Source organism: Anser brachyrhynchus (genome assembly GCF_964034855.1).
Source record: "Anser brachyrhynchus genome assembly, chromosome: 4".
In the NCBI taxonomy this organism is placed as follows: domain Eukaryota; kingdom Metazoa; phylum Chordata; class Aves; order Anseriformes; family Anatidae; genus Anser; species Anser brachyrhynchus.
This window is the reverse complement of record NC_137698.1, coordinates 54,066,785-54,196,372: the sequence shown is the minus strand read 5'-3', so window position 1 is coordinate 54,196,372 and position 129,588 is coordinate 54,066,785. Positions and strand designations below refer to the sequence as shown.

General features: G+C 39.3%; 3 protein-coding genes and 1 long non-coding RNA gene across 8 annotated transcripts; 2 read left to right on the top strand and 2 right to left on the bottom strand.

Annotated features, from left to right (window-relative positions):
* The first annotated feature begins 13,722 nt into the window (after positions 1 to 13,722).
* On the top strand, positions 13,723 to 23,069 carry TMEM33 (transmembrane protein 33). 2 transcript variants are annotated; one of them, XM_080591171.1, is made up of 8 exons: positions 13,723 to 13,865; positions 13,947 to 14,011; positions 15,069 to 15,163; positions 15,585 to 15,772; positions 16,730 to 16,797; positions 17,597 to 17,730; positions 19,591 to 19,674; positions 21,247 to 23,069. In XM_080591171.1, the coding sequence occupies exons 2-8, from the start codon at positions 13,955 to 13,957 to the stop codon at positions 21,374 to 21,376; spliced, it is 756 nt and encodes a 251-aa protein (XP_080447297.1). In that variant the 5' UTR covers positions 13,723 to 13,865; positions 13,947 to 13,954; the 3' UTR covers positions 21,377 to 23,069. The 2 variants fall into 2 exon arrangements, with proteins under 2 accessions (XP_080447297.1, XP_080447298.1); XM_080591172.1 differs by lacking the exons at positions 13,723 to 13,865; positions 13,947 to 14,011 and adding an exon at positions 14,213 to 14,367.
* LOC308194802 lies at positions 22,477 to 32,395 on the bottom strand. 3 transcript variants are annotated; one of them, XR_013950877.1, is made up of 3 exons: positions 30,768 to 32,395; positions 30,370 to 30,450; positions 22,477 to 27,776 (listed from the first exon to the last, which is right to left on the bottom strand). It is a non-coding gene; the product is annotated as an uncharacterized lncRNA (long non-coding RNA). The 3 variants fall into 3 exon arrangements; XR_013950878.1 differs by having other exon boundaries at positions 31,794 to 32,395; XR_013950876.1 differs by having other exon boundaries at positions 30,370 to 32,395.
* Positions 32,396 to 32,540: 145 nt separating this feature from the next.
* On the top strand, positions 32,541 to 65,740 carry SLC30A9 (solute carrier family 30 member 9). Its single transcript, XM_080591168.1, has 18 exons — positions 32,541 to 33,272; positions 34,859 to 35,035; positions 37,860 to 37,922; positions 40,654 to 40,753; positions 42,509 to 42,601; positions 43,010 to 43,092; positions 44,778 to 44,836; positions 45,611 to 45,678; positions 48,655 to 48,757; positions 52,081 to 52,136; positions 53,416 to 53,551; positions 53,955 to 53,994; positions 54,433 to 54,504; positions 54,993 to 55,100; positions 56,390 to 56,555; positions 60,954 to 61,083; positions 63,152 to 63,265; positions 64,758 to 65,740. The coding sequence occupies exons 1-18, from the start codon at positions 32,684 to 32,686 to the stop codon at positions 64,800 to 64,802; spliced, it is 2,202 nt and encodes a 733-aa protein (XP_080447294.1). The 5' UTR covers positions 32,541 to 32,683; the 3' UTR covers positions 64,803 to 65,740.
* A 2,502-nt stretch (positions 65,741 to 68,242) lies between these two features.
* BEND4 (BEN domain containing 4) lies at positions 68,243 to 105,738 on the bottom strand. 2 transcript variants are annotated; one of them, XM_080591169.1, is made up of 5 exons: positions 105,300 to 105,738; positions 97,476 to 98,042; positions 85,529 to 85,620; positions 81,576 to 81,816; positions 68,243 to 78,412 (listed from the first exon to the last, which is right to left on the bottom strand). In XM_080591169.1, exons 1-5 carry the CDS (start codon positions 105,682 to 105,684, stop codon positions 78,195 to 78,197), a joined length of 1,503 nt encoding a protein of 500 aa, XP_080447295.1. In that variant the 5' UTR covers positions 105,685 to 105,738; the 3' UTR covers positions 68,243 to 78,194. The 2 variants fall into 2 exon arrangements, with proteins under 2 accessions (XP_080447295.1, XP_080447296.1); XM_080591170.1 differs by having other exon boundaries at positions 78,270 to 78,412; positions 81,647 to 81,816.
* Between the last annotated feature and the right edge of the window lie 23,850 nt (positions 105,739 to 129,588).

Genomic DNA, 129,588 nt, shown 5'->3' with positions numbered 1-129,588 from the left:
CGGTTAAAACTTTTATAAGTAAAACCTTGCAGAAAAACCATCTTAATTACTACATTAATTATTGAGATACCAAGAACAACAGATTGTATTTGAGGAGCACATTTCCCTTATGCTGAGAAATTTCTTTCAAAACCAGCAGGAACTGCATAGAGTTGATTTTCCCAGTTAAAATGCCCAGTTTATAAAGCCACTTCGAGCCTAGCACATGACATGGACATGGAGAAAAAGGGCCAGAATACAGGGTCTGCATTACCCCTACAGCTTCTTAGTTTTAGTAATGGGCAAGAGCCATGTTTGCCTGGAGTAAGTCAGAAGGTGGCTGTGTATTATCTATCTGTCTTGGTGATAACTCACAGGTTAGTTATTCTATAACAAAAAAAGGTCTGGGGACTAGGTGTTATTGCTAAGGCCAAATGGCCATACAACTTGTGTTTGCACTTTCTGGCTCCTTTAGAGATTTGCTTTGGAGAAAGTTAGTCAGAGCAACTTAAAGCGGTGACAAGGAGTAAAGCAGGAGCTGGCAGTGTGGACGATCTATCAGGACCGCTCAAATTCATTTTCTGGATCTTTTTTTATTAAACAGGCTAAATGTCCTCAGTGTCATAATAACTACCCTGGATTTCTGGTGCAATGAGGAATGATGGTGTGGAATCATCACATGAGTCTGTATCATTTGTATTCATACTCTCCACCCTACTCCAAGGTGCACATCACACTGCCAAGGACGTACCTTCTAGCACACCTTGTCCAGGTGCTGTGCATAATGGACAAGTACGCAGGATGGATTGCACAGAGCACTCAGGAGTCCATAGCATCCCCTAACAGGCAGAAACAGGGTCTCTGCATATAGTCTTTGAATTAAGGTCATCAAAGCACTTTGTAAGGATTTGTTTCACCAGCCTCATCAACAGTCGTAATACTAAGGAACAGGGTTGCTGCCACTTACGCTCGTCTAAAGATGTAAGTCAGTGGCACAAAAGGAACGAACTCCACAACCCTCACACATGCACTCTTGCTGCAGTTTAAAATTTAGCTCAAACTGTATTTTAGCTGGAAACATATTCTGTCTTCTCTAGTTGCTTTTACTTTTAGGCTGCTAAACACACTGAATTGTCTGGTGATTTTGTTACCTAGACAAATGTCTACATGGAACAAGTATGAAACCACTAAACTGATTTTCACTTTTGATTTTAAAACAAGATTTCGCAGTGGGTCTCTAGAGGCGAGATCTAACAAAAGATTAATCCCAGGTCACCTAACTGTTTGGTATTAGCCTTAGGAAGTTTATTGTTCATAATACAAAGCTCTATTTTGATAGCAGATGTTAATGCCTTTACTCAAACTGATCTCAGCTGATAGCATTACTGAAAAAGCTCTTAGCAACCTAGAAATTGAAGTGCTATCTCTATTTGTGTATGACAAATACATATGGCAGACATCAGTTTAAAGTATTTCTCCAACTAGACAGCTTGATATTCAATACTCAAATAGGAAAGACAAATTATTCACACAGATCTACAGAGCAGAATGAAATCAGATGACTAGCAACTGCATAAGCTAGGTTCATGAAAACAATCTTTGAATATTATGGGTTGAATATAAAGAACACACAGAACAGATCAAATCCAAAATGCAATACTGTATTTCTATTCACTGGGTATCAATGTGCCCCTTTTATTGGTCTTTCAGCATCCGAGGAAGTCGTGATTAGATGGCATGAGTGTTCCATTTTCAAAAGAATAGATAAATAGCATGAAAGTCCCCTTAAGAGTGTAAGAAGAAATCCCCCCACACTATTTCTGGTTCCTAGTAAACTTCGCTGTTCTTTGAGAAATACCATTCCTTCAAGATATCATGCAATTGTACATCTGCAAATGCCAGAGATACTATGATGATGCCAACACCACTGAAAAAGTCCTTCAATGTATTACATACTTCTCCTAACTACGCTTCTTGTCCCAAATATTATTCACTATTCATTTCTAGTGACCTTTTTTCAGTGTTAGACACCAGCATTGGTTTATACATTAAACAAGAAGAATCTTAATGTGAGGGTCACCAATGAAATGTTAGGAGATAATTATACAGTAAATGATGAACAGAACTTACCACTACTATTTTGTAATCATCGTCATTTGTGCTTTATTGCTTTATTGTTATTATTTTAGTGTTATTGCTTTAGTGTTATTGTTACCTCTAAAGGCGTCAGTTGAGTGTATGGAGGCTGTTGAATGCTACAATTGCTCAGATTATTATTATTTTTTCCTGGACTTTTGCAGCTTGAGTTTGCTTGCAGTTTTGCAGCCAGGCTGGAGTAAGTGGGGTCATAGCAACAAAACTAAGTGTACCTGAAAGTGTTTACAGAAAAAAATAAAAATAAATAGATGTAGTGCCCAATTTAGTTTTCAAGAACAATAAGCAGACACAATCCAGTTTCTGAATAACTAGAAATCTGGATTATCATGAACAAACTTACTTGAAAGGAAAAATAGGAAATTATTATTCCAGTATAGATGGAATACAAATTACCAGATTACAATGCTTAAATTTCCCTTAAATAAGACCCTGATAAAATTGCAGAAACTGAGAATTCACACATTTTACTTCACCCATTTACTACGTAAAAAGAAATTCTTCATAATTCCAGAATTTCAAAAAATGTTTTGGAAATAAGATTGCTAGTGATTTTCTACATTGTCATTGAGGTTATTCTCCTTAGTTTGTTTATTCTCTGGGATTCAATGGGAGGAAGACATGATTATGATTATGACATGATATGATTACTTTTCAACAGAATCTATTACAAACATTTCCAGCAGGCACAGGGAGATGATGAAAACAGATCTGTCTTGTGACCTAGTGATCTCTTGTGGAGTTAAGCTTGGTGTCTTCAGAAGAGATGAGAAACCACTTGTTCTTTTGGCGCAACATAAAATACTTAGGCACCAACTATGCCTTTCCCTTTAGCTACTATTTGGACCGCCACTCTTTTTTTTTTTATTTCAGGCTTGCAATGTTCAGTCTCTTCTGTGGACCATGCACTGGAACACAGGATATCATCTTGTTGAGGATTAACATAAAAGACATTTGTGTCCTGGTGATGGACATCTATTTGACCAAATAGAGAGGACAAAAAGACATTTATTTTCCTATGCTAAATATTTTTTCTTGAATCAAGTGTCTATTTTAAATAATATTCATATTAGAAGTTAAAAGACTTCAGGAATAGAAGTACATTCATTTGATGATTTAATCTTATGAATTTAACATTCATCAGAACTTACAGCTAGAAGACAGAGCTACATAATGTTACTTGTATTCACTTTTAACTCATCTATGTTTGACTATTGAATGACTATTTTCCAGTTTCATTGCTAAGCAATAAATCCTCCGATAAGCACCATGAAAAGCTAAGACAAATAAATACTTGATTGACACAAGTTTTATTGTATTGCATGAGCTGGTGACCACAGGTAAAATCAATTACATTTTGTCATTGATGCCTCTGGTTTAAAACTGTTTTAAAAGAACTGGATCACATTTATTTGTTAGCAGTGTACACTGCCACTACAGGACAGTAAGGTCATTAGGCTAGCAAATGTTACCAATATTCATCTTTGTTATGGGCAAAACAAAATCACCACCACCGCCAACACCACCACCACCAAAAGCACATTTCATTTGCTTCTTTTAAGCTAAGGTCTTCCTAAAAGCAGGTACACAGGAAAATATTCTTGAAGCAGTGAGTTTTACGTAGGACTGTACTTAATTGTGTCAGTAAGACCTGTTATGGTTTCCATGCTTTGAACACAACAGTTCTGACAGCATCCTTATCTTGGCCGTGGGCTACTCCAGAAAGTTGGTACCATCTTCATTGGGTGGATAATGCTCTGTCCTGGACAAAAAAAAAAAAAAAAAAAAAATTCTTTGTAGTGGATTTAAAGTAGGCAAGCCCGACAACCTGTTCTCTGTTCATATTTCAGGCTAGTTCATATTCCAGGTAGTTAACATAGCTCTATCTTTGGTTCAAAGCATCAGATAGTACTGAGGAAAGGCTTATCTTGGGATTACAGCTGATAAAAAAGGTGCTGAGTCACTTGGCTTGGATGGTGTCCTAAATAGATTCAAAATGAGGCCAAAGATTGACCTTTGGAAAGATTCAATGGAAATCTCGAGACTGGTGTCTGGAAATTCCAATGAAGGCCAGAAATAAATTTTACCTTGTGCTTGGAGATAGCGCTGGCAGACTTTTTGCTACCTGGACTTGTATTTTAGAGAATCCTAAGAGGCTTTTGTTTCCAGATCCAAAGTTGGGGGCAAGTTTTTAGAGAAATTTTAATCATTTGATTATGAGATCCACGCGTAATTCTCTCATTTTAGTCACAGAACATCAGAGATACTTTTAACCAGCTGTCTTGCAAAACTGTTTTCCCATAGAAATTGCAGAGTACAACATTTTTTGTTTGAGGTTATTTTAAAAAAATCACGAAAGTATTTGATTTCTATCTGTTCAAGTAAAATCTCCTTATGTTCTGAAAAAATGAATCAGTATTTAGAATATTAATATATCAGCTTACCAGTATTTATTTATTTATTTATTTTCAGGAAAAAAAATATACATATCAGGAGATCTCAAAGGATGAGGTCTAGGATGAATTTCACTAACCACTGAAATTTTTTTCATTTTGTGGATATGGTCATAGCTTCATTTAAACCAAAACAGTAAAAAAGTCATGTCTGATGCTGTTTCACTCCTCCCAATAAATTGTTATAATTAACTGAAAAGTTGAAAGAATGATTGAAAGAGAGTTTCTCTTTTGCATCTCAGGAGGACCCATCTGAGTTGGCAAGCTCATCAGGTTGTTGTACAAACTCATGAAGCTTCATTTTAAGAGTATTTAGATTCTTCGCTTCCACTGTTCTCACTGGAAGGCTGTTACAGATTCTGAATGTTTGGTTAGGAGGTTTCTTGTTTCCAGTCAAAATAAATTAATAGTAATTTATACCTATTTATTTTTGTACCAGCATTAATATAACTAATTGCATACCTGCCCTGGTATTACCTGATATACAGCAATTCACTTCTACTAACCTCTCTCGAAATCAGCTCTTTCCCTGAAGAACCAGGGACATTTTTGTTAAAAATAAAAAGCTTCGATAAATATATTTTTTATTATTATTCTTTAATTTATTTTAAACCACAACAACTTGCAATTCCTCAGTCCAGGTTTATTTTCAATATATGTTTATCATATAATATTTGCGTTATTTAAAAGAGGTAATATCTCAGGTTGTTGAAGCAGTATTGATGAGGAAAGCTGTGAGCTGTGACATCTAAGAATAGCTGTACTGTATGGTTATTAATAACCCATATTCTTTTATCTGTATCTTAGAAATCAAGATTTTTTTTCATAATGATGCAGTTCCTGAGAATACTTACTCTGTTATTAACTTGCATTGCTACTCATCACCTCATTTTAATTTCTATGAATCTGGAAGAGTTCTTATCTTTCACTACCCATATAACCATGACTGCTCTTCCATTGCGCACTTGTTATCCTTACAATAGTGGACATCATACCCTTTACTAGCTATTCCAGTTTCTTTGTTTCTGCTGCTTAAAACCCCCACTTTTCACAAAGTCCTACAGATACTGATTGGAACAGACTCCGGGGTCCATCTTTCCTCTTGAAGCAGGACCATATCCAACATCAGATCAAGTCACCTGTGTCTTTTTCTAGCTGAGTTGTGAAAATCTCCAAGGATACAGATTCCACTCCAAGCAATATACTGCTGCATGTAAATTATTCTCTCATTGCTTGTCGTTCCTCTCCTGTTCTTCAAGCATATTTCTTTCACTAAGTACACTATCTACTACAGCTTTCTTCTTAATGCTTCAACCTTCTCCTGACTGATGTTCCTTTATCTTTTTAATACCTCTGTTTGTATGAATTTTTCTATTTGTGCTAAAATAAGCATGCACATTACACTTTTCCATTTTAATCCTCTTTTCCCATTTGCATTTTTTCCAGTCCCAATCCTAGAATGCAGCTTAAGAATCCTTATTGTGAATGACTCTCAGTGGTCAAACATCTTTGTATCTTTCCAACCTCACCCATCATTATATTATATGTTGAGAACATCTTCCCATTGCTTCTTTATCCCTGATGGAGTACCAGAGGAATTATATTGAACACTGGATGGGGTCCTTCTTCTTTAGGCATCTTTCCCAGGATATTGATTAACCATTTAGTGATTGCAATGTGAATTTTGTCATGTCATGTGAACTTCTGGAACTTTATGCCTGTTCCCATCAGAATTCTTTTAAAATTTTCATCTGCATGCTGTTTCCTGCTGTAGACAAATGACACTGAAGTAATCACATGAAAAGCATGCCAGAATTTTTATTATTTCAAGGCTTTTAATAAAGGCCCTCACTCTAGTGAAAGTTAAGACAAAGATGCAGAATATGTTATCTTGCAAGAGAATTATTCATGGTGTTCTTTGACAAACTGTAATGTAAGACAATCTTATCTATGACAAAAAAGAATTTTAAAAATCTTTCTTACATATTTTGACTAGGAAAATGAGATTAAGGACACTTGTTTAATTTTCAAGTGTGCAACTCAACAAAATTCCTATAATCGAGAATAAATGGTATGACTCACCAAAAGCCTCATTAAGCCTCTGTCAAGAAGCAAACAGTAAGGATAGATGGTTTTCTACAGTCAGTCCCTGAATTTCCTGTGCTTCTCTTCCTGCCTGTTCCACTTGCCACTGACTGATATACCGCTGACCATTATATTTCAGAAACTGTAATCTTACTCTATGTTTATCTCTTCATTTTGCTTACATATTCCTTTTTATAATGCCAGATATCTCTCTTGAACCCTATTTCCCCTGTATTTTACCTTCCTAATAAAGTAATTGCTAGCTCCTATATACAAGCAACCCAAGATTGCCAAAGAAGAAATGCGAGATAGCTCATTTCTGCAAAAGATGTAACATGCAACGCTGAATTCAATAAGAAGTTATGAGCCTCAAAGAATAAGCTTCCATTACTGGTCACCACGGTCTATATATAAATCAGAAGCATTATGACTGAGTGAGAAACTTATCCTTGACTTATTGGTAGGCTATCTGACTAATTGGTATCCTTGAGGATTGTTATATCTTACAAAGAACATTTCTGGGATATGGACAGCTTGGTTTCATTCAATTTCACGCCACTTCAGCACATGATTAGATCAGATTTAAATGGATGGACTTTACCTATGACGGTTTGGAAGGACAAATCTAATTAACCTGATTGTTTTTCTATGTATTCTTTATCTTTTCTAAGTTCTGAGCTCTTATCGATTACCAGTAGTCACAATAAAACAGTTGGATAAAATACACATGTATTTTTTGGCAATGATTGTAAACCTAGATTAATTTAATTAAATTATATGGGATAAAATAAAAAATAGAGGGATTAATTATATAAGCTGGAACCCTCCGAGCATTTGACTCATGTTTGGTGAATAAACACCAATGAGTAAATATATCCTGCCTAAATAAAAAAATAAAAAAATGCAACAGCATATCTTCAGAAAACATGTCAATCCACTGTGCTTAAACAATTCAACATAAAATGTTAAAAATATTTCCACATATCCCTATCACTTAATCACCCATCCAGTCTTCTTTCACTATGAATTTCTGAATGGGATCTCTCAAAGAATATAGAAAGTCACTGATTGCAGAGTTTATCTGCACCCCAACGTATGTTTGAAAATTCAACATTGGCAGTACATGATAAAACATTGAGAAGAATTTATTTAATATAATAAATGAGACTAGTGGAACTTACACTGGCTAGGAAGCCATACGTGATTGAGTAAAAACTGTCAAAAATCAAAAGCTTCTCTCTGAAGCCTCTTCTAATCTTAGTAAGGATTTCTGTATACACCTGTAAAACACCTGCCTCCTAGGTACTTTTGTAATAGCCTAAATAGTGCAGATAATACAGACAGACATGAGAAAAAAATCCAAGGACATATGTGGATGAAACCAAAGGCAGCTTTGGAGGTACAGAGAACAAAACCTGTGCAGTCCCCACATTTGTTCTAGTAGTGAGAAAAGTTTTGTATGTGAATAGGGTGGGATTTTGGGCTTTCTGACTGGTACAGTTACGTTGAGGGAAGAGATCTAGTCTTTGACTTGTGTTGACTTCAGATAAAAGCAGAAAACTTGTTGGTAGTTCACTATCAGTCAGCTTACATGGGTTGCAACCTTATTTACTTATCTGCAAAAATCTGCTTACAATGAATGAGTGGCAGAAATGTAACTCTGTTCATGAATATATCTGCTGAAAATGACTGGACCACAGATTATGGTGATATTGGTCTTTAGTTACTTGTGCAGTACCATGTCAAGTGCTACTGTTGCCAAACTTTGCAGTTTTTTTGATTGTTTTTGCTGAGGGTGGTAGTTCAGAAAGGGAATCTTTCTTTGCATATTTCTATGCATACATACAGCTAACATTCCTTGCATCATGAATGGAAGTTTTCACTGTGGAAGTTCACAACTTTTGGGATTTGTTCTCCTTGCTGTCTTTTTATTGCCTTGTTGTAGTCCATGGTTAGCAGGGGAAGGGCAACCTTTTATCAATTAACCCAATACTTAGTTCACCATTGATCACTACATCTTCAGATATTTCTTCAGGCTTGCAAGAGGATGTCTGTCAATTTTTCCTGCAGCAGCATTCGCAGTCAGTCAGTACAGGCAGTTGAAAGCTCACATCTATAATTCACTGTATTTCCCCATTTGTTGATATGTTCTCTTGCTGCAGAATTCTAAAATCTTCCTTGCATTTATTAAAAGAACACTTGCCCATCTTTCTTTCCATACTTGAGTTTCAAGTATTTTTCATGCTCTTGGTGGGCTGGACATTACAAATAAAATACACAGGCAACACTGCTCCCTGATTCAACCACATGCCAAGCCTTGTGCCATATCTCCACTCTTAAAAAGATATATAGAGAGAGTTATCATAGCTCTTTGTACCATCTTACCATCTTAAGATTACACTTGCAGCTTCTGTGTCACCCTTCCTAATAATGTAGGATATACCAAAATCCTGAAAATTACAAAATCACAGAAGGCAAATTGAAGGACTGTCTTCCTATTTTCCACATCTTCAAAAAGGTTGTGGTTTCTCTCTTTCACTGCTTTGGCAGGCGCTTAGTGATTAAAAGGCTAATCCTTCCTGGAAGGGTGAGTAAATGGAAACTCCAGCTGTGAGGGAAAAGAAAGAAGACCATGTTTGATATTGCTACAGACCATCAAGCAAAAATCACAAAGCAATCTAGTAGAGAGAGACAGAAGACTTCTGTTTCTTTTTCTGAAAAATGTAACAGGCATTGACCCAATGTCCTTTATTGTTTCTTGAAATTTGGGCAGCCAGCTTGAGATAACCACTAACAAGAACCAAATTGTTCATTACAACTTTGCATAAAAACTTATTTTAGCTTTGCGTTATACACTACTGATACAAATAATGGAGCTAGTTTGGCCATGAGGAACTGCAATCCTATCGACCTTGCAAGAATGTTCTCTCTTTTATTTGAAATAAATGAAAACTGTGTACAGATGTTAGCAACAGTACCTTCTTTCAAGTCCAACAGTACAAAATAGATAAACCGTCCTCTGAACCTCAAGTGCTCTGTGCTGCAAGGTGCTGAATGCCATCTAAACAATGATACACAAAATTCTGTTAAAATAATTGAGAAATGGGGCTGCTGAAGACCATAAAAGTTTGTATGCGGCTGGTTGTGATGCTATTAGAAAAACAGTACAAACTCCAACTTTAAAACAACCTATAAAGTTGTAATGCAAAGTATTAGTTCTATAAAATATTTATTATGGTTGTCCAAATTAATTTAATAACGATTATGCTCTATAAAATATTTCCATAGTGTCTGTAATGAGGTTCTCAGTAATTAATTTGAAACACCATAAAGCCTCCCTCTTCTTCAGATATTCAAACAGCCTTCAAATTACATGTGGAGTTTTGTATATGATTGCATTTGGAAACACACAGTGACTCAAAGGAAAGTGGTAAAGGGGACTGAGGAACTGTGTGTGGATTCCCTTTCCAGCCCAGCTATGCCACTGCTTGTGTGTACACACACAAATCTCTATCCATTTGACCTAAAGACTCCGTGCAATATCTAACTCTTAGTGATGTTGTGAGCATTAGCAAACTTGCAGTGTCTGCAGAGTCTCAGTTTGAGCTAACCAATGCAAACCATTCATATTTTCTTAAATATAGGAATTATTTTACAGACATACCAAAATTCTTTATTATTATTATTTTTTTTCTCTGAGGCTTCAAATTGGGTTAGTGGAAGTAGGTGTATATGTTTGGGCCTGAAACGTCAAAATATATCTCCTAGCATCCATCATTTTTTAAGCTAAGAGAAAGCTTATCCTAGGTACCTTAAGTGGCAATAATTCTATATAGGCTTATAAATGCACTGGGGGGAAACAGAGAGATGTGTTAGTTATGATTTCAGATATGTCTATGCTGATCGTGTCAGACTGCCATGGAGAAGAAATGGGACTGGACTGCTAATGAGACAGATAAATCCTTGGCAATTACAACAGTACTCTTCTACATATCTGAACAATCAATCATCCGTGGAAGCAGAAGTAAGCAAACTGGTGCCTGGATAGTATGAAAGAATCCCCTACAACTGTCGGAAACCAAATCATTAATAACATGGGAATCAATTTCTGCTTCTCTTCTCTGCTCATTCAGCAATATCGTAGTAGAGAAGAATTGGGAAAGGGAGAAGCCAATAGCTGAAACTTAATTTTTGAAACTACAACTTAATGTCTTTTCTCAAGTTGAAGTGAACAGTGCTGTGGTCCAAATTGCTCAACAAGAAAGACAATATCGAACAAGAAGTAATGACATAGAATGAAAGTGAGGGGGAAAGTCAGGAAAAGAAAAATTGGTACAAAACAAAGGGAACTTCTCAGCTGTAAAGACACAAGTGTGATATTTCCTGTTAAATTTCCTAATTCCTAATTAAGTTTGTTTGTTTGTTTGTTTGTTTGTTTGTTTGTTTGTTTTTTCAGTATGGCACTTTTTAAGCCATTAAATTTTAGGAATAAATAACAGAATAACATTCTATTTAAATTAAATTAAGGCCGATCTGTGAAAGACAACTTTTGCAAAAACAGAACATAAAATTTAGTGTTATGACACTAAAATGACACTAGACAGACGCCAAAACAGACTCCAGAAGTGAATGTTTTGTATGTGTGTACATTCAGTCATTCTTAAGTTACAAATGCTAAGGAATAAACAAGCATTCCTGACTACAACATGGGTTTGTCATCCTAGGCCAATTTAAGAAGCATATAATCTTGAAGACACATCAGAAGGTGTTTTTTTCCTTTGCCCTTTTTGACATTTAAGTTTTGTTGAGCTAAATTTCTGATGGTCTTCAATATGTATTTCCATTTTGTTGCTTTACCTAAATAAATCTGTGTATGTTAATGTTTTCCTTTATAACAGAGAAAATAATCTCATAACAGTTAATTTACAGGGGCCACCTTTCAAAGCTTTAATTTCAGTTTAACATAAGTGTGTGCTGGTATTCTAACTACACATTCGAGAACACCCAGCAGGCACACTGACTGTTTTAATTCTCAGTGCTGTTTACCCACAGAGTGTCCTCCACCTGCAGAAGAATGGTCCCCAAATAGCAGGTAGTTCTTGTGCCTGCTTTGCAGCCACTTTAGCATGAGATGAGTGGTTGCGAAACTAAATGAAAAATCAGGTTCTGCGTCTTCAATTTGAAACGTGTTAATTAGCCTAAAGTCTTAGCTTGCTTGTAATTGTTATGATATTAGAGTCCCCATCAGCTGACTCTTCCTTCACTCCTTCCCTGTCAATACATTTCATTACACATTCTCCTGATGCTTTCTCGAGCCTTTTCCAATCAATCTTCAAGTTTAATTATCAAAAACCAGAAATGAGGCTGATTGCGGATGTTGATTCCAACAGCCTCGGTCACAAAAAAATATGTCTTTTTGCTGCTAAAGAGTAATTAAAAGCATCTGGGAATGATTAGAAACTTGAGCAGGTGGCTTATGTTTCTGGAATACATGTCACCAGGAGGGGGAACCTGTGGCACATCCTTGCGAGAAACCCTGGAGTTCAAATCACAGGAGGCTATAGAGGCTAAAAGGCAAAGGCATAGGCATAGGCATTCTTGAGGTCCTTGCTGTGTCTTATTTTACTAGATGCCACTTCAACAGAGTAATACTTGATTCACAGACCTCTAACCAGGCACAGAATCGTGTTTGCGTGGCTGTCTGGCACAGATCAAGTTAAAAAAAAAAATCAATATTAAGACAAGGGACAGATTAATGAATGGAGCATTAATCCTTTCCAAGAACTTGCAAATGGGGTATGCTACATGTTACAGAGTGAGTAGGAGACTTGTGCTTTGTGCTATCCAGCTCAGTCCTCACATCAGCGTTTCAGATATGCTTGTCCTTGATTAAAGCTCTTTAGCTTTAAAGATTAATGATTTTTGAAACTCACTTCAAAGCTGCTGCATTTTAATTTGGTACTGCTTGCAGCATGAATGTTGGGGTGCATACAGCTTTGAAGAAGCTCCCTTTTCGCCTTTTTACATGACAGGGAACCAATGACATCAAAACACACGGTTACAGCCTGAGGCAGTGTGACAGTTAATTTTCAGGTTGCATCACTGCTGTGCGATGTGACCCTGTTAGTAATGCAGGACTGGGGCACGTCCCGCCTAGGCTCTGCGGCCTCATGATTCCCATTTACATCACTAAGGCGTAGCGCTGGGCTGCGTGTTAGTGCTGCATCTTGCTAAATGGATTTGAAAAGCCAGTTAGGCCCTCAGTGGGTAAAAGACTCCCTGGAGCAGCATTGCAGCGAGCATTAACGTTGTTGCTGTTTACCACTCCGCTGGGAGCTGATGGGGAGTGTGGTCTATATGGTGTGTGGTCTATTTAGAATCATGGAATCACTAAGGCTGGAAAAGACCTTTAAAACCATCACCCTACCACCACTATCACCAACTAAATCATGTCCCTAAGCACCATGCCCAACCTTTCCTTGAACACCCCCACGAATGCTGATGCCACCACCTCCCTGGGCAGCCCATTCCAATGCCTGACTGCTCTTTCTGAGAAGAAATGTCTCCTCATTTCCAACCTGAACCTCCCCTGGTACAACTTGAGGCCATTCCCTCTATGGACCACACAGGGTGGAGAAACGAATGCCAGGCCTGGTGGGAACAGGGGGCTGAGGGAATGGCATGGCTGCGCTGTGTGACACAGGGACACGCAGGAGGCGAGACCCTTGAGCAGGAGGGTGAGAGGGAGAACCCACACACCCATCCCACGTTAGTGTGAGGCGATGAACGCCTGACGCTGTGCTGGTGTCACGGATGTGGGGATGTCACCGGATGTGGGGATGTCACTGTGCGGGCCTTAGCAGCTCAGTGCGCCACCACCACCACGTAGCGTAGGCCTGTGGTGACATCTCGCCATGTTGTGCTTGGGGCACTGCCTGTGTCCGTGTGGGGACACCCGCCCCACCCAGCCCCACAGGGAGGCGCGGGGCGTGTTGGGGGGGGACAGATGGCGACGGCCACAGCACCCCCCACCTCATAGCAGTGCCTTGTGACGTCACGAGGCGGGCAGCGTGACGTCACGGGGCCTACATTCCCCGGCAGCCCCCTGGAAGTGACATCAGGCCGCATCCGGGGGAGGGCCGCGACGGGACGGGCCGGGCGGCGTGCGGGGAGCGCTCGGCTGTGGCCATCGCGGTGGGTCCCGGGCGGGCGGGCGGCGGCGGGGCGGGGGGCCGAGCCCTGAGGGCCGCGTCTGAGGCGCTTCTCTCCCCGCAGGCGCGGCCATGGCGGACTCCACGCAGAACGGGCCCATGCAAGGCGGAGCCGGCGGCGGGGCCGTGGTAAGCAGCAGCCCCCGGCCCGGGCACAGCAGGCCGCGGGGCAGGCCCGGCCCCGGCCCCCCTCGGTGGGCTGCCTCGGTGGGAGCGTGCTGGTGGCGTGCGGCTGCTCGGGGGCGGCCGGGTTTAAGCTCGTCTCGTGTGGAAGTGGCTGCGTGGTTGGTGTGCGAGGCGGTGCGGGGCGATAGCTGCAGCTGGGGTTAATTTGTGGTCGTCTGTCTAAAAGGGGCTGGCTTCCAAAGCTGGCTCACGTTTGGGAGGGGTTTCCTGGTGTGAATGGGGAGCTCCTGGCAAACTCAGGCACAAAATGAAGCACGTAAAAGGTGGAAGTAATGATAGGCGAGCTGGGAGGAACACAGGTGGGGGAAAAAAAAGGCGATGTCTTGACACTTTTCTTAGGCATGCAATTGCTTCAATATGCTATTTTTCATTAGGGCCCTTCTGGTACTGGGACCGTCTAAAGGCGTGAAGAGGACTGTGGTTAGAAGAGCTTAACAAGAGAGCTTCTACATTATTGAGAGCTCTTGTTTTTTTTGAAGCCAGGATTATGTAGCTTAAAACGCTGCTATTGCTTCTGATGTAGTTATGCTAATTTTAAGTCGCTCCATCCTTTTTCCTCTCTGTAAGGAGGGTGGTGTTTCTAGGCCCAGTTGCATGAAGTACATATTTATAACGAGCCTTGGAGCAACAGATACAGGAGTCAGTCAGGCTTAAAGACCTTGCATGATAAGTTTTTGAAGGTGACTGCTCAGTGAGGTTGGTATGTATAGAAGCCATACCTCCATGGAAGATCTTAACACAGTATTCTGTTGTAGAATGCAAAGGAGCCTTTTGATTCTGAGGTGGCCTAATTATTTTTGATCTGGTTAGTAAAGTCGTATAAATCAAATGTCACACAGGATGAAAATAAGCCCTTTGCTTCAAGCTACAATTTGATTCAAGGTTGTTGAAAGAGTTGCAGCTTAACACTGAAGGAAGAACGTTCAGTATATGCAAATATTAAAATCCCATCTTCTGTGGGAGTTGGTTTTCTTTATCATTTTGTTTTCTTCTAATGTAGCAATTTCTGATGGCTAACAAGCTGGATACAGCAATGTGGATTTCCCGCTTGTTCACGGTTTACTGCTCTGCTTTATTTGTCCTGCCTCTTCTAGGGTATGTACTTTAATATTGAAAAACAGTATTTAAAAATTTACGAAGTAACTGTGCTCCATTTGCATAGAGTGGTTTTCATGTAAGGATAAATTTATATTTAGTTTACTGGGTTGGTTTATAAGTACAGCTTTTGTTAAAGATCGGCTTAAAACACTTGTTGATGTGTTTAGAAAATGTGTTGAATTATAAAGTATTGGCCACGTTTTTTTTTTTTGTGTAGTTAACAGAATTGAGTTGTTTTAGCTTTAGCATTGTCAGGAAGTCAGTATTATCAATTTTTGAGTTTATTTTTGTACTAGTTCTTATGTACGATAATAGAAGTACTTCAGGTATTGTGCAATTGTGATGCAATTCTCAAGGGTGAAAGACTTCTGAGCAGGGGCTTGGTTCTTATGGTAACATCTCCTCTGATGATTTGCAGGTTGCATGAAGCAGCAAGCTTTTATCAGCGTGCCTTGCTGGCAAATGCTCTTACTAGTGCTCTCCGACTACACCAAAGGCTCCCGCACTTTCAGCTTAGCAGGGCATTTCTGGCCCAGGCTTTGCTGGAGGACAGCTGCCACTACCTGTTGTACTCTCTGATCTTTGTGAATTCCTACCCTGTTACAAGTATCCTTTGCTTGTGTCATCCTGGTAATGTTTTTAAATATCTTAAAAACTGGATTCTTTTCATCACCTGTTCTATGATTTGGGAAAACTAATTTAAACTAGAATGTTTGCTTTTCATAGAACATACTCCATGTAAAATAGGAGAGGCTTATGTCATTGATCCAAATTCAGGTTAATCACCTCTGTAACTAGTGCACTAGGAGCCAGCAGTTTGACTTCTAGTATTTTCTTTTCCTGAGACAAGTTCAGTATATTTTATGACTAGTCTCACGTGATCCTTTAAGAGAAGTTGATAGCTTTCGTTTATTACCAGTACAGGGTTCATGTACAACTCTTTACTACAAGTAGGGCATGTAAAGATGCAATTTTTCCATAATAGGTCTTTCAGATACATTACTAGGCAGATGAAGTCTGCAAAAAGGACTTACTCCTGTGGCTCTTCAAAGCTGACATTTAAGAAGTAGCTCTTCTTTGTGCCGTTTTGTATGTGTACGCTTAATGTCCTACTCTGGCAGAGGAATGTCTGTGTTCTTGCTCTCTAAGATCTGAACTGCTGGCAGCTGCATGTTCTTTAGTGATGAAATGCATTTTACAGCCTCTGTTTATAAAAATGTGGTGATTACATAATATGATAGATTTTAAGTAGTAGCCTTACGTGTCTTTCATGTAGAAAGAATACAGTTCAATGGAAACGCACGGTGTATAATAATGGAAGTTGTACTTTCGCATATGTGCGTACACAGTGATTTTAAAGCTGATAAAAATGCATAGCAAAGAAAAGATGTAAGAAGAAAAAGGCACAGCTATAAATACAGTCTTAGACATAGACATGTCTTAATCAAGTATTACTCATTCCAACCAACCTCTTACAAAGAGCCATCACTTGTGTGTTAGCATAATATCGTGGTGAAATTATGCACTTCTGCAGCCTTTAATTTTCCTTATCGCTTGCTTCAGTGAGTATTTTCCCAGTTCTGCTATTCTCTTTGCTTCATGCTGCCACATACACAAAGAAGGTTCTTGATGTAAGTATGATATGATATATAATTAATACTGTTGGTGTGTTTGGGGCTTATAAGCAGGCTTGGGAGTTGTGGTTATGGTTTCCTTCAGCTATGTTAGAGGAGTTAGTGAAATTGCAGTATGGAATCTCAGCACAGAATTTGAAAAGTCTTCTGGTTTGTTTTTCTCCTGCTATGACTTGATAATAATATACTGGAGTTGATGCTAATTATTTTTCTTCAAATGGTTTTCTTTGAAGGAAGCAATTACTGTGTAACAGTGGAGTCTAAACTTCTGAATGTCTTTTCAGGGTAAACTATATGCTGTGAAGTTGAATGTTCTGTATCAGTCGTAAAATACCAAACTTCAGGGTGAGGCTAGGAAGCTCAGTAGTAGTTGTCAGGTGAACCTACTGCTCAGTATTCAGTCTTCAACAGCTTTATATAACTCCAACCTCCAGTTTTCCTAACTAGGCCATATTGCTACCGTAGGCACTTCATCCTAGCAGACAGAATAAGAACAAGGCTGGTGGCTAGCTCTATGTAGTTGAACCTAAAACGGGTGGATGAGGGATTTGCAATGCTTTATGTTTTTAATTGAACTTCATGCTGCTACGATTGCTGAGATTGTTAATGATTATCCTAATAGGGGTTCTATGCTGTCAGTGGTTTTCTTTGCAATACTAATCTCAATCTCTTTAAAGGATCTAGGCTTAAAATGCTGAAATGAGTCATAAATGGTAAATGTTAATATTTTGGTTTCTTTTGCTAGAGAAGATCAGTATAACTTGTATGTTTTCTGGCACTTTTTTCTTCTTTAAAGGCACGAGGTTCAAATAGTCTGCCCTTTCTGAGAAATCTTTTAGAGAAACTGAATGCTAATCAGCAGAATATTCTAAAATTCATTGCTTGCAATGAAATTTTTCTGATGCCAGCGACAGTTTTTATGCTCTTCAGGTAAGAATCATCATAAATATTTTTAGAATTAAAAACTTTCTACACGAGTATATTTTGCAGTGAATTCTCTGTGGGTTACAAGGATCTCAGTTTGTGGTATATCTGATCAAGGCTTGAACTTAGTTTATTTGATTCTTTGGTGTTGCAGTTGATGCATTGTGAAATCAAACAGCACTCCATCTGATATAGATGGGCATGGAAAAAAAAAATTTCATAGCATGAGTGACATTGTTGGATTGAATCCCAGGTTTTCCACGTCTATAACTTAAGCTTACCTATGTAGTTCAGTAAGTATAATTTTGGTCAGTGTAATCGAATATTGATCTTTAGCCTCACTGAAGGTGTCTGTTTACTCTTATTTTTGGTTATTGGATCCCAGAAGTTTAAGTGGCGTAGAATTTCATTGTGCTAGAAGCATACAAGCAGTAGTGGGTTGTGTCTTCTCCCATGTTACTTCTCACCAGAGACCTTTGCCTCTTTCTAATTCATTATTTTTTGCCCACTGTGTCTATGTGCAGCCTTTTGAATTCATTTTAGGGCTCTTAAGATTGCAACTTCAGTAGGATTCCAACGTGTACAGAGATATAATGACCTGAAAATCACTGAAGTTTGAGTTACTGCCTTTTAATATTTGGAGAGGGATTAATGCCCTTTGTTCTATGCATGCCATAGCACAGTGAGAGCATTTGTCCTGAGTGGTCTCAAAGGCAGTAGAAGGGGGGCTTTATTTTCCTGGAAGTTGACAGAAACATAATTTGTCTGTGTCTTATGATATGTCAGCTGAACCCTTCAGTGCTTCAGCCCTGATGGATTCTATTTCACTTTAAGGCAACTTACCAACTGACAGATACTTGAATGTTTAGATAGTGGATACAGAGAGTGCTTTACAATTTTGGGGAGATCTGTTTGTTTTTTTTTTTCTCTATGGAGAATTTATCATGTGAAGTGTAGCTACTTGATAAGCTATGTAGTAGATACTGAAGCTTTTAAGAGATCATATACCAAATGTTAAAATAGTATAAAGGTTAAATGCAACTATAGTGAAAGTTTGTTCTTCAAACTGCTAAGCATATTAAATTGCTTGTAAATACTATACAGATGAAAAACTTCTCCCCTGCCCTCATAGCCAATTTCCCTTTTCACTTTATTTTTTGTATTCTGGCTAAAGATACTGTTCATATTTGAAGGAGCTAGCTACTGGTGCTGTGATGTAGTGTACAATTTGACGCAGAATTTTAATATTACATTATATAAAGAAGCTTCAGTCAATTAAACTCAAGGTATTTCTGTATTTTGTGAATGGTTTGTAGTACTGTCACATGCATGGAACAGCAGCTTTGTAAGGTATAAAGACCTCATTTCAGAGTAACTAAAACAGTTTGATATGTTTAACTTTTATATCTCAAAACATAGTTTCCATTGTTTTCTGAATTCTTAAAAAAAAAAAAAAAAAAGAGTATAAATGTGGTCCAGACTCTAAAAGTGCTATGCTTAGGGCTGGAAGAGCTCACTGTAACAGGACTACTACTGTCAGTCAATGTCCATGCTTGTCCAGCATGAGTTTTCTTAATACTAGACTGGCCTCACTGTCACTTTGGTTAGTCTTAGTCACCAGAAGTGAGGTGGATAGAACATTTAAATATAAAACAAATGTGAAAACTGTAATACTTCCTTTCTATAAGTCTTTTGCCTTTGTAAAGGCATGGTTATGTGTGTATTTTGTTGTCAGATCTAGATTGTCTGAATAAATATGGCCCTAGCCTGGCTTTTTTGCGCTGAAATAGTTTTCTTGCTTTTATTATGGGAAATCCTGACCTTTTTAAAACCGGTATTAAGCTCTGCTTCTCTGTTCTCTTTCAGTGGTCAGGGGAGTCTGCTCCAGCCATTCATTTACTATAGGTTTCTAACATTACGCTACTCGTCTCGGCGAAATCCATACTGTCGGTAAGCATTAAATTGATTTTGGAAGTTAGTATTTAACGGGGTAGTGTTCAGGCATTCAGAAGTTTTTCTTTCTGTAATGGATGCATAACTCTTTAATAGTAAATGTGCAAATGGTAACTGTAGAATATAGAATATACCTTGGATAGCTTTAAAAAAAAATAATAATGCCAAAACCCTACCACACCTGATTCAAGGCCATGCTTATTTTATGTAGCTGAACTTTTCTGGAGTGTAGTACCATCGTGGAATAGGAGTTTTCAGAACATGCTTGCATAATTAAAACTGTGCTTTGGGAGAAGAAAGTTTGGAAGAAGAAAGTCTTTTTCATTGTTCTGCAACCACTTATCAGAAAGACATCCTTATTTTTAGATTCCATGCCTATCTAGGACTAACCATACGTGAGAACAGACGCTTACAAACTTTTTTGATATACATCAACTGAAGGAATAAAAGATCTTAAACATGTATGATCTAAAACATGTTAACTACCTCCTTTAGATTTGTAAATTAGCTTTATTATAATTGAAATAAAGCCTTATTGATTAGCATTGGTTTGACCAGCTTCTATTGCTTTAAACTTTGAAACTCTAAATATATCTGTGAAGATTTGCTCAGGTCAGTGCTTTCTTGGGATTTTTCTCATGACGAGCTTTGCATAATGTAAGATTTCATGAACTTACTTTTCTAGTCTGATCACTGCCTGATTAGAAAAAGGCTTGATAAAGTACCAAGGAAGCAGCTTTGGCTGCTGTGGTATGCCAAGACAGGTCTGAGAATCATAAGCTTGATTGCCTCCTATTGCCTACTATTTTGTAAGAAATCAATTGTTCACTCTTATGTGTATTTTTTAACAAGTCTATGAACGTAAGTTATGCACTAAGAATAACTTCATAGAATCAGAGAATGTTTTGGCTTGTAAGAGACCTTTAAGGATCATCTTGTTCCAACCTCCCTGCTGAGGCAGGGACACCTCCCACTAGACTAGGTTGCCCAAAGAAACTGTTCTCCCAGTTGTTTTGATGGTATGTCTGTAGTTTTAAGTGAGGATAGTATTATAAGTTTTATTTCTCAGGTCCGTCTCTTTAAGAGTTGGTTCTGGAGTGCAGTGTTCTTGCATTCTCGTGAGAAGCAGCACTAACACACCACTTCCATTGCCTCCCAAATTCTTACGGTACTTCTGAAAAAGCACCACTCTTCTCTCCTGCCTTCCCCCAGTGTGGCTGTTTTTTTTTTTTTTCCTTGAATGTGGGATTTTATTTTTCTGCTGTTTCCATGTCCTCCAATGGAAGTGGCTGAGTTAAAGTTGATTTAAAATCTTAATGTTTAAAGGACAAGAATTCTGAAGCTCTTGCAAGATGCTGCAACACTGAGTTGATGTTTAGAACTCGCTAACTAGCAGTGATGTGTTTTTTTTAAATTTATTTAGAAAATAAGTGACCGTAGTCACTTATTTAGATAAATTAGAGTTAGATTTAAGGTTTAGATTAGATTTAGTCATTTAGATGTTAGTTCTGGTGAATGCTATAGCATTTTAATACTATGTTTAAGTATGATTAAATCTCTTTGTTTCAGGACTCTGTTCACCGAGCTGAGAATTGTTGTTGAACACCTAATAATGAAGCCCTCATGCCCCGTTTTTGTAAGAAGACTATGTCTCAGCAGCATTTCCTTTATAAGCAGATTGGCACCAACTGCTGCATAGCCGAATTTCAGACACTCATCTATTGTGAACATTATGAGCAGCTGGCACTTCTGCTGATGATTATAAATTCCTGGTTTTACACTGATCTTACTCCAGGCTGTATAAAAATGTGTATATGCTTTTCTTGGAGATAATATAAAATTTAGCATATCAAAAGCAAGTCATGGAAACTTAAAATTACTGTGCTATATTGCTAATTGGTGTGTGTGGGGGGGAAGTAGCTGCATTATATCTAAAACATGCCCAGTCTTACAGAGTTGTTTTCTAGAAGTCATGAGTTGTTGGACATTGATTAAAAATTTTTAAGTCTGTGTTTCGTAGTTTTATGTTGACTGGAAGCATCGCTACATACAGTAGGACGTCTCCAGTAGGTAGCACTGGTGCACATACCTATGCAGTACACTTTGGACAGTATTCTTCTGCTTACTAAATGTATCTGTAGAATTACTTTGTCTAAATTACTATATTTGGTGTAAAAATATGGCCCACTTTGAATTTAACGAAACGAATTAAAGACCATCATGCTGGCATAGTTAACACTCTTTCTGAAGGAGAGCCTATTTCTGTTAATGTTACTTAAAGATAATCCTTCCAAGCTTTTACCTTGTGGTACTTTTGCATTAGGTTGTTGGGAGAAATCTCAAGACTCTGACCATGGAAAACTCAGCTATCTTGTCATAACAAGATGTTTTACCAAGCCAAATTGCTGACCTGGAGGCTTTTCAGACAAAGATGTAATGCTTAAACTTTTAACCATCTCTTAAGTGAACTAATCAATGTAAATGTAGTAACTTTTGGAGAATCATTGCGGATGTGTTCTTGTGTCTACACAAATGTGAGACTGTGGTAATTCAAGCATGTCTACTCTTTAGAAAATTAATCTGTAGCTAGCTTTATATAAATTGTTCTTCCAGTTTCTGAGACTCATCATGATGGGAAATTTGCATAAAGGATTGCACCTATTCAGGCAGCTATTGAAACAAATGGCTGTGGGATTTTTTTGGCCTAAATCCATTTTATGATGCTGCCTTCAGATCAGTCATAAGTACAGAAGTGAATATTAAATTGAGTGCTGATTATGCATTCACCCAACAGCTGGAAGGTAGGTCATGGAAAAAGAATATTATCTGTCCAAATACAATGCCCTTCCATAAATCCAAGGCAAAGTATTTGCCTAATCTTCTGTAGCTTATGTTAATATTCTAATTACATACAATTAAATGGGATTCATTGGCCTTTTGTAAAAATAGTAAAGTACTGTGCTTCACTATTCTCCCTTGGTCGGAGGAGTCTTACATGAAACACTTCTGCAAACAGTCTTGATGCAAGGTATTTTTCTGTAACTATTGAGTTATCTTTTGTGATGTGGATATCGTTCAGCCTTTTCAGTTGTATTACTGTGCTAGTTCAGAGACGTGTATTTATGCCCTTATATCATTTTTTGCTCAACCTCTTGGTACTGATAAAGACCTGTTTTTTGGTAATTGAATATGATACTCTTTGAATTTTCATCTTGCTCTCTGAACATGATTAGCTATTTATAGAACACTTGCATACTGCAGAAGCAATTGCATGCAGTACTGCTCTACAGCTGCTAAGACTTGCAACAAGTTTCACTATATGTATATCCTGTAACTTGAGGATTTTATAAAAGCTAAAATTTCTACTACAAATAAAGGAGTGTTAAATGTAATTTGCTATGCTCTTCAAGCTTATTTTCTGTTTAACAGAACATGTTGATACTTGAACCTGGAAGTTGAGCAGAATGCAGTCCCGTGCGTATGTGGGCATGTTCTTATTCCCGCCTGGGCTCCTGACATGAGACATAGTCAGCATCTTGTGCACCTCTAAATCATTTTATCGGAAATTTTTGACTTCTAAAATGCAAAACTTTGACACTTTATTTCAAAACTTAACCTATGAATAAGCACTGTAGTAATGGTATCAGAGCAGAAATCTAAACCTATTTCTGACCATTTCAAGTCTTCAGCACTGTTCTAGAGCCTCTTTCATGTTACATAATATGTTTGGGTGGTGACATCAGGTTCCGTTCAGCCCTCTGCTGATTTCTAAATTGGTTGTCTAAGATGGTCCCCCATACTGGGGATGGAAGGCAAATAAATGCTTTGTTAATTTCTCTAAGGAGAGTGACATGTTTCATCTGAGCCAGTTCTTGTGGTCTAAGACTGCTGTTACAAGTGTGGTCTACTGTTCCTTTAACTCTATGCAATTATTATTAAATTAGTGTAAATTGGATATGATGTATTGCAACTGTAACTGAAGGATGTTAAGTCAGATCCAACTCTGAATAGGCAAGGATGTTTAAAAGGAATAAGTGAATGAGATTGCAGTAAGTAGAGAGTTGGAAGACAGTGTCATGAAGTAAGAGTTTAAATGTAGATATGGAATCTTTTGTGCAGTTTTTCTTTAAGTGGTACTAAAAATGGATTGAGGAGGAATATTTTCATAAATGGAAGCTAATTTGTCTGGTATTATATTCTTGGCTTTGCCAAGAGCTGCTTGACAAAATTGAGGCCTGGATTTTGCTTGTGGCCTGTTAAAACTTACCTGACTGATGTGCCACAAAAATATGGAACAATGGGATAAGAAGAACTTAAAAGCAAAATAAATTGGGCGACTGACTTGCACTCTGCATCAACTTTGATTTTATTTACTGTAGCCTTATGCTGCCTAAGTGATAAGACCAAGTTTATTCAATGCTAGCAAAAACATGCTGTCCTTGTGCCTGTTTCGTTATAACTGTGACTGTTTCTGTACTAACAACTAAATTAGCACATGAAATGCTGGTTATGTCCTGAAAGCTCGAGCAGCTTGAGATTTTTTTTTGTGTTGCTTTGCTGTGAACAGCTAGCTGTAATGCGAAGGCTGTAACAGAAGTCACAGAAATTTTCCAACTGACTGTAAAATGTTTGTGTCCCCCAAATACAAAGCAGAAGAATTTTTGTCCTAGTGAAAGGTTGCCTACCTGATACAGTAATTGTTTCCACTAGTATAAATCACACCGGTCATTGTTTTTATCGTCTTAAGATTTCATGAGTCAATAAGTCGGATAAGTCTGTGGGCAGACCCACCTTTTGCTGCACACAAGCCTGCTGTAGAAGTGATATTCCAGCATAACGCTTGTCTGTTCTCACCTGTAGATAAATAAAGCATCAGGACCAATTGGGGCTGTTGGGAGCAGCTATTGTCAGTTGAAATTCCTTACAAAGTAATCCCCTAGTGCATCCATCCTTTCCTTTATTTTCTTTGAATTTTAATCTTTCATCATCATCTTTGTGCTGTCAGTCTTATGTTTTGTTCCATTCATAATAGAAATGCTAACTGTTCCATGATGGATGTTCAAAGGGAGCAATATTTGTCAATATTTTAAGTTCCATGTTAATGAACTTTATTATAGTCATGAACCAGTATTTGTTCTGACGTTTTTTGAGCTGCTGTGTTGGACCTTTTTATCGTTAGGCACCTTGCAACATTTGCTGTACAGATCCCTTGTTAATAAGTAAGTAGTGTTGCCCATTTTACAGACAGGAACTGAGATGTGGGAGGAAAGTTCGCTTGCCTGAGGCAATACAAGAGCTCTGGCAGAGCAGGGGGAAAAAAAAAAGTTGGATAAGCACTGGGGAGACTGATTTGTTTCTGTATCATGTATGACTTGGTCCTGTTTCCAAAAGGTACCATACCTTGCAGGGCTCGGATTAAGGGTGGTGAAGACGATTGAACTAGAACAGCTTCTATTGTCAAAAATTGCTTCCTATGTGCAAGAGCTAGGTTTGGCCCTGGTGTCTTCCTTCTTCTGCTGAGGGAAGAAATATGTGACAGAATGAGATCACGAGTACTTTTCTGTGCCAGATATTAATGGGGTATGCTGATCTGTTGCAGTTGTCTATAACTTTTAATTGCTGCAGTGTATGTATTTGTGGCTACAATTATTTATATAAAAATAGATCGGTATCTTTGTAATGTAACTTTTAACAGGGTGTAAGTTTCTTTAAAAAAAAATCACAGGAAAAATCAGGCCTTGAGTTTTAAATCATCTTTTAAGGATAGATCCTTAAGCAATCCTTTATTGCAAAGATGCATTATCAGTATGGATAATGTAATTGAATTTAATCTTAAACGTGGATTCAAAAATAACCTTTTTATAAACTGTCAGCATTACTTATTAACTTTTCTGCAAAAGCTATGTCTGTGATAATAGCAGATATTGTACAGGTAAGGGAGTTTCATTGCTTAGTTTGGTGCCATCCAGATGGCACAAACTTTTAAAATGAATTGAAAAAATCATCTTTTACTTGTATTCAAGGACTGAGGCACAAAATGCTAATGTAAGGCTCAGAGGGGAAATATAGTTCTCCTGCATATTTGAGAAAATGTGAAGCCCTTTCAAGAAAATCTAATAAACATAATAATAGCAGGCTGCTGACACTAAGGAAAAAGCACCTCATTCGCTCTTTCTTTTATGCAGCGATTTACTGGTCCCTACTGATTTTCAAATTGGATCACTGCAGTAAATTATCCATGCCAGTACCTGTGAAAGAAAGCACTGGGATCCATATTTGTTTAGTGCTGTGCTTAAATCAGCAAGAATGATGGATTTGATGGTATGAAATTGGAAATACCAAGGGCTTTTCCTCAGCGAATGAGCAAGTAACTCCATTTATAATTTATTGTGACCCTTTTTCACTGTATATGCTTTGTATGTCAAATATTTATTTCAAAACAAATTAAATTGTTTTCTGTATTGATACAGCTATGGTTTTGTTGATGTTGTTGAAATCAAATTGTATAGTTTTTTTCTGGATTTAAAATACTACCAATGTTACATTGCAAAACTGCATTTGTAGTTTTAGTTTAGATTTCTGTGTTTGAGATCCTGACCAAAAGCTTTACATGCCAAATGTTTTAGGTGTGTTGGGTGTTTTGTTTTGTTTAGAACAGAGCAGGATGTAGTGAGTTTCTGCAGTTTATTTAATTTTCTGGAGAAAAATGTCAAGCTGCGTATCAAAATGAAAAGCTGATCCCTGTTTTTTCAGTCACTAGAACCATTCTGCTTTACACTTGTTATATGTAACACCAACTTCTGTGAAAACTTACCTGTGTGCTCAGTTTACTGCTATATTTCAGTGCAGGTGTTAGAGCAACTTAACTGTATGTTTGTGTTTTGGCAGGAGTCCTGTCTTGTTCTGTGAATCTTCAGATAGATTACTTGTGTGATATAATCATAGACACATAGCTAAATAAGAGCAACTGCTGATCTGAAATCCGGTCTCAGCTAACACTTGATTACTTGGAATTTTTATCTGTTGAATAATATCTTCTGTAAAAAGTAAGCAAAATCATGAGCCAATATAGTTAAAAATGTGACTGTTACCCTCTTGTGGGTTAGACTTAGCTCATTTGTGATGGCATGTTAAACAGCTGACTTCTGTTCAACCCCAGCTCAGATCATATGGGTTTTATTTTATCTAGGCTAGTTCTGGAGAAACACCAGTGTAGGTTATATTCTAAGGAGTCACAAAAGACCTTGCTTTTAAAAGAGAACAATGGTTAATGGGAGTGCATCACCCTTTATCCAGAGTTCCCTGTGCTTGACCCTGATACCTTGCTTGTGAGGCAAGTGTTAGAGCAGTCCAGATTCCTACCTGGGAAGAGGAAACTGGTTTCCCTGAGAATAAGTGAGGATCGTGGTATTTTTAATTTGTGATGTGTGTTTCTATGAATCTGCACATTGGTGCAGAAGTGAACATCAAGAGCTTGTTGGATGAAGATGGTGCATCAGTTGGTCAAGATATTTCGTAGGAAAATCAAGCTGAAAATGAGAGATGATGATGGTGTAGGCTAAGTTACCAATAAGGGTTAAAGCAATGTCAACTCTAGTTTTCATGAAGCTAGGAGGAGAAGAGAAAAGAATGGGGAGAAAAATGAAAACAGGGAAGAACTCAGTTCTGTATAATAGAGGTATGGAAGTCCTGTGGAGTGCTCTAGCTCTCACAAACCCTAAATTACCATTCATGGTTTTATGACATTGGTATCCTCCGGACAGTACTTAAGTTTTCTAGCTGTAGATGGGCTAATTCTGTATTGAAATACCATTGGAATAGCATCTTCAGATTGCCATGTTGTACGAGAGCAGGCAGGCCGATCTTGGTCTACTTAAAAAAAAGCTGCTGTGGGGTTGTGTTCCTGTCCATTGTGTTTGAGGCTCCTGTAGTGGAAAAGCAGAGAAATAAAGTTTTACTGTGGCCTATATTACTGCTGGGCTTCTTTGCTTTTTTAAGCTTTTCTATTTTCTTGTTGCTTTGTTACCTTTTTATATTGGTGATGTAGACGAAGATGAGATATGTGCACATCCAAGGGTTTTTGTCCTGGTATATGTTTGCTTCAGTGTGCAAAGACAGGTACAGAACAGATACACTTTAACATTTCTGAATTTGCATTATTTAGATTCACATATTTTGTCTAGAAAATCTGACCAAACTGTGTTTTGAAATGTTTGCCTGTCGCAGTCATTTTCAACATAATTTCTTTCCACTATAGCAGCTTAAGCTAGGTTCTGACCAAAGCTGTCATTAGCTAGGGCATAGCAGTTTTTTGTAATAGCACGTGGGAATCTGAAGTTGACTTAAAACACACTTCTGAATTCTAGTGTGTCCATGGGCATTATAACACTGCTGGAAGTGTATAATACAGAGAAAATTTGAAAGCTTAGATAGTATAGTTATAGCTTCAAGCATCAGTTTAGCATGCATTTCTGAAGTGTCTGGTGGTTCTACTCACACTTCTAATTCTTTCATTTTTTACCATCGCTCTTTGCAGCCAAACAGCTTGCTTACCTCTGCCCCGATGTTTATGTGCTGCAGATTGATGTTGTGTATGTATACTTACAGCAGCAGATAAGTAACTTAATAAATAAAACATGTAGTATTTTTATCTTTGTTTCTCATTTAAATATGTTCATGCACTTTGCTGTTTGATTAAAAATAGCCTCTGCCAGTCTTCTCTTTGCAGAACATTACACCTTTGTAAGGGAAATATTTCTGTAAAGATACTTGCTCTGTGTAGGAGTTCTAATGTCTTTGGACATTCAAAAGCGTTAGACAAGCTGTCTTCATATTCCTTAAACCAATTTTTTTCTTAAAATTTTTTGGGGGGCAAAAGAGCCATTTTGCTTTTAAGCTGGTGTTTGATTTGTTCATGCAAGATTGTATGACGTGCAGTAACAGGAGACTAGGGCTGATGATACTGGAAGCTTTCTCCTGTCTTGTGTTCCTATGCATGTCTGCATATAACTATTCAGATAAGAGTAGCTACTTCAACAGAGTGAGTATTATATACCTAGCACTGTTTGTTTTGTAATTTTAAACTAGTTTTCTGCTTTAGGATGGAGGTAAGTTCTCTTCCAGAATGGCTGGAAATTTTACCTGACTGATTCGCTCAGCTGAAGTGCAATGGAATTGTTCTTTCGTGTGCTAACTTTATTCCAAACAACTGACCTCTAGTGGCTGCCTTGCATCTGTGAAGCAAAACACGTTAATGTGCACCTCAGGTCTATTGGCTACACTAAAACTTTTTCCTCCTGTTTCTCAAGAATGTTATTTTCATGAGTCATTGCACTTTGGTTTCACAAGTTTCTGCTTTCCTTATGCGTTAGAAAGGAAATCAAAGGAAAAATGAACTTATGGTTATGACTTTTTAACTAATCAGTCACAAGCCAAAATGTTTGACACAATTGTTAGGAAGCTAAAAGGCCCTATGATCTGAGAGCATCCCATAATATTCTAAGATTCTAAAACCTTTACTGTCAAATCCTTGCAGACATAAAGCACAGTAATTACATTAAGCAATAAGGAATGGGGATTCTGCTAGTCTATTGCTTCTTTACAATCGGAGTCTTACCTACGTGTGTAGGTGTGGGATTATTGATACAGGAACAGTGATCTTCCCACCCCCATTTTCTCAGATAACCACTCAGTGCACACTTCTGGATATACCTGGCATGGTTATAGGTGCACAGCTGTCTGAATCTTTCCCTTTTCCCTGATTTGATTATAGCTGCGTGCACTCCAGTATAAGTCCCACTGATTCTTGTTTAGGCATGCAAGTGACCCCATTCACCAGTGGGAGAGCAAGTTCTTTAGAAGTGTAATACTTTCCTTTATAAAAACTATATTTAAAGAGTATTAAAAGAAGTGTCTGTGTTGGCATGTTAAATTCTTGGTTTTTAATGCAAATCCACCTATTATTTACTACAACCCCTCCTCTGGAAGATCTGATCCAGGCTCACTCCTGGTGAGCCCCAGTCTCTGATAGGGCCCTGAGGGCCTGACCAGGGTGGGGGTGCACTGCTGCCCAGTTCTCCAATGTGTACCAACAACAGTGGCAATGGAAGGTTCCCAAATGATGGAGAAGCACCTGTGCTGTCCTGAAGTCTTGTGCACTAAGTAGAGGACCAAATGATACATCTGCCTCCATGCTTGCTGTCAGTCTCCATCCCTTATCTCATCTTTCTCCTATTTTGGTATTCCTTCCTTTCTTTCCCTGCCCTATCTCCTATTGCTTTCTGCTCTCCTTTCTTCTGGAACTCCGTTTCCACCCCCACCCTACTCTTCCTGTACTCCCGTTTCCACCAGTTGTGCAGTACTGACTCCCACTTTGCCTCCCAGAAAATCAGGCCTGTGCCACCTGGAGGCCCAAGGAAATGATGAGGAGGTCATTCTGTGGTGTGAGGGGACCGAGAGCCTCTCCAGCAGCAGGATGACCCAGGAGCAGCGTTAGGGACCTCTCGATTGTTGCTGGGTGCAAAAGGACTGGTGATTGCAGCTGGATGAAGTTCAAGAAGCTGACTGCTGGTGTTTAGGTGAATGAACCGCATGTGAATAATTACAAACTCCTGTCCGCATGCAGGAAACTAAAAATACTTACTTCTAGTTTATTTTGATCTTTGACCTAGTGGCAATGAAATACTTACAGACCTGGAGTAGTACAGGACTTGGAGTGGAGTTGTAGATTTGTCATTTTCTGCTTCAGAAGAGCCATTTCCCCCATGCACCGACCTGCCACAAAATATATATATTTTTTCATTAATTTAAATATGTTACCCAGAGAACTTAAAGGCTGTCTGGGATCACTGGATCGACCCCTTTCTGTATTCATACATTAAAAAACAAAAACAAAAACAAAAAAACCAACAAAACACACACACAAAAACCTATCAGTACACAGTTGGTGTTAACAAAATATGAGTAGGATCATAAGGTACAAAATCAAAACAGTCTCTTCCTTTTAAAAACACTGCCTGTGTGTTTTTCATTTAACATATCAATGTTATGGGAATACCACTGCTATTTCTTAAACTATATAAAGTCCTTACCTCAGCTCTTGTGGCTGTTCTGAGGTCATGCAAATCCCCTCCACTGTACTTGAAATTGTTAATGAATTTCAGAGTCAGAAATATTCCAACTGGCTTTGTTGCATCACTTCTCAAATAAAGAACGCTAAAATCCTTCTCTGTATATTAGACTTCACCAAATCACAGACTTTTTTTTTTTTTTTGCTAAGCAGTAACAGTGGAGAATTTCAGCACAAGGTCACATTGTAGCTTCAGTAATTCAGTCACTTATCAACTTCTTTTAAATGAACAGGAATGCAGAAGAAACAGTTTCCCAAGGTCTGTATTTCGGTTCAGTTATCTGCCTTTATTAAAGTTGCTTACAGCTAAATTTTGCAAGCTTCTTGTCGGGTTCTAAATCTTAAAAGGGTTGTACTACGTAGTCCCTGTACTTTGTGAATGACTTTGTAATGCTGTAAAGCAACTTAAAATCTTTAGAAGTCTTTACTGAAAAGGTAATGTGCTTTGTTCAACATGGTTCTAATATTATTGTGTGTTTTCTTAAACTGGCCTGACTTCACAGCATAAGGGCTTAAAATAGCTACTGAATAACTTATTCTCTGTGGAAACCTTAGGATGCAATTCCGACTATACTGAAAGAAAATGTTGCCCCCCAGTGAGAACCACTATCTCACCCATTCACTATGGCTGTATCTAATATTTTGTCATAGGTAAAAACTTGTTTAATACAGTTTAGATGTATGAAAACATGTAAACAGTTCCCTATCATTTGGAGGTACATTCATCAGTATAGGTTCACTTGGAGCCCTTGATCATGTAAATACCAGTAATATCTATTGTCTATGCTATTCTAGCTTTGTTATTTTCCTTCCTGATCCATATTCATAACAACAAAAACATACAAGGTAAATTCAGTTGGATAAAAGAATATGAAATAGTTTACTAATCCTATTTGTTTCTGGATAGGAAACTTAAAAAAAAAAATTAACCTCATTTTTTTTCCCTGTTAGGCTCTTGCCAAAATAACAAGCAGCCAGCAAAACATACATTGGTTGAATGTGGCTTACTGACTAAATTGGTGAATTGACTCCACCTTTGTAACTTTACAACTTGCAGTCAATTTAGTATTTAACTCAATTGCTGTACAGCTGGTAGGTAATGATACAGCATCAGTTGCTCCCGGTTCACCTGGTATGGCTGTGATTGGGCTACTGGGAAGATGGGTGTTAAGTTAATTATTTCATGAAGTATTTTACTTCAATCTGCCTCCACTGAGTTTACAGGAAAACGTACATTGGCAATACCAATCACTTTTTGACTGTTAAAGAAGTTATGTGCCAGTAAATTTAGTTGAAAATCTAATTGGGTATGTTAAAGACAGGCATCATAATAATTTTCCTAAGTGGTCAAATGCTTTGTGGATTATCGGATACATTAATTATCAAAACTCCCTGCCAAGCCAACTGCCTCCTGGTGAGTTTCCATGTTCCTCCCAGCGTGCAAATGAAGACAAGGAAGCCGGAGACAGTTTGTCAGAGTCATGTAAACGATTACCTAAGCTATCCTGGAAAATCTTCAAGTTGCCAGAACGCTTTTTATGAGAGTGTGTAACGTGGTGCCGGTGAGACTAATTATATGCTTACATTAAGAAGATTCACGACTCTGGAGCCAAACTCCGGCTGAGAGCAGCAGCAGGAGGCGGCGCAGGCAGACACCGTCATCACCTGCCGGCCGGCCAGCCGCTGGGCCCTCTCTTTGGGGAAAGAAGCGAGTTTTTTATTAGATTGTGCTTTATTAGCACCGACCCGGGGGGTGTGTTTTAAGGCAGAGCTAGGGGTAGAGATGAGCGTTTTCGCGTAGAAATCCTGCAAACTTCACGTAGAAATCTTGCAAACTTCACACGGAAATCCTGTAAAGAGCTTTAGCACACGTGTTTAATGTTGTGTCTGCAAACAAATCCACCGCACGTTCCGCACGCTCCCCTGTCAGCTCTTTCCTATGAGGGTAGGCAGGAGCGCTCCCGGGCTGTCATTCTGCCCCAGCCCGCACCCCTGGGCGCCTCAGCAGAGCTCGGACCCTCGGCCAGCAGCACCCCGAAGGGCGTTTTGGGGAGCCCGGCTCAGCGGGAACGGCCAAACCTCGCCGGGGAGAACCGCGGCGCTGAGGGGAGGCCGGGCCGGGCGCTGAGGGGAAGCCGGCGGCGGCTCGGCGCAGGCGCGGCGGGGGCGCCGGGTGAGTCAGCGGCGGCCCCGGGCCCCGCCGCACGTCCGCCTGCTGCCGCCTCCGACCGGGCTCCGGAGGAAGAGGAGGAGGGGAAGGAGGGGAAGGAGGCCGCCGCCGCCGCCGGTTTCTCCGATGCGAATCGCCGGCCCTTGTGCGGCCGCTGGCGTGCGGCGGGGAGCGGCCGCGCTCCGCCCGAGGTCGCCGCCATGATGCCGGCGCTGGCCGCCCAGCGGCGGGGCTGCCGCAGCCTCTACGGGCTGTACCTGCGGGGCCAGGCGGCGCCGCTCCGCCGAGCCTGCCACGGTGAGTCCCGCACCGCGCGGCCCCGGGGACCCCTTCCCTCCTCGGGCCGGGCCCGGCCGAGCCTCCCCGCAGCGCTCCGGGGCTGCCTGCCTGGGCCTCCTGCCCCCCCCCCCGGCAGCGCCAGCCCTCGCCGGGCCTGGGCTGGGGGTGGGAGCCCAAATTTTCAGGAGTTAGGTGAATTAAAGCCCTGCTTTGTGGGCTTTATGGGGGTCCGCGAAGCGGGCACACGCCTCTCCTGCAGGCCACAGAGTCCCTGAAATTAAAATTCTGCGCAGATCTCATAAAGGCGCTTAGGTTGCATCGCAGCACCGGCTTTTTTTTCGTTTCTTTTGCCTGTGTAGAGTAATAGGAAAAGCGTCAGCTAGACATGCCGATAACCTTCCCTTAACCAAGGGCTACGTTGGCACCAATGCTTAGGGAGCAGCAGTGCTCACGTTGTGGCAGGTGTTCACTGCAGTCTTTGTGAGTTCCCTGGGCGGCATCCAGGTGATTTCCTGGGCTTTTGCCGCATTGGCAACAGTTTAGAGTTAATAAGAGCGTATTTGACTTTTTTTTGGTGAAATTGTTTTTCTGGAAGGTTCAAGTCAGTGCACGCACGCACGTAAATGCCACGATATAAAGGATAAAAGTAAAAGGAAAGTTCTTTGTACCTTCATGGGATCCACAGTTATCTGAAATGTGGCTGCTTTGTTGAGTAGTGCGTTATTCATGTGTGATTAGTCATACTTTGTATGACTTGATTTACCAGCATTGCTTGATATATATATTTAGTTTCTTATTCTTTTAATGTATGCTTTCCAAAGCAAATAGTTTGCCTGTGGCATGTCAGGTTGGAGGAGTTACACTGAGTGTCTGCAGAAGCTGCCCAGAGCAAGCTGCTCGCTAGCACAGGTTGGTCTGTAGTGCATCCAACTCTGCTTTTGGCCTGTCTTAAAATTGAAACTGCCTCCCCAGGGTGACCTCTCATTTGACTTTTTACACGCTTATATTGTAATTTGTCTGTTGCAAAGACTGTAGAATTTTACATTATTCTGCATTAAAGGGCTTTGTACACCATAACGTACTTTTGTGGGTAACTTCTTTAGCACGTGCTCTGAAATTGAACCATGTATGTTACACGTTTTATTAATAGGTAACATAGTTTGTACAGAGGGTACACAGTGAAATGAAACGGCAACACTGGCTAATCGTTTTGTAGTGGTTTGTTTGTTCACTTATAATTTTATTTGAAGATCTTGAGGCAGTATGACTAGAAGAGTACTCAATATATCAGTAAGCCAATCTTAATCAAATAGCTTAGTTTTTTTTTTTTCTTAAGATCATCTAGAGGTATGTAGCAGGTTGTATAAAGGGGAAAAAAACTGGCATTAGATGGGATTTTAAAAGTGGATGTTTAAAGGGAGGCAGTGGAAGTGTACTGTGTTTGTGTGCCTGTTTTGTAAATCCTAAACACGGGTAAAATAAGCGCAGGTCAGTACTTAACCACTAACTTTCTATAACCTGTGTTGGTGTTTCTGGGCCACTTTCCCTCCATTTTCCTTTCAAAATGATAGTCTGAAAAGTCTTATTTTCCTTCCCCCTGTTAGGATGGCAAGCTTCAATGAAAAGTGTGAGTCTGCCATGTATTTTACCATGCAATCGTCTGCCTGTGCAGTTGATGAGTCAAGTGAGAGTTTATACCTCCAATGGTCAGAAAAAAGATCTTGGATCAGAAGATAAAAATGTACCAACATCTGAAGAAACTGTGCACAAAGTCGGAACAGGTAATACTGGACTAAAATCAAGAAATTTTTCGTATAAATGTAAAAAAAAAATCATGTATGTAACAATTGATACTTTTTTAATTCCGCTGTGTGACATTACAGCTGCAGAATTCTTAGCATGTTATGCTTCTTGGCATCTGTATATTAATTTCAAATGCACAAGTGGTAAGGAATTCTGAAATTTATTCCTTTGTTATTCCATTATTAAAAAGATTTAAGTTTAGAGTTAATCAAACTTAGTTGTGATGATAAAAATGTGTGGATGTCGGCAGGTATTAGATAGTAGAAGGGATAACAAAGGGAATGCATTGCTTTTCTTTTGCCACTTTGATTGCTTACTTGAATTTTTGTTGTACTATTGCAGGTTTGTTGTGTTAAATGAACTAGCGATAAAGATTGAATGAGGGTGAATACTGAGCACTTTGACTTCTCTGCATCAGGCTTTGGGTGACTGCTGAAAGGAGGTTGAGCTGTTTCTCCTGCTAGACCTTTCTGATGTGACAGCTGTCACACCTGCAGCATTCACATTAAACACTTGATATAATGGACATAACTTGACCATCCTTGCAGCCAATCATGTTCTTGTCAATCTTGTGCTAGTTAGGTGTTCAAGAAATTTAGAACTGTCTTGTCCTTGCTCCGTCCTAGCATCCTCTATTTTTTTTTGTGCTTATTGAGTGTAGGACTGCATAGATGCATCTTTGAAAGACTAGCATGCTCAGGAGATTACAGATGCTTTTTAAAATAAAAGCTTGGTGTGCTTTTGTCTAAAGTTAAGTAGTTTACTCAATAACATTTTATTCTCCTTAGCTGTCATGTTGGCAGGTCTAAGTTCTTACTTTAGTAACTTGTAAATTCCTGAGGCTTTGCAGCAGCCTTTAAAAAGCTAGTCTTTAAAAGCTAGTAAGTGTAGTCAGTTGAAAGTATTATTTTTCTGATGTTTGGAAGTACAACAGATCTTGGATGTTGCTCGAAGCATAACAACTAGATATGGTTTCTGAAGTTTATAATTGGATTTTAGAAGAGGACAGAACTTCAGACCATTTATGTTTCTTGGGAAGTCTTAAGCTGCAGGTGGCTGCTAGAGGGTGAGAACCTTGCAGAAGATACCTGCCTAAATACCACAAAAGGCTGTAGAGTCGGTTGTGGTTGTTGGTATTTTCTGGGTTCTTAATGTACAGCTACTGGTATTCTTGAAATTCGGACACGTGCAAATAGTCTAGCGCCATTGCTTTTGTGATTGCTTTAAGCTTGTATAATTGGTGACTGTTGTCTGAAGGAGTGTTCCCACCATCTCCCATCCCTATCTGATTACTCCCTCTCTTGTGTTGGCATTAATGATGTTTAGGCCTGCTTTGTTAAAAATGAGTTGTTCTCTTGTTTTCCGGAGCTGGGGTTCAGATGGATCCTCAAGCTGATCCTGCTCACTGTCTCTGCAGTGGCTGGAGGAGAGATACTGTCCTTTGTGGTCTCGTGGCCATAAATGATGTATAAGCCTTAAGTGGAACTGCACCAAGTGGCCACCTGGACAACTCCCTTTTTCCTGAGGGTGGTGGCTGGCAAGTGCACCTGCAACTGCCCCCGAAGATATTATGTGTAGAAGGATAATTGCTTTGAGGCTTGTTTTGGGATACATATTGTTATATCCGTGCTTCATATAGGGGGTCTAACGTTATTTCTTGTGTAATAAGATCAGTTTTGTACATTTGAAACTGTTTTCCTTACCCTTAGTTTCCGAAGAAAATATACTTGGATTGCTATTAGCCTTACTCCTCAGTTGCTGTAAGGGCAATAACTAATTGCCTGATGAAAAGATAGTTATGGAGTCCAAGCTTCAAGAATATCTGACCTTTGCACAATTTGAGTATCATGTTAAGCTAGCTCATTAATTAACGCTAACCTGCTTGGAAAAAATCTTCATTTTTTTAACATCCCTTTCAATTTTGTTGATGACTTGATATGTGGCCAACCTATAGTGTTAGGGCACAAAAGAAGGTGTTTGTTGGTTCAAGGTATTTAAATCATAAGTTTTTTGTTCTGAAAGCTCTGTCAAGTCATATGAGAAAAGGATGCGGTATTTGTCCAAATTATCATGTTGTACTTCAAATTTCTACTTAAAAACTTCACTTTAAAATGAATTACCAAATACCACTTTTTACCAAATTACCACTTTAAAATAAATTACCAAAATTTATTAATTTTCAGATATTAAAATTCAGTTCACAGTGTTGTAAATAATATTTTATTGAATTCTTTTGGAGTCATATCGTCAGATTACCAAAACAGCTAAAATACTTTGTGCTAAATATAACTCAAATTTGTGACATAAGAATTGTGGGTTGTAGTTTAAATATTCTTTATTTTAAAGAGTGAGGTTTTTCTAGGTTAAATAGTTTCAGTCCCTTAAAATTGAATTACAGCTTGAAAGCTCTATGAGACTTGGCTGATGAGCAATCATAAGTTGTGTAGAATTCTTTATGTTTATTAGTCTAAATTTTGCATAAAATTTGTCCCAAATTATAAGTACAGTGTTAAAATAGTTTAAAAATTCAGGATACGTTTTGTAATACATTGCATGTTTGGACTTCTTTTGAAGCTGCTAGAAGTTTCAGTACCATGTTAAATGTCTTTTGTTGTTACTTATTTTTTTTTACTATTCATGTTTCATATTTTAAGAGTTTTAAATGTTGGAAATCCAGCAAATTTTTTTTAGTATCATCATGGAAAGCAATATTAAGCTACATTCTTATGTCAAAGAAACTCTTTGCTGAAAAGAAAATAAGGTATTTTCATATTTGCCGTGAGCTTTATTTTTATTTTACAGGACAAGGTACCAGCAATGCAGATCAAAAGCAGTCTTTCCTTAAAGAGCCAATCCAAGTAAAAGGTAAAGAAATACTTTATGTATCAAAACTTTGTTGCTGTTGATGAGTAGTCAAAAAAGAAGTGTGTAGGGCAACTGGTTTCTGTTCAGCTGTGTAAAAAGTTGTGTGAATAACATTTTTTATAAGTGTTTGTATGCCAGCTTTGTTTGGTGCCTACTTTTTTTAAAATGACTCCTGAATAAAATGGATATAGGTGTGTTACTTCTAACTATTTACTCTTTTATGACTCTTTTTTTAATTACTTCATGTCAGCTGATGTGTTTGTCAGGAAAAGACAAACTTGTTTTCTCATCTGTTATGACAATCTGTTCTTGCATCTCTTTAGGCAAGTCCATTCACCATCTCAGATTTAATGGGGCTAAGCTGAATACTTGAGCTTCACTTAGTCCTTGTTCTAAGTCTTCCTCTGTTCCTTCTTATTGCTGAGTTAATCTAATCAGTGTTGTTTCTAAATATATTTTGACCACATGAACAGCCTAATCTGGGTCCTGTAGCGTCCCTGTTTGTGCCTGTAATAAATATAGGCTTTCATTTTTTATCCATTTACGTTTTGAAACAATATAAACAAGAGCATATATTTCTTTCATGTTGGTAACTTATCATGCGTGGTTTCACTGTTATCTTTATTTGTTTTTTATTATGTTATTGTGAGAGTTATGCTGTAAGTTCTTGTGCTTTTGATCACTACTAGTCTCCTATGAATGGAAGGAACTTTATCAAAACAGAAATTGCCATTTCTGTTTAAACTCCTTTAAAATATCTCTGAACTGAAACTGACTTAGCATGCAATAAGTTTTATCAAAATTCCTTCCTGCCTTTTCCATAGTTTAAACAAACATCAACTCCTCCTGCTCCTCACTAACAAGGTGAGGTTGTTGTCTCCTATTCTCCATGCATTTTTGTCTGCATCCTTACCTTAATTTCTTTGGGTTTATTGTCACTTAGTGCATGAAGGCAGTGGGAACATACAAGGTGGACAGGAGAAATTAGAGTAATACTGTGAAATTTATATATTTTTTATATATATATATTTTGGTGAGAAGAGGGTTTTGTCTCTGTACGTTATAGACACACAACCAAGAATGATTATGTTAAAGATTTTGATTCTGTCTGTAAAGTGGAATACTAGTCTTCAGGTGCTGTTGTGACGTAGAAGCTTATTCTTAAAGGAACGCTAATCTTAAAAAAACTGTGCTATTTATAATGTTGTTTTTACATTATCTTTTATTGGACTGTGTCCTTCAATTGGAAATACCAAGTTGATTTTTCTTTTTCTCTCTTTCATCATCAATTTTAGGCAATTATTTGAACTAGGGGGTAGGATTGTTGGGTTATAACCATTCTAACACTGTTGCATAGTGTTTTATTTTAGTGAAACTTACTTGTGTTTCTGCAAGGTGCATTAGTGTTTGATAAATCCACAAGTTATTTTGTACTAGGTTTAATACTTTGGGTGTATATCCATGTTTTAAATCAGAAAAGGAGGGAAGCATTCTTCCTGTTTAAAAAAATGTTCATCGAGTTTTAAACTTAGCAAATAATGGACTGTTTTATGAAATCTCCAGTTTGATGTTATCTTCGCTCAGGAGCATCATATGATGAATGTGATTACTCAAGTACCTTAACACAATTTTTCACAATTCAAACTGGATGACAGAAATCATATTATTATGGTATATATTGGTATCTATAGAGTGTCAAACAATATATTTTGCCTTTAAGCTTTCAAAGCACAGAAATAAGAAAATGTGAAATTGTGGGATTTTTTTTTCTTAGTATTTAGATGCAATAACTTGCTGTAAGTATTCTATGATTTCATGAGACGTTTTGGACTAGCTGTAGAAAATATTGGCTGAGATCTTGTGATACACAAGAAATTCATGTGTTTGTAAGTCTTCTTACTGGCAAAGTTTCATCTTTTTGTTTTCAGATGTGTTCTTTATGCTGTATCTTTCAGCAGCTGTAACTCTTCTTTTAACAGAAATAAGCATATAATGACTTTCTTTTGAAAATAAGACAAAGATACGTACCTACAGACATGTAGGAAATAAAGGCATAGATTTAAAATTCCATTTATTTCAGAGTTTATTATCTGTTTCTGAATAGGTGTGGTATCCTTTCTTACACATGAAAATGTGATGCAGTATGTATTCTACACATGCAAAGAATTATAAATGAAGAATATACATTTTTTAATTGTTATAAACATCTGATATTAATTGTGTTAATTTTGACAATAATAGCTGAGCAAAGTGGCATATGCAGCCATCTCAGTTTTCTCTGTGGTCTGCAAGATTAAAAATCTTCACCAATTCCAACTTCTACAGGTAAATATTGGGGGGGAAGAAAGAAATAGTGTACTTTGTCATTTTATTTGCCAGAGCAAAGCTTTTCAAACTGCCATACTTGAATGCTGTCTTAACAGCCCAAGCCCATCCCTGACATTAAAGTTGGATGCATAGCTGACAGTTAAGTATGTGGGATGTTTGAGGGCCCTGAACTACAACCCTGCAAGTAGCATTTTTGGAGGTAGAATCATTTTACTGTTATGCACTTACACAGTTGTGAGCGTTTCTGTCTCTTCTTGAAAGTTTTCTGCCTCACTGACAAGCAGTGTTTTTCAGAAATCCACTTAGAGCTGTCACAATTTGTTGTCAGACTGAATTACCTCTTTGAAATTTCTACTTTAGTCTCTGTCTGTGACTTACTTGTTCATCTATTTCTGTTTTTAAGTGAAAGCAGTCCTTAAAAAAAGAGAGTATGGACCAAAATACACGCAGAATAACTTCATCACCGGAGTCAGAGCAATAAATGAGTTTTGTCTCAAATCCAGGTATGGTGGATTTAAGTTGAAATTTAAATTGTGAATATTTGTTTGTATGTGTTTCAAAAGTAATAATGCTTGTAGAGCGACTTAGCTCAGCAACTTTTTCCCAAAGCTTTTGCAGTATACGTAGTCATAAGTGGCTCTTGTTTACTAAGCGTAACTGTGGCTGGGAGCTCGCACTTAGTTTGCATTATCTCTGTAGTAGCCTCTTAAACTAATTTACTTATATTTATATGACCATAAACCTAGCTAGGGAATGTCTGCCTCTAGAGCAGCTAATCACTAGAAACTGGTCTGTAATTTGAGATAAAATACAACCTGGTTCATTGCAACCTATTTTTACTTGGTTCATAGTTACTGTCTTTTTACTATGTGTCATTCCTGCCAGGAAGTCTTACTGAGTAGTGTCAGTTGAGCTGCCTGTCAGACGTGATGCATGTTGTGTGTGACCCATATTAAATCTAAAGGCTTAGTGACTTTGTTCGAAACTTTTTCTGCTGTCGCTGTTCTTCCCCAGCTTTCATGTGTAGCATATGTTACCAAACCATGGAAAATCCAATGATGTTATGCTTAAATCCCCTCCCCCCCTTTTTTTAACCTTGACTGGTAAAGCTTCATAGGGGACCACCTCTCCTATGAAGAGAGGCTGAGAGAGTTGGGGTTGTTCAGCCTGGAGAAAAGAAGGCTCCAGGGAGACCTTAGAGTGGCCTTTTGCTACCTAAAGGGGCCTACAGGAAAGCTGGTGTGAGACTCTTTATCAGGAGTGTAGTGATAGACTAAGGGATAATAGTTTTAAACTGAAAGAGTGTAGATTTGGATTAGACATTAGGAAGAAATTCTTCACTGTGAGGGTGGTGAGGCACTGGCACAGGTTGCCCAGAGAAGCTGTGGATGCCTCATCCCTGGCGGTGTTCAAGGCCAGGCTGGATAGGGGCTTTGAGCAGCCTGGTCTGGTGGGAGGTGTTCCTGCCCATGGCAGGGTGTTGGGACTGGGTGGGCTTTAAGGTCCCCTCCAACCCAAACCATTCTGTGATTCTATGAACTGGCATACTTTGCAGTAATAAAGTTTTTCTGAATTGACCAAAAAAAGAAAAATGCCCAAGAAATAATCTAGTTTTAGTCTAAAAATGAAATGTTCTGCTGTTTTCTTTGTTGGTGGTGTTTTTTGTCTGTTTTTAAATAATAATACAAAAAGATGCTTCTAAATGAAATGTAGATGTGCTAATATGTAGATCAGCACAGAGAATTATCTGCTCCCCAGTGTAGTTTTATCTCCCACCTTTTGCAGCTTGCCCTGGTTTTGTGTAGTTTTTAAGGATGCATTTGTTAACTTTTCATGTCATGTGACTTCTGATATTCACTTAGAAGGGTTAATCTGTTAGCCTTCTTATTGAGTACTTGTATATTACAATGTATATTGTATAACTTGTACATAACAATGTATATTGTACAACTTGTATATTACAATTACATTCAGATCATTCACTGGAAATGTTTTATTGCTCTGTCTTCCATGTATGATAGTTCATAGTATGAGGACATGATTTGCACTTCTGACTGTGGAAAACAAAGTGGTTTTCAATAGTTTCCTATAGACAGCTTGCTTTATGTGTTGTATCTATCCTGTTTGGCTCAAGTAAACAAGTTCATTTTTTTTTGTACTGTGAATTAATAATGAAACTGTGGAAGATCACCCAGATACAAAAGTAGAATTAGAATAATACGCATTTTTTTCCATTAAACTTTCTCTGCTTTCCTCAGTGATTTAGACCAGCTGAGGAAAATCAAACGACGAAGCCCACATGATGACACTGAGACTTTCACTGTGTACCTGAGGTCTGATGTAGAGGCAAAGTAAGGTCATTTTTGGAGGAAATGTTTGGATCATTTAATAAAATGCATTATATGGGAGAGAGAACTCTTAAAACTCTGGTTTACAATGTAAAAGGGCAATAATGTTTTCTATTTTTTATCTGAACACATTTTATATCTTTATTTTTGTAACAATTACATGGCATATATAAAACTGGAGGGTATGTGTCTTGTGTCCAAAGATGAGAAACTTCTTCCGTGCATCCTCTCTCCCATTTTTTTTGTTCTGCAAAGTAATATGTGGCTCTTTGTCAGAAAGAATGATGTGATGTTCTGTTTTTAGGAAAGTCATTTTTGATGCAGTTAAACTGTAAAGAAGTTACAGGTCTGTTGTTTTATCAAGTGTATCTTGCATAAGTAGAGCAATTAAGGTACTTTTACTCTGTGCAGATCTCTTGAAGTTTGGGGTAGTCCAGAGGCTCTTGCTAGAGAAAGAAAACGACGCAAAGAGGAAGAGATCAAGTACAGAGAAAGTGAGTATAGAATCACAGAATCATCTAGGTTGGAAGAGACCTCCAAGATCATGGAGTCCAACCTCTGACCTAACACTAACAAGTCCTCCACTAAACTGTATCACTAAGCTCTAAATCTAAACGTCTTTTAAAGACCTCCAGGGATGGTGACTCAACTACTTCCCTGGGCAGCCCATTCCAATACCTAACAACCCTTTCAGTAAAGAAGTTCTTCCTAATATCCGACCTAAACCAGCCCTGGTGCAACTTTAGCCTATTCCCCCTTGTCCTGTCACCAGGCGGCACATGGGAGAACAGACCAACCCCCAAATTCAAGTGTAAACAACAAAGTATGACTGGAAATCCACTAGATGGTGAGTGTGTTATTTCATTGAGAACATACAAATTTGAAATTACCAATTACTCAAAAAGATTTTATAGCATAGTATTAGTGTAACACATTATCTATGCAGTTATTATCTATTAACTATCTTATAATTTATTAATTCTGTGATAACGGCAAGAAAATGCATTCAGTTGAGGTTTACAGTCATACTTTGTTTTTTGGGGAGGGGAGCATCTTAGACAATAATAAAATCTTAATCTTAAATGGTTTTGGATTTTTCTTAATGAGAATATTCAGAAGGCATAAAACCAATCTAAATCTTGATGTAATATCTTTACCAACTTATTTTTCCCCTGAAATGAGTTCAGTTTGTCTCCCCTTTGGAAGGGGGGGAAAAAACACCCAGATCACTTTAAGCAAAAGTCATCCTTTTGTTTAAAATAAAATAATTATTGTCATCCATAGCAACTACAGTCAAATCAGTATAGCTTTTAAAGGATTTTGGACTGTCTGGTCAGTTAAAATCGCAGGAGAGGTCATATCTCTTCAAGGTACTTATTCCAATTATGCACTTAAAAATTAAAGGTCTTTTTCCCTCTCTCTCTCCCAGTTCTGCAACTGGAACTTCCTGATAGTAAAACAAAATAATTCTTGAGCATAATACAAAAAAAAATATATATTAAAAAAATAATAAAATGCTACTTATTCATAATAGCATTCTGAAACAATGTATACTGTAAGTGGTAACTTCCTTTTTGTACAGACTATCCTTGTACTCCACTGGCTGTTTCAGAGTATTTTGTACATAGTATTTTGTATAACTTTGTAGGATTACAGCTTCCTGCTTCTGTAGTATACCTGTGTTTATTTTGAAGTTACTGAACACCATACATGGATGGGAAAAATATTGAAATTAAGAGACTTGCAATGAAACATTCTCCCTTCTCCCCATCATGGCAAAAAAGGTTGAGGTAGGGGCAGTAGAATACCTGGATTTTGTTCTAAAGGTGTTGTTGCTCCCCCACCCCACCCCACACCGGGATACTAAAAGGCCAAAAAGAGCTTTAGCCAAAACAGTGTATTTTTAATTTTTTCCTCTGCATGTAATCCTCCATTGGCAGAAATGGAAACAATGTATGGGATCGTAGCAAATTATATTTGGCATTTTGTGCAAGTACATAATATGTATTTCTGATTAACAATATTGAGAGGAATTTTTCACAAACAAATATCCCTTTAAAATATTTTAATTTGGTAAGACCATCTTGCTCTTAATAGAAGTTAGCTGCTGTATGGAAAAAAAAAATCCTGAAACTACTAGCTACTAGTAAATACTCATGATAACAATTTTTTATTGCAGATTTATTTAGAAACCAAAGGCTGTTGAAGGAATACAGAGAGTTCTTTGGAAATACTAAGGTAAGAGTTGTTTTAATGATTTTGTCAAGAAAAATGCTTTGAGATGTACTAGACACCCTTCAAAGGAAAAAAAGTTGCAAAACAGTTGCATAAGCATAACTACCTGAATGTTACTGGAAGATTTATTTTGACTGTAATATACCAGCTGTATCTCTGATTGTAATGCAGTGGTAAATGGGTTGCCAGCTTAAATGAGTTCCAAGTCTGGTGGTGTAATCCACCGGTAAGTTTTTTTGTCAATTGCCTTCTTAATAACAAAATTGCTGCTTCATTTGGATTCTACCTATAGTCTATAAACGTGTAGTAAATACATTGTTGATTTTAAACTGTAATAGATTTCTTAAGCCAAACAAACACACCAGTGCTTTGCTCTGCACCGTGCATTACTTTTGGCCTTTCCTCTTCGCTTAGGCAGACGTATTCCCTAGATCTTGGTACTCTGTCATGGCAGATTGATTTCTTCATCTTTCTGCTGCACAGCTGGCTTCTGTCGTTATGGTTGCAGTGGCCCCTGGTGGAGGCTGGAGGCTCTGTTGGTTGTTAATCTTTTTTTATAGCCATCCATTTGTAGTAATGTATAAGATGCCACTGAAGTTTGGGTGAACATTCAGTGTTAATTAGTAGGCTTCAAGGGCTGTATCTTCACTTTTGCAATACTGTGTAAAGCAAAGATTTTATGTAATAATTTGTTCAGTAGATACTTCATGAGGTCTTCAAGATTTGGTTATTTTGTTTTAGTAACTTGTTTTAATAATCTCTTATTTCTTTATACAGCCACGCTCCAGTGCAGCAGCTATGTTTTTCAAGGGACCAGGGAAAGTGGTAATGGTAGCTATTTGCATGTAAGTTTAAAAAGGAAAAGTTTTGTTTATGCAAGTATTAAAAAACATTGATTTTTTTTTGTTATCCTGGTAAAGGAAACAACAGTCTGTGTATTCAAGCTAAAGGTACCTTTGTGTAACTCAAATTAATAGATTTGTTTATTCATTGTTGGTGGTAAAGATGTTCAGTAAATATATTCATCAATATATGGAGATGAGAGATGTTTTAACTCTGATTAGAGAAGAGCAAATTTTTGGAACATGATTAAGCTAAACAATTTATTAAAGTAAAGCCCTACATCTTGAAGGACATGAAGAGGCAGACATTTAAAGTTGTTCTTTTTCTTGCTCCCTTGTGAAAGGAGGCTTTTAAACAATCTTCCATATAACAACAGAAAATGATTCCCTTTTCTGGTGTTATTCAGTGCTTTTCCTGTTCAACTGATAAGGGGATGTTTTAGGAGGCTTTTGCTTTTCACACATCTTACAATTTGAATGAAACATAATCAAACTAGTAATCCTGATTTAAAGCAAACGAACACAGATACTATCTGGCACAAAATAGACAAAGGTATGTTACATTTTTCTCAGGATTGCTGGAGAATTAAGAATGGCTAAAATTTGCATCTTATAACACCTGTAAATATTTATAATAAAATTTATTATATATATATTATATTTATTATAAGTTTTTATTTGCTAAGATACTATCAATATAAAAGAGCAAAATAGAAACTTAGGGAAAAATTATATATATATTTTTTTGTGATGAGAAACAAGATTTTGAAAAAGAAATATCTCGAAGTTTTCCTACAAAACTACATGTTTTTTGCCTAAGGAAAAAACATGAAGCTCACTTGACTGAAAACTTCCTTCTGACTTTACTGAGTGTTCCAAGATTTCTAAGTTTAAAAAATATAGTTACTGCTAGTATGGACGTTCCACAGCTTTTCTGTGGAACTTTTCTTTTTCTTAAGAAGTTACAGTATCTCTTGATCTCTTGTAGTTCTCAAATACTTGATGACAAGTTGCTGCTTGTTTGGAAATAGCTATGACGAAATATGGTTAGTTCTCAAATCTAGAACCTAAATGTTTTTTTTCATAGATCCATAATGAATCTGTATGTTTTGATTTTCAATTTTGACATTTTTTTTACTATGCTTTATTCAAAGATATAAATACTTTATGTAGGTAGACAAGAATAGTTATGTAAATCAGACTGATATCTTTTGCTGTAAGGCAAACTGCTGCAGACAGTCACATGATTATACAATTTACCATATATATTTCTCAATTCCTTGTAATTCCTGTTCGCTGTGTGCCTGTCAGGGTTTTGACATGGCTATTTTTGAAACAAATTCAGAATGTTAAATGTATAAAGAGAAGTATTAATGTTCTTTAATTTTTCCAGTTTACAGTTCTCTCTGGATAGTTGTATTTGAATTTGTTTTAACTGTAATTTAAAATGTTAAACTGAAAAAAATTGATTTGAATAGATTTTGATCTGCTTTTGCATTTTTGTATTTTTTCAAAGAAACTCTGATTCTCCCCATGTTTCAGTACATTTTAAAGTTACCAACTAAATTTAGACTTTACATTAAAATTGGCAGTACTTCTGACAACAAGGAGGGTGTATTGCATATCTGTTTCAACACTTCAAAAAGCATTTTTTTCATTTTGTTGGTGAATGTGTGCCTTATGGATTTTGGAACACAAATGCAAAGAGTTTTAAACAAAACTGCTTATTTTCTGGGTGCAGAAGAGAGGCTTATTGAAAAATGCTGTGTATTTTAGAAGTAGTAGTGTTTGGATTTTAAATTTTATTTCTTGGCATGATGTTCAAAACATTGCAGTAAATATTTTTCAGACTTTACCTAGCTTTGGTAAAAGTTAGGATTTTCTCCTGAGACTAAAATAAATACAGTAAAGCATATTCAGGTCTTTGCATGGAAGGAGATACAGAAAAGATTGCTACCTCTTTCTTTAAGAAGTTCATATACTCCCGTAGAAATTCTTTAAGGATGACCTTGGGGATGGGCATTGTTTAACCAATTGTGTAACGTGGTGTATGGCAAAGGGCTGGATTTGTGTATCTTTACCTTGAATATCATTTCTTGATGTGTGATTGTTTAAAAATGCAGTTGCAACATGTTGTTAACACATATTTCTAAGAGAATGTAATTTGAATACTTTTAAAAATCACCAGTAATCTAAACTGAAATGTATTTAAAGGGAAAGAGGAGAAGATATCTTCTGGTCTGATTTCCTTTGTACTGTGACTGAAATGGCCAGCCTACCAATTCTCACTTCAAACATCCATTATCAGAATGTAATTAATTAAATTTTACTGTTAATAGTTACTCAGCTCTGTACACACCGTAACATAATGCTTACTCCAGTGATCTTTTAACCTAAAAAATATTTGACGAGGCACATTGGGCATGTCTGTGGAGAAAGCCCCATTGATAATTTTTACAGCATTATCTTCCTGTCTGGCATCTTCCTCTTAGGAATTTTCCAGCTGAGATTGGAGTGAGAAACTTTCCACTCCAGTAGTAGGAGGGGCTAGATAGGAGGCAAAGGACTGAAGTAAGAGAGAAGGAAGTTAAGGCTGTTCTTCCACTGAGGGGAAAATTTTTCCCTGATGGGAAAAGCTTGATGCATATATAGATAGGCAGTTAGTCTTTCTGACTTGTGAAAATGATGGTAGCTTTTAGGAAGTATAATTTATTCAGTATTGCTTACAAATTAATGATTTTGGAATAATTAATTGTATATCTTTGCCTTTTTTGCTTGCTGAAAGGGTTTTTTAACACAGTAAACGTGCCGAACATGTGTATGCCTTATCTACCTGTACAGGTCTCTAATGAACTAATGTTTAGTTTCACTACTTGCTGGCAGGTAATGCATGATTATAAAGTGCTTGTGCTTTTACTGAAAATACTGGAGACCAAATGTTCTGGTATTCTTTAGCTTATTTCTTCTCTTTGTTTTCAGAAATGGGTTGAATTTTTTCTTTAAGCTACTTGCTTGGGTTTACACGGGTTCTGCAAGTATGTTTTCGGAAGCTATACATTCTTTAGCAGACACATGCAACCAGGTGAGTATTTCTCTATGCTGCTTAAGTTAGCACTTTTATCTGTCTTTATTCTTGCAAAATAATTACTTGTAGTAGTTGTAATACACTTGAAAAGTGATAATTCAGTTTGCTAGTGTTCATTAGTTTGCCTATAATAAATGTCTAAATAGTAAACACCAGAGAAATGAAAGCAGCATTTTATTTAGAAGGATTTGAATGAATGGCAGAATGTTTTTTCTTTTCAAAGGTAGAATGTAAATGATGTTGGTCTGGAAAGGAATCCGAGATACTCTGAGTTTATTAGCAGCGACTCTTACTAAAAATGACTTTCAGATTCAGCTGTGTAATATGTCTTTTACATTGTTCTTCCTGTTAAATACCTGTGCTTGGTTTTTTGTACTGACTTGTACGGTTTATGTGCTGCTTAGTAATACAATCTAAGAAGAAAAAGTTAATATTTAATCTAATGTTCCTTTAAAGTGTTTTTAACTGAACAGTTACACCTGGGAGAGGGTGTTTGTGTGTGTTGCTCAATTATTAAATAATTTGTGGTTTTAGTAATACAGATTACAAAGCCTGCCCAGAGTGTGACAAGCTACGCAGGCATGCAAGGGGAGCAAGATGTACTCTGGTGTGTACAAGTAGTGGACGCATACTTGTTTTTTTTGTTTGTTTGTTTCCTGGAGACAAAGGCAAATCTCACTTAAAACAAAATGTTATTATGTATAGTTTTTATCTAACTGTAGACAGATGAAGGCATATTTTGTCAGAAATGCACATTACTTAGAAACATTGCTAAATGCAGAGCTCTTCCTGCTGTTCCACAATCTGAGTTGAGTGCCAAGCTGTTGTTACCCTGTTGCACATTTAGTTGACAAAACCAGTGGTTTCTATTAGTGATTCCTACAGGCTTATGTGGCTGCTCTTTTATTCTTTATACTGATGTCAGTAATTTGAAGAGTTTATAAACTAACAGCAGAATAATTGACCTAGTCTAGAAGCCTTAAATGCAGAGTCTAGAAAGAGTCCCTTGTAACTATATATAAAACTGGTTTTAATATTTGGACTAGTGTTTCTGCTGAGGTAATTCTATTTGTAATACATCTACATCTTTTCTGTCCCCCTCCCTCTGATTACTTCTGTTCTTTTCTTTTAAGCTACTATTTTTCCCCCCATATAAATCATTGTTCCCTACCTCTGTAGCAACTTATATTCCCTTTGTCTAACAGAATGAAAGTGCACTGAAAAAGGTTAAATGGTTTAAAATATTACTCAAAGATGCAAACATTAGGAAATAGCCTTAACCTTGTTTGTCACAATGCATATGCATAATGTGACCAGCCTTATCTTTTGGAAGCAGCTTCAGAACCAAATGCCTGTGATTTGGTTTACGTGCTCACTCCTCTCTGCTTGATTCCTGCATGTCCCAGACAAGAATGATGTATTTGTCATCTTAAAGTGGTATTGAGTGTGCGTCCTGATACCTCAGAAACTAAATTGTGTGTTTTAATTTTTTATTAAGAATGAGGCAAGTCAGAATGTAGATTCTGAAAGGTTTTTAGAAGCAAGTTGAAAGAGAGAAGTTGTAGTAAGTAGAACTGCAGTTTCATGCAGCTATTTCATGGATCATCAGTGGGAGTTGAAACTAAGATGACGTACAAAGTATACCACTATATTATTTTGTTAAAAAGTTAACTTGAAATACTCTTCCTGTCAGGTATGGTAAGAGAATAATAGACTTGTTAGTCATCTGTTGGTAAAAGAATGGTGAGAATTTGAGCATCTTGGTTTCTTTTACTAGACTGCCTTAGTGGCTACACGCAGTGCGACTAGCCACATCTGACACACTTACTTTGGTAAGGTGGTGTGCAGACTCAGAGCTGGGTGTGTAATATCGGTGTGCAGGGACAAAATTAATGCTGACTTTTCCACTATTTTCCTTAGCATGCTTGAGACATACATCAGGAGACCTTGAAATCTCACTTCATCCTAGTATAGAGGGAATCCTTTTTTCTGTTTTTGATATAGCAAGTCTTTGGAAACAAAGTACTTGAAGATGAGTGGCTGGAACCCTCTTGAAGTTCAAACAAAGGGAGTCCTTGGGTAGCTTGTGATTGCTATAAAATGGAACTGTCTTATGCTTCCTTAAATTTGAAGAACGCCCAGAACCTTAGGTCAGAATTCAGTCGTTTTAACATAATTCGGGCTGCCTTTCTACTTCATTTATACTTAGTACATTTGTTGGTCTGGAAAGACTGCGTTGAGAACTTATGGTGTGTTTCTTATTTTTTCTGTAAATGGTCTTAGACAACCTTTCAGTTGTTCCAGCTGTAAAGTGAAGAGAATGATGCTATTAACTCAACTGAAAATACTTTAGGAAATTTATGGGGAGACAGCCTTAAAGCATGCAGTTTTCATTTGTCCAAATTCGTTGATATATAGGTGAATCAAGTTTGATAGTGGAATTCTCTACCAGTTACAAGTAGAAAAGCAATTCAGTTTTTTAAATGTGAAAGTTAAAGGTTCCATTGTGAAGCTGGTTTTCTGTTCAAATATTTAACTGTGTGGTTTTTGGAGAAATCACAGGAGAAAGCTTGCTGGATCAAAGCAGCCTGCGTACTGCAAAGCCTACAGCGTTTATTCAATTTTAATACTTCTTATTATGTTTAGATATATTCACATTCCTAAAATAAAAGCATGTACTTGCAAAATTGAGGTTTAGATTTGTAATTTACTGCATCAATATTTTAATCCATGCCTTATTAAATAGCCCAGATATTCCACTTAGATAGCAAGGGTTTTTTTCTTCCTTCAAAATGTTATTTTTCTTCAGTTTGCAGAACACTAAGTTCAGTAGTGAAAGAAACTGCAGTATGAAATTATTGCTTTAAAATTATACGTCATCACTGTAGGCTCTGTATAATCCCTCTTCAAGAGGGGGTTATTAAAATAGTTTTGTTTCCTGAAGAACTACATTCTTTCACACCGAAGCAGTGACAACTCATGTGATTACATGTACTGTACAACATGTAATGTTGTACAACGTGTAACTACACAGTGATAACTGTTGTGATTACATGTAGTAGACATGTAGTCACAATTCTAAAATCTTAAAGTTATAATTAACAATTTTCATGGTGGGGAGAGGGTTATTGGATTGATATGTATATTATATATATTGATTATAGGGTTGAGGATTATATTCCCGCTCTAATAAAATTTCAGTAAGAAAGCACTTGTAAATCAGCACATTGCTTCTACTTTTATTTCTCTTTCAAGTTTAGTTGAAATCAAATGTTTCTAATCTTTTTTTCAACTTTTTTTTTCTTTTTTGTCCTATATAGGCATTGCTAGCTTTGGGCATCAGTCAGTCTGCAAGGACACCTGACCCTAGTCATCCGTAAGCTTTTGGAGTAAATAATGATTTCAGTAATCATATATAGGAGTAAGATGAGTTCTTTGTGCATCAACTTATTCTTTTTAAATGTGCCATTTCATATTGATCAGAAATGCAGTGTTTCTGCTTTTATGATAGAAAGAAAGTAAGAACGCTGATTTCTGTCAAACTGCAGGAGTTTTAGCTTCAGTGGCTTGATGCATGTTATATTTCATGATTTTTGTTGTGGTATGTTTTTTGATGTGTACTATTTTAATTGGCTTTATTCCTTCAAGTTATTCTGGTCTCTTCTGCCTCTTCCAATGGATAACTTAAAGGAATAGATTTACTTTGTAGATATTACTCATGTGAACAGCAATATTAAAAAAAAATCATCCCTGACATCTATTTTCAACAAAGTGCTTTTCTGCAAGGAAGTTACTTGTATTGTAAGGAGATGTGTTTGACTTAAACTACTGTTTTTGTCTTGAATAACAGGGATTTTAATTATATATTCTTACAGCATCATGAACATTACAAGCTGTAGTCTCCATGATACTCTCTTGGTCTTAACATGCTTTACACTTCACGTGTTTGGGCAAATCATTCTTACTGTAAGCAATAGTTCATTATATGCCTGATCTACAGAATTAGTTAAGGGTTCTCTTCATTAAGAGCTTCAGGTAATTTGAAAAATGTTTTGATGACAAATTTGTCAAAATATTCTTTGCATCTCCTTCCACTCAAGTTTTTCATGTCTTCCTTAGTGTTTGTCTTTCAGACTATTGCTTTTTAAATGTTACTAAGGAACGTTCTGTTTGTAGTAGCAGTTAATATTAGAAAAAGAATACAGGTACACTTTAGAGGGAAGAGGTGAAGTAATATTACTCATAAAGACTGCAAATGTTGAAGGTTTGCAGTTAACTGAACTACCCAAAGATTTCACAAGTTTTCTTCTCTTTACATTAGTATCAAAAAAAAATATGCAGACTAGCTGCATATGTTCTTTACAGTCACAAAAAACTTTAGTCTCCACACAAGAGCTAGTACTGCTATATAAAAAGCTTATTTAAAAAGGAAATAAATATCTATTCTTGATGTCTTTGTATGTATTAGATATCATTTTTCAAATACCTTGTTTTTTTCATGTTTTATGTTGGATTTAGCACCTGTTATCTTAAGTAGACGTGCAGTCTTGATAATCTAAGATGTGTAAAAAAAAAATCAGGGAAAAAACTTGTAGATATGTCTGCAGAGATACAGTAACTTATTTTCCTAAATAATTTTCTTTGTTTTCATCTAGGTATGGTTTCACAAACATGCGCTATATTGCTTCCCTGATCAGTGGGGTGGGCATTTTCATGATGGGTGCAGGACTTTCTTGGTATCATGGGATCATGGGTTTACTCCACCCTCATCCTATAGAATCTCTTCTCTGGGTAAGCTAATCTCGTTTTGTTATTGTATCTGTACTTGACACTGGTGACTTAATAGAAAGTAATGATACCATTTGAAATTCACTTCCTGAGTCAGTTTGAGTCCTAACACAATTAACTTAAACCATCCTTAATGACAATGTTTTGAAAAAAAAAAATCTTGTTAAATTTTAGCCATTCTTTAAACTCTTCATCTTGCCTTCTCACCTCCTTAAGATCTTTTTCTATTTTACATTATATTGCATAATTCAAATATTGATGGTTGTTTGGTTGTTGGATCATTTGTTTCTGTTTATGGTGTGTAATGTTCTGGAATTGCTGCATTTGGCTAGTCTGTGGTGATGAGATCTGTACAAATATCGATATAACAATAACTGAGAGGTGTTTTTGTTTTTCTTCCATACAGGCATATTGCATTTTAGCAGGGTCATTGGTATCTGAAGGAGGTATGTAGTTCCAAGAAATATTTTTATTTCAGTATTCTTAATCTCTGAGAGTACACCGTGAATAATTGCAGTAACAATTAGTCCTTGCTTACACAACAGTAAAGTTCTGAGCTTTGTTGGTGACAGTTGTGGTGAACAAAAGAAGTGGGAAAACTTTCCTTATCAATCTTACCTAATCAGAAGTTAAAGAATGCATCATTTGAAAGTATATGTAGAATGTCTTTTTGGTATTTAACTGTCAGTGAATGTAACTGTTCTGATTTTTATTAAGAAATCTGTGTAGAAAAGAAGGCTACTTTCTGCTTTGTCAAAGTATGAGTTTTCTTGATAATCGGTTGCTATGATATAAATAAAAGATCCCCCGTTTCAAAATGAAAACAAGGTGTTTTTTTTTTTTGCCTCTAACCGTTTTCAACAACTACATTGGTATTGTTTCAGCTACCCTTCTTGTCGCTATAAATGAAATCCGCAGGAGTGCTCGAGCCAAGGGTCTGTCATTTTATCAATATGGTATGTGTCGTTATAGCAGTAAGGTATGTGGTTATTTAAAACAGAATCTATTTACTAGTAGTTGCTTTATTATAGAAACATTTTGTCTCTTCTTCCTTCCCAATTCCTCTTGTTTTATTAATCTATTTTCTCTATTCTTGTAACAAATACATTTTACAAATTAGCTGAAAACCTGTTGATTTAAGTAGCACTAATTAAATATTTTTACTGAAGTAATTTCATTTTTTTTTTTGATAAATGCTGCTTTACATTTTTCAAATGTTTTGGAGAAGCTTCCGTAATTGTTTCCATAATTTGCACAGGGTTTGCTCTTTGTATTTATGAATGCTTTCAAGAAGCGTGAGCACACGTAAAGATTCAGTTTACAACTATATACCTATGGATTTTTTTTCTTTTAATATGATAGTATTAATATTGCTTATAAAGTACTGTGCGTAACATAGTAAAGCTAAGATTTCCAAAGCAATGTGATTTTTTTGTTTACACAGTTGTTCAGAGTCGTGATCCGAGTACCAATGTGGTGTTACTGGAGGATGCTGCAGCAGTTCTGAGTGTGGCTGTAGCTGCTACGTGTATGGGTCTGACTTCCTTAACAGGTAAAATTCTGCCTCAGACTGAGGCAAGCTGAATATTAATTTCTTCCTGTGCATTATATGAACACAAATTATTTGGCTTATATTGGTTGACTTAAACAGAGCTCTGCGCTTTTCCAGTACTATGCTGTTCTCTGATCTGATTTCCAGTAGTTTGAGTTTAAAATATTTAAAATAAAAAGTATTTGTTTTTTCATGTCAGTTGTTGATGGGATTAAACCTGAAAGAGTACTTGCATGCAAATGGAACTAGCTTCCATTTAAGCTATTGTACTGGACAAGCTAAGATATTTTAAAAGTATGTTTATTATAGTCACGTATCTAAATGACTTAGTGGTATTACATAATTTGAACTTCCTTATTCAGTGGTATGCAGCCCCACATGCATGTAGGGAGGATTTAAGGAGGCAGTTCTGCCCTTCCTTTTGATACGTAGTGGTGTTAGCGTTATCTTCTGATTTAATAACTGTTCTTGAACAATGTGGCAAACCCAAATTGTGCAGGTTGAATGATCTGTATGGCAACTGATTCAAAGTCTGTCTTTACACAGTTAAATTTTATAGAGGAAAGATTAGTTAGTTACCTCTTTTGAGGTTTTGACTTTTTTCTTCTAATCATTTTTTAAAGAAATGGCATTTTTATGTTTGTGGCTTTCAATGAATTAGTTGCAAGTTTTTTTTAAAAAGACCTCTGTATAAAAATTAATCTCTAGTTTCCTTCATAAAGTTAAAAATACAGTACTCCTTTTACCAATCTGAATTTCAGTAAATACATGTTTAACATCCATTATATAAATACTGTATTCCAGGAATGATTAGTAATTGCAAGTGTTTGAATTGGTAGAAAAAATCATGCAGGAAATCTGTTCTGTCTTCCATCACAATAATGGCTATATAATTATTTTCATAAAACAATGTTGCTTTACTGATAAAAGAGCAAAGACTTTTGATTGTGCTACTACCTACGTTTACATTTATAGAATTGTGTATTCATAAAGTCTATACCCAGAAAACCAAAAAACTGAAAAGACTACTCGTCAGTCCTGCAGGAAAAAGGAGAGTATGATATTTCCTAGCCGAGTGAGAGGAGGGACTTGAGACTTTCTCAAGATAACTTTTTTTCTTCCAAATTTGTGTTCCTCAGTAGTAAAGAATTGCTAGTACCTAAGTCAAAACAAACAAAAAAGAAAACAAGACACCCAAACAAACTGTGTAGTCCTTTCAGTGTGAAATCTGAATTATCTGGAATGTTTTAGAAATGCTCTCTGAAACTAATTTGAGATGTCTTGTTTAGGAAACCCATATTATGACAGCGTGGGGTCTCTAGGTGTTGGAACTTTGTTAGGAACTGTGTCAGCATTTCTTATCTACACTAACACTGAAGCCCTGCTGGGACGATCCATTCAGCCCGAACAGCTGCAGCGACTTACTGAATTACTGGAAAGTGATCCTGTAGTAAGGTGAGAATCTTTATAATTCAAAAACTCTACTAAGAACAGCAAAAAGCAGGGAAATAATATTTAAAAAAATCATTCAAGCACTTATATAAGAGAAATTTGGTGAGATTGTTTTTAGTTTTCTATACTGAGATTTTTAGACTTAATTTTTACTAACTTCTATGCTAAAAATGTAATAAGTGCATGCTCCTACCTCTCATATGCTCCACAGCTGAAATAAAATTGCATATATGTTCCAAAAGCTACATTAATTACCAGAATTGTCACATGACTTAATGAGAACATCATGACAAATATAAAAGTAACTTCAAATACATGAAATGCAAACAGAAATGATGCTGCAATGTTGCTTTCATAGCTTATAATACTTAAATGTTTTAATTCTATGTTACTGTTAACATTCAGTGTATGGGATTCTGTTACAGCTGGCAGTGAAGTGCTGCAGTAGTGTTATAATAGATTCTGCTTGTTAGATGATTACAGAATGAACTCAGTGCTAATTTCTCTTCCTTTGGATATCTGTAATTTGAAATAAAAAACTTACAGCTCATCGCAATCTGAAATATTGTTTAAATGCTTTTCAGGAGCTGTTTTGCTTTTGCTTCTAAATTAAGGTTAATAATGTTAAAGTAATCTAATTTTGTTTTCTTCTTAATCGTTAGTCAGAAATGTATTTCCAAGTAAATCATCTACAGTTTTTTAGTTTTTATTGTTATTATTTGTGGTCATTCCTGAGTTATGGAGGGGAAAAACAAAACAAAATTAGTTTCTTTCAAGTATTCCCAAATTCCATATCCAAAGTACACAGATTGTTGGCTCGCTCTTGTCCCAGGCTGGAATCCTGAAATCATTCCTGTCCCAAACACTATTTATATTATATTCATTATTATAGGCAGCTATAACTTATGAACAGAGCAGATTTAGTTATCTCCTTCTTGATGAAAGCATTTTTTATAACAGAAAGTAACAATTTTGAAGAAGCACATAGGATAATAAGAAAGTGAAGACTTGGTAAGGAACTGACTATACGTGAGTTTTCAGTGCAATCCTCCTTTTTGCAGTTGCTGCTTCTCAAAACGGTCCTCTCATGTTCTTTCAGAGAGGGTTTGCAATCTTTATTTTTAGATGTTTTCTACCTGATATGAAGGGGAATCATTTAGTATTTATCAGAAGATATTTTAGATCCAAATTGACCTAAGGATCCAGAGGCTCTGATTTTTATTTCCCCTGCCATCACCATTCATAACCTACTATTCCATCAGTGGATTGCCTGAACATCGTGTTCCACTACTAATTATAAATTATTTGATTCATCAGACAATACTAACTGCTGTAGTACTAAAATAAATTATCTCTGTTGCTAATCTGTTTTTCAGCTAGATCTTGAATTTTTTTTTTTACAGAGTTTGTTTGACAAGACCTACATTTACTAAAGCCTTAATGACTGATATTAATGCTCTTAATATATATTTTTTTCCACCTTTTTCACTATTTTGCCTTTGGCTGTCAGGTGAAATTGTCTTTAATGAAATGGATCGTCTTATTTGTAATTCTTAAATTTTTGCACAGTGTTAATCTTTCTTTTTCCCCACTCTCATTAGTGTTGCAAGATAAAAAATTAATTGGCTTTCACAGTTATTCCTAGTTCTTCTGACTGTCAAATACAAGTTACAGAGCCTGATGAATTAGAAGCATTTTTTTTCTTTTAAATGTCCAGTATGCTTCTTGGTTACTAAGATAAGTGTTTTTTGAACTAGTTTGTTGTTCAGCTTTTTTCAGATTAAGAGGATGATGCTTATTACATGTTTCTACCTACTCTGTATCATTAGTAGTAGTTCTGTTCTTTCCATCTAGTAGGAGGCTTGTTTCCAGGTTATCTTTTGTGTCTGCTGTATTTAAAATCAAAACAAAGTAAAACTTGGTTTGTATCACCAACAGTGATTGCTTTTTTTCACTCCTATCAGTTTCCTGGACAATTTCTCTCTTGTTTTTTTTTTTTTTTTTTAACTAATGGCTATTTATTTTCCCTTTTCATTTTGCTTAATAATTTCTAGCTGTAGCCCTTACTTAACTTGTGAGCTAGAATGGTCTTTCACAGTTATTCTTGGCTGAAAAATTATTTTATTTTTGCTACATAAACATTCCATTTGTAACTCTTGTTCACACATTTTGGTGCCTAAATCTTTGTGTTCAGTTTAACTGAAATGTTAGGAGGTTAAATTTTTGGAACTGTGAGATAAAATGTATGATTTGGTACAGACTCCTCATCCTGTTTTTATGGAATGTAATCATGGGCCCCTAGGCGTCAACTATTTTTGGTGACAGTTTCATCCTCAATTTTAATTAATTGTAACAGCTATTAGGTAATCGTGCTACTGTTCTGTTGTAAAATCCTTTTTTTTTTTTTTTTAACATGAAGAATTACTACTGATGGCTCAAAACTTGTAATTTGAACTTCTTGACAATTTTTCCTGAGTGTGAAACTTGCTCTTTTCCTTAGTTTGAGCTCATAGCATGTTCTAGCCACCCACAAGCTTTGTCACTTAAGCTTTAGCTTGTATGTTTGTATTTTGAATTGTGATTTTCTCCCCCTGACTTATGGTCTTATCTTCCCTGGACAGGTTATGAGCAGGTAGATATTTTTGTCTGCATTTACAGAATATTCATCATTCCACTGAATTCTGTTATCAAGTTATCATCTAATTAGGGTCTGACAGATCTTTTATCTTCTTTCTTAGCTCTCAATATATCTTCAACATTTTTTAATCTCGTGGATTTGAATTCCCTTCAATAACCCTCATTGAAACACATCCGTTACCTTAAATACCCTCTTGTGTGATAAGATGGTTTGATGCAAGTTAGGTTACTCCAGTTAATACTGTTTTGATTTGGTAGCGTCCCACAGTATTGCTGTACAAATGTGATTGGAGCTAGAAATTCTTTATTGCTACCAATAAGCTGATAGTTCTTCTAATCTGCTTTAATATTTGATATGATGATTTTTTTTGCTGTATCTATATTTAATTCATTCTATTTCTTTTTTTTTTTAAGGTCTTGACACACAAAGAAGTAGAGTATTATAAGAGAATTTCCATAAACACTTTCTGTAACTGATCATCTTCTGCCTCCTGTTCTCTGTAGGCTGCTCTCTGTAGGGAGAACAGGCTACTTCAGAAATGCACGCCTTCCACTTTTCTCCCTGCACCCCTTGTGATGTTATTTCTAATTTATAAGCATTCAGATGGGAAGCAGCCTTTCTGGTTGGGAAGAGTAAATTTGCTTAAGAGAAAAGGGCATGCTAATTCTAAAGATGCTGTAAAATTGCACAATTTAGTAAAACAAATGGGGAAAAAAATAGTACTTGCTATCATGTGAGCTTTATTGCTCCGTCTAAATGTTACGCTAGAATTTAAAAATTTAAGATTGACAGAAAAATCCAATAAAATCATTCATTGGAACTTTGTCTGCAGTTGACCTCAGATATTTGTTTTGCTCTTTTGCCTCAGAAACATTGGAATAAAGAATTTCAAAAATTTGAAACTTGTGATTTATGTCCCATTTTTTAGTCTCTACTTTTTTTCTGGCCTTGATGGAAAAATGTAGAGACTTACTATGCAATGGCAACTTTAAGTTCTACTATTTTTAAGGATGAAGTAAATTTGTGTTAATCTAATTAGGGGGGAAAAAGGTAATTACACATCACAGTGTTTATCTAGCAAACGGGAGTAAAAGCTATAACGAAACAGAAGTACTCAGTGGTCCAAAGTACAAATGTATTGCAACATCCATATTCTAGCATCTGTTAGAAACCTTTGAATAAATAATAATAATAAAACATTTTTGCCATATACAAACGCCTGTAGTGTTATTAGTTATGATCAATAATTCATTATGATCAAAAATGAGTTCCAAATACAATAGAAATACAATACAAAATTTTTAAATAGTTGCATGTATATATTTTTCATTGCAGAATAAGTTATGTTCTAGAGTAGGAGAAAGCAAAAAACAAACAAACAAAAAAACCAAAACCAGCCTTCTGTGTAGTAGCAAATAAGTTGAACTTAAAAGCTTTTTTTTTCTTTTTAAATGCTACTAATCTCGTTCTAAATCTACCATGCTTTTTGTAGTCTGTCTTTTATTGTAGTGAGCCCTTCAAGGATGTGGGATACTTGCGTTGGTGTAGCAGGTATCTGTGGAAGAGGTGCAACTGGTTACATATAAATCAATATTCAATGGAAATGTGTGATAAGAAAATGAGGATATGTTAGTCAAAGTTAGTGACCTTTTAAAAATTAATCGGTCATTTTACTGTAACAATATTATTAACACCAGAAGTCAAACTAGCTAGTTATTTACTTTGTGTTGTTCTACTTTTTCTTTAAAAATTCTGCATTTCAGAGCAATTCATGATGTGAAAGCCACAGACATGGGAATGAGCAAAGTGAGATTCAAGGCAGAAGTAGACTTTGATGGGCGGGTCGTTACTCGTTCTTACCTGGAAAAACAAGACATTGAACAGCTGCTACAAGTACGTATAAACAAAATGACTTTGTTACTTCCAGCATTTGATTTTGTTTTCTAGCTTCAAGTGTGCTTAAAAAAAAAAAAAAGGTTTTTCAGGACTTGAAAATGACTTCTTCATTTTGAAGGTTTGTAGATGTCTTTACTTTGTGTGTGTTCTGAACAGTGCATCTGTACACAGAATTGTGTTAATGTGCTGCTGAAATAGAGCCATTTCTGGGCTTAGCAGGGCCTGGGTAGGAAGAAGGGCAGATTTTTAATTCAACTTCTCATTAGAAAATGCAGACTTGTCTAAAATCATGTTATTAAGAACATAGCTTGTCAAATATTCATTAAATTGTGAGAACTCTGGTTAAAACTAGAAGCCTGTCACTTGAGAATACGCATCTGTTTTGGCGGAGACATTCACCTTGGGTGCTGAAGATGCAGAGTTACAGTTTACAGATCCTGCCATTCAGACTAGACTTGAATATGGATTGCTTGCATCACATGACTTAGCATTTTGACAGCATTAACCATCTGTAAGCATCTGTCTCTGATTCTAGCATAGTTCAGAGAAGCTTTTTTTAATTCCTCTCTTCAATACAGAAATGCAAAACCCCTCTTAGTTGAATTTTACATGGCAAAGCTATGAAGTTTGAAGTAAAGAATAATTTGTCTAAACTACAAAGAGAGTTTTAAGTAGGCAAAATGCTTTTGCTTATCCATCTATTTTCACTGGTAACTATTTCTTATACACATCTGTATGCATAGCTGTAAGATTTTTCTTTGGTACCCTTTCAAAATGAAGATTAGATGTTTACATTTTATGTCTGTCCATTAAACATGACTTAGCAATTATCTGAATTTACGTTTAATTGCTGTAAATTTTTAAGCCATTAGTCAGTGTGTGAGTTTATAAAAAGCACCACCCTTTAATAATAATAATAAAAGATGTATATTGTATAGTGCAATATGTGACTTGTACATGGATTGGATTTCAATTTAATATGTTTTTGGAAGGAAGAGTGCAATTAAGTTTGTGTAACTGGGGCAATGCAGGTTTGCTTGATTTTATATTGCTGAGTCCCAGTTCCTTTGCTTTGCTGTTGCACGTGTTCAGTATACTACTTTTCTTTTCAAAGTCCTTGCTGATTTTTGTTCTTTACCCACTACTCCCTTCCCTTGCATAGAACCTTGACTGTTTCTTTTCCTGGTTGGTTCTAGATTGACAACTGTTTCTTATACAGGTCACTGTAGTTCCATGTAGTAACCCTGTGTCAGTTATGAAACCAACATTGAAGAATAGCCCCTTTCAGCAGGACTCTGTCATCCATAGTCAAGGGCAGACATAGTGCTTGCCTTTTGGTCTCCGTTTTCATTTAAATAACTAGCTTATCCTGTATTGGTATCAACACTGCTCATTCTAAAGTTGTGAAATTTATCAGTTGAAGTGCTGTCATTCAGATTAATCTCATTTCTTTTGCTTGTTAGACTTGCCCTTGTCTTAGTCACGCATTAGTGTGGTTGGGGGACATTTTTTAAGCTCATTCAAGTACATTATTAGTCTTTTCTGTTTTAGAGTAATGTGACAGAAGAGAAATTGATGTTGTTTTGTATTTGTATGCACAAGACAAATTGGCTATTTGATTATCATCAGTGTATTACCAATAACCTATTCGTCCTGCATTGCAGCTGTATCATCTAACCGGTGACAGAGATATTAGAGGGCATAGGGTGGCTTCTGGCCAGTTTGGTTCTTGGGTGTGAGAGCTCTAAGGAAAGCTTATGGTAACGCTGTGATACCTTCTTTGGTGCTTCTGATGTATGTTTTTTTGGGGGGGCGGGGGGTGGATGTAGCCTCCTGTCTTCCTTAACCTTATTTTTTCAGTTTGTTATGCACTTGGTCCCTTAGTCTTAGTTCTTATCAACTGTCTTTGAGTTTTTTTTGGTATTATTGAGGGGCAGTATTTACATCATCATTCACGGTAATTGTGGATTTTAAGATGAGTTGATCACGTGGTACCCAGAATAAGCATTTTCCCCTCCTCCCCCTTTCTCACCTTCTCAACCTCTTAAATTTGATTTCTTGCTAGGAAATTCAGCAAGTGAAGACCCTTGAAGAATTAGAAGCGTTCATGCTTAAGCATGGTGAGAATATCATTGACACACTGGGAGCTGAAGTAGACAGACTTGAGAAAGACCTAAAGGTAAAATTTAGCTGTTTAATAGGAAATGTATACTCTGATATATTTTAAACAATATTGATTCTACTTCTTGTGATTGTGCCTGTAAACATAAGAGGGAAAGAGGTTGATGATCTTAATGCCAAATTTCTTGCTGTAGTTTCACTAACTAAATTCTGAACAGCAGCAAACCCTTTGCCTTTGATCTGTTTTGCATTTTGGTCAATTTTATACTATTGCGTAACGCAGTTTTCATGAAACGAGAACTAACTGTGCCTCTGTAAATGCTAGGGTATTCTCAGTGTCAGGTTATTTACATGCTGTTGAATTTTGTTTTGGTTCTAAAGTAGCAAATTTTTTTATTTTACTTTTTAGCATGGTACTTAGCATTTAGTCAAAACTGGTATCACTGTTTGAGTGCTCTAATTACTCAATGGCTTTTGCTGATGTTGAAACAGCACAGTGCTTACTGCTTTGATAAGCCTGTCATTACTTCTTATCATTGCTTTTTTTTTTGTTATACAATTTAAATATCCTTTGGTTGATGTAACAAAGGATTGTTGCTATTTTAAATTTTCTACTTATTTCATGGCTGTTAATCACACCTTTTCTGGTGTGAATATAGAACTGTAAGTATACTGATTGCCAGACAAATACAGTCCTGTTATGACTCTCTTTTACCTTCGTGGGGAGACACTGCTCAAGAGCATGTCCATCCTTGCCTATAATCTTTGATAAATATTCTAGTTTCAGTTTATATCCCTAGAGTGGTGCTGTTTATAAATCAAAATGTTTTTGAGTGTAATTGCATCAGCAGATCGAGTTCTTCATGTTTTTTGAGCAGCAGGCTCATAACTAATTATTTTATTAACATGAATACTATTTTTTGGTTTAGTTAGGGATTTCAGTGATTGTGTTGCTGTTGAATATGCTTTACTGAATACACAAGTCAGATTCACAGGCTGGATGAGTTTGAAGTAGGTGACTCTTAGTAAACCTGTCATAGATTGTACAGTTCATGTAATGTTGATAACATATATCTACAACATCAGGGAATGCGTATTTCTTAATGGAAATAGTATTTTAAATCTTCATAAATAGATCTGATGGCATTCAACAAATTATTTCAGAGGTTATCCATTATTCAGGATAATACCTGTTAAACACATGCATATGACTTTAAGAAAGTTTTATTTGGATAGTTTTATTTAAAAAGTAATTGCCTTTTTAAAATCAAAAGAGCTGTTTCATACCTTATAAAGCATAAGAGCTAATTCAGTGGTGAAATTAAAGAGTATTTGTCAAATAAGATGATGACTTAGTCTTCAAAATTGCTTGTAATAACGGCTGTATTTGTTGAAGTTATTCCTTATTTCAAAATAGTCTTGGTGTTATTAAAAAAAAAAAGGATTTGTTATGCAGTCGACAACATCATACCAGAAACTGATTATTTGTATCCATGTGCAAAAATGTGTTTGAATATTTTCAATTAAAAACATATATTTTTTAATTTCAGCAACGAAATCCTGATGTTCGTCATGTGGATTTGGAGATACTATAGACTTGGCAGAAGAAATATTTATGTTGATACCATTTTGGGAAGAAATCACGTAAATGGCTGAAAAGCTTCTGAAATTGCAGTGACCTCAGCACCATACCTTGCTTACTTTAGCTGTAGGCTTCCTGGGCTGTTAGCACTGCTTCTGTTTCTGGAAGAGCATTAGAGTTTCAGACAACAAATTCCATGGTAAAATCAATTTGAAAAGCTACTTGACTTAAACTCCACTGGAGAATCTGAGCATATTTACTGCAATTCAGAACTTCAGACTTGAGGTTTAGTTAGGCAAATAAAACTGCCTGAAAATATACAACACATTTAGTTTTTCAATTGTGTCCCTTTGCAGTCAGTTTGCACTTGTTTAGTTTCTTTCAAGATATCATTAAAGGTTCTTGGGAGATATTAAGATTAGCTAGGAAGAGTTTGTTCCAGTGGAACCTGCCAACCTTAAACTAATTGTTATATTTCAACTGTGTGATTGTTTCACAGTTCTTCTTTTCTATGAGATAAATTCTTTCAAACAGGCACTGGCCTTCTCTTAAGTACCATGACCTGGAACCTTTTTGCCACCATTGTGATTACCAACAGCACTTCAGAAAAATCAGATTTTTCTCCTCGGTGGTGTCAGCTTTACGTGGTTAGCCAGAGTATGTTGAGTTACTGTGAAGAAATTACTGCGTAGAGATTTCAGTGAATTTCCTCTGTTTAATTTTTTCCTACTTTTACACTTTTCTCTTTTTTGTAAATATCTTCAGATGTAATCTGGGAGATATGATGGTAGTGTTTATTAAAAGTTACCTGGCATTTTTTTTTTGCTTTTTATACTTTTAATAGGTGGTATTGCCAGAAATGGTCATTGCTAGAAGATGTAAGAAATGTATTTGGAAGTAATAACAGTCAAAACTGTATTAGAAATATTTATAATTAAACAAATGAATACATTGTATTTTTTATTTATTTACCTATAGGCATTATCCATTATCTGAATTCTAAACTGCTTACTTTGTGTTTTTTAAGAATTGACCATACTTTTCTGGGAAAGTAAAAGAATTTTCAGTGGTCCTCAACAATCCAGAGATAAGTGTCTAGAATTTATAACTCTGAAACTTGTAATTGTAGCACTACATAAGATCAACCTCAGGGCTTTCTGCAGCGGGCACCCAAGTCATACCAGATTCTTTGAGAACCAGTCATTTAATAGAAGCTATGATCATGCATACTGAAATATAAGCAAAATAACTACATATAAGTAACTCTGAGGAAAATCCTTTATGCGCTTTAAAACCTTTCAGTAAATGAAAATTGCTTATGAGTGAGAGGTGGTAATAAGAACTTCCTAGTGACTCCTCTGCTGAGTAATGACTGACTGGCTGAGAGAAGAAATGCTGACATGAAACACAAGTCATCAAAAATTAGTTTATTAAGATTAAATTATAAGCATTGCAGCAAATAATAATTGTGGAGACCAGTATGTCCGGATTTGACTAAAAGCTTTTTAGACTTTTTTTTGTATTAAATATAATTTAGCAGAGAATTATAAAAATTGAAAGTAGCATGCCTTTCAACAACTGAAAAGCACTTTGCATGCTGGTCATTTTAGATAGAATAACATTCCAGAGTTTATTTAAAGATGGGACTTCACAGACAGTGATTGTGGGTAAAGGATCTTTTTGGTATCCTTGCCCATGATTCCTATTCACCAGTGGCTTATTTGTAGTGTATTAGCTTATTGTGGCAGATCCAGAAGGCATGATTGGCCTCTTTTTCTCCTCTTGTAGAATTAGTATATTTAAGCCTGATGATTAAAAATGCATTTAGTAAAAGAGTTTAAAGGTAATTTGCAAGTGTACTGTATCAAGTAAATGTTACTTAAATTTTAAAGTAATTACGTTTTCAGTCATTTACTTTACATTTTACATCATTTACCTATCTCCTTGCCCCTCCATGTGAACTTCATCTCAACTCATGCAGTCTGCTGATGTTACTCTTATTCACGAAGAGCACTGGAATCTGATAAATGCATAACCTCTTTCCTACTGCCTAGAATATCTACATGGATTTTGAATTTGAATAAATGCTTAACAGTTGTTACTGCAGAAATGTTAAAAACTGAAAGAGGAGTAGAACTGGGAAAATCTTCTTACTGTGGGGCGATAGTCAATGTGATGTAAATGGTTTGTATGTGGGTGTCAGCGATGCCAACAGGATACAAATTTCATAAAGTCTGCTCCGTTGCAGGGCAGAAATTTCACAATGTTAGTAAACACTATATAGATACTGAAGTGTTCCAATATCTTTTTAAAGAGGAGGCATGAGTTTATATTTTTTTACAGGACCTCTGCTCCAACAGCCTGTAAAAATGTTCTCTTATTCATCGGAGATGTAATTCACATGAATTCTCATCTTAATTTCCTTACCTGAGTCAGAAGTATATTGACCTACATACCTTTTGTTCACATTCCAGTAAAAAATTCAGATCTTTCTCTCTCAATTACATTCTTGATTATATCATTGCAATATGTTAAATTTAAGAACCTAGAACTTGGGTTTAGATACATAATTAGTTGTGTAGTTTGAGGACCTGTTTCCATTTTTAAAACTGATCTGGATGGTGGTGTATCCCAAAAAGGATGGATGACTGTTTTTGGCAGTTCCTTTTAAACTTGCCTGTCTTGCAGTTGGGTGAAAATCTTGATTCATTGAGCCTGTCAGATTGGAAAGCCAAGGTAATTCCAAGTTGTTACATTTTAATATGTATTATAATCTATAGATTGCTCCTAAAAGTTTTGACATTTTTATTCCTTTTTTTCTTAAAGCTTGAGGTGATGTGGGTCCAGTACTTAGTTTACTTTTATTTTAGTGTTTTGGAGGAAAATACTCAAATAATCCATTTACCTGATAGAATCCTCAGAATTGAAGAAAAATTGTAAAGTCTGAAGGAGTGGATTTTTTCTTCATCACAAATACAGTTACACGATGATCCTTTGAGACTGATTTAAAGGTGTGTAGTTAAGGAAAAGGAGTGAGGATTAGCTAACTGCAGAGTTATATTCTAGGAAATATTTCAATAAAAATTTAGTGTTTTAAAATATTTTTGTAGACTGGCATTACAGGCTTTATTTTTCAAATTGTGTTCAAAGTACTACTGCCCTTTGCTTATTTGTTGTCATATCTCATAATTCTGTAAAACTTGTGCTGTTAGTATAAAAATGTCTAAGTGTTCCAATATACTGAGTGATCATAATTATTTTAAGTCAAAATTGGCTGGACACTAATAATATGTGTTTTCCTACACTCTATAAGATAAATACAAAATTCTGAAGTGATTATATTTGCCCCCATGAGTCAATTTCAAGCCTGAATTGTTTATAAACTGTGGAATTCAGTACTTCATGTGGCCCACCCCCACAACTTCCTAAAGCATTTAAGCGTGCTTAGTTAAGCATGTGGTACTAGTAAATCCTTTAGTGCACTACTGTGTTACAGGGACTGCTTTGGGTTCTGGTCTAGGAGGAGCAGGGACTCGGAGAACACATTTCAAAACACGTGTTGCATCCTTTTTCTGCTGCAGTTTGTGCTCAAACTGAAGGGTTTTTAGCCCGTGCTTTTCTCGGTCCTTGAATTCCTACTTTTTTTTCTTATTTAATATTTCTTACTTGGAAAAGAGGAAGGCATAACATGGAGCTTATGTCTTAATAGCAGGGCTAAATTCTACCCTTGGTCTCTGGATTTTTGTACTGGCTTCTTGTTCATTGCTAGTTTACAGTAGTGATTGCTGTTCTGAAAGCTTCAAATCAAAACTACCGGCAAAGCCAAAACTACCGGCATTCTCTGATTCTGGTAGGCGAAGCTTTTTCAACTGTATCTAGAGATTTGATTTTTGTTGGTCTCCCTTTGACAAGGGGAGAGAACAGGGAAGAGTTTTAGGTTTGTTTTGTCTACGTAATACACTGATTGCAATTCTTTGTCCTCCTTATTTGTTATCACTTTAGCTGACTTCTATTTTCTGCTTAACAAAGAAAAAATTATACATTATGGAAGTCCCTCTGTTAGTGATAAGTGCATCAAATATGGCTTTCCTGCAAAGAGTTTTTAGGCTTTTGTGTATCAAAAGGAGTGCTGCAATTTTCAAGAATTCTCGATTAAGTAATCCTTGTGCTAAAGATGATCTAGATGTGTTTCTCACAAAAGAATTCACAGAAGTATATTGTCTAAGACTTGAAAGAAAAGTATTTAATTTGGTCGTCATGTTCTTAAGGCATTTTGGCTTGGCAGAATAGGAGAATTGATTAATATTGACTCCTGCACCAGAGCTGAACTTCTGTGCATGCCTAAAGGCTTACACAGCAGAAGTGGGTGTAAAATGAAAATGCACATTTTTCCTAGCTTAAATATTGTGCTGCTTCTGTTCTTAGTGTTAGCTCTGAATAGAGAGAACAACTAACATCTATCTCTTCTGCAGTTTGCCTGCTTAATGTAAATGAGAAGTTGAGATGTACCAAACGGATTTTTTGTAGAGGGGTTGTCTAGCTTAAGTCTTTTTTATTTCCTTTCTTGTCAGTGAGACAGAAATAATTAAGATCAAAAGAAAACTCTAGCTGCATTGCATATAAAAAGAAATAGGAATCCAGGCTTTCAAGCACAATAGTCTGCTTTCTGGAAGACGTTCTGAGGAAAATAAAAGTGCCATGTGGTTGTTTGGGCTGTAGAAACTGCAGTCAATCAGTCTGGGTTTTCAGGCTGAAGCAAAAGAAAAGAAACTATAGCAAAATGGGTGGTAAAAAGGAAAGAATGCAAGAAAGGAAAAACCTAAGATGTTGAGCATTGGGAATAGGAAGATATCAATACAATCTAGAAAATGTGGCCAGAGGTAAGAAATGATGGTTGGAGAGGAGAAGAGCAATACAAAATAACATTTGATTGGAATGCTTAGAACAAAGTTTCATAACTTTTTTTGAGCAGTATTAAGAGAGTTGGGTGATTTTCCCCCCACCCCCTACTATAGTGAAAACTCGTCTTTCTGTAGTGAAAATCAGTGACTCAGTTTATCCGTTTCCTAATCTGGTATTCAGTCTTGCAAATGTACACCTGTTTGCCCTCTGAAAACTTAGCCTTAATGCTAAGGGTAAGGGCATAGTCTCAGTCTGGATTTTTGTTGAGGAGGTGTGTGTTTGGTGAGTGGAGGTTGAGTAATTTTAATCGTGGAAGTGGTAGCTGGATTGAATTAAAGAATTGCTTCTTTCAGCCAGAAAAGGATTGTAAAACCATGCAGAAGTATGGAAAAAAGGGTGGAGTATTGTAAGGACTACAGAATTGTTGCAGTGGGTTACAACTGTTACTGAATATGTTAGTCTGTATTTTCAGGTTGCTTAAATGTCTCTGGATAAGCAAGATTTCTAGTTAAATCATGAAATTGTGGGAAGGAATTCAAGAGAAATTTCAATGTGTAACGTAAAGAAGACAAACATAAGATGCCACAGAAAATGAAAAATAGGTACGGAGAAAATCATCCTTCTATATTACACTAGGTTCTTAAGGACAATTTCTTTTTTTCTGTGTAAATGAAAAGCACCAATTAAAATATAAGGTCTTGGTTACTTTTTAGAAGTGTTACACTAACAGAAAGCCTGGTCATATTTTTGTATTATCGGTGTTCATGGTTCTGTTATGGGGACAAGGGGTCTGTTAAAGTAGTGGAATACAGCTCTACACTCAATCTAAGTTTGATTTTTGTAACCTAAATTTAGACTGTATTTAAGCCATTTGAGGTTGTGAACAAGAAAAAAAAAAGGCAATGTTGTATAAATGATGTAATATAAAGCTTCTTGGTAAGTTTCTCTTCAAAATAAAGATTGGAAAAGGATGTGAGATGAAGTACCTGAAAAATGTCTAAAGCATTTTGAAAGCTTTTTGGCTATTGCCAAAACTGTATTAAATCTGAAAGCCAACGGCGAGGGTATTCACTGGTGGCAGAGCTTTCAAAGGGCAATCTCAAAACTGAAACGTGTTTTTCCATGCAGCCTTTTAATCAAATGTATTCTCTACCCCATTTCTTCCCCCTTCTGATGCTTTATGGTGTATTGGCTTTCTCATTCTGTCTTGGTTACTTCATATTAGTATGGAGAAGTCAGTTTGATTTGTAAGATGTAGATATTTAAGTATTTCTCTGCATATGTTTTCTCATGTAATTATAATTGAATTTGGTACATCTTGTAAAATGTCTGGAAGCTGTAATTATTCAGTAAAATGTTACATAGCTGGTAAAGGTTGTGCTCTGTTAATTTAAGCTATTTTATGTGTATTTGGAAGGTAAACAATGACCCTGGCTTTAGGCAGTTGATGGTGATTTGCTGTGTTTCTGAATTCAAAGTGCATAGAGGAGCATTTTATGGATGCAAAACAAAGGTTATATCCATCTTTTTGTACTAGTTAGTCAAAACTGCCTTTGTGGTGTTGAGAGTATGTGCCACTCCGTAAGTGAGCGACCTGCCTAAGGTAACCAAGCTGTATGTATTAATGCTCTGTACTTCAGTGGCAACTGTGCCATTAATCCTTTCCACCCTGACCCCCAAAGAGTGAAACTCCATCCCCAGTAGAGTAGGTTCTTGCTGTCTGTGTCAGATGCCCACTGGTGCCATCTCCAATCCGAACCTCCAGTCCTGGCTCAGAGAGATGGCTTGTTCATCTCTGTATAGCCAAGTGCTACAAATTGCTTCAAGAGGTTGGGTTTATGTATTAGACTTACATATTAATGATAATTTGACAATACCAGCAAAGCTGTCCAAACCTCTTAAGAAAATGCCAGATACCGTTCACTTGAAATTGGTTAATTAGAAGTTAGCTTAGAAAGGATTTAACATAGTCACTGGTTCACTGAAGTGCCTCTTCATCATTAATGCTGACAAAATCTAGTGGTCTGTCTGGTTATGGAAAAAAAACATTTCTAAGTGGGCTGAAATAAAACCTGGATGTGGTTATAAAAGGAAACATACAAACAAGAAGCCTGAGTGGGAAGGTGGAGAAACTTGGAAAAATGCAGAATGTCTGTCTGTATGGGGTTATACATCAGAAAGAAGTTGGTCAAGCACAATATTTCAGGAAAGATAGGTTGCCTTTCATTTGAAACTTTAGGATTGATCAAGTTCAGATTGTTACAAGAGCTGTGTTCTTCAATACATGGAGATAATCATAGAATCGTGAAGGTTGGAAAAGCCCTCCAAGATCATCTGGTCCAACTGTCCCCCTACCACCACTATCACCCACTAAACCATGCCCCTAATGCTTCAGATACCAGTTTTCTGCATTCAAAAAGAAATCAGGTTAGTGTATGACTTGTCACCCCAGCACAGATACTTGTTGGGAGTGTTCCTGAGTTGTGTTCCTAAGTGTTCCTTTAAGAAAAAATCCCTCCTTCAGTTAGTTCAATAAATAGTTCTGTTGTTGGCTCTTACAGCTTCACATCCTGCAAGAAGACTTCTTAGTTTTTCACTCATGTTACTACTACAAGGCATTTTTGTCAGGTTTGATTAGAATTATTTGCTGTATTACTGACCCTGTTCCCAGATGGGAACTAAATTTAACATTAACTTTTCTAATGGGAAACTACTTCCAGTTATTAGCAAGCCTGTTTCCTTCTGTTTTTCTACAGACTGCCCTGGTAGTGGCAATTACATCTGCTAGACGAGTGGGAAGGTTTAAAGTGTCTTTGAGAACAAAGGGTCCCCCCTCCACCAAAATTGTTATGTAAGGATTTTTTTTTTCTGTTGACTCAAGTAATTAATCTGTAGTTATTTATTTCTTCCTTTAACTCTATACATCCACAGTAGGAGCTGTTTTTATGCACCTCAGACGTTGATGAGTCTTTGGAGGAGAGTTTTTATATTCACGGGGCAGGTCACTGAGATCTGCCGAGTACTCCCTGGGACTCCACGCTGCAACAGGGAGCGTCTCTCCATGGAGGGATTTTCATATGTGAACTTGGTAGGAGATGACCAAGACAGAGCTTTTGATTTAACTAGGTGAGAACATGGTGAAGGCAGCATCTTAAGGGCTAGTTTGTTCGGAGAGAGCAAAACTAACGCTGCTGTGCAAATGTATGTCAGTCTCCTGTCGATCAGCGGCCTGGTTTTGTGTTCTGCACTCACTCAAGCTACTCTGCAGGCAGGATATCTTCTTCAAGGGCCTTTCTGTTGTGCTTACTGCTATAACTCCAAGTTCTCCAGCAGCACTAACTTTCACAAAATCCATGTGAAAGAAGAGGTGGAGCTATCCCAGGTCTGGGCACATTGGGCTGCAGGTTAAAATGTGCTGTGCTCCCTGGGCCTCTGGTGTTGCAGCCTCCCCTGTGATTAAAGAAACTGCTCTGTTCACTGACCTTGGTCACAGCTGGGTGCTCACTGAGCCTCAGGATCCGCCTGCAGGGCCTCCAGGGTGATGGCTGGGAGGTTATAAGCTACATACAGCCTGTGCTTGGCCTGCGTGCAAGCTGCCCCCATTTGCTCATCGCCGTGCTGTAGCACAGGTGGGCACAGAGCCCAGTTCTCCTCCGCCTGTTGGGAGCCGACAGGCCATCCTCTCCCTCTCCTTCAAAACCCTGTCTTGCTCACTGCCCATCTGCCTGCATGGCACACACAGCCCGAAGCATTTTTCCCCCCACTTTAGAAAAAGGATTTGCCTCCAGATGAGGGCTCCTTCTGAGGTGAATGAATCCTGTGCATGTGAGGTGAATGGTCCTGTGCATGAGACTGCCTTAGGTCACAGAGAGAAGCTGCCAGTGAAACCATGAGCTCCTGCATAACTGGGCTCCTGGGGGCTAGTTTTGCAACTTCAGCCACCTTATTTTAACAAAGATTTGTATAAGGTGATTTTTATAGCAGTTTATAATGTTAAAAATTAGCATTTTTAATGCAAATGAAGTAAAATTTAAACTCCTCCTTACCCATGAAATTTAACAGCTGACTTGGACCTTGGGATGTCCCCTTCCGGGTTATCCTGGTACTGGAGCAGACACAAATGATACATGCCAGCAGCACTGGCTACACTCCTCTGACTGGACTAACCTTGTAACAGAGCAAAAGCACAGCTAAACTATTGCTTAATTACAACTTTTCAAAGAGAAATTCAGTGTATGTATATACATTATATATATATAAATATATATATATAGTTTTTCAGGGGGGTCAATGCTTTACTGCATTTCTCAGAATCACCTGCAATTATCTGGGATGTGGCTTTGCAGCCCTATGACCTAAAAAATATCAGCCCAAGGGTTTAAACTTTTGCGGTATCAGAGGGAACCACAAGTACCATGATTTTGTATTGGAACTATCCGACACCCTTCTCTAACAGGAGGCACCAGCGTGCAGTTGGGCTTGTCCTGCTCTGCTGGGGTGGATGTCTGCTGCTGTACAGGCCGTAATTTCTCTGCAAATCATCTGGAGTTGGGATTTTCTCAAGTGGTTAAGAGAACGGGAGGCGTTTGGCCAGCACTAAATTTTAAATTAAAATGGGATTGAGACTTCACTGCTTGAAAATCCAGGTCTTAAGGCAGCAAATGGGTACTTTCTGTGAGTGCTCTATCTATCCAACCAGTGCATCAATACATAAATGTTGTCATGTTTTGAGGCAGAAATGATTTATATGATATTCATACTTGAATTCTTCATAATCTTCCCCTGCGCTTGCCAGCACTTCATACTAAACAAACATTTAATGAAAAAGACCACTGCTCTAGCCCTTTGTATAAATCTAAATCTAAAGCAAATTCATATTTAGAGCCGATTGCGGCTGCTGCCACGCTGATGTACCAGTGTGCATGGAGAAAGAGACGGACGGGTTAACCAGAGACCAACTTTTATTGTGCATTGTTAATGCAACAGAACAAATGGAACTGGAGGTATGTAGTAATAAAACCAATATTCAAATTAGGATTAACACCTGAAATAGTAAACTGTAGGTAACAAATGTCTTTATAATTAAAAAATATTGACTGTTTAAAAAATTCTCTAAGATTTTTATATTTTTTAAAAGAAATGTGTGTTGCCACATAGAAAACAATTCACACATCCTATAGAAATTGTCACAAAAACCTTACTAGTCTATATTACACTATGCACTTTTTTGTACAATATCTGATAAAGGTCTATCCCTAACCTGTACTTACTCTACACAGTACAATCATCATTAGAAAGTATTCATAGAATTAACTACACCATAACAATAAAAATATCGGGATTAATGGTTTTTTAATCACAGTTTCTCCACAAATATTTGTCATAGAAAATATAGCGAAGGCATGTTGGCACAGATGGGCGTGCGGTACTGCTACACAAAGTTTGAGAGAAGGCAGATACATAAATGACAGTAAGATTAAAGAGTATGGAAGGATAAGACAAGGATCTATCCTCCTGGGACTTGCTGGAGTGACATGACAGATAGCAGCTTCCTTCTGCTGCCAGCCTGCCGCCTGCATCCAGCACGGAGAAGGGATGTGTTGACTTACAAAGCACGGTGCTTAAATATGGATATCTCGCTGTGCGAGGGCTTACAGGCTATCTATTATTTCGGGTCCCGTAGCGTTATACCTAACATCTTGCGGATACATAGATGCTTCGATCTGCATGGATTCATAATGCCTCGTGAATAAACTAATTGGAACAAGTAGTTGTGAAACGGTTTTTAAACGAAAGGGGTGGGTCAGGAGTCAAGTGGCCACGATGGCAGTTAAAAACAAGAGAGAGGCTGCCGTGGTCTATTATTTTTTAAAAAAACAAGCATGAACAAAAAAAGAGATGGGCTCCTGTCTTTTGATGCCTGTCTGTGACTACTATTCATGTCACTGGTGATTGCACAGAAGCAGCTGAGGGCAAAATTTTGTTCAAAAAGAAAGGTCCAAACCTGCCAAGCCATTTCTAGTGCTAAAGTGGCTTTCAGGATGAAACTATACATTTGGTTATTTTGCACAATATGAGAGCACAGGATTGTGAGTGGTACCAGGACACTGGTTACACTTTTTACACTAAAAATAAAGCTAGACTTACTAGTTATTTGCAAAATCTTTAGGTTATTAAGTGAGAGAGGTCTGTCCAGTCCAGTAACTCTGTTCTGTGACTATTAAAAATGAAGCATCTGTATTTTTAATCTCATATGCTTAACCGTTTGAAAGGAACCATCACAATGTTTACAAAAATACAGCATGATACATATCGCTGTGGACAAATTTACAGCATAATGTTGACTCGCACGCTCTGACATGTTTTACCAAGTAGTTCTGGCAAGTGTCACCACATTAAACATATACCAGCAAGACTTACACCATCTGAGCAATGTAACATCTTCTATTATAGTTCTCTTAAAAGAAAAAAAAGTGTAAGTTCAACACTGAAAAGCTACTAAAGGATATCTGTACTGCGACATTTTAATACACCGAGTGTCTTCCCCCTCGGCCACCGCACACCACTGACTGGTCAAAGAAAGTCACCTCCTGCCTGCACGAGGGATGCTGCCCCGACCCCCTTGGCCCGGGAAGGAGCAGTGTGACCAAACTGCGTGTTCTCTGATAAATTGGTTCTTCTGAGTCAAATGAGTGCCTTTCGACCTTTTAAAAATTAGCAAAATGAAAACGAGCTGAGAGGTATCGGGCATTTAAGGGCCTAAAGCATATCCTGGCTGAGCGCGGCTCCGTCTACTGCGGCAGGAGCCGCGCGCCGTTCATGGCAGCAGGCAAAGGGGAGGCAGACGGCAGGGAGAAATGATGGTGTGGGTGAGCTGGCATTTGAGAGGCTGCCCCAGTCTTTCGTCCGCGGTCAGGCTGGAGCTATGGGCACGCTTCGTGGCAGAAGGCCCTTCCTGACCTTTACGGCACGGGCTGGGTGCTTCCCCCCCTGCCCGGCACGCGGGGAGGAGGTTGGGAAGGAGAGGAGAATGGTAGAAGGAGCAATTAGTAGCTTCTCTAATGGTGTGCGCGAGGCAGGGAGGAAAGCTGGGGAGCATGAGATACACGTTCAGGAGAATCAACACTGATGAGGTAGCACTAAAGGTGATCACAAGCGGAGTGGATTTTCTTTCCCCAAACCAGTGCCCTGTCCCTGCCGGCCGGGGAGCATTGCCTCAAGGAGAGCTGGGCCAGGCTATGGAGAACACCGGCACCAGCCTGAGCGACTGGTCAGGGCACGGAGATCGAAACACCCTGACGCGGAAAGGAAAGGGTATTGTTTCTTTGGCATTACGTATTTCTGGAGTGCGTCAATTTGAAGGGAAAAGGGACTCCCAAGCCTTTGAAATTAAATGTTTTTAATGGATGGTTTTCCTTTTGAGCTGGCATCTGCTTCCCATGTTGTACTCTGCTTTAAATTGGCTTCTGCTCTACCACACATCCTTTTTTACAGCTCTTAAGTCTGGATCCCAGGTTTACGTTTCTTACAACAAAACGCTAAATTAGGCTTTTCTAACTCAACCCCTCCCTGAATGCACCACTGAGCATCTGACTGTTGAGACCAGCACATTGCCTCATCTATTTCAAGGAATGGATATAAAACACAAATGAAAGCAAAAACAAGAAAAGGCAATTTAAAACCTCTAAAGCTACATAATATGGCTGCAGAATAGGATCAGACAAAGCAAAACCTGTCTTCTGAAATGGCAATTTGTTTTTAGCAATCTTTTTTTTAATGAAAACTGTCATGATCAACTCTAATCCCTTAGAAATCTAGATAAATATAGTGTCTATCCGATACACAAAGCAATTTTTATCTATTAGAAGTGCCTGTTATTGTTCTGGGTCTTTGAAGGATTCTGTTGTTGATGAGCGCTGCTGTTTTAGCCAGGAAGCTTAATTTCCTGGCATAGCTGGCTAAAGGAAGTCCCTGAATTTTCCATCTAGTGTGGTATTTTAAGGTAGCATTTATAATTATACTGCTTGCTGTTAAGAAATGAGCAACCACTTTTTTTTTTTTTTTTTTGGTCACATGCACGCATACTCATTCTTACATCTCCTTCTTAGGAAAAGCAAATAGTACCTGGTTGTTCTGTCCGATGGTCCGGACCTGGGCTTGTTACCAATGGGCAGACAAGATGGTAGCTGTTGTTTCTTTTGAAATTTGTATATTTTTTAAATGGTCTTTCCTCTACAACTAAATGGAATGAACTGCAGTTTCCCCTTGGGGGTGCTATGAAAGGTTTGCAAATAATAGGCACTGAGAAGTCCCATAGGGCAGGTCTTGAAATGGATTTCTTTCTGTAAACGGGGACATGGTAGGATGGAGAAGCTGAAATGTATGCAGTATGTGTTCAAACATGCTTTGGACTCTTAAATGACTTCAGGGTAAGTATGCTTAACAAATAGTCTCTTCTAAATTAACTGCTTGCTACTGTTGCATGAGTTTCCTCTCACTGCTGTCAATCGCCAGATCCGTCTTGCATACCTCTATTGAAAACTTCGTCCTGTGATCCTGGATGGTCAGTCCCTTCATAGTATGAGTTCCCATTGTGAAGGAAAGTCCCCACCGCACGCCCTTGCCGAGCGTGTCCTACTGCGTCGCTGAAGACCTTGTTTATTTGCTCTTCGGATGGCATCCACCAGTCAGGGTTGGAAGTACAATGCATTCTAATGAACTCTGCAAGAAAACAGGCAAGGATACAGAAAACAGCTTGTCTTGGCAGCACCTGGTATTGCCCAGACATCAAAAGCTCATGGGAAATAAGAAACGGGGCACCATTGTTCTACTGAAACGGAGGTAAAGCCTTATGGGAAATGCCATGATAATGCCAGTTGGACCTATCGTACTTCTGCACAAGTGTGCTTCTCCACATGCAGTCTGCTCCTACACCTGAGGGGACCTGCAGAGAATGCCCCTTCTTGCAGAAAGAAAAAGAATTACTTCTAAGTAACGCTTATGATTCAGCATCTGCAATACATGCAAAAGTTAAAACGAACTGGGATGTATTTCACTTGAAGTCTGTTGTGTGTGTGTGTGTGTGTGTGTGCCTTAACGTGGTTAATTTCACGGACCTTCATCATCTCCCTCTGCTGACTGCTTGAACATCTGCAGGTTGCAGCAGCCCACGACCTGCTCGAAAACGTCACTCCCGTGACTTCAGTTCAGTGCTTTCTGATTGGAGTCTCTTTCATTTTAAGTCCTGCTCCTTTCATCTCTTGGAATCTAACACTTATTTTTCAGAGATTAAACCGGCCTTAGAAATAGGTAAGTGAGATGAGAGGGCTAATTTGGGGAGCCATGCAATAGTTTTCAGTGTGTGAGAAAGTGAATTGTACTGCAAGTAATTTGCCTATTTAAGTAGCTGCTGTTACAAACAGCTATTTGTATGTGATGATTAGCTTTTAAAATTTCTGTTCAGATTCTCTGACATGCAATGGCTACACTTGCAGAAGGCACCTTACCAGTCGTGGAGTTGTAACTGCTAGGCGGATCTCAAATAGGTGCATTTGGACTTGAAACATCCAAATACAGTTTTAAATGTGAGGGTACCTTATTAGATATATTGGATACACGGTATCTTATATGGAAACACAGCTTCTTATTTGTTCTGTAACATTAGTTATTCCCTCATGCTGTATTGTGTCTCCCAGGATATTTTTAAATTCCATTTTCTCCTGTTGACAAGCCAACGGCACAGTAAGTGGCACAAGGTAACTTCATTACTGTTACATCATCTTGAGACCAGGGAAAGCTGTGCTTTTACAAGAGTTACTGTGCCTGCAAGGTATCTCATCTGTTGGACAATTAGGATGTGATTTTTGCATAGCTCTTCCAGCAGTGTGTTTGCAAAAGTGATAGCTATCTTGGTTTTAAATTCATTTCCCTTAAAATCCACACAGGCAACAGTAATTCCTAGTTATGTTCACATGAGGCTTCAGACTGGCATTTTTCTCAAAGAAATGGTCACTATGTAAAGGAGTAATCTGATAATTTATGCATGTCAGGCTGTTTTAAAGCTAGTTCCAGACATCGGTCAATTGTAGGAATGCATTGTAAGTGTTTATAGATGTTTAATCTACTCTGCAGAGAAAAGAGCAGTTTGTTCATCCTGCTGTGGTGTGAAGGCATCACTGGACATGCTGGGAATTAATTGCATTACCTGGGCTTGCAAATGGGTAGGTGTCAGTGGCTAACTCTTGGCACTGTAGAAAGTTGTAATCTTCCCAGTGTTCCCACCCACACACACGAGTCCAAAGGGATAGCTGTCTCTGTGGCTTTCTTAACTACACTGAGCGTTTTGGCTTCCTGTTCAAGCTTCTGTAAATTAAGGCTATTGTCCTTTCTCCCAAAGAACGCTCCACACCTTCAGTCTGTCTAGTGCCCCCAGAAGGCAAGTAGTCATATGCACAAGTTCATCTACGGGTGAAATTACTGTTAGTCTTAGCGGGACGAATGGGGGACGAAAGAGGAAGAAAAGGGTATTAACTCTCTGTTTGTGCCCAAATCATTAGATGAAAAGTAAAGCCATTTAGTAAATAGTATTCAGCCCTTAGGCCTTCCATTTCCAGGAGAACTTCTGGGACCCTGACTCTGGCTCCAGACCTCTGTGCAGCACGCTGTGCAATGGACTTGCCCTTCTATTGAGCTCTGATGGAGTCAAAGCTCTGGCAGAGCGTGCTATAACAGGTGTAGTATAAGAAGAGCACCTTCACCTAATTTGTCTGCATGTAAAAACTGAGTTCATTACCGGGTTACATCAATGTGCTACAACTAAATGTATGATCTGCTTGGCCTTGTTGAATTTTTTTCTAACTCAAATGGGAAGAGGCTCCATCTTATGTATAACCACTTTGGATTCCTGCTAGATGACTAAAAATATTATTGCTGGCTGCTGAAAATTTAGCAATTTACACTGAATTGATTAGGAAAACATTATTGAAGTCAGTCCAATCTAAATTTTATGTATGTGCTCATAGAGCACTATAAATTAACTACAGAAATGATAAGCAGCTGCATTTATGAAACGCAGACACTGATACTACAAAAATGTTTTAACTGGGCTTTGAAAGTCCTGTTTTGTATGTTTCATTATAAAGTAACAGGTCTTAAAATTTTAGAAAACCAAAGTATGAACTGCCACTGCAGAAAATTCTTCCCAACCTAGGTCCCTTCTCTGTATTGTCCAACATCCTCACTCTTTGACATTGTGAAATACTTGCAAAACTCCCCCTCCTGCTGAGGCCGAACATGAGGAAAGCGGTTCCCTAACTTTTGCAGTTGATGTTGCATCAGTATTCCAAAGAAGAGTTAAATCCTTGACAATGCACTTGTGTACACTTTGTATCTAACTAACCTTTAGATGTTCTTGACCCTATAAAAAGTCCAAACCTATTCTGAATCTTGGTAAGGTTTTGATTTCAATGATGCACTGTGGCCTTGAGCACTAACTACATGTTTGGCTAAAAAAATATTCTTCTGGTTAATTTTGCTGTATATCAGTGTCAAAGAATGCCCTGTTGTTTTACTGTAAAAGAGGTTAACCAGGATTGTCTGATTTTCCTTTCAAGTACCTTGGTGTCATGCACCTTGTATTTGTCTCCTCTCCTAAATAAGCAGCCCTGTTTTTTTTTTCCATTCAAATATCTATATACATATATATAATACATACATATACGAATGTATGTATTAAAAAAAATGTGGAGGGTTTCTGGCTGCTTGCCACCTGTCTCTGAAACCCCTTCTAGGTCTGCAACTGTCAGCCAAACGCTTCTACTGAGCCAGAGCCAATGTGGTGAAATGAGATCACATATGGTGGACACTGAGCGAAAGGATGCAGTACCTCTGAGACATGTTACTTTTACGGGATCCAGAGGACGTCTTTCAGGACCTGTCTCTCCTGACTGCACTGACCTTTTCCTTTTCCCAAGGCCGCATGAGTACTTAAGCTCATCGGTTGTGAAAACAAATCTGATGAGATATCGAAGGAGTCGCCGTCCGTCTTTCTTTGAAGAGTTTACAGCCTCATCCCACTGTTTACTAGTGATGTAGACAGGATAGTTGTTCAGCAACTGCTTGCTCCCCTGGAAAAGTGAAATATTTCCATTGCTTATTTTATAAGGCAAACAGGTAAAGATGTCATTTGCAATAAATAAATATGCTTTTTAACTAGGTGAGACGCTGACAGTGAAACACACACCAAAATGAACACAGAATTGCCTTTTCTAAGTACTTTTAAAATTACATTTCCATTTTCTACAACTACAACTTGGTGAGGTGCAAGGCACACATTTTGAGAGATGGCCATTGATAATCTGCACTTTAACAAGTAGGTTAAAAAGCGTTAAGAACTAGTGACTGGATATACTATTCAAATATAACCTTTCTTCTTAATCTGTTAAAATGCATAAAAAGGGTCTTTGAAGAGCATGATCAAATGGATCACTTCATACCAGCTGACAGCTTACTTCAGAGGTGGCTCTTTTGGTCTATTTTTATAATAAATTTATTACTTCTGTAGCGCACACCTGAAATCTGACAGCAGTTATGTTACTGTGAAAAATATAAAGAAAATAAATAAAGCAACTCTAAAAACTAAAAGCTTCATTATTATTAATGAATGCCATATTAACTCAAATTACAGCTTTACGGAAATGCCACCATGTCAGCTGGAAAGAAATTTTGCTTTTAACCTTTGTAATTTGTGTGCTTCAATATTCCAACCTTAAATGAATGCTGCAGGACTAATTATGGGGATTCCTGTAATCCACACACATTTATAAGCCCTCTCATTCAATTGTGCCTAAACTGTATTACTTCAGTTCTTGCTGCCTATAAAATAGTTTGGGATTAGTTGATTAATAAAAGACGGTATTGTTAATACCATCTTCTATTGCAAATACTGTTAATTTACTTGATTACAAGTAAATAGAGTATACAAATAACCCAGCCCCAAACCACAGACTCCTAGACACTCATTCACTTCTACAGCTACACCTGTTTATCAAAGCATGTAGATCTGGAGGCCCAATTAGTGCAAACTTCATATAGCACTCAGCTCAGGTAGGGGTTCACAACAAATGAGAAAAACATGTGTCTGAGGTTCAACACAGGCAATCACCTGCTTGCTGCGCTTGTGGCCCAACTGTTGCAAAGTTATCCTCATTGCTTTCGCATCTCTGATAGCTGAAAACTATTTTAAGGACTGCACTTGCCTCCTTTCATATGTTTATAAAAGTGTGCTGGGAGGCAGCTTGGGAGCATCTTTGAAGGTTTTCCTCAGGTATTTGCTTTTATTTTCTTTTGCAAATTTGATGAATACGCAGAAGGTTGAATTTAGTGAAGACCGTGATGAGGGGGAGTCTGTTTGTATGAATCGGGACATTGGCATCTCCCAGCGCAGGGGAGCATTGCTGGGAGCTGAACCTACATGATGGAGTGCTGCTTGTTCGCCTTGGTTCAAACCCAACGGGATTGGTGCAAATTGCTGCAAAGGCAGCTACAAGCAAATCCAAAACTCAGCAATGGAAGCCACAATATAAAGGGGGAGAAGGGCTTTGTCAGTCTGATGGCCAAAGATCTCAACCCAGTGGGAGCAGACACTCATATTTCCTTGGCTTTTTCCATCACAGATGTAATACACAGGCCCACTTGATCCCAGTGTTGATATATATATGTATATACATATTTAGCAGCTTGCTCAACATCCCTTTTATATGAATCTAATTATTTTCCAACCAAGAACCTTTCTTACTGGTACTGGTGGGAAGTATGAGCTGCAGCTAACTCTGTTGAGCCTGAGAGGCAGAAGCAGTGCAACGCAAGTCATCGCACGCTGCAGGACTCTAGGCTTGCTCACGTGTGTTGGGGATGGATGCTCATCTGTGGCTTTGCTAAGCAGCATGTTATCCTAAAAGCTACCGTTTAAATGCATTGCACTGATGGAAATACAGTCTTTTAAGCCTAGTGCAGAAAGGCTTGACATCTAAATTTCATGAGAGCTCACATTACTATTAACTGTGGAGAAGGTAATAAATTTTGCCTAATTTCCTCAGCCCAAATTTTATTATACTTCTCTCTTATTCCCACTGAAATTTAGGATTATTTTTCCTCATTCTTCTCTAAAGGCTTGATATAGTGTTATGATACTCTGTTAAACAATTACTGTGCTCCTGCTACGGATACACTTTCATTACTTTGTGCGAAAGTAAAGCACTTCTGGGCAAAAGATCCTTGGTAAATATATGATGCAGTTTGGTGCGTCCAGCAGTCATTACACTAAAACAAACAGAAAACCTTCCAGAAATGAAATAAGCAGATCCTGGAGGAAGAGCCACAGTACAAATGCGTTCATGCTTGTATTTGTACATGATTAAGCTTATGAATAAAAGATTAGCATCTATGTGTTTAATTGAATAAAAAATTCTGTCACATCATGACAAGCTATTCCATGTGGGGCATTATAAAGCAGCCTTACTTTTACAATGCTGGAAAATTTTAGTTAAGCAGAAGAGCATTAAAAAAGGAACATGAAATATTGGAATACATTTGAGTGATAACAGCTAATGATATATAAACATTATATACATCAATTTGCATGGGGTAAAACTGAATGGAGAAGCAAACTGATGCAAAGCCTGAACCGCTGCAATGCATCTTCAGCAAAACTACGGGCTATTGGGCTACGTGAGGCTTGCACGACATATAATTTTTATGAAGAGCAATAGGAGGTCAGACTGGACCTTTGTCTTCCCTCATATGATTTTGTTAGCGTGAATATTGGGTACTGACAAGTACAGACTATATATATGAAAGCATGCATAAAGAGATCCTGAAATATAGATGGTCTAAACTAGAAAAGTCTCAACAAAACCACTTCATCTGAGGCATTTTTACATGCCTAGATAGAAACATATTGGAGGAAAATTAATGTGAGTTATGCTAGAGCTGATACCTACATCTATATGTCTATTTTCTAGAGAAGGAGAGGACTTGAATTTCTTGCTTTTTCACTGAAGCACTTTCAAAAGGAACATAATTACCAAATTCCTAATATCCACATTAAGCACAAAATAGCCAATACACAACATATTGCTTGGGATCCTTTCTGAAAAGAAAGGGTGCTCCAAAGACTTTCTGAAGTCTTATAATGGTTGATGGTGGCAAAACAAAGGAATAAGGTGCATGTCAGAGCTCAGGGATGCATTTGACAACAGGAGGCTTTGTGGGAAGGTGTAGGAAGCTCCACTTTTTTTCTTTACAAAGCATTTCTCCCCTCCCCATGCTGTCCAAGCCCAGCCTTCAACCTCACGCTCTCCAGTTCATCCCTCTCCCACGTCTGGCAGTTCCTTGGCCCCATAGGATGAATGCTCTGCGCGCAGCCACCCTGAACCATTCCCACTCGGCTGGGCGAAGGGGAGGCTTCACTGGGCTCCACACTTCCAGCTACGTTTTTCACCAGCCCAGCCCTAGCCTGAAGTCCACCTATGCTCCATCAGTGATGCTCCTGAGGCAAGGGGAGAGAAAAATTATCCAGGCAAGTGTGGTAGATGCGGATGAAGGGAGTTATGCACTGCTTACTAAGTCATCCTATATTACACTGGTGATGACACTTTTCCATTTTGGGGATTACTGTAGCTAAGACTGACAGTTTAATAAAAGATTTTACATATTTTACTACTACATGTATTCTTCCAGCACCTCCTGATTTATTTGCACCTCCTGATTTATTTGCCTACAGGTTTTCAATGAATTTTCAAACACAAGGATATGTAGCTTGTCTTTGCTGTATACTACCTCAGTCGGATGGTCTGCTGGCTGCGGTACCAGAAGTTGGTTGTGGTGCTGAAGTACAGTCTTCAAATAATCTAAAACAGTCTGGCAGGGCACTGCATGAAACAAATTGCAATTACTGTATATTAGCTAGCTAGCACAAAATAGAACAACAATATTAAATCAGGCAGTGTTCTTCAGGATCTGTGTACTTCTGTGAGATTTATTTCAAATAGGAAATATACCTCATTCTGATTTGTGCCGTCATTTCATTCAATAAATACACAACAGATGCCGCATTTCCTACATGGAGATTTCTGACATTGCTTTTATTTTCTGCCCACTAGTTTTCAAAGGCTTTCTCTGGTTTGAAATTATAATTATTACAAATATAAATTAGGTCAGCAGTAATGATAATAACAAAAAATCTGTAAATACTGTAAACAGGCCAAACCATACAAAGGAGGAAACATTCCTTGGACCTAAATCATGCGCTGATTAACATGTAAATATGCTCACATATTTTAGAAACTACAGTCTGATTAACTATACTGAACAGATTTAATGATTCATATACTTTAATTTCTTTTCCCACCCTCCTCCCAAATTTGTTATAAAACTAGGTGTTAGGCAAATTGCTTTCTTTCTCTTTCCTTCATCCTTCCCCCTTTCCATCCCCATTGCTCTCATCCATTTCAGTAGTGGTACCAATATCTCATTGCCTTCTGCTGAGGTGATAGGTTAATTAGGGATGATTCAATTACGGGTCTCTCTTAAACAGATGCTGCCACATCCCTGATTAACTCTGGAGTATTTTTGAGATACAGTGCTTTTCTCCTGAGCCTGAAACACAGTAGGAGAATTAAACAGATATTAACCCAACATTAAGACTGACTTTTCCAAGACTAAATAAGCATCATTTTTAAGGTACCTTCTCAGACACATTTTGTGTGTTTTGTTTCAGTACAGTATTCAGAGATAACGTTAGCTTCAAATAAATATCCAGAAAAAATATCTAGTGTTCCTTCTTTTTCTATTTATTCCTTGGTTTTTGGTCTTTAAACCTGTAAAATCTGGCATTTGGGGCTTTGTCTTAAGCTGGCAATCTAAAAGCAAGCACTTGAATCACGGAAAATGTATTAAGGCAGGCTTTACAGTGGTCTTCCCCCAGTATTTTGCACTATTCCCTGGGCACTCAACTGGACAGTAACTATCTCTCTGCCTAGGCACCTTCTCTGCTTTGAACATGGACAAAGCAGTGTTATGTTCAGTAGTTTGCATACAGAACCTATGCAGAGTGCCTCACACGGGTAACAAATTTCTACAATTTTTCATCATGTGCTGATGTGTCTGTAAAGATGAGCAATCAATGTACTTACTCCTGTTTCATTTGATGTATCACACTTTGCCATGTGAGGTTATGAACTTATGTGTTGGACAAAAGTTAGCACTTCAGAAGACTTGTACCTATTTAGTATCTCTGGTGACTTCACTGCTTATTGCTAGACCACTGGTGTAGATGCTATGCTGAAGTATACGAGCAGGAGAGTGTAGAGCGGTTTTCTTGTTGTTGTTTTTTTTTTTTTTAGGGAAAAAAACCCTTTTTTAAGTAAGTGTCATCAGATGGCTTCAGAAAATGTTTCAATTTTGAAAAAGTCAGAAGGGCAGTCAAGCTTAACAGTCTCACCAACCTGTTCTGCATCTGTCTTATAATGAGAGCTGTATATTTAGCATATAGCAGCAATCAAAAAATTCAGTACAAGTCCTTGAGTGGAATATAGGAGGAAAACATGTTAACCACAGCTAGTTTTAGTACACTAAATATTCTTCAGAGGGTGTGGCAAGAAAGTGTTTGGCTTCTTTTTCCCCATTTTATATAGAAGAAGGGTTACTGAGGAAGAAGAAAAAATTCTTTTGCCCTTGTGGATAGGCAGAAGGATGAGACAGTGTTTGGAGACCTTTTTGCTTACATTTTGTTCAGCAAAACCAAGTCCCTGCAGTCCTATACCAGGTGACTTGCTTGAAGAGCTAAATAAACCAGTGCTGAAACCTTACAGAAAATAAAATGCTGACTGAGGACATCATAAGCTGGTGAACAGGAGATAGTTCCTTTTAGTGATCTGAATTCTTAGCATGAAGTCGGAGATGTCCTAGTAGCCGGTATAGAAGTGCAAAAGGAAATTGTGCCCTACTCAAAATAAACCCTTCTGTATGTGTTTGCTGTATGATGTGCCCAAAATTAAGATTAACCTGGAAATGTCCACGTTACTTTGTGATTAAGTGGGTGTCCAGGGAAGAAGCAGAAGGATCTCAAAGATTTGTCCTGGGCAACTTCAGAATCTATGCGACAGGGTGAGCAAAAACTCCTGTTTGGGTGGAAGTTACCGCAGGCATCTCCTGTGAGATCCTGGGATTTTCTGGGAGGTGACAGTAAGGATGGAAAGGGCCAGGATGGGTGATTGCATTACTGCCTGAAAGAAAAGATGCTTGGACTTGGAGGAGACCTGAGTGATACTCGGGAAACTTGAGACACTTGAGAAGAATCCTGTTCCTGCTGTTGGAAATTGCTGCCCTAAGTGTGTCCCTTTTTATTTAGCACGGTCATTTTGCACATACAATTGCCAAAGCATCCCTGGGAGCTTCAGGTCCTCACGAAGCTGGGTTCAAAACAGCCTGTGAAGTTTGCACTTACCTTTCTGGCTGCCTCTATTAGCAAGAGTCCCTGTTGATAACCTGATGGCTGTCAGCCATACTCGGTCCTATTACCTGAATAATGTGTCAAAAATTTCTAATTTTTTGGAACTGATCTCACAGCAGGGTATCATTTTACTCACAAAAAGTAATTTCATTGCAGACTATTCAAAGATAGATTTACACTTGTTCTTCCAAATGAATGGGGCACAAGTGAGAAGGGAAAGTATACAGGGAAGTATTCAACCCGCGGTGTCCCTGGCCCAAGAAATGCAGCTCTCCTTTAACCATATTCTGCTGATATAATGCTTTCTCATTGCTGGTGAGAAATGCGAAGGCGCTAAGAGCTGACTGAAGCTTATAAATACTCTTATCTTCACAAAAGCAGCAACATTTCAAGCACAAAACCGTATGATTTTGTTATCATTCTGATGGCTGGAGTCCTTTGAGCACTTTTGACTTGTAACACCATCACACGTCACACTGTTTGCTCTTGGTACAAACAACCCCAGCCTTTCAAACACCAGATGCTACTTGCAAAGCCAGGGTTCTTGGCTTGCCTTATTAACTGGCCCCAAAAGGAAGCTCCAAAGAGGGCAGTGCAAGACCCAAGAGTCAAAGATTCAGTTTCACTTCTGCCTCCTTCATAGGGCTCTACAAATACTCTCTTTGCCAGAGAGAACAACTTTTTCCTGCAAACCCCATAGCAAATGCAACTTTGCAAGAGCCTGTGGCTCCCAACTGTATGAATAATCATTTAAACCTGCTTGCTTATTCATTTTGTATTTATTTTACTTTGATGTGGTCTCTAGAGAGTTAACAGGATCGTCACCTGGAGAGCTGATTCTCTGCATGCTTACGCATGTACCCACAAACAGTGACACTACCAACAGGGCTCTCTGCTTACTGCAACCAATGCGAAAGGTGCTAATGTGGAAATAACAGTTGCTCGCTATGATTTAGTAGAAAGCCTGAGGGGAGGCAGCAATTTTCCTGCCCATTAGGAAGAAATTCCCGTGGCCTTTACTTCCTCTAAGAGTGCCTCAGAAAAGATGCTGAGAGTGGCAAAGCAACCTGGCCTGCAGGGAGGGACAAAGGAGTGGGATCTTTGGGCAAGTTCAACAGCGAGAAGGAGGTGCTGGGGAGTATTTAGTATGCCGAGGAAAGCTGCCCATGCTAAGATGCTGAGCGGTGACTAAGCAGGACATGCTTAGAGGTGGCAGGGCTTCATTGTTAATTGATCAAAGTTACGAGACCTTATTGTTATTCCAGGCAGAAAACTTTGTTTCCGAATGTTGTAACAGCGGTCCTTTGGCACAGCTTGTCACGGCTTTCTCTGCGGAATATCCTAATTTCTAATAAAGCGCTGACTGGTGTGTCGGCCACCGGCTGTGCTGCGTACAAAAGGCGGGGTTACAAAATCCCTACACCACCTATGGGTTTGTACATCCAAAGGCCACACCAGCCCTTTGGCTGCCCTGCACATCAATATCCAGCTGGGAACCCACCATGGCTTCCAAAAGCCTTTCTCAGCGTCCATTTCCCAGTGGCTGAAATGAAGCCAGTATTCAATATTTGGTAGTAATATTTAATATTTGGTAACATTGCTCTGCGCTAAATGCACAGTGTTCAGGTGGATCTGTAACCCATCACCTTCCTCACTCCGTTACCTCTGTACTGTCTGCAAACTCCGAGTAATGATTGTAAGTTTTGTTCCAGAACACTGACAAAACTATTAAAAACACAGGCTACAAACAGTTTCGCAAAGAATCGCTCTAGAAATTCATCTGTCTCATGGCAATTTCCCAGTTACAAATGTATTTGCATTTTTTAAATCACTCCTTGTTACATAATGCTAAGTAACACCCTGTAGACCTGCAATATCCTCATCAACCAAACTCTTCATCTCATCAAAACCATTCGGCAGGATGTTGACTGGTACTAACTCCATTATTCTCTGTCAGTTGAATCAGGGATCAGTTGTGCAATTATTTTGCCTGGGATCAGCATCAGGCCAGCAAGCCTATGATCATCCCAGATATCTCATGTATCCTTTTAAAAAATACATTATAGAGCACTTGCAAAAATAAATTATAGAATATTTGTATCTTTCAGTCTCCAGGAGCATCCCAAATATCCCAAAAGACAATCAAAATCAGAGTCAGGGCCCCCTTTGTCCACTCTCATTTTTTTAGCTCCTGAGGTGAGCTGTCCAAATCTCATGATTTTCAAACCATCACGCTTTCAGGAGGGACTCCTGAATCTGCTCATGAACCACCCTCTGTTGCAACCTGAACTGAAACGTATCAGCTTGAACTGGAGTCAGCATCTTTTTGCCACTTCCAAAACCAGTCGCAACTCTGGTGCTCATGAGCTCTTTAGTTGTCCTTGTCCCTGAGGCTGTCTGGGAGGGAGCTGCAGGAGGCAGCTGAGGCTGCAGTCCCACCTAAAGTGGCCACTGAACGTGTGCTAACGTCCAGAGACATGGTGGAAATGAAAAATATTTCTACCTGTATACTGTTTTTGTTTTGTGGTATGACTGCATCATTTTACTCTAGTGTCAGCTCACAAATATTCAACGAGCAGTTTCATATTACCAACAAAACCCACCACTTCCCCTTGATAATCGCCCAGTACTGTTACCAGAACCCCTTTCTTCCCCTTTAATTTCCCAGGGAAAGAATGCCTCCTTCACAGATGGCTCCAGATTTAAATTATTAATTTTCTACTGCTTCTAACCTCTGCTTTTTATTCACTACCATCACCTTCCCCTTTACCCCATTTGTTATGTTTCTAACTGTCCCTTTGCATTCCTTCTAAGGTGGTTGTTTCTGCAACCAGCATGAATCTTTGTCTCCTAGATAATCTTTGGGAACCTTCCATAAAGCGTTTTTAATGTTTCCCAATTATCACCCACTCTTTTCTACCTTCAACTCTGATCATTCTTTTTGGTTCTGTGAAACCAACTTTTTACAAAGTGCCAAGGGTATTTGTATTATCACTTTGTGCTGCACTCTTTCTGCTCATAATAAATCTTACCGAGTCACCATCACTTGTACTGGTATCTGCCAAAATGAGGGCTCTCATTTAGCCTCCCCGAAATGTGGCTTCCACTATAACACACCGCAGCCGGGGCCCTGACCCCCCAAGTAAGCAGGCAGCAAGAAATCTGGTTATTCTGTTGCTTAATGAGATGTGGTGGTCTGTAACTGACACTAGCTAGCGATCCTCCCGGTGCCTCGCAGAGCAGAACACGGATTCGAGCATCCGAGCCCATTTACTTCTGAGCTGCCGGGGAGGAGGAGAGCCAGGAAGCGTGCACATGCACATCCATCCCGCTCAGAATGGCAGCTGTTCGTTAAGACTCTCTCAGCATTGCAATGTGTCCTCCTTCACTTGACCTTGAGTCATTCTTCACTTGGAGTTCATTTCAGGGCATTTCTAAATTGATGCTCGACTGTCAAAAAGACGTGACATATGATATGGGACCTGCTGGCAGGGTGAATTTCTTAGAACATTAACTGAGCCCCTTCCCTGCCTGAGATTTGGACAAGTGTGCAGTATAACACGGCTTGTATCACTTTAGCTCATACACTCATTTATTTCAATAGCGAGCTGAAAGCTGCATGGACAGGCTGCTTAGAGATTTTGGGGTGCGTTGAGCTGGAAAAAGAGTGAGGGGCAAGGAGAGATGGGGGTTAGCAACGAGTATCTGATCTCAGTGCTCAAAACCTGGCAAATTTGGATTCTCGTAATTGGATGGCAAAATAAAAGCAGCACACATTTTTAGCAAGAGCAGCCAGCAGAAAGCCAAGAGCCGAAGAATCAATATTACACGCACAAAAGCGTTAAAGATTGGCTGAACTGACCCATCACTGCTGCCGAAAAGCAGGGAAAGGAGAAAAAAGAGATAGCAAATATCCTGTTACTTCTAAAATCTCTCTCAGTTGTGCTTTCCAGGTGGAGTGGAAAACCATGTTACTTCTGTAAATTTGAATCTGGAAAGGCATTTCTCTTATTTTTCTTTTGGAGAAAGATTTCTACCAGAAAGAAGAATGTGCCCCTTCCCAACCTCCTCTGTGTTTTATTTTTGCCTGTGCTTACTCCCTTTCCTTCTACTTAGCGGAAGCTGCCTCTTCTTCAAGCCTCAGTCTCAACTATAAAGTCTTCAGGACCAGGACCTCACCTAAAAAACACTACATGTCTGTACCACTAATGAATAACAGCGAAACCAAGGAGCCCCTGATGAGCAGGGACAGTAGTCTGTGTCACTAAAATACTAAGGGCGACCTGCAAAACCCAAACCAAAGCCCAGACAGGTCAACCACAACTCTCTGCAAAATGGCAAAAAAGATAAAACCCTGCCCATGCAAATTCTCTTTTTTTTTTTTTTTTTTTTTTTTTAACAAGGGCAAACCTCACACTGAAGGGGACAAAAACCCATAATAAAGCCTTGGTCTGCTGCATTTAGATGTTTTTGAGCTCAGGCTGGTTGAGCTCTGTGCTGCAGCAGGCAGATTCAAAGGGGCTCTCTTGCAGAAGAGTCCTGGTAAAGCTGGCGGTGGCTGCACTCGAGGCTCGCCTACTAAGGGAACCTCACACTTTGAAGCTGAACAGGCCAGAGATCAGACCAAAACATCCCGAACATCAAGGGAAACCAAGGAACTGGTTAAATGCGAACATCAAGAAAAAAGGACAACAAAAAAAGACATGAAAAAGCGTTCGTCATAACCCTTGATGGCTGCTTTATCTGTGCTGTTGCTGTAGTAGAGTCTTTGGAAATGCGATGCTCTGAAAGTATAAAGGAGACAGGATTTGTAGGGAAAAGTAATATCTTTTATTAGATCATTCGACACAGTCAGGAGAAAAAAAAAAGTCAAGCCCTGGGCACACAAAACGTTCTGGAAAACTTGTCTGACTTTTTCAATTACACTGATATTAACTCTACCTGCAAATCCCGCTTTGCTTTGGCTACTTCCAGCTGCCACCAGCATCTTCTCCTTACGTTATCACCTCTACTTTTGAGATTTTTTTTTCACCCTTGTTCTTCCTCCTTTTGCTGAAACATTTTTTGCTGCTGGGCCAACGAGGCAAGAATAATTACTGTATTTATCACACATCGCTTCGTCTTACTTGTATCTTTATACTACTTTCAGGCTGGTTTGCCTGAAATTGTGTGGCAAAGCATAGAGTACTGGAGGCAAGCCCTCACACACGACTCCAGGCCTTTGCTTTGACCACCCACAAATATTTCCTCCTTTTTAGGCTGAAAGCTGTGAGAAAATCTGACTGACAACAGCAAAGAATGGCATAATGTTCTTTCAAATTATACGGTCTAGGTCCAGGTCTTATGTACAGTTTCACAAATAAGTCTTTAATTTAACTTTTGGGAATGGGTGGCAGCCCTGGTAATTTTTATACAGAGCAAAAAGATTACACCACATTTTTCCCCTCATATAGATGGATTTGCTCTGTTCTTTACGGTCTCAGAACCTTAGAGAGAGAACGGCAGGTTTGCCAAACTCCCTCCAGGAATTACCTAATCTTTCTAAAATTGTTTTCCAAAATACGGAAACACACTGCACAAAAACTTTTTTCAGTTGAATTCTAAACTGAAAATGTTCAGATAATGCTTTTGCCTAAAAACAAAACAAAACATGGAAACCGCACAAATTGCAAGACATCACATCACTCCAAAACAAAGGCACTGGAAGAAGAGTTTTTCTTTATATATTTCATAGCTGAAACAATTAAGATTTCATACAAATTTAGGTATTGTTTCAGTCAAACCAAATGGGTATTTTCTGAGAAAAAAAAATTAAAAAAGCAATATTTCTCCCATGTAATCATTTTCTTCCGGTGGTGATCTGCCAAATGGATGATGCTAGGCTATGGGCAAAAAAATCTTAAGGTATCAGAGGGCTCCTACAGCAACAGGACCACAGGGCTGAAAACAGAAAAAGTCTTATTTTCTGTGTCCAAAAGATACAGGAATGTATGCTTTCTGTAATATCAGTTAAAAAAAAAACAAAAGTTATCGCCTTCAGATTTGCTGAGGAAACACTCTTCCCTTCCTGGCCGTCTTTTTGTGAGCAATGCAAATGCTCCGCAGAGCTCCAGTCAGAGATGCGCAGGGGCAGGTATTTTTAGAACACAAACTCTCATGGATTTTGAAAGGCTCTTTGCATATGGAAAGTAAAGGAAAAAAAAAAAAAAGAAAAAAAAATGCAAAGTATTTCAGGAAAAGGATAAAATGATTCATCGACAGTTATAGAACAGAAGGGATGGGCTGGTGCTTTTATCTTCTGTTTATAGAGTTGCTCGCGTGAACCTCAGCCCCTGTGCTGTGGGGACCGTGCGTACCTCCCACCGCCCCCCCGGGCTCCCCAAAAGCCTGACACAGCAGCTGGAGCCCAGTTTGCTCACAGCTGAAAGGGCTAAGTCAACACCAAGCCAACACCAAGCCAACACAGCATTCTGTCAGCGGCCTGGTGGGACGGTACGGCAGCCTCCACGCTAACCTAGTTGCCTTCACAGAGGTTTATCTCTGCGCTCGTTGCCTTGCTTGGCATGTTGGGCACACAGCATGAGATGTATGAAGGAGCAGGGAAGAAAGCTGGTGCTCCACGATGCCTCTGATGTGACAGACGGTGGCAACCACCACTGAAACCCTCTGCAGAGGGCCTTCTGGCTCCCTCCTGAGGCGTGCGATGGCTTCACTGGCAAAAGTGCTCCGGGCACAGCTCCTGCCTATGTATAGTTGGGCATTTCAAGCGACGGGACAATTTCTGTCAGCTGCTTTGGTAGCTTAACCTCACTGGAGCAAAACCAGCACTTGAGGCAAAAATAATCAGACGTTGCCTTGAGTTGATTAAACTCACCCAGTGGAGGCCCAGACCTTGCGCAAGAATCAGATGGGACTTTCTGTGGTTCTTAGCGTTCCCTCCAACACTTGGGACACCTCAGGCCTATCTGCATGTGTCACCCAGACAGCAACAGAAGCATCTGATGATCATTTTATGTTGGCTGGTGAAGTCATACGTCCTTGCACATTTAGGGTTTTCTGTCTCCTTTGATACACCACTAACACGGAATTTCATTATTGCTGGGGGGTGAGAAAAGCCTACATTTATGTAACTTTCCTCTATTTTAAAGTGAGAAGGATAACTGTGATGACCCAGGGGAGAACCAGCTGCTTAGCCTGGCATTAATCCTGGCACAACAGGAAAATGCAATGGGATTCAACTGGCTAATAATTAATGAGTATGAATGTAATTAATGCCAGTCAAAATGGTCTTATGGAAAGTGGATCTTGTCAGACCAACATGCTGGCCATTCTTTGATGAGATTACAGGTTTGACTGAAAAAGTTTGGTTAAACAGGTAGAATATACCTAGACCCCTGAAGGATGTTTAACTTACTACCATGTGTTATCTGACTGCAAAAGCACCAACATACAACATCAGTAGACTGTGACACACATTGATTAAGAAACTGCTGCTGACATCTCAAGTTATTTGTCATTGGGGGAATCATCATGAATAGATGTGTTTCTAGCAGGGCTCTACAGGGACTGATAGCAGCCTCAATAACATTCAACATTGCTAACCAGGATCGGGAAGTTAATTTAAAAACAATCGAAAAAATTCTAGATGATACAAAAATTGATGGAGCAGCAAACAGTGGGAAAACAGGGCAGCCAAAGTAACCTGGATCACTTACTAAATTAATAAAACCAAACACAAAGTAGGTATGGGTAGGAAGAAATGCACACAGAAGGAGAAGCTGCCTTCTGGGAGCTGTTTCAGGGGAACAAAGAGACTATTCCCCGTTCGTCGGGCAGATATGAACATATTGTACTAATTTCCACTGCCCAAATTTTAAAGAAATGAGCAGAGGGGAGAAAAGAGCTACAAAGAAGGATTCAACTCATTTTGGTAGTTTTGGTAGTTTTCCCTTTGTCAAACAATGTTTCCATGTGATGTTCGAATCACTACTAAAGCCATTAAAATTTTATGAGTTATGGTGACTCTAGATTTTGGGAGGAGTATGGGGAAATATTCTAAATTTTGAGTTTTCTCTGTCCTGACAAGTGTTGGTTATGGGATTTGCTCGTACCACCAAGGGACTAATACACAAAAGGAAAAGACAAGACAAATAATTAATAATACTTCACTGGTAGCTCGGGAGAATAATGGAAACTACAGCTCCTTTCCTTTTGCTCTTTTGCTTTTTGCTCAGATTTTGAAACTGCATCTACATATTCGGGCAGTAGTTGGTTTCTGCCTTCTTCCTTTCTGCATAGTTAGCAGGTTTGGAGTATCTGCTCTCTTGCAGACCATGCTATCTGTACCTTCCTGCCATTTAGGGATTAGTTTAATGAGCTTTGCATGGATCCACCCTCAGCACTGCAAAGTTTAGCTAGCGAAGTTGTACCTCCCTAGCATTTACACGTGTTGGAAAAGAAGTGTGTTTTATACGAATTTTCTTTGCTAACTTCCAATTTGCTTTTACTATCACTATTTGAGGTGCATTTTTGCCTGTGCTTAAAGTTTAGAGGATAGGGGTTTAAGATCCTTTGTTCCCATCTGATACCACTCTTGAAGTATCTCAGTGCATTGTAACGGTGAGAAATTCTAAATTAAAAGGGGCATGAAAAGCATTTCACAGCGGGGTTTTCCATTGGATAAGGTTTTTCTGTCCAATTCCCATCCTCCAGTGCTAGGTATCACTGCAACGGAGAAGTTGTTGCCAAGTTTTGTTTTCAGGTTTTATTGGAAGATGAATGGGAGGAGATGTATTTATGCTTCTCACTGAGCTAAGAGCAATTTAAGAGATACTGTTCAAGATAAAAGCTAAATCCATTTCGTTAAAAGTATGGACATAACTTTGGATAGTTTCTTTAAGTAACCAAAATAGGAGCCCCAGAAGGGAATTAGGTTTTATAAACCGCAACATCACTTACAGAACAACACAGGTAATTAGGTATAAAAGCATATGGTTGAAATTACCATGACAAACCACCTGACGTTTGGAATTTGGGATTACAAATACATCCCATCCTGAACACTGCTCATTAGTCTAGAGCTCACAATTCACATAGACAAGTATCAGCAGATAATTTTTCAGTGGGAACAGCTATGGGAATTTTGGATGGAGACAAATGCCAGTGTTTGATAACTGACTGCAACCTCAAAAAACATCTGGAAATTAAAACAAATTAGTACTCAAACTACTTTTATCACTGACTGAAAATATTATGTGGCAGGGGATTGTTTACCTGGAATGCTCTCCAGTTTTCTGCGAAGCTCCTCATTTTCTTGTTGCAATGAAATTACCTCCTGTTCTAGCTCTTGACACCGAGGGCAGTAGCCTTCTTCCTCTTCCTCCTCTTCCTCCTCCGGAAGCGTAGAAGACGATGGGTGACCATGAGATTCAGAAGTTGCGGGAGATGTCCATCCACCTAAAGTGTGCACTGGAGAGGTTGAAAGTGGATCCACATCTGCCAAATGGCTAAAATCATTTACTGATGAGGTGTTCTGAGAAGGGAAGCTCCCAGAAAGCAAATAGTTCTGAAGGGAATCAGTAAAAACTCTCAGAAAGGCTGAGGTTTGTTGTTTCTTTTGCATATACTGCATCTCTATGTCTAAAATGTCTGACGTCTGACTATGGACCATTTTCCCAAGCTGACATTGCTCTTGTCTTTCACTATAATTTGGGTTTTCCTGCTTTATACAAGAAATCATGGACTGAGAGTGATTGTTGTCCAGTAGTTTTCCACCACAATTTAAAAGACTTAGAACCCGGCTGCATTGTTGGGCAAAGGCATCCAGAATCATTCGACTCTCTGAAACAAAAGAAAAGATGAATCACAGAAACCTAACGCAAAAGGTTATGCCAGGCAGCAGCAGCTAGATGAATGTACACAACCATTTACAGTAGCATGCATTTTATTTCTGAACACATTAAAATTATGGCTTCTGCTTTAATACTTCTGCAACACTGTGATTTAAAACAATCCTGACTTTGCTTCTATTTTGAGAGTGCTCTTGTGCCCTTGCTGTTAATCAGAAATGCATTGTGATGATAGTCACCGCTTAGTGCCATGTTCTTTCAGAGGGATTAAGGCAGGGAAATGCGGAAGAAAATACAAATTCCACTCAATTTGCCACAAGTAAATGTTCAAGGAAGTATTTCTTTTGAAGCACATTTCAAACCGCTGGTGGGCATTGCCTGTGTGTCTTTGCAGGACATTGTGCTACATCTTCTTCCTATGTCCCGTTCCTCTCTGACAAGGCTTCCAAGCTTCACTTTTTCTCCTTTTCATCTTTGCAGCACTTGCTTGACATTGGGCCTGGGCCACTTCCCATGACCCACACCAATGTTATGGGCTTTGTTTCTGTTCCTTTTCCTTTATGTCCCAAATAAGTCCAGAAACAATTCAGGAGCAATAGGCACAAAAACCTCTTAAAAGCACCGAATGTATAGCATGAAGCTCCTCTGGTCTGAGGACCAGTGCTTTTTGTCCTGACTTTCCATGAGCTTGTGTGCAGGCCACCACCATGCTGTGTGGTTGTGGGGCTGGGCAGCAGGTTTTGGAGGCAGCAGCTGGGTGTTGGAGGCAGGATAAGCATGCCATGCCGTACCTGGTCAGACCTACCCTGACTGACAGGAGGTGTCAACAGTCTAAACCTCAATAATAGTAGGATGTTTTACTTCTGCAGTGCCTGCCTATGCAGAGTCACGCTGCCATAACAGTGCTTGGACCACACGTAAAATGACCAAGATGCTTGCTTCTGACTTATGGTCTGACCTGTCAGGTTCCCTGATAACAATAATGACTTTAAAAAATACTTATTTATGGCTTACTCATAGCTGAGTTCCTCTAGGTGCCTAACGTTTTGCATGAAATAAATAAATAAATAAAAAGTGGTAGATTTAAGCGCTGCCAAATTTGGAGAGCTCTTCTCAGACAGGCTTGACTTTTAGAAAGTGACAAACGCATTCCCTTTTGAAAAGGCAGCCTGCTACAGATGCACGAAACTAAGCACCCCAAACCTTCATTTAACTTAACCTTATCACTAGAGATGAAAAGCGTAGCCTCATCACACTGATAAAGCGTAAAGAACAGAAACTTTCAGAATTCATTCCATTAGGAGGTGGGACTTCTCACGGTACTTCTCCGTGATCCAGGAGATATGCTTTCTGGTGGAAAACCTACATCATCCCGAGGTTAGTACAGCTGTCCTGAAGAACATTTGAAATGACACTAATTTGAATTTTTACCATTCTCCAGCTGTCTATGAAGAGGGAAAGGGCTGGGGCAGCATACAAATGCTCTACGTCTTGAATGCAGCTGGAGGAGACAACCCGAGGACGTCGTCTTCTGAGGACTCAAAGGTACGAACAGGGACGTGAAGTGGACAAAGGAAGGGAAGGTGCAGTGCTGGGTGATGAGGTGGCCAGGGACAAGCCAAGAGAGCCCATCAGCCTGAGAAAGACCGGGGGGCCCTGAGACCATTTAAAGCAGCCCTGCAATCTCCCCCTGTGCCAACGAGTCACACCGCACCCTCGTTTCCTACACGGACTCCACTCGCCAAGCAGGACAGATCCCTCTGACACATCTCTCTGTGATCAAAAACACTGACTAACCTGATCCATCTGCACTGCAAAAGCAGAGTGGGTGCCAGCACCGGGCAGTGACCGCCTGGCTCCTGCAGCAGCAGGGGCTTGATAGCCTCCATACCCATCTTCACTTCTTCCCTTATACTGAATTAACCCAAGGACGGCTGTCTTTAACCCTCACAATTCAAGTGCAAAATAATATAAAGCAGCACAACAGATGTAACATGTTTTAAAAGCATGGAGCCCCGGCATCATTGCATCGTTCCAACTGGGAGCTACCGACAAAACAAAAGGAGACCAAGAAACCAAACTACCACTGACACCCTCAAGTTGTGTTTTTTGTGTCTTATGTCTTTACTTCACACATTTTCCCTTTAAAAATATGAGAGGATGATATCGATTGGAACTTTGCAATCCTACTACAGAGCAGTTTTTCATTCATTTTAATCCTATAATCCGATTCCAAACCTGAAGTCATATTTACTGTTTGTATTTTAATCATTATGGTCCCTGTTGAGAAAACAGTTACTCATTTTTTTTGCATCTCCTTGTTGCAAGGGGACAAAATATGAATGAAACAACTGAAAAGGCATTAGATTAGTTTAAGAGATGTTATGCTAATATTATGGTTTCTGCTAAAATACGGCAAAAAGTAACTTGACATTTCAAATACCAGTTTTGAAGAATGCTCTAATACACACTACCATCAGTAAAGATAAAATTAATGATTAGTTTTGTTGTAAAATTCAATGCATTACGCACATTCACTGTGATAATGGCTTAAAATGCAACTGAGATTTTATACCGAAATGACAGCATTGATTTAATCTTCAGTTCAGTATCAGATCTACTACAAAGACACAATAACGGCAATTACTATTTTTTTTCTTAACTTCAACCCATACTCAAAGATATAAAAAGGAGAGCCGTGACTAGGCAGGGTTATTCTGCAATGCTAGCACAAGGATTCGGAGATGCTTTCTGTGGGTACCACTGGGCAGCAACAGGGAGGGATGCTCTCGGCACACGTTCTGGACACATCTGGCTCCGTGCTGAAGCGTGTACCACTGCGAAGTGACCGGTACACCAGTAACAGCACACGTACCCACGGTCTGAACAACCCTGAATGAGAATGATAGCTACGGTTATTTCTTGTGATGGAGAAAAAATAAAAACAAATGCTGCCCATTTAGCATTTATCGTAGAGCTCAGTATTTCAGCTTTTACAGAGTGACTGTAATTAGAAATGCAAGCAGTGTGCAATGTCTAATCGCTAAGAAATGACAAAAAATTATTTTTATGTGAACACTACTGAATAATCACTGATCTAGGATTCTTAATTGATTTAACGTAATGTATATATTTTCTAGGAAAGCAAGATTCTGTTGAAATGACTGCACCAGACTGAAATAGTGTAAACCGTTTATTAAATTCTTATTGTGACATTCCTCTTCCTTATTATGATGCTCACCAACCATGTAATTCTAATGTGTCAGCCCCTGCGCAGTCTTTAGCCTTACAGAACTTGTACTGACTTTAACCCCGATTGTGCCTGAAGGTGGACTTGCCAGATTAGGCCCATCAAGTGCCAACAGATCATGATTAACTTGCTAAAAGCGTAAGCAGTTCGAAGCAGGCAGTTTCTTTTGAGCGTGCCAGCAATCAGATGTCAACACATGGCAAATCAGGTACCAGCTCCCAGATACAGCTTTCATCTTTACCTCTCATTGCTGCTGAAACAGGTGGTTTCTTGGCTATCCAACTGCCAGACTAAAACCAAGGTTTTAATAAGAGCAAACATCTGAAACTCAACCTGGTGAATTACACGGATGCATCAGAAAAGCTGTCTGGAAAGGCTGGTGGGTATAAATCAGGTTCTACACCTGAAGATCTTTTCAATACTAAGCCTAGAGAGCTTTGCTAATAAAGCATTGTGCTGGGTCTCAGTGGATCTGGATTCAGGTGTTGGCTTTTCCATAGCTTCCTTTTTGACCTCGGGCAGATGGTACAAAAAGATGTCTTTTTAACTATTTGAGGGGGTCTGAATACCATACGTTCTCCCCTTTAAGGATTTTCACTAAGATTTGAAGGTCCAAGTTTCTTAGCAATAACCTCACTCTTCACCTTGCAGTGTTTCAGATTTTTCTCTCTCCATTTGTTGAATTATTGTATTATTATTGCTTTAGATTCCAGGGTAGCATCTTTGTACCCCCAAATGGCTTTGTCCTTGTATACAAACTTTTTCATTACACGCTGAGATACAAACACTGCTGCAAATGCCCAAGTCACAAAATCGAGAGCATCTGACACCATGACTAAGGGATGCTTTTTGTGGGTGTCCTGCATGGAGACACTCCAGCAGATGAAGATTACAACTGTTTGGCCATTTCAGAACTGATCTATCTACTCCGGATAAGTGTTTCCAATTTCTTGGTTAAGGGCAAGATGATCATCTTCACCTTTCTATTCACATAAAAAAAATTCTCTCTGGACATGATAGAACTTGCTTAATTGGTCTCATTAAACATGCCAAGATCTTAGCACTGGAATGACACCTCTAAGACAGCTCTGCTCATCTTTCTTTGCTTTCAGGTAAGCAAGGCACAGCGTAAGGTCTACATCATGTTTTCCCTAAGGAAAATGAATTGCTTTTGGGGACTGTGATACTGCTTAATGTAAATGCTACCAAAGGCAAAGACATGTTATTCGAATTATTTTCCTGGTATGAAAACAGACTAATAAACAATAAAGGAGAAAATGGGTATCTGCCCATGCCTTGAATGTGCACGTGTGGCTTACTCTGTATAACAGCGGTCACAGTAACCACTGTTCCCTGGAGAAGAGGGAAGGGTTGTGTTTGCGGCACAGCTCCACATTTCTCACTGTGAGATGACATTTCTCAGGCTGAGAGATGGGATCTCAAGCTAGATCCTTCCTGATGATGACGCAGGGTGGAGAATCTCTGCTCTTCACCCTTCCCACAGCCCCTCTCCCTGCCAGTATTCTGGAGTCTGGTGGCCAGGGCAGTTTCTCAGAGGACTGAAGATGATGCCATTAATTCTTGGCATGAGCTCTAGCCATTAGGAAATGCTTCAAAACACTGTAGCATCCCTACTCCTCCCCTTGTGGCTGTTTTAAGTGCCCGCTCTCAAAAACAAACTTGGTGCTCTGAACCCCCAGGTGCCAGAAACGTCATGCCTAAAGATTAAGAATCAACTGCATCAAGCGTTTAAGTTGCTAGTCCGGAGTTAGACATCCCAGGGATGGGGCTTTGCTAGCCAGCTTGCTTGCTGGCACATGTCAAGTACCAGCAAAAAGAGGGGAACCACTGAAACAGGTGTCCCTATAGAAGTGTGATCTGCAGCCCTCTATCACTTCATTCAAGGAAGCCTCTGTGCTATGTGCTATGGCTGAGCCAAGTGGGAAAACCCTGCAAGCCACCAGTGGCAACTGTCTGCCTTCTGCAGAGCAGCAGCAGGCAGCGCACCACTGGTGGTAATAACCTGTACAAAATTCCACTTCTGCACACTGTAGCAAGTTTTTGGTTTGCATTCTTCAGTTTTGCCTGATTTGCTTGGTAGCCAAGTCTCAGCTGTGAGAAGGGTATGTTGGGACCTACAGGAAAGCCCAGATGTGCAGGTGATGGGGCAGGGACTGCAAAGAACTTCAGCGCACAAACAGCCACGTTCTTTGTCAGCACAGACTGAAATCAGTGACAAACGCTGAAGCCTGCCCTAGCTCCTGGTTAGCACAGTCCACAGAGGTAGGAGAAAGTCCAAACTTCTGCTCATCAAAGCCCAGCTGGCTTTGCTGTGAATATGGCCTCATATATCATCTACCAGACAGCTGAATGTCTTCCATGGCGTAATCTGCTTCTGTGAAGAAATGTAGGTGTCACATTTATCAGCGGTGTTTTGATTGCGGGCCACAAAAATACTGAAATAACAGCATTCGGGCACTTAAAATAAGCAGTAGTTTCAAGAACAAAAAAGGCAAATATGACCTTCTGCTATGGATCCTGGGACCGTGCGTCAAGAGCAGCGAATTTTCAGTCTAATCTATTCAAGTATTAAACTTTTTTGGTAAAGTACTTGAATTATTTGTAACAAGACACAATAAATTCATCCCGTACACGGCTGCTTGTGAGTGAAAACACACATTAAAACATAGCCATATATCCTATTAACTAGCATATCTCCCTGTTTAGTAAAGAAATGTCATCACATTTGTTACAAAGGCAAACAGCAACATACCAAAACAGGCTCCAATTTTTCTAAATAAATAAATCAATGGTGTGTCAAAAATTAACAGATGAGTTAATATACCCGACGTTATCAAAACCAGATGGTGCTTCATAATATTCATCCTGTTCAGTCAAACCCTGAATATATTCTGGACCATCAGTATATAAAATAGGATGCTGCTATTTGTGATGGCAAACAAAAGCAATCATGCCTGCCAAGCACATACTATAACAGGCAGCATTTCAGCTCTGCTAGACAGAAAGTAATTAGAATGCTTTTAATGTCCAAAAGAATGATGCTGATAGGCTGCCACAGATGTGTAGATTTATGAATATTTATATGGTGGTTTATAGCTGACACTTTTATCAGTTGAAGAAGATAAAATATCTGCCTGACTCAAAAGCTTGACAGTCAGGTTAATAAAATCTCATTAAAGAGAATGACCTATGCAATTATATAGGATTTATTGTAATTCATTTTTGATTGTACTCTGCTTAAAGATGCAATTTCCCATTTCCTGATGCCAAATTTAGGTTGCATATCAAGATCTACGTGGTTTTTAACTCCGAGCCATCACCAGAAGAAAGATACGCGCTCGGCATCTCGCTATCTTACACCTTCCAGGAAGAAAAAAAAAAAAAGAAAGAAAAAAGAGAAGAAAAACACCCCAAATCCAACATCTCTATTTCGCTCTCCCGCTCCTCACCAAGCTTCGTGCCCGGGGAAGCAGCCGAGCCGCTTCCTCCCCGCCTGAACCGCCGCCTCTCCGGCTGCCTCCCCCCTCCAGCCCCAGCCTCTTCCTCTGCCCACGGGGACCCCAAAGCCTCCTCCTCTCCCCCCGGACCCTCCCCAAAAGCCGCTTTCCTCCCCAAAAAGCCCGGAGCTGCCCCGGCTGCAAGCCCCCCCCCCCCCGGGCGGCCGCTCGCCCCGTCGAACCGCGGCCCCGACGGGAGGAGCGCGCCCGGGACGGCCGGACGGAGGGACAGCGGGACGGACAGCCGGACAGCAGGGCGGACAGACGGAGGCAGGGGGGGGTTAACGGGCTGCCTCCCCCCGCTTCAACGCCAACTTTACTCGGGACCTGCCCTTCCGACGTGCGGCCGGAGCCGTGCCGCTTCGAGCCGGGGGTCCCCCGGCGGTGCTGGGGGGGGCTTCCCATCCCTCCTCCCCCTCGGGCGGGCGCCCCCGCGGCCCCCCCAAGCCCCGCCGAGCCCGAGGCGAGGAGTTGCGGGTACCTGCGCTCAGCTCCGCGCCGCCGCCCCCCGCTCCCCCCGCCGCCGGCCCCGCCGCCGCCGCCGCCGCTCCCCCCGGCGGGCAGGGGCCGTAGCGGCCCGCGGAGCCCGGTGCGGGCGTGCGGGGGTGTCCGTGCGCGGCGGCGGGGCGTGCGGGCCCGTTGGGGAAGGGCGGGTAGGGCAGCGGCTCGGCGGCGTGCGGGAAGGGCTGCCCCGCTGCGCGCCCCCGGGGCACCTCCACCATCGCGCCGGCTCTCTCGTAGCGCCTGGCCAGCGCCGCCCGCTTGCCGGGGAAGGTCTTGAGGACGCTGTAGGGACCCCGCTGCTTGTAGATTTTGGGGGTGCTGGGCCCCTCCTCCGCCGCCCGCATCTCCTCCTCCTCCTCCATCCTCCTCCTCCTCCTCCTCCACCTCCTCCTCCTCCTCCTCCTCCTCCTCCCCTGGCCGGGCTGTGGCCGCCGCCGCCGCCGCCGCGGCTCGTCTCTGTGGCACGGCGGGGCCCCGGCGCGGCGGGGCGCCGGCCTGATTGACAGGCGGCCGCGCCAATGCCTGGAGGGAGACGGGCGGCGACCGCCGAGTGTTTGGGGCGATCTCTGCTAATGGCAACGGGGCGGGGAGGCGGGACGTGGCGGGGCCGCCCCCGGCCCGCTTCCCCTCACGGAGGGTGCCGGGGGGGGCGGCCCGGCTCGCCGCGGTCCCTCACGGCCCGGCCCGGCCCCGCGGGGGCCGCCCCTAAAACTTTGTGGGGTTCCCCCCCCGCCTCACGAGTCGGCCCCGAGAGGAGCTGTGACCCGAGGGTCGCGGTCCCCCGCCGAGAGAGCGGCGTGTTGTGTGCGTGTGTGCCCCCCCTGTTATTAGGGGAGAGATAAATAATGCCATAAATAAAAGTATTTGGGAGCGCAGGACCTGTCAGAGTTGATTAGGGCACAGAGGACATTTTCTTTCTCATTATGCAAAAGCGTTTCATGGTGAAATAAAAAGAGGTTTCGCCGTAACTCATGCATGTCAGATTTCCAGGAATCCGGCAGATTAATCACATTTAGCATTATTTGCAATGCCCCCCCCTCCCCACCGCACACACGCACCCCCCTGCCCGCCTTTGGCCAGCCGCTGAAAATTGGGGACACGCGGGGCGCAGCCACGTCCCTCTCCCCTCCACCGCCTGCCCAGACCCTTTCAGGGACAGTTAAGAAATAATGAAATGCTGGTGAAAGACAGCGAGAGAATGAGATGCCATCGAGAGACGTTTCTGAGAAATGGTGGAGATCTGGGGGAGATGTGAGACAGCTGAAACTGAATGATATGTTGAAGAAAAATAAACGATAACAAACCGCTCGCTCTTCCCATTCTTTTCTGCGAGGCAATTTTATATTTTGCATTAACATTTCCCTCTTTCTGTCCCACTTCCCTCCTGCTCTTGCTGCTGTAATTTATCAGGATTACAATAAGCCCTCTGGCTTTTGGAAGTAAAATTACAGAACACCTTAGTTATATTTAAGCTGTGGCGGTGGGAAATCATTCCTCTGTCATCACGTGGAGTTTCGGCTACTTATTGTGGTCATCGCTCTCCCATTTCAGCTTTATTTATTTAGTCGGAGTCGGGCTTGCTGGAAATGAAAAGCGACCCTTCGCTACTGATGTAATTAACTCCTGCAGTCTTTGGCCCCTCTCCGGCAGAAAAGTAAAGCTAACTTCCACAAGCTGGGTTTTATTTCACGCGGGGCATACGGAGAGCAGGGCTGCTTCTGCTTCTGATTTTTGTGACAAGTAGGATAGATCGATTCTTTGTAGCAGCCAAAAGCCTCTAAATAAAGGCTAGTGTAATAGAAATCACTATTTTGCTTAAGCAAAATCAATCATAAATCTTTGTTTTCCAACTGACTCTTTGATTGCCTGTGCTTTAAAAAAAATATTGTACTGTAATGCAAAAGAGAGAATGGAAATAACTGGGAGAGAAACGTTGCTCCCACTTCAAAATGACATGTTTAGATGATGAGCTTCAACAATTTAGTGTTGGAAAGCCGTTGAAGAATGGACACGGAGGCCATCGTTTGCTCAACAGCTGGCCCTGTCCGTGTCCTCCACCTCCTGTCTTTGTCTCATCTGCCACAGCTACAACCCACAGCTATCTGAGGCCAGTAGGGCAATAAAATCGTATAAAGTTAGTATTAGGCTCTTAATAGTTAGATTCAGATAAATTCAAATAAACATTCCCAAATTAACTGCTCGACTGCACTGAGTTGAAGGAAACAACCCTTGCTTGCCTCAAGCCTCCCTATGGGTCCCTGCAACTCAGCTGGCTCCAGGCCAAAGCTGGGTCTGTGTGGACATGAAGGTAGAAGCCGATTTGGGGATAACGAGGTCTGAAGCATCTGAAATGGGCTGGGGACCTCAGTCAGGAGGAAAACGGAGCCCATACTGTATGCACTGAATTTCCTTCTGTAGAGGTTTCTGACAGTGCCCATCGTTGGACTACCAAAATGACCCTTCAGCTGTCTTGGCTTTTCCTCTGCTCTGCTCTCCGTGACTCTTCTGGGGCTGTAGACCTAAAAATGTGTTTCATTCTGTTTTGTTTTCCCTACTTTCCTCCTATGATTCTTTTCCCCCAGTTTGTGGCCCAAAGGCTGTGTGTCATGCCTAACCTGCTTGCCTCCTGCAGCTGAACCCCATGGAGCTTTTGGCTTTGCAGGTTGCCCCTTTTTCAGGGAACACCATTTTCCTTAGAAGCTCCAACCAGGTATGCAGCCACTTTTGGAGGTGGAATAACGTGACTTTGCAGTTGAGGAGCAAAGCCCTAAAGTGGCAAAAAAGCAGGCTGGGTTGAGTGATGGTGTCAAGGTCTGGGACGATAGATGCTGCTGCACCTGTGCGAGACATTTTGGGGTGGACATCCCTCTTCCATGCACCACCGCAGCTCCCTGTGACACATTTTACAGCACCAGAGGGATCTCGTGGGCAACAGCTTGTGGTCATTAAATTACTAACCGTTTAGCTCTGAATTACAATCTTGTTTTGGTTGCACACCAGATTAAACAGTTAGCACGTAGTCCTCAACCTTGATTATCCCCCCCGAAATAGCCTTAGCTGATACCAGCAGCTCATTTCAAGAAAGCCAAATACCTTAATTTCCCTTAGACTGCACAACCACTTGGGATTTGACCCTGAAGCAATGACTGAGTCTTTGCCTACCTGTTTATTGATGCAAGTTTCCCTTGGTTTACTGACACCAAGGGTTTGAGATCTGTAACAGGATTTTTTCAGAGTACTCTGAGTGAGCGGAAAAAGGATGGGGAGGAACTGACCCTCAAGAAAAAGAAAAAAAAAAAGCTATTCAAAACAAAGACAAAGGGCACAACGAAAAATAAGAAACCCAGCATTGCTGCAATATATGCTCTCCTGCTCCTAGAAATCACTGCGAGGAGAATATTTGTCAGTATATAGAAAAATACCCAATCTAGACACAGGCTATCAATCACTGAACATGCCTGTGTTGAAGGTACCGTGAGGTACTCAAAGAACAAAAGTGTGATTCATCTCTATCTTCCGAGCAGGGGCTAAATCTCGTGCTACTTATTCATGGAAGCAGAGCTACAGTGCTAACGAAAGCATGCAGGATTTGGCCATGAACTGCCAATATTGCTCTGCACATTTGGAGTACATGATGAGAGCTGAGATTGGCAACTCTCCCCTGTAATCTAAACCACTCTGCAAGCAGGCTAGCCGTAATTTGCTGCCCTAAACATTTAACCCCAGCTAGTTAATTTAAGCTTAGCTCAGTTGCTCATGTTTATGGATAAAGAAACAAAAGGGAGAGCATCAAAAGGAAAAGATGACTGTGGAATTCAATATTTCAGCAGCTGTTGATAGGTAAATGTTATTGAAGTGTGGCATTCAAAACCAAAGGCCTGCATTTATGATAATGAGCCTAACAAGGAAATGAGATTGACACAGCAATTCTCTGTTTTTGTTGTCCCCTGAGGTTAGAGATTATGCAGCGCATGGTTCTGTTTTTAGCCTCTTTGGTGATTCCAACTGTGAGAGACAACGCTGCGCATATTTGTCAAGGTTGCACTTCAATCAGGTGACTCAGGAGCTTTTGGAGGGGGAACACGAATCGCTGGCCTCACTTCAGCCTTAATCCACATCCCATGTCAGAGAGCCGTCGTCTGCCAAGCCATGGGCTTTTAGCCCCTGGTTCTCCTTTGTGCTCACTCAGTTCCTTGCGAAAATGCTTCGAAATAATTGAAATATATCCATCACAGCTACATTGTGTTTTGAGAATTACTGGAATGCTTCTCAATGACATTAATTGGGTTTAAAATATTTTTCTCTTTCTAATTAGTGCAAGATTGATGAGCAGTGGAAAGGGCATTTATACACAGGCAGACACATATTTCCATGCTACATTTGTGTCTTAATAAAATGATAACTAACTGAATTCTTGTGCTGAGTAAACATTGGCAAGACAGAAAATATCCTATAACTGTAGGAGGAGGAAATACCCTATCTTTTAAATGGGACCATATTGTGTAAAAAAAAAAAACCAAAAAAAACCAAAAAACTGTTTTCCCCGAGGGCTGTAAAATGGATAAATGAATTATTTAAATGTAGTTATGTAGTTAAAGGACACACAGGAAAAATGGCTTTGATACCCAGTGTAGGAAAAATTATTAATATTTTAAGGAACCAATTGTGGACATATGAAAAGCTCATTTTAATTAAAGGTAGCTTACATAGAGCAGTTTGAAGACAGCAGAAGTTGTATAGGGGACCCGTTGCTTAGTATTTTTTAGATATATGTCATGAATAAGACTGGTGACAGAACACATTCATAACTTCATCCTGCCCTGTTGGGTTGGGTTTTGAATAGCACCCCCTCCCTAAGCTCTTGCACAGGCTTAGTGCTGTCATGCTGGCCAGCTTATAACTGCTCGGTCGTGTTTAGACCTCTTCTTGAGGTGCTTCAGGCTTTGAGAGCAGCACCTCTGAAGGTCTGATTGCTGCGGACTGAAGGAGCCAATGCTCCGTAGGGTGAGGATCAAGCTGCTCCACCAAACCAGTGTGACTACCACCAGTGCCCCTATTCCCTGTACCTCCTATACTCTCAGACCTATTATCTGGGATTCAGAAAGGCAGTCCTTGTACGACGGAAGTCACAGTGACCTAGAACTCAATTAGAGTAGAAAACCTTGCTTTTCCCAAGTAGAGACACTGATGTTTTGTATTGAAGCATTACCCTAGGACCTAGCACCCACACAGTTAGGTGGTTGTTCAGGAGAATTTTGTCAAGCAAGGTGAACATATCAGTCACGGTTAAAACACAGATGGGTTGGACAGGGTAAAACAGCTGGAAGCAGAATCTTCCTTAAATTCACCCAGATGGGCAGTTTGATGGTGGTTCAAACGCAACAGGATATACACGTTCAGTCATGCCGTGTCTACAAAAGCAGAGCTGACTAAGTTTGGTGAACAGCATAGGTCTGGCAGAGCCTGTAGATACTGCTGGTGCTGGAAGCACAGGAGTTGCACCTGGTTCTTTGCTGAAGGTGTGCTTCACCCCAGAACAAATGCCATTCCCAGCTTTAAATAGGGCCTGTTAGGAACTGAAGGGTGTAAGATTTTCCCTGCATGTGTCTTCATCACTCTTCCATTCTCAAGCAGCCCCTAAAACTGACATTAAATCATGACAACAACTTGTTCTTAAATGCACAGTTCAAACACTTCATGGAGATGAAATAAAGGGCTTCCTCTACATTAATAATCTTGTAGCAGTAATGCTGGTAATCCTGTGGGAAACCCCCCAGAAAGCTGTCCTCGGGGGCAAAATCATTACTTACAGTCCCAGTCCAGAAAAGAGAAAAGCAAGGGGCAAAACCTGGAATCCCCTGAGACCACGCTCGTGCTCTGAGTGGTGCAGCACAGAATGACTCCACTGGGAGAGGTGCTAAAATCTTCAGAACACAAACAGAACCAGATGCCATATTAAAAGAAACAAAAAAGAGACAAAAGTACAAAAAGGCAAAATTGTGTGGGAGCAGGGCCAGGAGACCACTGTGGTTTCAAGCAAGAAGAAATTCTGTCACCCTGTAAGTGCTGTGCGCCTGGGAACATGTCCATCACAAGCTGCATCTCCTTAGGGGGAAAAAGAAAAAGGTGAAACCAAGTTTGCTCAGTGGCAAATGTGCAGATGTTTTATTTGCAGAAGCTGAAATTCACGTGCTGCATCACCCACCGCTGCACGCAGACGAGTTCCACCCAAAAGACATCCAGAGGTGATCTTGGAACATCACCTCAAATGAATGGCATCCTGTACAAACGTATGCTTTTACTTGTTTAAATGCAAAGAATCGGAAAAAAAAATGATGTTATGTCTGTAGTTGTCTCAGAAGATGCTACGGTAATAACCGGAGCGTATATCAGCTTTACTCTCATGATTACTGTATCGTGAGACTCTCTCTACGTCCTGGTCATTATTCAGCATCTTCATTATTATATTATTGTTTCTTTGCTATGTGACAATGGGTTTAATTCTTCAAATGGGAGGGACACAAGCCCATCAATGTCAACAGAGCAGTGACAGTTTACTTTAGCCAATGCTCTGTCCCCAGATATCTTCATTTATAGTTCAGGCAATCTTATATCCCCTAGCATCCTTAGAAATATCTGCTGGCTTGGGTGCTGATTTTGCCAGCCTTAGTACAAGAAAAGGAGATGAGAATTTAGGTAATTTACATTATTTTAATCTGGACTAACATTTAAAAATTTACCCAGATCTTTCACTCATCTGGTAGAAGAGTGGCTCTTGAAGGAAGACCTTCATTTTCTTTTAGTGGGATAAAACCCCCTCCTGCTCAGCTCTGTTAATGATGGAGGAAACCATGCTTTCCAAAGAAAGGGCTTTAGCTTACCTAATTGTTGTTTTCAGACCACATATATGTATGAAAGCAAGACAGTGTGACTCCTGGAAAATACAAGTAACAAGAAAGCTGTCCGGATTTGCAAGAAAATACATTGCACAAATACAACTGGGCGAAGTATGTACACAGACATGCCCTTTCTTTCTTTACAATTTCTTGCAGACACATCCAGAAAACAAGAAAACTAAATATTAAAATCTGACACTTGCACAGTTAGGATTTTACTGATTCACTTACATAGACATCTGATTAAAAATGCAAATGAGGCTGACTTCTGTGAAAGGCTGACCTGAGATCAAGCTTTCTGAAGACAGGCTATTTCCACTTTGCACAGAAGAAAGAAAAAAAGACTAAAGCATTTTTATTCACCTGGATGAAGCAAAAAAGAAAGAACTATTTATAAATATGTATGAATAAATATTTTATGATATATATGCTGAACAGTTTAACTGTTGTTCAGCAAATACATAATTTGTTAATTTTGCCTGCTTTCACTGAATAATTTATTCAACAGATCAGCTTTTTTAATATTCACTAGATGATCGGCTGATCAAATCCTGTTAGCTGAATACGTTATTTGATTTTTTTGCCCTTTTCAAAAATCACTTAGTTTATTGGAAGAACATTGCTGTGATTTATTAGAGGTATATTCCATCCAGTCCATGGTGACATTCTTCAAGAGTAACCTCCGAAGACAGTAGATTTCTTGCTCCTGTCATATGATATTAACCTTTTGTAATCCTCACACGCATTAGATGTCTTTGACCAGGGAAATAAAACCTCATGTCCAACAGCTCCCTTTTGTGTCACACATCCATGACAACATGTGTATGATGCAGTTTATTTTTTATTTGATGACTGGATATTGAATTATTTAGATTAGCTACATCAATCAATCCTGCATTCTGGTTCATCCAAGCGTCTTCCCTACAGTTCACTCAGCAATGCATCTCTGCACAGGATTTCTTCTAGCCCCTAAAATTGTCGCATAGCTTCAGAGAGACCCTGACATTACAGTGCAGAACAAGATGCAGAAAGGACAGTGTCTAATCCTTTACAAGTCAGCCTTGAAGTCAATCATCTTGTGTCCCTTTGTAGCTAGAGAAGGACTTCTTACATTTCCTACTTGAAAAGGGAGATTCCTAGCCTGCTATTGTTCTGTCTTTGCACCTGGGGAGGTCTTCGGAGATCAGGAAGTAAAGGCATGACATCATACATTTGGAGCATTATCTTATGATTTATAGTGTTATTTTACATTTTTTTTTGTAATTTTTAAAGCTTCTGAGGATGTGCTTTTTCTCTTAAGTTACTGAAGCCTAAATACTTGAATAAGGCTAGCTTTGTAAAAAAAAGAGGCTGTGAAAAGCAGCATCAATTCAATTTTTTTAAAAAAATCCTTCTACAGCTAATTTTCTGTAAAACTGCTCTATAAGACCTATAGTAAATAGAGAATAAACAACAGGGCAGTACCACACGAAAGGATTGAGAGCAGCACTCTGCAACAGCCTGTGTAACTTTGTTTGTGCTGTTGCCATCAAGACTGATGCTGACATCTAGTACTCAGATGTGTGTGCCATAGTCTGTGTGGTACAGCCTAATGTATTCCATATTTCAATACGCATGCATATGTAATAGGCTATATAATATTCCATACAAAAATTGCATTAAGAAAATGTTAAAGTTGCCTAATTCGGCATTTAAAAGTCAGGAAATAAAATTAAGGTTGTACATGCAACATTAACTCTGTTCCCTAGTGCATTTGCCTATGATACAGTCTAATTACATGATCAAATATTATTTCTCAGATTATACAGTATAATATCTAGATTTTTTTTTTCATCTTCCAAAGAGTGAAGTGAATTATGCAGGACTCAGCCAGATTTCTATAAGCCCCCATATGAAGAGTTTCTAAATAAACATAGACACATCAGTCTGGAAAAGGGATGACTGAAAGAAACCTGACATAGTGTTATAAAACCATGAGTGGTGTGGAAAAGGTGAATGATTACTCACTGTTCCTTCTACTGGGAAAACTGAGGAACATTCACTCAAGTAGCAAGTTTAAAACAAGCCTTTATATGCCATGCACTGTCACACTGCGGGACTCACCACCATTGACTGCCTGGGAGGTCCAATGTGTAATGCACCCAAAAGGCAGCAGAGAAAAATGTACAGCATATTTCTCTCTCTCTCTCTTTTTTTTTTCCTTTTTTTTTTTCCTTTTTTTTTCATGTGTGTGTGCGCTAATTATTAAATATGAGATGTGGGTATGCTGTCCATGCCAAGAAGTCACTGTATTGTTGGTGACTAGGAGCTGGGAGCATCTACCTGGAAAAGGCTGGAAGGTTTCATCTTCCTCCTAGTCTTCCTCCAAACTACCACTGCTGACCAAAGTTTTGGACGAGTAGCAGTTACCAAGGTTTCCATACAAAGTAATGATGATGATGGTGATGATGATGATGATGGTAATACCTGGTATTTGGGATCCCAGCCACAAGGAAAGAAGAGGTGAGTGCATGCCCCTTGTCTAGGGAAGATGCGACCACTATTTACCAGCTGAGAACCCCATCCTCTGAGCCACGTCGTACAGCAGACATTGCCGTGCCCATAATCTGACCTAAGAACATTGTGGGGCTGTCCCTGCCTCCACTCCTCCTCACTGCTCCATGCTCTAGCAGGATCTTGCTTTAGGTCTGTAGACCAGGATGTTTTAAGAACTAAGTGGAAGACTCGTACAACTGTATCCTTCTCTGTATTCCCCCATGGTTAGAGGCACACATAGCTGTGCCTCAGTGGCTTCTCTTCTGACTCAGATACCCAAAATGTTCATTATATGATTGTTGCATCCCACTTCTGGCTGGCATGGGATGCCCTCAGTGGACCAGTGAGAGACTGTGTGCATCCCTGGGAGCTGTGGACCAAAGGGACCCAAAGGGGTGTTGGAGATGACACCCACCAGGCACAGGTTGCATTCCCACATGAGCTTGTGCCGAAGTGCAGCTTAATATCTGACAGCACTGCCTAATGCATGGGAGAAGACTGGAGAGGGAAACTTAAGTGGGGCTGTTTTCATATGGCATGGAAGTGTGTGTCAGAAAAAAGCAGGTGGAGATGACAGCCATGTGATAGACAATATTCACAATAAATTCCATTTACCTTGCATATATTATCTGCCTGCTTCACCTGCACTGTGACTGCTAATTCATTTCTACCAGTCTTTTTCTCATGCTAATGAGGTTTAAACAATTGTTGGTAAAAACTGAGTTGCTAGAGAAATGGTCCTTTCTTTTCCCAAAATGCAGAACAGTCCTTCCTTCACTTGCTGACAGGCCTGAAATGACAGCGTTATTCCACTGGCAGCTCTAAGGTCTGTTATTTCACTCTGTTGAATCTGGGAGTCAGTATTTTATACAGTTAAAGATCAGCAAATATTAGTTCGGGGTAGCAGATTTTTGTGAAAGGCTTGTCAGACAGCAAGATATTGTATATAATTAACAGGAAATAACCTATAATTAAAAGATTATGTATGTACAAAGGTTATTTTGGGAAAATCATGGACAGTTTAGAAAATATATTAGTGATATTTATTCCTTCTGAAGTCTGAGATTCTGCATGCCTTTGCAGATAGAGCAATATAAAAACAACATTTTTTTAAGGCCTCAATTCTTAATTTTGTGTTCTGTAAAACGTCTGTAACATCTCAAGATTACATCTGGCTGAGGTGCCAAATAAAAAAAGCTGGTCTGTCTTTACAGAGGGAGGAGTTAATTTTCTGTACATGGAGAAAAACAAGCTTGATGCTTACGCCTGCCATGCTACAGTGGCTCATACAATAGGATTTTCAGGCAGGGAGGGGAAAAATAAATGTGAGAGGAATTATGATCCTGTGGTAAGGACTCAAACTTCCAGTGCCGACTGTGTGCAGGATTTGTCACTCACCCTGCAGGTGACAACATCACAGGAACAAAGCACAAAGGCATTGTTGTCCATGAGCACTGTTCATACGGTTCTGTCCAGTTTGTTGCTGTTATAAACTCAGTCCCAACTTGGTACTAGTTAAATCCCCTTTTTAGACCAAACCAGTCCTTATTCCAGAATGAAAAGCAACAAGATGAACATATTTACATTCCTCTTTCTACATTCCTCTTTGTATATCTTTCATCTTTCTTTTCTTCTTATATTTACTCTCCTGCCTGTTTTTCTTCTAATTTTTTTGATACTTCATTTACTGGTTCATCCCACCTAACAAACAATCTGGGGCTGGAAAATTCATAGGGGATGGCAGCATCAGAGATTTTGGACACTGACTGCTGTCCTTTAAAAAGTCACACTGGGCATTTTAAGATTTATGAGATCTCAGCTCTCTGTCCGCTCTTACCCCCAAAGTTTTCTGTGCTTGTAACCTATCACAGGAAGAATGAGGAAAGAATATGGTTTTGTGATGTATCTGTGTGGTTCACAGTCTGAGCCTACGAGTTGGTCTGCCCACAAAGCAACAGAAAAAGAAACAATGCTCAAACACCTGAGATCTCAGGAGCTTGCACCTGCAGGTAGGAGCAACCAGAGAGGGCTTCTTTTGAATATCAGGAATGACAAAGATACTTAAGGAGGCAGGAACTTATGGTTTCATTTGTGCAGACTGATAGAAGCCATTAAATGTTTGCAAAGCAGTTTTTCCCTGTAACATTACACTTAATGGGAACAAATTAGCTGAAAGATATGATTGCAAGGATGGTAACAGCAGGATTCTGCGTGAGCTCTGAGTTTACAGAGTGTTTTTTTTCTGCTCTTCCATAAAGGAAAGAGCTCTTTATGCTTAACTTCTGTGGAATCATATACACACATTTAAAGCAAATAAAAGAGGACATAACTCTTTGCCCTTAAATTGATTTAAGTTAGATGATGCACAGACATGGATGAGATGTAACTCGGAGCATTCTTTAGGGCTGGCACAGTTCTTGTAGATCAGGACTTGTAAAAACAACAGGATGAGCCTGGTTATAATGAATTGGTAGAAGTTACACGGCCCAAATTCTATGTTAAATGGGTAAAATGTTAATGCTGGATGTGAGAAAATAAAAAGTTAGGGAGAGAGCATTAGTAAGACATTCACAGAAAGAACTGGGTGAAGATGTATCCAAACTGACTTCAGTTCCTGGGCTGTGGGACTGTTATCAAAACTGCTACTCAGTAAATCAATAAGACTTTGTGTGAGAAGAGAAGCACCCCAATCCCTAAGTCTTAAAGCTATCGCCATCAGAACGTGCACTGATGTCCAGCCACATGCTCTAATACAAGTGAAATGTCTCTGAAGCTTAGTTCTTCCATGTTTCTTTTCTAGATTTGCTATATTAGACTCCTGCTATTCCTAGCGTCATACCTGAACCCTATTACAACAAAGAAACTGCAGAGGACATATAATTTCAACACCACTATGCAATATTTCACGGCTAGTATATGTTGTGGACTTATGCAGTGCTCAGTTCTTACAAAAAAAAAAAAAAAAGTTTAGGGGTTTTCCCAAGACCATATAGCAAAGCTAGCAGAGCAGAATATGATTTAGGACCATCCACCCACCATATGGCACTCACTTCTCCATCCTATGCTGCTTCTTCATCATGCTAAGTTAGTCACAGCTCTAGCAACAGAGATAGGAGGGGTTGTTTATTATCCTCAGCACAGTAATGATACCTCAGGCCACAGTGACAAGTAATTGAAACAACGGGGGTCTCAGAGATACTTAAAAGCAGAGATCTTAAAATATACAGAAGCCGGTGTAGACAAATGCAATGTGTAACTAATAAATTGCCAGCTATCTGCAGGGCAGGATTGGAGCCTGAATTCGGTCATTCCAGAGAGTTCCACAGTGCCACTTGCATTTTGCCATTTACACCTCAGAGCGTAAATCTCCATCGAGCCAAGGCTAAAATAACAGCAATAATAATAATTAGTTATTCACACATACATTTGCCTAAAGGGATTTCCACTTGCAAATCCCAGGCAGGTGAAGAGTATATTTAACACAAAGGTGTGACAACAATCACATCCAATTACAGGCCCACAGCTATGCAGCGCTGAATATCTATGGCCTGAAACTGATGAGGAGTTAATCAAGTAAATAGCGATCTTTATAAATATTGTTGACTTATTGTGCCATGTTGTGCTGGCCTGTAAATATGTTATGTCATTCTGACGACAGATTTAGAGATGAAAAACAAAACAAAATGTTTCCTCCACAGTTGTATTTGCCCTAAACAGATGTTATGGAGACTTATATTATATGCTCACAGGAAGGAAGGATACAATCTTCAAGGTAAGACTTGAGCCATTAGACCCACTGATGTGTATTTCTCTGTGTTCATTATTAAATAAGATTGCATTTGATATTTTTCATTTGTCTTTATGACCTATTAATAACACTTTACCTACCCATCAGTCTGTATTTTCTGCATCATTTTATCCAGGGCTTTTGCTTTTAAGATGGTCCTAGAATTTATAGTACTATTCCATGTACTGTATGCATTTTGGGCATATATTTTATGCAGCTGAGATATATCATACTTAACAGAAAGTTTTGCAAAACCATAGTCTCACATTGTAATGAGATACAGAGAGATTAAGGCTATTTTAGTACTTTGGCTACTGGATGGCAGATGAAGGGCAATATGATTAAATGCAAGATAAAACTGTGAGCGGAGTGATAAAACCAGACAAGTACATGAAAGATTCCTCTGTCAGAGGTTTTTCTTATTTGTCATGTAAATATTGCCTGAATGTGCTATTACTGAAACTAAAGTTTGTAATTTTGCACCTAGTAATTCTCCATTAGAGGAACCATTTCATTTATCACTCTGTGATTGTCATAGGGAGAATATGTGACAAAGTCGTACAACAATAATCTCCCTTAACTCATGCTAACCTGAATGTGCTGTTTACTTCTAGCAATGGGCACCATTTGCCAGGGGTGAGATCTACCAGTGCTGCCAGCATGGCTCTGCAGTGTATATAATCAGTAGCTGGCTCCAACAAAATGCTCAAAAAAGAAAAAGAAAAGAAAAAAAGAAGAAAAAAAAAGGAAAAAAAAAGAAAAAAAAGAAAAAAAAAAGAAAGAAAATCAGAATCCTAAGCTCTCCAGATATTCAGCTGGAGGATGTATGTATGTATATATGATGGGTGGTTAATAAGCAGAGGAGGGGGAGCCAGAAGAGCCAGTAGGGTAAGCGTGGCAGCAAGATTCTTCCAGATCTGCACTCTTCAGACATCCCAGTGTCCCACTGAGTTCAGTACGGAAGCATTAAGAGGCTTCCGTCTCTGCAGGTCTCCTGTCTCCCTGGTACTTTCCACAGAGCACAGCTGAGACTTAACCACCTCCCAGAGCTCGTATGGGAGCTGCACAACTGCCCCGTTTGTTCCATGCATTTCTAGCCCCTGGGCTGGATCTAAGCTGGATGTGACCTGCTGCTTGTCCCCTGCCACTCTCTTCCCCAAGGCTCTTCAAGTCACCTGGGGGTGGAGATCTTGCTGTGCAGCCCCGGGTGCCTTGGTAACAAGCTATCTGGATGCTCTTGCTGAAGTTCTGGGGTCCCTCGTGGCTATGGGGCACCCAGGAGTAAAACGGAATTACCATTATAAAAAACCCAATCTTTTCATGTCTGTAATTTGTTCCTGTGTTTGTGTGTTATTGCATTGCATTAAGCTCCCTCTAAAAATAAAAAGCTACAATTCATAATCAGAGGGAGAGAGAATAATGCTGGGAATCCCAGATTACTGAAAAGGAGAGGAAAAAAAACACAACACAAAATTGCTGCCTGAGATGATTAAAGACACTTCAGAATTTTATAGGGAACAGTCAAAATTGCTACTGAAAATGGTGAGAGATAAGGGAGGAAAAGGGTTGGCTATCAGACGGAGAAGTCAGGGTTCTTTTTGAAAAAACTTGCCGTATGGAAATATCCTCTCTGGTCTCCAAGAAAAAAGTGCCAAGAGCAGATACAACCAACGAACATATAGATGATCTGTGTCCCATGCTTCATTCAATCAGGCAATCAAGATAATTAGAAAGTATGGGCAAGATTGATTAATGGCCAAGACAGACATTGAGTTGACCTTTTCTTTATTACTACAGCAGTACATTTAAATAGTCTCCACTTAGTAGGGTTTAAAATAGAAAAGTGAGCTGTTATAGATATAGTAAATGTGTAACTAAGAATGCATGATCTAACACCCCTGCTCTGTAGCTTGCTTCCCACCTTTAATCTCCATGCCACCTCGTCTGAATGTGAACTAGTTTAATTTCTTGAACCCGTGCTCCAGCAACAGTACTAGTTGCTACCTTAGAGGCAAGAATTGATGTAATGGTAGTAAAATAAATATAGCTTTTAATGTTTTTGCATGGAAAACACAAAAATATAGGGGCCAGTGTCACTTTGTGAACTAGCAACAGAAGTGTTATCCAGGAGGTAGGACCAGGTAGGGGAGCTTGCCCAAGGCTTTCACGGTGGCACCCACTGCAACACCTGTACTGGTTAACCTGGGCTGCTCCTTCTTTGTGCCAGAGCTTCTCTTTGGCTCAGAGACCCACAAGTGGAGACGAAGGAACTGCCATGGCATTGGTGACTGCAACAGGCTTTGCAAACCATAGAGCGGACAGATGTCTCAAGGGGGAAGAAGCTTCACTAGGGCATCTTCAGCTGTATTAGCCAGTCTCCTGGGTATGGAGGGAGAGCTAGCAGGAAAGAGACATCAGGCAGAAGAGGCATGCAAGGATGTATGGTACCCATCAAAAGAGATCCTGAGCCAAAACCTGCTGATGTTCAATGTTCACCTGAGAGGGGCTGAAAATGTGACACAGGTTACTGGTGGCAGGGGCTGGGCTGACTCGTGCTGCTTGGATGGTGGCACAGGGCTGGACCTCTCCTGGGCTGGGGCCACCATCTGAGCAGCAGACTTCAGGGAAGCTGGAATCAGGTGTGTACCTCCTCCTTTGGAGAAGGGTTTAACCCACCTTTTTATACAAATATCCCTTGCTCTGTGAGAAATGCATACACCTGGAAGGTATTTAGGAAAAAACAGATTCTTGGAAAAAAAAACAAATAAATTCACACCAGCCTGTGTGGTATAACACAGATGAAATCAGTGCATTTCTCCAGACAATGTTTTTGCAGAAGTTTGTGAAATCTGCAGGAAAATTATGACATTAAGCAGTGTTTACAACTATGCAATGATGTTTGATGCAAAAAGTGTTATGAGAGTTGTTCATTTGCAGTAATCTTTACCACCACTTCCCCCCCCCCACACCAGCTATCGTGCTAGCTTTTAAGTTTTGTAGAGTTGAGAGCCACTGACATGTTGCATAAAGTTTTATTTTGTGAGGTATCTCTATTAAGTAGAAATAATCTTGCACCAGCATTGGAGCAGACGTTCCGCTCATGTAAATCAGTAAATCAGCAAATCAGCAGAACTCCTCTGGTGTCAGTAAAACCACCTTGATTTACAGTAGCAGGAGATCTGGACCATACATAGCTTTGAAAAATGGAGGCGTGCATGCATTCCTTGTTTCAAAGGTAGGGGTGTGATTGTTTCCACCTGGACATCACCGAGCTGTGCCCAGCAGCTCCACCAAGGTCCCTGCAGGTGCAGGGGGATCAGGGCTTGCTTACAGCATGTATTTTGTGGGACTGGCTGCTCACTGAACAGGGAGCCATTCCAGCACTTCCCGAGGAACGCCTCTTTACCCTATCCCATCAAAAACACCCTTGGAACGGCAATTAATTGGTTCTGGGACACCCTCCAATGCAAATGGCCGGATCCAAAGCCCTCTATTCTGCCGGTTTCAAAGGGCACCAGCTTAGTCTCAAGGGCCTCAGTTTTTCGAGGCTGGTGCTGGTGCTTTATATGCATCTGGGTCACATTTTGTCCGTGGCCAGACAAGCAAGCTGTGACCCCGTACTGATCTCGAGCTGGGTGTAGGGCCACACGGAGCCTCTTTTAACCCATATTTCAGCATTGGTATGGAAGTGAAGAGGGGCTACTCTTATGCATGGAGGTGCTTATTCTTTTGGTGTTTGCTGGACTGGCTTTGTAGAGGTTCTGTTCCTTGTATCACAGGTAGGTAAGTGAGACTGCTGGTCTTGGTCAAAATGGTACTGTAATTCAAATAAATATATTTAAATAAAGAATAATTAAGAAACATCTACGTCACAATATGAAAATGAAGCTGCATTTTAAACAAGAGGGCAACAAACAAACGTTTTGGAGACTGCAGAAGGTGCCAGAGCAAGGTCAGAGCAGGGTTTGGTTTGGTTTTTATTATGCATTAAACACTCCAGAACTGGTGGCTCAGTGTGGCAAGATGCAGAGTGCTTCTGTTTGGTGCAGAGCCTTTTCCACTCTTATTGACTCCACCGGAGGCTACCAAGGGAGCTCAGCACCTTGAAAGGTAACTGCAAGCTCTGACATTTGAATCATATTAATAAAATAATTTCCCATAGTGGGATATGTATTTCCCCTCCCCCTAAGTTTCAAATCATGCCGCTCCTTAAAGTAGGAACAAACATTTTACTTATGGCTAGAATGCATTTATTGGTAATTTTCACATAAGTCAACTTATATGAAAATGTATTCATAATCCAAGCCTTCTCTATAGTGATAAAATGTTTCTGCTTCTGTGGTAGAAAATAGCTTATTATGCAAACAGCATTGCTAGTGTTACATTATGCATGGGAGTCACCTGGAGAACATCACAAAAGCTTCAACCAAAAGAAAAAAAAAGAGGGGAGGAAATCGGGTGTTCCATTTACTGCACCACTTGCCTATTATAATTAGCTGTAAATGAGCTGATATCTGTACTTTGAAACGTATCTCATATATGCCTTGGTAACACTATACAAATAAGAAAAGCAGAACAGAATGGCAGAATATGAAACTCACCCAGGAATGGCCTTGCAAAATGTCACCCCAATTAAAAAGGGAAAACCAGTTTCCATTTTAAAACTGGTTAGTTTTATTTACTTTGAGAATACCTTGGTTTTATTTATATAATACTTGATTTAATTCAGGATGCTGTAAGTTCCCACTGGACTGTTGTTATTCAGAACGACACTGATGAGAAGTTTGATTAAATAGTATCTGTTCAGAGAAGACAAAAAAAAATTGCCTTTTTTTTTTTTTAATAAAATGCTCCTTTTTAAATAAAAAAGAATTAGTCCCAGCACCAACATCTAAGAACCAGTGTCTCAAGTGGCCTTTCTTAATTTGAGATTTTAAAGTAAAGTGGGAGGACCACTGCAATAGAGGTAAATCCTCTGTGTGTAATGAAACCTGTTATTGTCCTTGTGCCACATTTTTTGGAAGTTTTGGGGCTACATCACATACCACAGCTCCTGCCCAGAGTGGGTTTAGAGTTGGGGTTGTTCAAGATGAGGTGTATGTGGTGTCTGTAGTCTGAAGACTGGTATTCAATAACTCTAAATCTTTCACAAGCCACAAGACTCAGTTTAGATAATGTAAGTGACTTTCTCTACCAGTGCTATCTTGACCACTGTCTGTATGTGTAAAATGTTAGATCTTACAAGTTTTCATTGGATGGATTGTTTTGGCTGCAGTCTTGTTGCAGGGGCCAAATGTTTCCATTGCCTTCTCTACATCAGCCTGTGAAGTGAGATTTCAATGATGTTCTTGGCTTTGTCTGCAATCTAATTGAATAACCAGTATCCCCCTGAAACATTTGTTTTTAAAAGCATCTGGCTCAGCCAAAACCAACTCTGTTATGAAGCATTAATTCGATTAGTACTTGTGGCAATGGCAGGATGAGCATGAGCAGGGCTTCACTGCCTGTGGCAGAGCTCAGCCTCAGCACTCAGCCATGTCAGCCAGCCAAAAGCCAAAGTCAGCCCCCAGGAAAACAAGATGAGATGGAGGTGAGGGAGATGCTGTGAAAGAGCTGTGAGAGAGGAACTTCTTGAAGACCCAAGCTGTAGAGAGGATCCTGAAGGAGAAGGATGGGGCTGGGCATGGGGAAGCAGGGCAGAAGGGCAAAGCTGCAGGGAAGGGACAACTGCAGAAGGAGACCAGCAGCACAGCTCAATCCATCACTGCAGGCAATAAAGCATAGGGACAGTCCCCAGGGCTTGTACTGGGCCTGGCCTGGACGGAGTATAACTACCAGTGCCTGGTTTCCCTAGCCCAGTCCAAATTTGCTGTCCCGTTTGATGCCTCTGGACGATATGGCTGTAAGCTCACCTGACCTGGAGGAACTGAAAAAGTTCTGCAGTGCATGATCGTGTGATCTCCCAATAGCTCAAGTGCTCGAGGGGCTGGTCGGAGCTCATGGGCCTCCAGGCACTTGCCAGCCCAGGATAGCACACTATGACCTTGGTACTCTCTCACTGTGATCTGCTCTGCTGGGCCCCAGGACTTAGAAAGTCCATTCTGCCCCGTGAGGCCTCATGTCAACATCACAGCTGCTTTGCTCAAGCAAGAAACTCTGTGGGGTTTAAACTGTAGGGAAGCTTTCCACATGAACCAGCTTAGACCAGCTGATATGCAGCAGCGGTGGCGGTAGCTGGTCAGGTAAACTTGGGTACTGAATACTGTGCATTTCTTTTGTTTTTTGGCTCTTCGTGACTACTGAAGAGCACAGGGTAGTAGTAGGAGAAGCAGCTAAGAAAGCGTCATGAGAAGAAGGCTGGAAGTTGAACATTACAAGGTGAAACTCTCTGAAAACTTGCCAGACACCTGGGGATGGTTTCCATCTCACTTCACCATCCACAAGATGATGGAAGCAGGCAAACAGGAAGATAATCAGAAGGCAATTTTGTTTTTTGGCAACACTTTGATCTGAGGCAGCTCATGTGCTTAATGGTTTTCATTTAACTCTCTCTTGGAGAGATCAATGGGAAATTGTACATGGAAATGTGAGATACACTGTCCTGCCCAGAAGGAAAACCTGTTGCTAACATTGCATACATACACTATATATATAGTATATATATACACATGCTTGTGTGTGTGTGTGTGTGTCTGTCTGTCTTCAAAAATCCAAGAGTCAAAGCAGAGAAACATAGCCAGTGATACATTTAATGCTAAAAAGACAGTTCTGGGGTCCCACATCTTTAGTAAAGGACAAGATCATGACAAGAATTTGAGGCAAAAATGCTCACAGGAGCAACTGTTTGAGAAATCAGAATTAATTTGTGGCAGACAAAATAACATTTTTAAAAGGCAGTAACTGAAGTTGCATTATTTCTTATGGAGGTGACACTGTGGCTGGTAAGGCAATCCAGAATATTATATGAAAAGAGAGTGGCGGACAGTCGTGGCCAACAAAAATACCATGTAGAAATGCACTGAAAACCAAGGTAAGCAAAGATAATGCCTGATATTTGGGAAGATATGCAAAACTGAAATGGATTAGGTTACTTTGCAAGACTGTGTACGCCAGCAGCGTGTGCACAGAATGGACAAAGAAGATGACAACAGTATCATTAGCTCAGAGCTATTCCTTCTTTGAACAATGGATGCTGCTGCAGAAGACGAGTGGAATATTAGCTTGAAATCAAACGGAACATTTATGAATTTTAAGTTGGACACAGGTAGACAAGCTGCTATGGGGCCAGGAACACTGATATTATCATGGAGATAAAAGCCAAAGGCAGAAGGAAATGAGCTGGAAATGTTGGGGTTTACACTGGGAAGCTTATCTCTACCAAGGGAGTGTGTGAAATAAATGTATGAGCAAATAATAAATTAAGAAAAAAATAAAAAAAAAAGATTTGCAGATGTGCCAAAGGTGTGGGGAGGGATCTATTTTTGAATTAAAATCATGTAATGGCTATTACAGTGAAAAGAGACTGAATCTGTTTGGTAAGAATTTGAGTATATCTTCCAAAAACTAGGGAGGGAAGCAAAGAAACCCAGAGTAAAACTGAATAAATCTATTTGTCCTACTTCTAGTGCTTCCAAGACAGGTTTTTTCCCCACCCTAAACCAGAAAGCAGAAGAGTAACTAGTCAAATCATTGCTATTGAATCACAGAGTAAGTGAAGCAACCCTTCAGAGCAGATACAATTTCTGAGCATTGCATGAGAAAAGAGAACCTGTTGAACTTGTTGATATATTAAGTGTAAGGACATAAAAGGTAAAGTCTGATTCTCAGAGAGTGACATTTTTGGAAACAAGGACCTTGTCAAAGATACAGGGTGTGTGATGTGCCAGTGCCATCCAGGAAGGTCCCTTAGTTTTGCCACAATAGCGTCTGTCACCCTGTGTCGTGTCTTCTCAAGGATCAGCTGAGCAGAAGCTAGCTGTACTAGACCAAAGGAACAAATTATGCTCCTGGGCAGAGTTCAGCAGCAAGCCCACCATTCTGCACCCAGTCTTCCTCATCTCACCTGAGAAATTTGTCTCTACTTTCACAGTCCTTCTGTCCTATCTTCACCTTGTTTATGATCCCACCTATGTTTCAACACTAGTGAGCTGATTTCCTTTTCTTTCTGGCCATTATTAAATGAATCAAATGGCCATTTTAAACTGAATTACTTAAAGAAAAGATATTTAATGAACGTAGTTTGAAGCTGTACTACTTTTCAAGCCTTGGGAAACTGTGCACCTCTGGTTTGTTCTGGGCTACTGAACCCCCACTCCGTGGTGCCCTTTACTTTTTTTGTCTCAGGACACGGGTCTATGTTGCTCTCCAAAGCTGGTATAGTTACAGAAGAAGACTTATCTCAGCAGGCAATTCCATCATTATTATTATTTTTTCCTTTCATAACTTCATCCCTGCAGGTGGCTGGTGGGCTGGACTAGCTTGCAGTCATAAAGCTGCAGAGAAGTGATTGAGGAATACCATTAACCAAAAATGAACTCTGTCCCCCAGATAGGCATGACAAAGGCCCCGCCTGGTTTACTAGTGAAACAATAGGTCTGTGTGAAAACAGGAACAAGTCTCACACAACACGTGCAGATTGCAGTAATGAGAACAGAGCTACAGGTTGCTGAAGATCCTGCTGCTCTCTGAAATCCTATGGAAAAAAGACAAATATTTTCTGGTACATAAATGGCAATATTCCATTCTGCCTGTGTGCCTGACTAACTGGTTTACTTTTTATGACATGAAAATATGCCACATCTTCATGTCCCACCAACCCCACCAACATGTCCCCACTTTCTCAGAGAATTTTATAACTTTAGAGATGAAAAAGTCCTTCAACATTCAATGTACTTAGGAGCTTAACTAGAAATGAGCAAAAATGGGTTTGAGGCACAGCAGAGAAGCAGAGACAATTTAGTGGAATTACCATTCCTCTTCCCAGAGTTGTGGTGTCATCTGTAATTGCTTGGTCCTTGAGAGAGGCAGTAGCTGGGCTTGAAAGGCAGAGTCACTGCATCCCTGCACCCGTGAACAAGATGCTATAGGTTGTGTCGGCCCAACAGCAGGTCCTTCAGGGCTGGCACAAAGGCCGGTGGGATCACGCTGGTTTTGGCACACTGGCTTGAGGGGACTGGGTCTGAAAAGGAAGGCTCCGGTACTGATGTGACTTCTGGTGAGGTAAAAGACAATTGCCATGCAGCAAGGGGTGGCCTCAAGGACCCGAAAGGGGCTTTCTATGAGAGCCTCCCAGGGGTGCTAAGTGAGGTCTTAAGATGGTGGCTGAAAGTCAGAAAGGAGCAGAAATCACTTTGCAGGGGTCGAGGAAGGTGGAAATACGGCTGTGGGACCATGGGAAGGTTTCAGGCTGCTAGATGAGAGGGAGCAGTGCTGCTTCAGACACAAGGCTGGGCTGATAGGGTAATGGCTTGCTATAGTCAAACTGCAGACTGGGATTATTATGGCTTTAGATAAGAGCTATTAACTATTGTTAAGGTGATTGATCACTTTTATCATTTTGTTATGGAAGGAGATTCACAATCAGAGCTAATCACGGGGCATTGCAGTGCCCCTGTCTGCTTAAATGCTGAGATCTGGAGGGACAGATTGTGAGATGATTACAGAAATTGCAAGACTGTCATTTCCATATTGAGTGCGGACTGGGCAAAAATCATAACAACACATGTATTGCTGAGATATCCCGCATAGGGGAAAACACTTGTGAAGTTTGCTTTCAGCCTTTGCAGAGGGAAACAAACAAGTTTGCTTACTGTCGTGTTTAGTTCTCCCAGAACACAAAGTTTCTCCAGTTTTAGCACTGTGCTACTGTGCACCTCCTATGGCATATGACTGTCTAGCGTCTCTGGTACTGACTTCTGCTACTGTCTGCAAGATTTGCTGAGAATTCGGCGTGGAAAGCTTGGAGAGAGGTTTTCCTGTGAACATGTTTAAAGCAAGGCTTAATGAAAATGCACCTCATGTGCAGAAGGATGGAGACTCAGATAAGGAAACAGATGTGACCTTAGTGTCGCATGGCAAAAGAGTGCTCACATTCAAGTGTCTCCAGAGCAGTGAGATGCTTTCCAGGAACACAGACTTCCATCTTACCCCTGCACATGGTCTCTGTGAAGCCTTTTGTGAGGCTTTCATTTGAATTGTAGAAGAACCCATCTCAAGGTCTTATTGTATTTGATGGGCAAAGAAAAATCCTTATGAAGTGAAAAGTATATAAGTTCTGAGAAAAAACAGATGGATAACATCATATAAGGTCTAGGTGAATCCAGCCTGGAGATCTATTCAGAAACCAGCCCATGAGACACACTCAACAGCAACATGTGGCTGATCCTACATTAAGATTTGAGATGTCCAGAATATATCAAATAAATTCACGTCTGTGCCTTGATTTCACTAGTGATGGATGAGAGCAAAGAGAATACCTGGTACCATACACTCAGCATCCAGGAAGCAGCTGTGCTTTTTAAAGGATTTTTTTTTTTTTTCCTTTGGCATTCTGTGAAGATCTACCTACCGAGAGAGTGGATATCCACTATGAAAAATTTAATGTGCAGCTCCTTTTGGGAAATGCATGTTCAGCTTGACCTTGCAGAAAATGTGCACACAATAGCAAGAGGTGCAAGACTGCATCAGTACTGGACTGAATGGGAAAGTATGAATGATGCTGGCCTAGAAAGTCAGGCTTTAATTAACTTATACAAATAATAAATGGAGCAATAAGAATTATGTAACTAAGTACTATGTTATTGTACATAATATTAATAATGTGCAAGACCAACAGTTCATAATCTATGAACTGGAATGTAACCAAAGACCTACATTTTGTGTTTTTGTTTGTTTGTTTATTTGTTCTTTTTTTTTTTTTTCTTTCTGAATCACTCAATTTCAGCAGAAATCCATGTCCATGGATTACACCAAAGATTCTTATATGTGTTTCTTGTACTTCTTTGTCATGGATGACCAGAGTCAAGAATTTAACCCACTTGTCTCGGTTC

Bases quoted from the DNA above. Each gene is read 5' to 3' on its own strand.
- TMEM33 (XM_080591171.1), top strand. From the start codon at position 13,955: ATGGCGGACTCCACGCAGAACGGGCCCATGCAAGGCGGAGCCGGCGGC. The intron at 15,164-15,584 runs GTATGTACTTTA...GATGATTTGCAG, and splicing joins TTTGTCCTGCCTCTTCTAGG to GTTGCATGAAGCAGCAAGCT. The intron at 16,798-17,596 runs GTAAGTATGATA...TCTTCTTTAAAG, and splicing joins ACACAAAGAAGGTTCTTGAT to GCACGAGGTTCAAATAGTCT.
- SLC30A9 (XM_080591168.1), top strand. From the start codon at position 32,684: ATGTTGTGTCTGCAAACAAATCCACCGCACGTTCCGCACGCTCCCCTG. The intron at 44,837-45,610 runs GTAAGAGTTGTT...TTCTTTATACAG, and splicing joins AGTTCTTTGGAAATACTAAG to CCACGCTCCAGTGCAGCAGC. The intron at 52,137-53,415 runs GTAAGCTTTTGG...GTTTTCATCTAG, and splicing joins ACACCTGACCCTAGTCATCC to GTATGGTTTCACAAACATGC.
- BEND4 (XM_080591169.1), bottom strand. From the start codon at position 105,684: ATGGAGGAGGAGGAGGAGATGCGGGCGGCGGAGGAGGGGCCCAGCACC. The intron at 98,043-105,299 runs GTACCCGCAACT...CTTTTGTTTCAG, and splicing joins CGGCGCGGAGCTGAGCGCAG to AGAGTCGAATGATTCTGGAT. The intron at 85,621-97,475 runs GTAAACAATCCC...TGTTTCATGCAG, and splicing joins AAAACTGGAGAGCATTCCAG to TGCCCTGCCAGACTGTTTTA.